General features: G+C 43.1%; 1 protein-coding gene across 1 annotated transcript; it reads right to left on the reverse strand.

Moving 5' to 3' along the window:
• Positions 1-32,866: 32,866 nt before the first annotated feature.
• On the reverse strand, positions 32,867-110,049 carry ST3GAL1 (ST3 beta-galactoside alpha-2,3-sialyltransferase 1). The gene is made up of 6 exons (XM_082258720.1): positions 109,251-110,049; positions 85,728-85,921; positions 82,294-82,473; positions 45,974-46,019; positions 36,578-36,697; positions 32,867-33,568 (listed from the first exon to the last, which is right to left on the reverse strand). The coding sequence occupies exons 1-6, from the start codon at positions 109,563-109,565 to the stop codon at positions 33,395-33,397; spliced, it is 1,029 nt and encodes a 342-aa protein (XP_082114846.1). The 5' UTR covers positions 109,566-110,049; the 3' UTR covers positions 32,867-33,394.
• Positions 110,050-144,179: the final 34,130 nt, after the last annotated feature.

The following is a 144,179-nucleotide window of genomic DNA, read 5'->3' on the forward strand; positions in this document are numbered from 1 at the left end:
TTGGTAGCTAAAGGCTTCTGAAAGAAGATTGCTAATGCTGAAACTTGACCCTTGATGGTGCTCAAGGCTAGCTTCTGCTCAACCCCTTGTTGCAAAAAGGCCAATATTCGAGTCACCGAATAGGTACGTGGAGGAAATCCTAAAGATTCGCACCACGCAATATAAGTCTTCCATGTGTGATAATAGACTTTGCTGGAAGTCGCTTTCCTTGCTTTAATAAGGGTAGGAATGACTGAAGTAGACAAACCTCTGTCCTTCAGTACTTGGGTCTCAATGGCCAGGCAATTAAAACCAGCGACTGTAAAGCACGAAGGTAAATTGGTCCTTGAGACCACAGACACTCCCTGAGACGAAGTTCCCACGGAACGTCTGCGACTAACATGTCCAAGTCGGCCAGGCCGGCTTGAGGAGGCCAGCCTAGAATTTCTAGGACCACTGGCGCTGATTGGATCTGAACCAGGCGTCCCTAGAGCTATCTGGCCCCGACCATCCGAGAAAGTCTGGTCGTTTTCTGTTCCCACACATTTATCAGATACCTGATAGTTATCAGGAAAGGTGATCTTTTCTGGTTGAACCTCAGGGACCGAAGTCACCCGACTAGAGGCTACTTGGCCTATCTGGTCAACCAGATCCGATTCCTGTGAGGTATCGGGACTAATCTTAGGAAAAGGTAAAGGAAAAGATCTTTTCAGGGAACGGTAACTGCCGCTTCCTGTGGTACTAAAATGTTGGAAGGGAAGAATCGCACCGGTGGTAGTGGTTGATGCTCGATCTAATGTCCTAAATACCGGTGAAAACGTCCCCCCACCCTGAAACCGGGTGGGGGCGCACCTTCAGGCTGTGTACTCCTTTGCTTCGGGTTTGGCTGGGTTGGTCCCCTTCTTGAACCCTCCTGGAGGAGTCTTGCCTTTCCCGCTAGTACCAGCCGGGCGCCCTTTATGGGCGGTAAAGAAAGGTCCTCGCTTGTTGCGAGGTCCCTTAGCTTTTGCAGCCTGTGGCAAAAAAGTGCTCTTGCCCCCAGTGGCATCCTTAATGATTTCATCTAGGTTGGCTCCAAATAGACGATTCCCCTGAAAGGGGAGATTGGTCAAGGTCTTTTTGGAACCTAGGTCAGCTGACCAGCATTTTAACCACAGCACACGTCTGAGGATCACTGCTAACTTAGATGCATGCCCTAATAGGGGAGTAGTGTCCAAGGCTGCGTCACAGATAAACCGTAGCCCTTGTATGATCTGTTCCATCAAATCAGATGTCTCCTGGGGAATATCTTTTCCCCTAAGATCTTGGCGTACCATTTTCGCCCATTCCGTAAGTGTCTGGGAAACTAGACCAATAACGATTACTGGTCTAAATGCTGACCCTATCAGAGAAAAGATAGTGCGGGACTCTGCTTCTATCTTTCGATCCACCGGATCCTTAAAGGACGAAGTGTCCTCCACTGGAATAACCGTGGCTTTATTCAGCCTGGAAATAGGCGGATCCACGACTGGTGGTACCGTCCATTTCTTAATGATGGATTCCTCAAACGGATAGCGTCTAGCAATACGCTTGGAAATAGTAAAGGTACGTTTAGAATGCTCCCATTCTCCTATAATCTGATTACTAAAACATTTAGGTACAGGAAAAGCCTTCGCCGTCTTGATGGGCTTATTAGTCCCAAAAGGCCTCTCTGTTTCAGTTGCCTCTGCCGGTAAAGCCTCAAGTTTTAAGGTTTCTTGCACTGCCACAACTAGTGCGTCCACCAATGCTTCTTCCTGAATTATAGCAAGAGAAGAAGCGTCCTCCTCACTGTCTGAGGGGGCTTTACCTGGGATAACAGCCCTTGCAGAGGAACCTGCAACTGCCGTGACCATCTCTGAATCTGAGTCAGAGGTGTCAGATGGTATAGGGGTAGGCGGGGGTCGCTTCCTTGACCCCCGTCCCTGACAGGCCGCCTCCACCCGAGCCACCATAGACTCCAAAATTGCTGTAAATGACTCTATACTCTGTGCACCGGCGGGTCCCGAGGCCCCCTCGAGGGAAACAGGTGGGGGAATATGTGTGGCAGGGTCCATAATAACTCCAGTTACTTCCTGGATAATATAATTCAAAAGTAAAGAAAAAAACTTTTTTTTTTTTTTTTTTTTTTTCTGACCCCCAGCGCCACAAAAAAGCCCCTTAGTGTTACCTGCTTAGGGATCCCTATCGATCGAGAGAGAGAGAGAGATAGACCCCCAGGCTCACCACTTGATGCTCAGAGTTAAACTGCAACAGCTTACAGCGCTGTCTTGACAAACAGGAAGTCTTTTGGCTGGCTGCCCAGGAAGAAAGGAGGCAGCTCCGCCCCTCTGCACGCCTTCCGGCGCCTCCCCCAAGCTCCACGAGGTGTAGGATCACCTCAAACATGGCCGCCCCCATGCTGGAGACACGAGGCTACGCCAAAATGGCGGCTCGTGCGATCCAGCAAAAAAAATGGCGGCGGCCTAAACTGAATAGCGGTGTGCTGCAGGGCACACAACACTCTCTCTGCATGGGGATATGGCGTGGTTGGCGGTACCGGCCCTGGCGGACCGCGTGGCCATTCGGGAGGCCTGCTAATAGCTGGAGATCTGATTTGGAAGGCAGTCTACATGTCCGTGGCTTCTGACTGGTAGGTAGCTTATACTTAACCCATAAGATTCCCAGAATGCCACAGATTACATCTTTAAAACATGTATACAATAGATTGTTAGCTCCCAAGCCAAGCCTCCTGGCTTTTGCACACATAAATCACACTCAAAGTAGGAGGATTTGTGACATGTTATAGGATAGAAAGGACTCTTTCTTACCATACAGAGAGGGGCCCGCGTTCACCACAAAACCCGTCAGGGAAAAAGGGGGAACATACTACTCACCATACCGGAACCAGGCGGGCACCAACTCCTGACAGTACCCCTCTCCACCAGGGGCGGGAGGGCTGTCGACCGATACGGACGCCGTGACTCATGATCTTTGGCGTTTCGGCGAGACATTTAACTCGCGTGGACAGTCCTTTAATGGGACTTTGTCGCGGCCGACCCAGCGCGGAGCTATGGCCTGCACGCGCTCGTAGGCTGAACTGGGGTGACCACCGGATCTCAACATCCAGCCCGTCGCCCAGTTCAGCTTTCTTGCTTGAAGATCTCACAGGAACACTGGAGAAAAAGCTGTCTAAAAAAAAAAAATCCTTTAAGAAAAAATTCTTGCCAGGACCTAAGATCCCAGCAAGGTGTCTAGGTCCTTACTCCTAACTAGACAGAAAATAACTGATTTGCTGAGGCAGAGAGAGAGAGGATATACCCTCTGGGACTGCCCCTAGGGTGTGGCCAGAGCTTTTTAATTTCCTGTCTAGTCCTGCTCCTGCGGAGGTAGCATAACCCGAAGGTGGTGTATCACCGAGGACTACGTCTGTCGATGAGCGCTAGAGAAATGTATATTTGTACTATATAGAGTTATTTGGTCCATGTTTATGTTGGAAACTTTAGAGAATCGCACCTTAAAAGTCCCCAGTTCTCCCTTTTTTCCTAACTCAATATTGAACCCTAGGGACTAAGGCCCCTTTCACACATGCTGTCTGTTTGTCCGTTTTTCATCCATCCGTTGACGGATGAAAAACGGACATCAATGCATCTCTATGTAAAAATGGATGACAACAGATGATCATCCGTTATCATCCGTTTTCATCTGCTTCAATCAATGTCCGTTTTTTGGAACGGATGAATGTCCTATTTTTCGTCCGTCGAAAAAACGGATCGGACGAAAAACTGATGTAAACGGACAAACGATACGTTTTTCATCCGTTTTTGCATTGTAGCGGATGTAAAAAAAAAAACGGATGAAAAATGGATGAAAGACGGATGGAAAACCGATACATTTTGACGTGACTGAACTGATGAACTAAACGGACCGTATGTGTGAAAGGGGCCTAAGACTGGGATGCCATTAAAGTTTATGTGCGTGTGAAGGAAGGTGTCCCAATACTTGTATATATATAGTGTGTGTGTGTATATGTATGTATGTATGTATGTATGTATGTATGTATGTATATATATATATATATATATATATATATATACACAGTATCTCACAAAAGTGAGTACACCCCTCACATTTTTGTAAATATTTTATTATATCTTTTCATGTGACAACACTGAAGAAATTACACTTTGCTACAATGTAAAGTAGTGAGTGTACAGCTTGTATAACAGTGTAAATTTGCTGTCCCCTCAAAATAACTCAACACACAGCCATTATTGTCTAAACCGCTGGCAATAAAAGTTAGTACACCCCTAAGTGAAAATGTCCAAATTGGGCCCAAAGTGTCAATATTTTGTGTGGCCTCTATTTTCCAGAACCAGAGCTTCACAGGTTGACAATGGAGTCCTCCTCCACTCCTCCATCACGACATCACGGAGCTGGTGGATTATAGAGACCTTGCGCTCCTCCACCTTCCATTTGAGGATGCCCCACAGATGCTCAATAGGATTTAGGTCTGGAGACATGCTTGGCCAGTCCATCACCTTTACCCTTAGCTTCTTTAGCAAGGCAGTGGTCATCTTGGAGGTGTGTTTGGGATCATTATGTTGGAATACTGCCCTGCGGCCCAGTCTCTGAATGGAGGGGATCATGCTCTGCTTCAGTATGTCACAGTACATGTTGCCATTCCTGGTTCCCTCAATGAACTGTAGCTCCCCAGTGCCGGCAGCACTCATGCAGCCCCAGACCATAATACTCCCACCCAGGGCCGGTGCTAGACTATTTTGCGCCCTAGGCAAGACCAGCTACTTGCGCCCCCCCCAAAAAAAAAAAAACATTTTAAAACATTTTAAAAACAGGGTCACTGCACTATGGGTGAGCAGGGTTTTGGGTAGAGATGCATCTGTGGTGTCACTGGAAAAAAGATTGTCCCTGCATCCTTGGTGTCACTGAAATAAAAAATTCCCTGCATTGGTGGTTTCACTGGAAGAAAATAATTTCTCTGCGTCCATCATATATGATGTGCACCAGTAAATTTAAGGGGCTTGGGTGGTAGGAAGCTGGTAGTGGGGTACAGGGGGGATAAAGCTGACAGGGGATGGGATAGTAGGAAGATGACAGGGGGTGGGATGGTAGGAAGATGACAGGGGGGATTAAGATGACAGGGGGTGGGATAGTAGGAAGCTGAAAGTGGGGTACAGGGGGGATGAAGATGACAGGGGGTGGGATGGTGGGAAGATGACAGGGGGGATGAAGATGACAGTGGGGATGAAGAGAAGATGACAGGGGGGGATGAAGATGACATGGGGGATAAGAGATGACAGGGGGGATGAAGATGACAGGGGGTGGGATGGTAGGAAGCTGACAGGGGGTGGGGTGGTAGGAAGATGACAGGGGGGATGAAGATGACAGGGGGTGGGATGGGGGAAGCTGATGGGGGATGAAGATGACAGGGGGTGAGATGGGGGGAAGCTGACAGGGAGGATGAAGATGACAGGGGGTGGGATGGTGGGAAGATGACGGGGGGGATGAAGATGACAGGGGTGGGATGGTAGGAAGATGACAGGGGGGATGAAGATGTCAGGGGGTGGGGTGGTAGGAATTTTACATACATCCCCCCCAGCTTCACACACCCCTCCATTTCCATACACCCGCCCTCAGCTTCACACACCCTTCCATCTCCATACACCCCCCCCAGCTTTACACACCCCTCCATCTTCAAACACCCCCCTAGCCTTACACACCCCTCCATCTCCATACACCCCCCCTCAGCTTCACACACCCCTCCATCTCCATACACCCCCCCCAGCTTTACACACCCCTCCATCTTCATACACCCCCCTAGCCTTACACACCCCTCCATCTCCATACACCCCCGCTCAGCTTCACACACCCCTCCATCTCCATAACCCCCCCCCCAGCTTTACATACCCCTCCATCTCCATACACCCCCCCAGCTTTACACACCCCTCCATCTCCATACACCCCCCCAGCTTTACACACCCCTCCATCTCCATACACCCCCCCCCAGCTTTACACACCCCTCCATCTCCATACACCCCCCCCAGCTTTACACACCCCTCCATCTCCATACACCCCCCCCCAGCTTTACACACCCCTCCATCTCCATACACCCCCCCCAGCTTTACACACCCCTCCATCTCCATACACCCCCCCCCAGCTTTACACACCCCTCCATCTCCATACACCCCCCAGCTTTACACACCCCTACATCTCCATACACCCCCCTCCAGCTTTACACACCCCTCCATCTCCATACACCCCCCCAGCCTCACACTCCTCCATCTCCATACACCCCCCCAGCTTCACACACCCCTCCATCTCCATACACCCCCCCAGCCTCACACACCTCCATCTCCATACACCCCCCCAGCTTTACACACCACTCCATCTCCATACACCCCCCCCCCCCCCCAGCCTCAATACCCCCTTTCAATGCACAGAGACCAGCGTGCCCACTTTCAATGCACAGAGACCAGCGTGCCCCCTTTCAATGCACAGAGACCAGCGCGCCCCCTTTCAATGCAGAGAGACCAGTGTGCCCCCTTCAATGCAGAGATGCCAGCGTGCCCCCTTTCAATGCAGAGATGCCAGTGTGCCCCCCCCCCTGCGAGACCAGTGCACTTACCTCAGGCAGCGGCGGCTTCACCTCAATCCCCCGGCATCTCCTCGAGTCCTCCCGCCTCCTCCTTGGCCAATGGCATGGAGTTTGCCTCTTGGCCAATCAGGAAGTGGGAGGACCCGCTTCCTGATTAGCCAGGAGGAGGATCCGTGTGACAATAGCGAATTTTCATTCGCTATTGTCACACAATGGGTGGGCTCGGGGCGCCCCCAACGCACCGGCCGCCACTGCGGTGAGACAGTAAAATAATTTAAAGTTCCTCGGGCGGCCTGGTACCATTTGATCCACGGACCGGTACCGGTCCGCGGCCCGGGGGTTGTGGAACACTGGTCTAGGCCATCTTCATGTAGAGCAACAATTATTTTTTTAGATCCTCAGTTCTTTGCCATGAGATGCCATGTTGAACTTTCAGTGACCAGTATGAGAGATTGAGAGTGATAACACCAAATTTAACACACCTGCTCCCCATTCACACCAGAGACCTTGTAACACTAATGAGTCACATGACACCGGGGAGGGAAAATGGCTAATTGGGCCCAATTTGGACATTTGCACTTAGGGGTGTACTCACTTTTGTTTCCAGTGGTTTAGACATTAATGGCTGTGTGTTGAGTTATTTTGAGGGGACATTTTGTGAGATACTGTGTATATATATATATATATATATATATACACACACATACACTATATTGCCAAAAGTATTGGGGCGCTTCCTTTACACGTACATGAACTTTAACGGCATCCCAGTCTTAGTCAGTAGGGTTCAGTATTGAGTTGGCCCACCCTTTGCAGCTAAATACTGTGTATATATATATATATATATATATATTAGGGATAGACTGATTATCGGCAAGGCCGATGTGCACTTTCCCCCGATATATCGGTATCAACCCCGGAACTGGCCAATATTTTTGTGACGTTGTTCTGCCTTCTTAGGCCGCCTCCCTCGTCTTGGACAGCCTTGCCTGGAGTCAGGACTAGTCTCGCGGGAGTGTATTACAGCCATACACCCACCCACAGCAGCCCAGTGCCAGCCAACCACCCACATCTACAGGCCCTGTACAAGCCAGCCAGCCACAGGCACTGTACCAGCGAGCCAGCCAGCCACCCACAGGCCCTGTACCAGCCAGCCACAGGCACTCTACCAGCAAGCCACCCACAGGCCCTGTACCAGCCAGCCACCCACAGCCCCTGTGCCAGCCACCCACCCACCACAGGGTGCCAGACAGCAAGCCACCCACCACAGGGTGCCAGACAGCCACCCACCCACAGGCCCTGTACCATCCAGTCACAGGCACTGTACCAGCCATCCGCCCACAGGCCCTGTGCCAGGCACCCACCCACCTACCACAGGGTACCAGCCAGCCACCCACCACAGGGTGCCAGCAAGCCAGCCATTAAACATTAAACAAAAAATTAACATGCTCAGTACCAGATTTGTGTCAAAAATTGTCTTTATTTTTCAAAACTTTAAATTTACAAAATATCAGCCGCTACCGATACGTTGTGACCAAAATATCGGTATCGGCCCTGAAAAAAACATATCGGTCTATCCCTACTATATATATATATATATATATATATATATATATATATATATATATATATCATAACACCTGTGGAATCCCACTAGAAGCTGGAAATCATGGTAGCCTTTCCTTCAAACCTTAAATTTTCTTTTTAGATTTTTTTTTTTTTTTAGGATTATGTCAACTCTTTACATTTTCATAACAAATGAATATGTAGGAATTCACAGTCTATAATTCTGAGGGGTTCATGTGGGCTTATCGAGTCCAACACATGGTAAAAGCACAACTGTTTAATTGCTCGTCAATGTGCATGAAATAATCATTCCACGATGAGTCATTTTAAAATGTATTTATGGTTTAATTTCAAGTAAAATAAATGTGTATAGCAATTTAGAATACAAAAACAATAAAAAGCACAATCTCATGGAGAGGACCTTTGGTTTTCTACATATGAATTATTTTTTTATTTTTTATTTTTTTTTTACAAAAACAATTATTTTACAAATACAAAAACATTACAGGTAAACATTTTAAAAAATATTTTAAAATAATTCAAAATGACATGCTTTTTTATCTTAAAAGTCAGAATTTACAAAGAAACCACAATTAAAAAAAAAAAAATTAAAACAAAAAAAAAAATATTTCAATATTTTATTTCTTAATATATCCTTCTAATTTATTATCAGGGTATGTGCACTTACGTAAATAAACTTAAGAAAGGTGTTTTGTATTTAGAGTGTAGCTGTGAGCAAAACAATAAAAAAGCATGCATGACGCAGTGGGGGTTGATTTATCAAAATGGAAAGTGCAAAAATCTTAATCTGAAAATCTAGAAACCAATCAGCTTTGTTTTTTCTGTCAAAGTAATTGAACAAGCTGAAGTTAGAAGCTGATTGGCTACCATGCACAGCTGCACCAGATTCTGCACTCTCCAGTTTTTTTAAATCAACTTGAGTCTGTCACTAGCTTTAACACAGACGTTTTTTTTTCCTGATTCCCCCTATAAGATTGTTTTATTACCTAATAATCCTGCCAGTAGATCATTTTTTTTTCAACTTCCAATAACCGGGTGACAACGCTGTTTGTTCTGCGGTGAAATTGCACATTAGCATTGTTTTAAATAGACTTTAGGTAAGACAAAGTCTAACCCACCGTCTAGCTCTTTTTAAGTTTTTAGGGTACCAAGTTTTTTTTTTTTTCCTCTTGGGAGCCCTATGATTTAAAGCTGACTTTGGTAAGCACCCTATTGCAAAGGCGGATGTTGATGGACATTGTTTTCCAGCATTTGATGTGTATTTGGAGCACATGTCAAATTGATTTTAACTAAGCTGTACAAATGGCAGTTCAGAAGCTGTGTTTGACTTGCTTTGTGTTATGCCGCTTTTATTTGGACGCAGCATGTCCTATTGAGGTGTGTTTGAATTGCAGGCAAAGTAGATTAAACACAACCTTTTCTTGTGAGCCCTAACTGCCATTTTTTCTGGACAGCTTGGCCTGTTACATAGAAAAAACTACAGACCTGACGTCAGGATCAACAGGCACTAGAACGGTGTTATGGAGGGACTTTGGTTTTGTCAAATACAAGAAAAATGTGGACCGCACTCCTACATGAAGGAACAAATAGACTTTATTGAATAAAATATATTCCAAATATGACAACCTTCATGGACAAATGGACGGACAAGAGAACAGTTGAATTAGATTCGCTTAAGGAAAAAGTAGGATGATATATTACTTTTCCTAACTTCTTCCCCCAGTGCCGAGGTGAGGGTGACATCATCCTCCTTCGGACCAGATCTTGGACAGCGTTGAGTACCACCAATCCCATGTGAAGACCATCTTGCAGTATCTTCTTGTGATTTTGTTGGGCTACTGAGCATTTCAAGGAATCTTGTTATGAATCAGTTATGATTAAGCAAATCTAATTTGTGAAACGCGTCAACTGTTCTCTTGTTTGTCCATGATGGCTGTCATATGTGGAATATATTTTATTCAATAAAGTCCATTTGTTCCTTTATGTCGAAGTGCAGTCCACATTTTTCTTATATTTGACTTTGCTTGGACCGTGGACTGGATGTGCACCCGGCTCTTATCGTCCTATCACTCACACCTGAGTGGCTGGCTCTCCGTTCAAGCTTTCCTTCGGACTTTGATTTTGACCATAGTTTGATTTTAACTAACTGTACAAATAGCAGTTCAGAAGCTGTGTATGACTTTCTTTGTGTTGTGTAATATTTCTTTAGACATACCGGGGGAGATTTACTAAAAGTAGTGCACTCAGAATCTGTGCATGGTAGCCAATCAGCTTATAACTTCAGCTTGTTCAATTAAGGTTTGACAATAAAACCTGGAAGCTGATTGGTTTATATGCACAGCTGAACCCTCCAGTTTTAGTAAATAAACTCCACCATGTTCTATTGAGGTGTTTGACCAGGTTAAACCCAACCTTTTCTTGGGAGCCCTAACTGCCATTGAGACAGGAGACCTAACTGCCATTTTTCTGGACAGTGTGGCCTGATCTTAATTTCAGGGTCGATAGGTGATAGAACTGTGTTATGGGTAACCTTGATGTTGCCCATAGTTTCAAATTTAAAAACAGACCAGGCAAGGTCTATCCAGTATGGCCCCTCCCCCTTCCTTAAACACTGCATAAAAGTACCTGTAAAAGGAAAAAATAACAAAATAATATACTCACCTGTCCCCAACATCTGTAGTGCAGGGGTGATGTCAGCCTCCTGCCAACAAGATTCCTTGAAATGCTGAGTAGCCCAACAAAACCACAAGAAGATACTGCGAGATGGTCTTCACATGAGATTGGTGGTACTCAACGCAGTCCAAAATCTGGTCCGAAGGAGGATGGTGTCACCCTCACCTCGGCACTAGGGGAAGAAGTTAGGAAAAGTAATATATTATCTTACTTTTTTCCTCCAACGGGTTTTTTCTGTTATTTGCATCTGTTTTGCATATTTTCAGCCTTTAATAACAATTGTTTACAAGCAAAAATTCTGCAAATAATATGTAGTCAGCAGAATTTTGATTCTCTGCTTCCCCAAATAACAATGGTCACCAAAAAACTGACATTTGCAGAGTTACAGAAATAAACACCCAATTATCTGATGGTGTAGTTCCATTATTTTACAGTTACAGAAAATCCATTATTATTCTCCTCCGAAGGACTAAATTAGGTCTCCAAGATGACATATTCTGAGGCATCATTACCAGAAAATTTGGTTTATTAATATTTTAACAAAATAATAAAGTTAAAATACTATTTTAAGATTTACCATGAAGCATTTTAAATAACAAATGCAGACGTATTGTTTAATTACTACAACTAGTAAAATATTTGTGTACTAATTTAAGGTGATTTACATTTTACTTTTTTTATTTGTAGTTATTTTGTAAGTTAATGTATAGGTCTAGGACAGTGATGGCAAACCTTTTCGAGTGCCCAAACTGCAACAAAAAACCAACTTATCTGTTTCAAAGTGCCAGAGAGTTAATACCGGGGGTGGGAATGTGATATATCGCCTCCCAGCCACCTGCAGTCTGAAAATTGATCCACAGTGGATTGCTTCTCAGGTGAGCAGCAAGGGATGCTGCATATGTAAATGCATCCCAACCCAGCTACTCACCTCTGCATCCCAAAGCCCCCCTCTTTGCTTACTTCTACATGCCCTGCTCACTATTGCACCCCCACAAATCTGCTAACCTTGTAAAGGTTAGCCGGTCAATGGTGTGCGTTCTTCTTCCTCGCGTGCCCACAGAGAGGGCTCTGCGTGCCAGCTGTGGCACGGGTGCCATGGGTTCGCCATCACTGGTCTAGGATATCATAAATACTGTACCCTAGGACTGAAACATAGCCCTTGATTTTAATAGGTTTACATAATAAGGCCCCTTTCACACTTGTGCGACTTGTCCTACGATTTGGGACTGCAAAGTCGCATGACAAGTCGCACTCAACGATTGCCAATGAGTACCGTTCATATCTTCAAGTAAAAACAAAACCTCCTGCGCTCAAGTGCTGTCTGATGGAGTAGAAAGAGGTGCACTACAAACTCAGATGTAAAGAGAGCTGTTTGGTCTTGCTGCCCCCTTCAGGATCAAGGGTATCCAGAAACACTGGTAGAAAAGACAAAAAAGAAAAAGAGGGGCGCACGACCTAGTGCATTACCATAAAAACTTTTATTAAAATATTAAAAGGTGTACAAAATACTCACAAGACTGGTGTGTTGTACCACACCAGTCTTGTGAGTATTTTGTACACCTTTTAATATTTTAATAAAAGTTTTTATGGTAATGCACTAGGTCGGTGCGCCCCTCTTTTTCTTTTTTGTTTTTTCTACCGTTCATATCTGTATGACTTCAAGTCGTAACGACTTCAAAGTAGTCCCCGCACTACTTTTGGCCAATTCGAATGCGTTTTGAGGTCCAAAGACATAGGCATTGCTTCAAGTCCAGTCAAAATCACGTCAAAATCGAGGCAAAATTGCACAACGTTTAGGCTGCACAAGTGTAAAAGGGGCCTAAAAGGAGGCAAATAATAAAAGTTAATTGTTAGAGTTTACATACGCTTTATTTCCAGATTGAATTTGTAGGGTTCTTTAATGCGATTGTAAACCTCTAGGATTAAAAAAGAACAAAGCATATCCTTCTATAATGTATATTTGCCTCTAACCAAAGCACTGAGTGTGATTTCTGTCTGCTCTTTCATTCCATGCTATCAGCATGAGTACCTTCTGACAGTCTATGCCAATGATGGCGAACCTTGGCACCCCAGATGTTTTGGAACTACATTTCCCATGATCCTTATCTACACTGCAGAATGCATAAGCATCATGGGAAATGTAGTTCCAAAACATCTGGGGTGCCCAGGTTCGCCATCACTGGACTCTATGCTGACACCAGACAATTCCAGGAGAAGGACTCACCCACTCCAGCACACAGCAGGTGATTGACAGCCTCAGCTGTGCATGTTTCCCTATGAGACTGTGTAGAAGGGGATATGTTCATTCCCTCCACTCCAGGTCTCCGATTACACTCAGCAACCTGGCTCTATGCTCTGCAGTGTGTGATGTCAGATCTCCAGCCCCCACCTTCTGGAGCTGAGAAATGCTGTGTAAATGCTGTACTCTACAGATGTGGAGGAGAGAGGGCTGCAGATAAACAGGTACAACTCATGTAGGAGGCATTGTTTATTTTTTCTGTATATCACCTGAAGCTATCACTTCAGTGGGTATATGTAAGGGTCCTTTCACATGGGGCAGACTCGGTTTAGACCAGCAGAGGATCTGTCTGCTGATCAGGGCAGAGCAGGTGAATAACCGGTCCATGTCCACACAGTTTTTTTGCTGAGCAGACACGGACAGACCCCCGCTGTGCTCTATGGGCAGCCGAGTGTAAATGGACTCTGTTTACACCTGACAGCCCTCCAATCCGATTCGCTTAGATGGAGGGGGACAGATCCCCTTCTGTTTTTTTTCCCGCAGACTGGATCGGAAGTAGGCGGACTTTAAACAGACACAGGTTGGTTTACATCCGCTGGTCCATAGGGGTGAATGGACCGTCCTATCAGGTGGACCTGATGGGATCCTTTGTGTGAAAGGTGCCTAAGTGCCGGTTCACACTGATCCGACTTGTCAGGCGACTTGGTCGCCTGACAAGTAGCTTCCAATGGAACCGTTCTAATCAGAGCGACTCAAGTCGCTCCGACTTAAAAAAAGGTTCCTGCACTATTTTTTTGCAAAGTCGGAGCGACTTGCATTGACTTCCATTATGAGAAGTCGTTGCAAGCCGCGCCAAAGTCGCGTTGCACGGGCGACTTCATTAGTCGCCCGAAGTCGGAGCGACTTCGAGTCGGATCAGTGTGAACCGACACTAAGGGTTTACAACCACTTTAATCATTCTGCAACCAATAAAGGCACATTGATTGGAAAGCTGCAATAACAGAGCAGCAAGGTGCAAAGAAAAAAACAATAATTTGACTTATTTAGTGAAACATAATAAATGATCCCCCCTTTGAAACCCATTTTGATGGCTACTTTCACCTTCCAACCCACCTTGCACAATGCAGTGCTTGGTGTCTTTGCCTCATATGAAGGGGCTAGGTTTAAGTGAATAACAACCTTCAGGAAGTTCATATTGCTTAGGATCTTACGGTGGGGAATGGGGTGGTGGATTTGGGCACTAGACATATACTTAGAAAAATAGCTGGTTGTTTTTTTTGTTGTTGTTATATTTGGGTTCACTCTTCATTTCTTGGTTGCTCCAGAACCCTGCAAATTTGAGACTCTAATCTATCAATGACCAGATTTTCTATGCTGTGACCCTTTCCCACTTTTGGAAGCTCCCTATTGGACAGTAAGGTTATTTTAGAAACTTTTGGCCAATGAATGGAGCTTGATGGCTTCAACCATGCTTAACCACTTAAGCCCCGGAAGATTTTACTCCCTTCCTGACCAGGGTTTTTTTTGTGATTCGGCACTGCGTGACTTTAACGTACAATTGCGCGGTCATGCGACGCTGTACCTAAACGAACTTGACGTCCTTTTTTTCCCATAAACAGAGCTTTCTTTTGGTGGTATTTGATCACCTGTGCGATTTTTACTTTTTGCGTTATAAACAAAAAAAGAGCGTCAATTTTGCAAAAATAACAATATTTTTCACATTTTTTTTAATGACATTCCCAAAAAAAAAAATGTAAAAATCAAAATTTTTTAACATTTTAGGCCAATTTGTTTTAATTCTACATATGTTTGGTAAAAAAAAAAAATCGCAAAAAGCGTATTTTGATTGGTTTGGGCAAAAGTTATCGCGTTTACTAACAAAGGGAAAGATTTTTATCATTTTTGGTGGGTTTTTTTTAACGCGTAATGGCGGCGATCTGCGATTTTTTTTGCGGTACTGCGACATTGCGGCGGACAGATCGGACCCTTGACTGACATTTTTGACACTTTTGGGGTTACCAGTGACATTACTACAGTAATCAGTGCTATATATATGCACTGTTACTGCAAAATGACACTGGCAGGGAAGGGGTAAACCCAGTGGGTGATCAGGGGTTAAATGTAAGCCTAGGGGAGTGATTCTAACTGTGATGGGACATGGCTACTGGTGTAGGAACAGTGATCAACGGTCATAAATAGTAGAACCGTATGATCACTATTCCTACACAGGGGAGAATGACAGGCGGCTTGTTTACATTAGCCGCCTGCCTTTCTCCCTCTCCACAGACGATCGCCGAGTGACCGGCGGACCCGATGACCATGCATGGACTTCCTAGGGAACAAGTCGGGGCGCGCGCTCGCCCGCTATTGGCTCACAAGCAAGTGACAGGCAAGTGACGTACCGGTACGTCACTTTGCCTGGCCGGGGCTGACCGCCGCAGTATATGTACTTGCGGTGGTCGGCAACCGGTTAAGGTTCTGGAGTGTTCCAGAACCCAAATAAAATATCCAAAGCTATGCTAATGTACCCAGAACATAGATACTTGGGACCACTGCAAAAAAGTAGTTTGTTTTCCCTGAAAAGGTTGAAGACTTTTCTACAATTATAATTGGCTTCCATAACGTAGTATATTAGATGCTAGTAAAGGTTAATGAAGTTGGCAACATTTTTGCAACTTGGTTATATTAGCAGATATTGTACCCTACTCAGTTAATTTGTATAGGACGTTATGTTTCAGAATTGTAAATTAAAATTAGTTTTTGGATGTGTGGGATGGATTCTATTTGATATTGCTTCACCCTTTCTCCTTTTGTTCCTTTCCCTGGTAACACCTAGGGCAGGCATGTCCAACCTGCCGCCCGGGGGCCGCATGCGGCCCAGAATCACAGGCAATGCGGCCCACTGCCCCCTGACAATTTTAATTTTTTTTGCTGGGGAGGAAGGAAGTCGAGTCGGGGGCACGGCCACAGAGGTTTCCAACTAACTGTAGGCAGAGGCTGCCTCGGAGGGGATCATCCACTAGTTGTGTAAAATTAGTGCTGGGGGGGGGGGGGGGTGCGGCAGCGCGGGAAGGGCGCAGCAGCTTTTTATTACTTATATTCCTTAACTATAGTATATATTTTATATGCGGCCAGAGACAATTTCCCTATACTCAATGTGGCCCAGAGAAGCCAAAAGGTTGGACACCCATGACCTAGGGCATTGTAATGAGCTGGGAACTTCTGTTTGCCCTCTCAAAAGTGCATTCTCTGTATATTCCTATAGACCAGCCTTTCTCAACCAGGGTTCCTCCAGAGATTGCTAGGGGTTCCTTAGAGCTGTGGATGACTGACTTCCCATTTGATGGTAAGTGCACATTTCTAGGGCCAATACCACTTGGCAGACCCAACAACTCACCCTAGCTCCACCGCACTGTGGGAAGATAAAGAGCTAAGTGTCGGTGCTCAGGCTAAACGTCCAAGCCAAGTGCTATATGAATAAAGCCGGCACACGAAAAGGCTTCTTCCAAGTAAAATTCTTTATTCCAACATGGATAGCGGTGACAACATGACAAAATCTGACACGTTTCGGCTTTACGACTTCCTCATAGCCCTCATAGGCTATGAGGAATGCGTAAAGCCGAAACGCGTCAGCATTTGTCATGTCACTGCTAACTATGTTGGAATAAAGAATTTTACTTGGAAGAAGCCTTTTCGTGTTCCGGCTTTATTCATATAGCACTTGGCAGAACCGGCTGGATTAACCCAAAGCGGTCGGTAAGGGTGGCATTGTAACCACCACTGTAACAGGGACATTCTTTCCACTGGCCACCAATAAATTGGCTTTTCCAGGGGTTCCCCGATAACTGAAAATTATTTGAAGGGTCCCTTCGCAATAAAAAGGTTGAGAAAGACTGCTATAGACTATCCATTGGGGACCCAGTAACAGTTACCAGACCCTTGTGGATTCCCAAAAATGTATATGTGAACAATGCTCTCCAGAGAGGAAAAATTGAAAGTTCACCTCATAGCTCCCTGGGTGTCACCTAAAAAAAGAAGCAAAGTCGCCCCCAAACAGGACAACAATAAAATCCTGATAGATGCTTTAAAGCGTAACTCCACTTTTGTTGAGAAAAAAAACATTCCCCTCTGGGTGATCTCTGTACATTACAGGTGGTCCCCAGGTTACAAACAAGATAGGGACTGTAGGTTTGTTCCTACGTTGAATTTGTTTGGAAGTAGGTACAGGTACATTTCTTAAGTTTAGCTTCAGCCAATAGAATACGTTTTACATTTTTTGTATAGCATAGGGAAGGGTTAATACCCCCGTACCATTTGCTTTGCTCTCTGTACCCCTGTTCAGAAGATGTCACCTCACTTTCTGTCCCTATGACACCTGTATTTTGAAAATTTTGGGTTGTTGTGGAAACAAGGATTGGTGATAAAGCTTCAGTGGAGACACCTTTTTCCCATGAGAACTCTTACAGGAGTGAATTTCCCTTCCTAGGGGGAGATTTCCTTTCACTTCCTGTTGTCTCCCTTCGTTTGTAAATAGGAATTGTTTGTAAGTCGGATGTTCGTAACCCGGGGACTGCCTGTAGAAGGATTGTAACAAACTTTGTTGCAGATTCCTACCTTTTGTTATTCTAAAGAAATCATTTTTTGTGCCTCTGTGCTGATTGGGTCTAATGAGAGTTGTTTCATAATTATCTATCAGCTGTGGCAACTGCAGAGCACTAATGAGGAAAACTGCTTGGCCTGCATCCCTTTAGGCGTGTTCCTATTGGGAGTATCGCACCAAAAATTAAATTTTTGTTGCAGGGGATGCCAGAAATCTGATTTGTATCTTAGTGCAGACTTCTGGGAAAATTGGTGAGCCAATCACACAAGCAGGAAATGAGGTTTCTGGGGGTGTGGTCAGTATACATTGTGTACAGAACAGCTCCAGGCGGCCATATTGTATTGCATTTTCAGAAAATTACAACAGCTGCAGATTGAAAAGGAAAGATCATTTTTAATAACATTCAATTACAATATGATTTGTGTCGCAATTGTATACACTATATTGTTTTTTTCTTTATTTGCTATTTTTTTTTTTCCCCACGAAAGTGGAGTTACCCTTTAACCGTATCTCACTCCTTTCAAGACTGAATACGTTTGGAATGGATTTTCACTTTCACTTATGCCGGATGCAGACAATAAGGAATGTGCCATGAGTTATATTTGTAATCGCATTTTCCAGTAACACAGCTGTGCGAAAGCCTTGGCAAGACATTCACCCATCTGTGGAACTGGGAAAAAATGTCATACGCACTCTAAAACTGCACAAGTAGATTGAACAAAATAGGAAAGAATTTACAGACACCCAGCCAGGCCCTGTATTCCTAAAAAAAATATTTCACATAAAAGTTTTGTTTTTAAATTTAAGGGATATTTGAAAGTCATGGGGCCAAATATAGAGTTCATTTCCAGTGTTTCAGTTGCTTAGATAGGGTATTGTGATTACTTTGACTTGATGTTTTTTGGGTAATTATTTATTGATTTTTTTCTTATTAAATGTACTAAGAGTTCTCTTATTTAGATCCCTCCCTCAATGCTGCACTTTAAAAATAATGTTTTTTTTTTTGTAAGATTTTTTTCTTAATGCTGCACTTTAAAAATAATGTTTTTTTTTCCGTAAGGTTTATTTTCTCAATGCTGCACTTTCAAAAGAATGTTTTTTTTTTCGTAAGGTTTTTTTCCTCAATGCTGCACTTTAAAAAGAATGTTTTTTTTCTCGTAAGGTTTTTTTTCTCAATGCTGCACTTTAAAAAGAATGTTTTTTTTTGTAAGGTTTTTTTCTCAATGCTGCACTTTAAAAATAATGTTTTTTTTTTCGTAAGGTTTTTTCCTCAATGCTGCACTTTAAAAATAATGTTTTTTTTTGTAAGGTTTTTTTCCTCAATGCTGCACTTTAAAAAGAATGTTTTTTTTGTAAGGTTTTTTTCTCAATGCTGCACTTTAAAAATAATGTTTTTTTTTTGTAAGATTTTTTTCTTAATGCTGCACTTTAAAAATAATGTTTTTTTTTCCGTAAGGTTTATTTTCTCAATGCTGCACTTTAAAAAGAATGTTTTTTTTTGTAAGGTTTTTTCCTCAATGCTGCACTTTAAAAATAATGTTTTTTTTTCGTAAGGTTTTTTTCTCAATGCTGCACTTTAAAAATAATGTTTTTTTTGTAAGGTTTTTTTTCTCAATGCTGCACTTTAAAAATAATGTTTTTTTTGTAAGGTTTTTTTCTCAGTGCTGCACTTTAAAAAGAATGTTTTTTATTGTAAGGACTGCATATGTCAGTTTTATTTTACAATTTCATGGCAGTAGCAAACGTATTCAATTGACCATTGTAAGGAGCAAAGCGCTGGTTTCAGTAGCCGAAACTATTACAATTTAATAATTGATAATAATTATATGTATATGGCTGCTGAGAGTTCGAGTTTGCGCTAAGAGTTGCAGTGAAATCTGCATTTTTTATTTAAAATAAATTTTTTTAAAAAATAACATTTTTTTCTTAAAATTAAATTTTGCTTTAAGGGAGAGGTACTCTTAGCCATTTGCTCCTTGCAACGTTTATTGCATAAGGGTGACCCCAAAATAGATTCCCAAAAAGTGATGCTCCTGGTTATTAGCATTGTTTGCGACAATCAAGCCCTTTCTAAGGGACCATAATGCACTTTGGAATTTTAAGTTCCTCATTATCGCACAGGGAGATTTTTCAGCTCGGATTGGAAGAACAAAAGAAACAAAGCGTCCAATAATTAATTGGTGCCAGTATTGAAAGAGTTTCACGAGTCCCACCGCTGGCATTAGCCATTGGCGGACAGGCAGGTATTCCCCATCTGTCAACTTGTCTGCCCGTCTATGACCAACTGAGCACCAAACAACTTTTCAGTGACTCAAGAGCAACAGCATATATACTATAGAGCTATATATATATATATATATATATATATATATATATATAGAGCTCTATATATACTATAGAGCTATAGATAATGCAGAGGACTGCTCTTCCTAAATAGTTTTAAAGGGACTCTATCAGGTACTTAAAAAAACTGCAGGCAAAAACACAAAAAAATCAAGTAATTTACATGCTTACTTGCAGCATTTTCCCTTTCCATAAACAATTGTTATTGAGCTGCGATGTGCCTTTGAACTTGTCAAATGTAGCGACTTCAGAAAAAGTCAATTCCCTAGCACAGCCCTCCTTGTACGTTGTAGCCCTCTCCTCTTTTGGCAGTATCTAGTTCTTATCTGTGCTGGCCCAGCTATTCCATCTCTTCCCTCGCTACATAACTGTTTATGTAGCTGCCGTAGAAAGAGCGAAGTGGAATACTATAGAGCAGCCATCACTAAATGGCAGACCGCGGTCTGTACACAGACTGAATGACAGTCCCACCTGGATCGTGGCTCCGCCATTTAGCAGCCTGAGTATCCTCCTTCCCTCACCACCCATAGAATGCAGAAGGTGTGGCATGTCCGGGTAGAGCGCGGAAGCAGCCCAACTTTTTAGCTAACAAGCCAGTGATTTGGTGCTAGAATGCGGGGCGGTCCTAACAACCAATCACATGCCCGTTAACCTAAAAAGTTGGGCAGCTCCCATCCTCTGCCCAGACATGCTGTGCTTTCTGTGCGACGTAAGATTGGAAATGAGAGGATGGTAGTAATTGACAAGGGAAATGTGATGTAAGGGAAAGGAAATTCACGTAAGGGGACTGAGATGCAAATAAGGGGGAGGGGGGGTGGTTCGGGCTGCAAAGTGGACTGGGGTGCAAGTAAGGGGACTGTAAAGAGGACTGGGGTGCAAAGAAGGGGGGCTGTGAAGGGGACTAGGGTGCAAAGAAGGGGGGCTGTGAAGGGGACTAGGGTGCAAAGAAGGGGGGCTGTGAAGGGGACTAGGGTGCAAAGAAGGGGGGCTGTGAAGGGGACTAGGGTGCAAAGAAGGGGGGCTGTGAAGGGGACTAGGGTGCAAAGAAGGGGGGCTGTGAAGAGGACTGGGAAAAGATGTACCTGTGCTCAAATCCCAATAGCTTGTACATGTATTTAAACTATCAGGTGCTAAAGAGGTGTGACCGCATACTAACACTGCAAATTCTGGATGGACCCTCTCATATACTGGAAAGGGTGTATAGCAGCGTGCAGAGGGTCCATCCAGAATTTGTAATGAAGAAGACTGTGGTGCAAGTAAGGGGGGCTGTGAAGAGGACTGGGGTGCAAGTAAGGGGGCTGTGAAGTTGACTGGGGTGCAGGTAGGTGGGGGAGGTGTAAAGGGGACTGGGGAGCAACAAAGGGGGGGGGGTTGTGAAGGGGACTCTGATACGAGTAAGGGGGCTGTAAAGTCGACTAGTTTGCAAGAAAGGAGGACTGGGATTCAAGTATAGGGGGGGGGGGGCTGTAAAGGGAACTGGGGTGCAAGGAAGGGGGCTGTGATGTGAAGGGGTGACAGAGGACACATTTAAAGGGGAGGGGGACTGTGATGTGATGTGGGGGCTGAGCACACTGATGTAAAAACTCAAGGTCGGTGATATAAAAAGGGGGCTGTGATGTGAAGGGGGGGGGGACATTGAAGTAAAGGAGGGACTCTGATGTAAAGAGAGGCTATATTGCAAAAGGGGGGTGCTGTAATGTAAAAGGGGGGCTATATTTTAAAAGGGGGTTGCTGTGATGTAAAGGGGGGCTGTATTGCAAAGGGGGGGGGTGCTGTAAAGTGAAGGAGAGTCTGTATTTTAAAAGGGGGTTGCTGTGATGTAAAGGGGGGGGTGCTGTGATGTAAAGAGGGGGTTCTGCAATGTAAAAGGGGGTACTATGGCATGTAGGGGGGACTGTGACGTGAAGAGGGCTGTGATGTATAGGTAGGACTGATGACACTGATGTAAAGGGGACATTGTAATGTAAGGTGGTGGGGTTGTGATTTGAATAATCTGAGTCATAGCACAAACAAGAGAATTGGACCTTTGCTGGATGAAAATTTTAATGACTGGACCTCCCTGAATTCTAATTCAATACCCCTGCTATAGAGCGTCACTTGGGTGACGGCTCTGAATCTGCGGACTCAAACCTAAAATTGCAGCACCCAGCTGCATTCTCAGGGCTTTTGAATGTCTACACAAGCAAGGCTTTTACAGGTAAAGAACTTGCTAAATGCACATACCGTATGGGAAGATTTTTGCTGAAATCAAAGCGCTCTTAAAAATGCAAAAAAATAAATTCTACATAAGAAAAAAAGTATCTCCGAAACAAATGTAGGCATTGGTGGCATTTTATAGTTTGTTTGCAGTGGTGACTCTAGCAAGATGTACACCTTTATAATACACATTTCATGCACATATTTGGCACACATAAAAGAGTGGTTCAAAGACAGAGAAAATAAACTAAAGTGAATAAGAGAGGTAGATGCTGTGTGATATTATCAAACATCTAGAAAGAATCTTCCATTTTCTCCTAAAGGATGAAAAGGAAGGTGCATAGGTACAACGGTTTTCATTCGTTACCATCGCATTGAAAGGATCATGATATTATTGAGATGCAAAAGAGAGATCTATAGATGTATACAATATTTATAATGGCAAATGTCAATTATTATATCAAAATGAAAAAAAAAATATTGAAATCAAAAGGTCTAACTGCAGCTTTGGATAAGGTGACCTCGCAACCCAAGATCTGACCTGCTATGAGTAGATGAGCTCGGATCTAGGAGAGGATTGAGAAGACGATAGTGGAACCAGTTTTGGTAAGACTGGAATGGCCAATTTTAGATCTTACAGTACTTACATAAACTACAGTATATGTATATAGGAGCTAAAACTAGCCTTCCTGGTCCTACCAAGATTGGTTCCACTATATCAGATGTCTTCATCTGATGGACCTTTTAAGGCACGAACCCCAATTATATATATAAAAAAAAAAAAACACCATATTTATTGATACATAATTTGACATAATACATCACATAATTTGGCAGGCACATATATTACAACCAGCTTTTGGGGACTAATCTCTGTATTGTCTATCCACTTTATGAGATGCAATATGAGGGTATCTTGAGCAGTTGCTATCTTGACGCAATATGAGATTCCATAAGGGAGGCTTTCCTTTCCAGCTGGTATCTTGATATATTATATCAGAGGTTTGCAACCACTGAAGTGACACTTAAGTAATTTCCAACCAGCAAGCCCCTAGATTTGCTTTTTAAATGTAATATTCAATATGGCACCTCTTTTTGGCATACATACATTATCACACTATTGACAGCTATTGCACAGGTTATGTCCTGCGAGGTCCATGCCAGTTGCCCCTTGTGTGTTCCCATGCCTGCCCAGGGATCAATTTGCCGCTTGTACATGCCCCTGTCTGTCTACGTAGTTGCTTTGAGAGTTTAACAATCTATTCTGCACCCATAAGCGCCCGAAGAAGTGGCCTTCTACAAAACATGTTGAGGCAAGAATGAAGGGGTGATGGCACACCTATTTAGGAATAACATGCTTGAATGGTTGATTACCAATACGGGGGCGTTCCTTCTGATTCTAAGACCCCATTCACACCAGCGCGACTTGTAAGGCGACTTGTCAGCCTGACAAGTCGCGCTCCCTCGCGGTCCATTGACTGCTACAGGACCCGTTCTAATAGGAGCAACACAAGTCACTCCGACTTAGAAAAAGGGTCCTGTACTACTTCAGGGCGACCTCGGAGCGACTTGCATAGACTTTTTATTATGTGAAGTCCTTGCAAGTTGCTCCGAAGTCGTGGTACATGGGAATGCACAAGTCGCCCCCGAAGTAGTACAGAGTCGTGCCGCCCCAGTGTGAACCGAGCCTAAGGGGTGCAGTGTCAATGTCCATGGTTCAGCTTTCAACTGACTTTAAGATTATTTATCAATAAAATGTTGGTATATTTTCATACAATTGTGGTTAGTGCCTAAACAAGTCCATATTTCTTTAGGAACTTCTCAACAACACTTTACAAATTGGGATGTGGGACTGTGTAAGTGAATATTAGACGAGTTTCCACAATGGTTTTGTGTTTTTGCTCTTACACATCATCTAAAGCCTATTAGTAACTTTATACAAACCAATCTTTTCCTAGATCAGGGCTCATCTACTCATAGCAGGCCAGATCTAGTGTGATGAGAGCACCTTATCCGAAGCTACAGTTAGACCTTTGATAAAACTACTTTAACGAAAGGCAAATTAACTGTTATCCAGAATCCCTTAATGGATAATGGATCCAACATCAATTGGATAAGATCCTATGGATCCCTCTAACATTAAATCCAGCCAAAACTTTTCCATTATTTACTCACAGAGTGGAGTGGATCTTATGGATCCCTCTAACATTAAATCCAGCCAAAACATTTTCATTATTTACTCACAATGTGGAGAAAGGGTTTGATCCTTTGTTAGGCTTTACCTGTTGCCCATGTCTAAAGCCGGCCAAAGTTGGTGTGATTTTCTTTCCTGCAACCCAAAAGAAAATAGCTGGATTCCCTCATCAACACAGTCGATGGGCGAATCCCTCCAGCTGAGCTATTGTGTTCTCCTTATTGCCTCTGGCAATAATCACATGATAAATTCGACATGCTGGTTGTACCAAAGTTGATCAATCAGCTGGGAGAGATTCAAACCGTCTATGACTGGCTTAATTTGGAGAGATTCCTTTACTTCCTGTCTGAGTGACCATTGTGGCATTGTCGGGTGCTGATCCATATTTAAAGAATACATTGCTGATCCAGATATACTGCCAGAAAATCCTAGAGGTCTTTTCAATGGAATATCGGGAGAAACAAGAAGCCAAGATCCAAGCAGTTCCTCAGTGGTCACCTGGACCGGAAATATGGGAGATCTCCCCAGGGTAAAGAATTAGAACATCTGTCAAGTTTCTCTGTTGCAGAGATCTTCTCTTCTTTTCTCTCCTGAACACCAATGAGAAATCTCAATTGGTGAGGGGGGGGGGGGCAGAGAGCGGACAAACAAAAAAAACCCAAAGTATTCTAGTCTTAGAAAATGTTTTGGCTGGAGCTCCACATGAATGAGAGCAAAGGAGAATTTTCTAGAAATAATTTATTCAAGCTTGTAAAAAAAAAACGTGACTGATAATTCTACATTTTTTCTTTAAATCAGATTTTTTTTTTTTTTAACATTCAAAGTGTTTAGGTTTTTCACATGTACAAAGCCCAACATTTTTTGAAACAATCTTACGTATGTAATCTTATGTACACTGCATAGTGACTTTGCATTCATCGATACATTTGCAGGCTTCACAGAGTTCTATCTTATCGTAGGGTATTGTCTTATGAAAAAAGAATAATAATTAAAGCCTTTTTTAAAGCAAACAAACAAGGATACATATAAAGATAATACTGTGGCACATTCTTGGAGAACGAATAATAAAATACAATAATACTTTGATTTACTAAACTGTGCAATAACATATTTACTACCTTATTGTTGGTTGCAATTTTTGTCACTTAAAGCGGAACTAAACCCATCGATTTTCCAAATCAGTTTAAGGCATGCCATGAATGAGAACCGTCACAATTGCTTACGCTACCAACCAAACTGTCAAACTATCAAATTGCTGGTGTCATAACTGAGCACAGGTGCATCATCATCATCATCCTGGCAACTGCAGATTAAGATGGCAGCTTCCTTTGCTGTAAAGCAGGGGTCTCCTAATATTTTAAATAAAGGGCCAGTTTATTATCCTTCAGACTTTAGGAGGGCTGGATTGTGGCCCGCAGGGGCAGTAAATGTCCCGGGCTCGGCATCAATGAGAATCAATATGGCCTCAGGTTTGGTGGTCAATAGGAGAAAGGAGCAGTGCCCCTATTAGTAGGGGGAATAGTATCCCGTCATTGGTATCGGTGGAAGAATTTTAAGAATAGTGCCTCATATCAGTAGGAGGAATAGTGCCCCGAGGGCCAGATAAAGACTAGCAAAGGGCCACATCTGGCCCTCGGGCCGCAGTTTGGAGACCCCTGCTGTAAAGGATAGGATGGTTTAGTTCCGCTTTAATGGATATCTAAACCCAAAACATTTTTTTTTTTTTTATTTTTAGTTTTAGATAGAGTAGGGGATGTTAAAAACCCTTGTATTTTTTTCTTCCTTCATTTCCTGTTTTGAGACATAACAGGAAACCCAAAAAGATCTTTTCAACATTAGGGAAGTCCACTCATCGGAACAACTATGCTCACTGGAAGATGCAGCTACTATTTCTGTTCTAGTGACAATTTTAGATCATCTCCCACTTTGGGCTCAATGGTTTGCAATTCAACCACATGAAAAAACCATTGGGAACAATTCAATAAAATTTATCTAAAGCCAAAACTTTTTTTATGTTTTGGACAGAGTAGTGAAGGGTTAGAACCCCTGTCAGATTTCTATTACCGCTAGGTGGATAACACTGTATCTGTCTGGGTGAGTATGTTCACTGGGAAAAAAAAAATGAGGGCAATCTTAACCCCTTCCCGTGTCACCTCCTGGCCCTTTAAGAGGTTCTAAATGCCGGAAGGCAGAGGCGGGCATTACGATCATGTGACCGCTGTGATTGGCAGATATTATTGAGAAGCAAGGCTAATAGAGAAGGATCTCCTTCATTGTAACATTTACACAAGGTAATGGTTTATAAGGCTAAAAATATAAAGTAGCCCTTGTTTGATGATCAACATAAATAACGTCAATTTGGCCCCTTGATTTAACATTCAGCAAACGTGTAACAACAAAAAACTCAGAGAAAATTGAAACATGAAAGTAGAATTGCTTAAAACTAAACAGAAGATGAGAAAATCAAAAATAATATAGAATGGTGTATAACTGGTTATTGGTTTCTCAATACAGGTTGTATTAAAGGAGAAGCTCGCTTGGCTGTACTTCTCCTGTGGATCACAGGAGTGCAGTTCATTCTGCTGGAGCCCACTGTCAGCTGACATCACAGATCTGGCCCAGGCTCAGGAAAGATTACAACCATATGGTTAGGATACGCCCACATGCCTGGACCAGCACCCGGCTCAGCCTCCCAGCGAGCCACTGAGATCCTGAGCCAGCCACTCCCGCCCTCTCCACAGCCCAGCACTCCAGTGAGCGCTGGAGGGGCAGAGCAGACAGCGGTGACTGACAGTCAGGAGCTCTCTACACAGGGAGCTCTGAGAGCCGAGTAATCGACAGTGTTTGATCGCTCGGTTCTAGCCTTAGAGCCAGCAGGGGACAGATGCAGAATTCGAGTGATGCTGCATCCACCTAGGGAAGTATGATTCTAAAATAATAACAATTCCCATATTTCTCTTTTAACTAATCTATAACAGTACTCTGTAGAGATATCATAATTTTCTTGATATTAACTAAAGTAAATTAGGATAAAACTACACATTGATATATAACGTTCTAGTAATGTCTATAATGTTTTAGATTTGGTAGTGTGCAGCTTCTTGTTCAATTTTATTTATGGGTTTCCCCTGTAGGCCTTTATCTTTAGCATGAATTAGACTGGTGGACAAATCTTTGTCATTTTGGACTGAAGTGGTTCTATTCAATAACCAAGGGTAAAATGCTATGCGCACAATACAACTGACCCGTATTTGCTATAGTAAGGTCAAAGTCTGATTCTTTGCTATGAGATAATGACCTTTGCACTTCACTTTTAGCATTAATTTTACTGAGGTTTCAAATGCTTCATAGCTCTGAATCAATTTAAACCTCTAAAGCAGTCATTCTTAACCATAGTTTCATGAAATTCTAGAGCTCCTCTGGAGTTTACTAGGGGTTCCTTGAGTTGTGGCTGACTGACCTCTTTTTTGATAATGCCTGCATAGTTATGGGGTCAACTGTGGAGCCAGTGGCATGACACCAATGATTGTATTAGCTGTCTGCAAGGATGGCATTCTGACCACCACTGTAAGGGAGCATTCATCATACTGACCCCCTATGAATAATACTGTATTTTCTGGCGTATAAGACTACTTTTGAACCTCAAAAAAATCCCCCAAAAATGGGGGGTCGTCTTATACGCCGAGTATAATATCTCCAAGGTAACCTAAGTATAAGTATTACCGGTAAATCATGTAATAGGGGGGTCGTCTTATACGCCCAGTCGTCTTATACGCCGGAAAATACGGTACTTTTGTTTCAAGGCTTTTTCAAAGACAATCCATAGATGATTTTTTTTTTTTCAACCAGCGGGGTAAACAAAAAAAAAAAAGAAAGACTCCATTCCCCAGCCAAACACTAGCTGGTTGCACTGATTGAATGAGGAAAATCCGACAGGGCAGTTGTACAGAAGTCAATCAGTACAACATTCATGCCCATGCAGGGATCGAAATTTGGACGGTTCCTGCTGAACTGGCTGAATTTTCAACCATGTATGGCCAGCTTAAGGTTGAGAAATGCTGCTTCTAAAAATAAAAGTCTTCTACAATTTGTAGCCAATTTAGTCATCTAGAACCCATAAAATAGAATCTAGGACCTTACAAGGAGTTCTGAATTACACACTCACATCTGCTCTGTACTGGGCTTAATTATTAGATGATAAAGATTTGGTTATCTCAAACTCTATTAATTTTTAAGCAATTCTGTGCAAAGATTAAATTAAAGAAAAAATACAAATAAAAATGTAAAAGGGTAATAATGATCTGGGGGTGGTCACCAATTACAGGAAACAGTAATAATCTAGTTGAGAAGACTTATCATGGCCACCACCAGCACCGGACAACCTGTGGACCTCCTGTAGCTTATATTCTGGTTATTAGCCTTGACACAGTGAGGAAGATTGAGAATGCTCACATACAAAAAAAAATCCCAATCAATTATCCAATCGTGCAAATTAAATAAACAAGAATTTGCTTTTCACATGTCTGGATAAATAATGCAAATTTTCATGTTTTTGTGTGAACATTCTGAAGTTCTTTAGTAAATCGGCCTTGATATATGTTCCTCTTAGTAAAGCCTGGTCCAGAGGCGTAACTAGAACCTTCAGGGCTCCAGTGCAAGTAACCATGAAGCCCCCCCTCCCCCAGACCCCTGGCTGGGGCCCTTCCTACTGATCCTGGGGCCCTTTACTCTCATTGCGGGGGCCCTTTATTACAGTCCCGCAGCGGGACCCTTTCACAAGTTCTGCAATGGGCCCCCTTCCTGCCATCTTGGGGCCTCCCCACGGTGGTGGAATGCCAGGACCTGGTTGTAAGTGTTACTTTTGCGATCACTGAAGTTCACCCACTGGTGTCAGTAGTTTTTTTTTGGTATTTTATTTGTATTATTTATCATTTTATTTTTCTACAATGTCCCTGACTATGACTCTGTCCATTCAGAAAAGGAAGGAGCTGGTAAATTACATATTTAATGACCCCTTCCTGGTTCTCTATTGTGACACATCCCCTGCAACAGCCAGCAGGAGAGGGGAGGGAGCACAGTTGGGGGGGCAGGGGAGCACACAGAGGAGCACACAGGGAGGATAGGAGGAGTGGCGGGGGCAGCATACAGAGGAACCAATCTCCTCCATTTTCCTCCTGAAGCTACAGGAGGAAAAAGGAGGACAGTGATTTCTCTATATGCTGCCCCCGCCGCCCCTCCTATCCAGGTGTACAGGGGAGCCGCACAGGCCCCCTGGAGCATGGGGCCCGGTTGCAGTTGCAACCCCTGCAAACCCTGAAGTTACGCCCCTGGCCTGGTCCATTATTACCATAAAAAAAACAGCTTATCCTTTGGTGAATGATCAACAATTGTTAGACTAATGAAAACAGAACGGGTCACCCGCGCCAAAGACCACCTCTATAAGTGAAAACTGTGGTGAAGTGCTGAAATAATAGTAAAAATTGTGATAGAAATAATATATATATGGTGCAGCTGCTAGACCCCCTCTTGTTACGGAATTGAACTAAATAGAAAAGAAGGTGGTGGAATACCTACCCCCCCCCCCCGTGCTTGCAAATGTATATGTCTAATAAACTCCTAAAAACCAAAGTGGGTGATAGGATATATGCTAGGACCCAGTGGACGGTGAGAAAATATTGATTTGTGTATAGTTGTGCCCCTGATACATAGAAGGTGCACAAAAAAACCAATGGTATGTTATGAATAGGTGTACAAACTGTGCCTAGTACAAACTAAATAATACGTGCACTTGAAAAGAAATTATTTAAATGGTCAAAAGGACAATGCTGGTATACCAAAGGGAAAAAAATGTTGTGCAAAAGTAAAACAGTTAAAAAAACTATAATAAGTCCACACATAAATTGAATTTTCAGGCAGGATGGTGGTCAAAAAAATGTGTGAATCCCAGGAGAAGGCGGCTTCACTGCTATGAATGGAGACCAGGGACACCACAAAGTGCTCGGGAAGTGTCAGAAAAACTCACCAGATGCTGTAGATCCCCTCTGGTCTTACGACAAAGGGCATCAGCCGGAATACTCTATGAGGATTCTGTACCTCTTTTTTTATACATCCATATACGCCTGAGCATTCTGGGGAATAAGGAGGAAGGAGAGAAGGCACGAGAGGACCATAGGAAACACGGACAAGCCCTCTGGTGGGGGAGACCATCTAAGCCCGGCTGATCCCCTAAAAGAGGATCTTCAACATCTGGGTCCTAGCACATATCCTATCACCAACTTTTGTTTTAGGAGTTTATTATGCATATACATTTGCAAGCGCAGACCTGTGGGGGTAGGTATTCCACCCCCTTCTTTTCTATTTATTTGTTAGACTAAGCTATCTTACTCTTCGGGATAGGGCTGCCAGAGGAAATGCGCTCCTCTACTCACGTCATACAGCCTCAATATTTGCATAAAGTAGGCCATACACAGGATATTTTTTGCTTTATAAATTACGATTAAACAGTAGGATCTGTGGAAGATTCACAAATTTGTGTGGGTGGAGCCTGACCTATTGCTTCCATCTAGGGCAGGGGTCTTCAAAACTTCTAAACAAACGCCCAGTTTATGGTCCTTCAGGCTTTAGGGGGGCCGGACTGTGGCCAGTGGGAATGGAAATTTTCCTGACATCAGTGGAAGTAACATTAACATATTTGGTATTAGGGGGAGGATAAGTGCCCCATTGTTGGCGTCAATAGGGAAGCTGCACTGGCTTGGCAGCCACTCTATGGTTTGGCCAAACACGTTGAAATCATCCAAGCGGCCAATGCTCCTCAAAAATTTTACGCAGATGCAATTTTAGGACAATCCCTGTTTTTTGGGGTGTTTTAAATTTAGGTTTTCTGCCCCCTGCCTATTGGCTCCCAGGGTGCACTGGCTGGCTCTTAAATCCCACATGTATCCAACACTGCTTCTAGAATTATCTGCTGGAGAGGATTTGTTTTAATTGGGTGTTGTGTTTGGAAAAGAATCCACGTACAGGACCATTTTAGCCACATATCTCAGTTCTGTTTAGAAGACAAACAACAACCTAAAAGAACAAAAAGATGTATAAAAACCTATCCTAAAAAAAGACACATGCTTATACTTTGAAAGCATTATCAAGTTTTTTAAGGCCCTAAAATAAATTATCAGCACCCTTCATTATCTCCTTCATTTTTCTAGAAACATTTTACAAACCTCAGTGGTACCAATGGAAATTAACCATAATTCCCAACAATAAATAGGATTATGCTGAGCTAATAAAAATATGTAAAAGCTTTAAAGCAAAAATACCATCACTTTGTAGACTGCCAACTTTCTCGGTACAGTCAGACCAATACCTAAATACACCAACAGGTCGATATAACACCACAGTGCAACATTCTGAAGCTCACACTAATCAATCCAAAACCAGGATGAAGCAGCTTAGTGTAGCAAGACCATTGGTTACTGTGGGCTTTTGCCCAAAATTGTTGTCTTCACTGTTATCAAATAGCCCAAGTGCATAAAATAACTCTTCAAATGATTTATAAGCAAAACTTCAGATTCTTGATGTACCCAAAAAGATCTTGAGAGTTCCTTTGGTAATAGGAACCTGAAAGGTTGATCATATGTTACCAGTACAAAACAATGCAAGGTATCAAATCACAATACAAATGAAATCAAATTTAAACAGTCAAGGTCCACGTAAAAAAAAGTAGCAAAGCCCTATATTGTTCCAGGATCCAATTCAATGAGAACAAAGTGAGAATACAGCAAGAGATGACTTTCAGTTTGTCCAGAGGACCCAAAAGTTACCTACTCCAGAAAATAAACCATTGTGTGAATATTCAAGGTTCAGGACTTTTTATCTCAAAATATCTTCTTTCCCATAATGAGCAAGGCCAAGAGGATAACCAAGAGTATACAGTGAAACTGAACCCAAAAGTTGCTCATTAAGATGTAATCTTCTTTAGATCTTCATATAGTGATTATCACCGACTTCCAAGCACATGGCTGTTGTAGAAATTCCAGGTAACTGGTACTTTTTAGCTGTTACTGCCAAAAAACACAATGGACCTGCTGCACCAAAGGTCAGTAAACTGAGTCGTACTCCTGCTGTCATCACTCAAGGCAGGAACGTTGGCTACCTTCTATCCCAGTGAACATGGAACCCATTGAAGGGGTGTTTATGCTCTTCTACCCCAGTGAACATGCAACCCATTGAAGGGGTGTTTATGATCTTCTACCCCAGTGAACATGGAACCCATTGAAGGGGGGTGTTTATGCTCTGGCCCTTTAGCTAATGGTCTACTGTCCCATACGCCTGGAACAGGAGTCTAGTGTCACTGGGGTCATGCTTTCTTTTTCTGTAAATTATAAAAAAAATGTAAAAAAAACTTTAAAGTTTTCTGTTGCAGCAACTTGAAAGGGTCAGTTCCGGACTTGCTAGCTTTTCTCAAGGGCGTACTCAACAACCTAAGTTTTGCTTTTTCAATACAAAAAAAAAAAAAAACATAATTGGGTGTTAACAACACAAGGCCAAAAAGTTCAGGAGTTATCGTATAGATAAAACATTTCACACATTATGAAACACCTGACACTTTTTGCCTTCTTCACCAAACAGGCTGTATTATATTATGTAATACCATCCAAAATTATGCCCAGTGTGGGTTGTTTCTCCAGTTTAACCTATTGCGATCGTTATGAATCGAAATCCATTTCCTCAATGAAGTTTGGTCAAACCAAATCCATCAGGCCCATAACACGTGGTCATTTGGCCCAAGTGGCTGCAATAGTGTTGAGGTTAACTATAGCTCTTCCTTTTAAACTTGAAGTTATATATCCCGGAAGTGGTTCAAAAATCCAATGTATAAATTATCCACTAGGCTTCTGAAGAACGCAGTCTTCCCCCGAAGTAGAACATTTAAATAGTAAAATTGTCAACCACAGTTTTCCATCCGTTTGGGGGTCATCTCCCCCTATAGAGGTTAATTTTTTTAATAGAAGTTAAATTGCCTATGATATCTGCCTCGAAATCGCCATCGTGGACCCCGGTTTGACGGAAAGCTCCCGCAGATGGATTGTTCTCCCAGTAATGGTGCCAGTTTCCTTTGCTGTCTGCTCCGAATCCATACAAGTCCACCTGTTTGGATGGAAGGAACACATCAACTCCAAGTATTTTAAAGGGAATCTAACCCTACACATATCACTGTTTTATTGAACTAGTCTGGTATAAGTGTCAGTCTAGGCCAGGGATCCTCAAACTACGGCCCTCCAGCTGTTGGGGAACTACACATCCCATGAGGCATTACAAAACTCTGACACTCACAGACATGACTAGGCATGATGGGAATTGCAGTTCCTGAACAACTGGAGGGCCATAGTTTGAGGACCCCTGGTCTAGGCAGATCTAAATTTTTCAGTTTTGTTTAGCTGTTGGCAAGCTACATTAAAGTAGATGTAAACCCAAGATGTGATTTCTGTTTAAATGGTTCCTTGAGAAGCATGAGGAAATAGCGGTTGATCCTGCTATCTATGGTTTCAGGTTCATGTGGCAGTATTGTTAGCTTGCTGTACATGCACCCATATTCTGAATGCTCGCTATCGTGCCATGCATGGCATTTTTTAAGTCACAGGGAGTCATGCCCCTTGGCCGTCTTTGTGATGTAGGATAACTGAACCTTATAGAGATACATTATAATGCAAAGATAGGTTTGCGGTCCCGGGGGGGGGGGGGGGGGGGGGTTATCAGAGCCATTCATCAGAGCCATTGTGACATCACAGGGAGTTATACCCCTTGGCCCATTCAAGGTCGTCGACTGATGGCATCGGGGCTGTTGTCTTTGTGATGTAGGATCACTGAACCTTACAGGGATGCATTAAAATGCAAAGCGTGGTTTACAGTCCTGGAGCCTGCTCACCAGCAACTGTGGGGTCTTGCTGGACCCACAAGAAGTTTATTGAAGTTTTGAAAGGATGGGAGCACCACACCAGCTTGTATAGACCTTTTAGTATAATTTTTTTTTGTAACAGCCAATGTTTTTTTCGACGGCTCAGCACTCCCTTGTCATCAGGGCTAAAACACAGATAAGGTAGGCACTTGGATTGGAAAAAACTGTGACATTGGCATTGGGGGCTGTGAGGCTGTGATAGGCAAAATATGCTGTGTTCCGCTAGAGTGAGAGCGGTTACATGGCCACTATAAATAAGCTTTTGTATTTGACTATGGAAAAATTATGGAAGTTCTAAAGATGCAATGGTTTGCAACCTTTAATTAAAAGATAACTGGTAACCCTATAATGAAGGTCTTTACTCAGGCACTTCCCAAACATTCTAAACAAAGGGCCAGTTTACAGTCCTTCAAGCTTTAGGGGGGGCAGATTGTGGCCAGTGGGAGTAGAAAATATCCCAGAGTCAGTGGGATTAAACAATGCCCCATCCTTGATTTTAGTGATAGAAATAATGTCCCACTGTTGGTATTCAAAGGAAGAATAGTGCCCCATTATTGGTGTCAGTGGCTGGAAAGGTGCCTCAAGGACAAAACAAAAGGCAGGCAAAGGGCTGCATTCGACCCACAGGTCACAGTTTGGAGACCTATGTCCTAGACCAGGGCTTCTCAACTAGGGTTCCTCCAGAGGTTGCTAGGGGTTCCTTGAGCAATGTCTGCCTCTCAGATAAGTTCCCACTGACACCACTGATCTTCTTAGCTATCTGTAAAGGGGTAATTCTTCCCAAAGACCACACGTGTAAGGAGCATTCTTCCCACTGACCATCACACCAATGTACCATGAGTTGTAGACATAGTCGTTTTTAGAAGGGGTTCCCTGAGACTGTAAAGGTATTTCAAGGGTTGCACTGTGTTGAGAAGGTTGAGAAAAGCTGTCCTAGACCATAGAGGTGATTGGAGACAATCCAGTCTCTGGTCACCTCTAGTGCCATTGGAAGCAACCGTCGGATCGGATCCCGGGCTCTCCAGAAGACAACGTATAGTGTCGGTGAGCAGCAGGAGGGGGATGACAACTCCTCGCCCTGCTTTTAAAAGCGATCCAGTGGCTAATCAGCCACTTAGATCACTTTTATAGTGTAGGGAATTGCCAGATAAAAAGTTTGCTGTAGCCATGGCACCAGTATAACCACTTGAACATAATGACGCACATGCAGGTTGTTAATTTATCTTTGTTTATTGACTAGCCATTTATTACCATTTTGTTTGAGGCATATTACCATATTTATCATCACATGAACACTGTGTAACATTGCCCCAATGCCCTGTTGGTTCTATGACATGGATGTATTACATGCAGCACCCTCCTAGGTAGGTGCTAGGTGGATAAAAGCTTAGCAGCTCCATCTGCTTATCAGGGGAGCCTGCTTGTTAGTTTTGCCTGTTGCATGTGTCCATGTGTGATTCATCTGGTCTGAGGAGTGTCCCCACTGTATCCAATAGGGGAGCCTGTTGGGACAGTGGAGGAAACCTAGCCAGTGACACACAGGCTTTTATGACTATCCCAGTGGGTTGGCACAACAGTGGTGCATCCTGGGATGTTATCAAAGCAACGGGCACATGTGACAGGGCGGTCTTTGGGCAGGAAGCCAGGTCCCGAGAGGAGGGTAACGGCTGTCTCGCCTCCTGTTGCTGAGGAAGGTGGTCACAGGCCATCAGCCTTGTGGACCAGAAGTGTGGTGCTGAGCCAGGAGGTTCAGTGGATGCTGACAAGGGAGTTGGAGGCACAGTGACCCAGGGAAAAACAGTGTCCGTGAGTATCAGGTAGCTTGCCAGGGGTCTGCCCAGGAAGGGGACCACTCCAGTAGAGTGTCAGTGGACAGGAGGTCTGCACACACAGCAAGTGAGAAAGGGGGCGCCAAGTTAGACCCTGAAGAGTAACCTTAACATATTCTTGATCTTCACTTCAGTGGCAAGGTGAAGTAGTGGCCTTGCGGCACACACTGCAGATAGTTGTCCTTAGGATCGTGCATAGTTCATAGTTGAAGTATTCCAATCATCCCTTATCCCAACCCAGTTCTAAAATAAAACACAAAAACCAAATCCCCTGGACTGTTTATTGACTGAGCCAAGGACTAACTAAGGGTAACCCAGGGGAATCCAGAAGGTGCAATTCTCAGCAGCTCCCAAGTGGGCAGTGCTACATACCTTATCACAGATATGAAGGGCAAATATAACACTTAGAAGTCCTGTGGAGGGGTACCGGCCATGATGCATCAACCATCGGTCGTACACATACTTCATGAATTCTGGGTGATAGACAAGGATCTGTTGAGAAAAAAAAATGAAAGATCAGCAAACAAAAACACATAGGACCCCAACATCAGTCATATCAACGTATAGCAAGAAGATTTTTACTGCTCATCCCTTCCACCACAAAAAAGTTCAATTTCCTCAGTATAAGATAATTGATAAGATCCTGAGCTTACCAAACAGGAGTGCCTAGGCACAGGAAGTGTATTGCTATTTTTCAGGAGGAATTCAAGACAAAAAAAAAACATGAGCTGCATAGGCACAATAACATTTCTAGATGTTCCCTATAAGACAGCAAAGCTTGACTTTGTGAGATCAAGTTCATTTAACCTCCCTGGTGGTCTGATTATGTCAGAATTTTTGTGCTAAAAGCGGTAAATTGTTTTGCATGGAAATCTGTTGTTTTATATTTTAGGCCTGTAATTCTTAGGAATAACTCACTTAAATCTGTCCAAACAAAAGTCTAGTAGACATCCCAGGTATGATAAAGTTTGAAACACAAAATCATAAATTATAATGTAATAATACAGGGCTTGACAAATTTGCCTGAAATCTAGGAACCAGCTAAAAAAGTTAGGAGCCAGTTTTTTTTTTTTAAACTAACAACCAAGCTTTATTTAAAAAAAAAAACTGATACTAAATTTACACATAAATACGACTAGAACCCCGCTCTCCTCTATAGGGCAATCGGATGGAAACAGACCGTCTGTCCGTCTGATCTGCTCCACGGGATGGATAGAAAATAGAACCACCATCCGTCTGTTTTTGGCGGACAGGATCAGATGGCGGCAGATTACCGCTCCATAGAGGAGACTGAAGGGTCCGATTAGGTCTGCCTGAGAAACTGACAGGCGGACCTGATCAGACAGCCCGTGTGAAAGGGGCCTTCGGCTGTGTGGCTGTGGCATGGCAGGGACACGATAAAAAAAAAAAAAATTATATATATATTTTTTTCAATAATTGAAAAAAAAATTATTATTATTATTTTTTTAAATAATTTAAAAAATAAATAAAATAATAATAACCACACTCCCTGTCCACTTACCTTTCAGCAAAGGTAAGTGGACAGGGAGATGAAGCCTGCAAAAACTTCCCTCTCATCTCCTCTTGGGAAGGAGATGGACAGGCATTGAGAACAGGCTGTTTGTAAAACTCCCGGCCACCACGAGAGGGCGCCAGTTCCTAGTTGGAAGCCTCCCTCATCTCACAGAAGAAGGCCGAAAAGCCGGGGCCCTTAATTTTCGGACGGCGCGGTAGTCCGTGCACTATGGGGGAGGTGGGGGCGCAAAAGGGACAGGACAACTCCTGTAGGGCACCCCAGGCGCCAGGTTGCTAATTCTAGTCGCCAATGCGACCTGGCGCACTGGGTTTGTCGAGCCCTGTAATAATAATAAATTTCATCAAATTCTTCATTGTTTTGGAGATATTTCATTATGAGGGAGAATCTGTACTCTGACATGGCCGTGCCAAAGAATGGAGTGACAAGTAATGTATTGGTTGTCCAATACCACTTCTGCAGGGGTTTCCAAATGTCATCTTTGGTCACTGGTTCCCACTTTCTGCATCTTGCAAACTTCCGATGTGTAGCCAATTGTTGCTCTTTGTACCGGTTGGTCCCGGTAACTATTTTTTCAATAACCTCATCGGTCAGAAATAATTGTAGGTATGCCAAGGGGTTGTCATGGTCAACGCCAACTTTCATACCAGGTGCTCCAGTAAATGAGAATCTTGGGGGCGCTGCCTGATCCGTACCGCAGTCAGTAGGAGCACCAAGTCCGCACATCGCTGAGCTCAGTCGCAGAATCTTCGCTGTCGTCACTTTTAGTACCTGATGACGAATTTTCCCACGAATCGCTATCGCTCAGTTCTTCAAATATTTCCTATTCACCGTCGCTGTTTTCCAGTTCGTCCAAAAGCGCTTTTGAGCTAAAAAAACGCTTTTTGGACGCCATGGACGTTCTCAATTTTCCAGGCACAAAGAACTGCAAAAAGTACAGGCAGGGCACTGGAAAAGCCTCTAGGTCAGGGATCCTCAAACTACGACCCTCCAGCTGTTGCAGAACTACACATCCCATGAGGCATTGTAAAACTCTACCATTCACAGACATGAGTAGGCATGATGGGAATTGTAGTTCTTGAACAACTGGAGGGCCATAGCTTGAAGACCCCTGCTCTAGGTGAAATGGCAAATGATACAAAGTTGTAATCCTAACAGATTACACTGTATGGGCTCTTTCACACGGCCGTTCCGCATGTCCGTATATCATCCTATTTTTTTGCGGATGATATACGGACATAATGTAAGTCTATGGCATTGCGGATGTCAGTGGAATACCATCCGCTGACATCCGATTTTCCTCCTTTCAGTTCTGTTCCGTTTTTTGTAACGGAACAGAACCCTATTTTTCTTCCCTTAAAAAAACTTAACGGATGCAAAATCGGATGTCAGCAGTGTCATCCGCTGACATCCGCAATCCCCATAGACATACATTATGTCCGTATATCATCCGCAAACGGATGGGATGATATGGGGACATACGGAGTGGATGACACAAGTGTCATCCGCTCCGTGTGAAAAGAAAAAAAACTGAACGGCCGTGTGAAAGAGCCCTATCATGTCATTTGTTTTATTTATTTTTTAACCACTTTACCACTGGAGGATTTTCCTGCTTTACGTCCAGGCCACTTTTTGCAAGTTGGCACTGTGCGACCTTAACTGACAATTGCGCAGTCATGCAACGCCGTACCCAAACTAAATTTACGTTCTTTTTTTCCCACAAACAGAGCTTCCTTTTGGTGGTATTTGATTACCTCTGTGCTTTACATTTTTTGCAATATTAATAAAAAAAGCGAACATTTTGCGAAAAAATTTACATTTTCTAATTTTACAGTTAAAAAATATCCAATATATTCAATTGTTGTCATATATTTAGGCCAAAACGTATTTAGCTACATGTCTTTGACAAAAAAATCCTCAATGAGCGTATTTTTAACCGCTTTAAGACCGGAAGATTTTACCCCCTTCCTGACCAGGCTATATTTTGCGATTCGGCACTGCGTTATTTTAACGGACAATTGTGCGGTCGTGTGACGCTGTACCCAAATTAAATTTACATCCTTTTTTCCCCCCACAAATAGAGCTTTCTTTTGGTGGTATTTGATCACCTGTGCGATTTTTAATTTTTGAAAAAAGAGCGACAATTTTCAAAAATAAAAACAATATTTTTTAAATTCTGATATATAACATTCCCCCCAAAAAATTTACAAATCAAAATTTAACATTTTAGGCCAATTTGTTTTCTGCTACATATTTTTGGTAAAAAAAAAAAAAAAAAAATCACAATAAGCGTATTTTGATTGATTTGCACAAAAGTTATCGCGTTTACTAACTACGGGAAAGATTTATGTCATTTTTATTGTTTATTTTTTTTTTTTTACTAGTAATGGCGGCGATCTGCAATTTTTTTTGCGGGACTGCGACATTGCGGCGCACAGATCGGACCCCTAACTGACATTTTTGACACTTTTGGGGGGGAACCACGTGACATTGCTACAGTAATCAGTGCTATAAATATGCACTGTTACTGTAATAATGACACTGGCAGGGAAGGGGTTAACTTTATTGGTGATCAAGGGATTAAATGTATACGTCATGCTTACTGACGTGTGTGGGGGGAGGGGGTTGTGTGACTGTGACACAGACACAGATCGCAGGTTCAGCTATGCTGAATCCTGTAATCTGTCCCTGCCTGTCACAGAGGAGATCCGCCCGCTTTGTTTACACAAGTGGGCGGATCTCCTAACTCGATCCCCAACGATCGGGGAAGAGCGGCGGTGATCACCTCTCACCGACAGGCTTTGGAGACGCTCACGGGGTACTGTTTTTTAAGTGAAGCAAACACAATGTGTGACCAGGACCGGAAGGGAACCATTTTATTTAGTGACAGGCAATTTAAATGGCCTTTCAGAGCGCTTTAAAAAAGCCCTAATGCCTCATGCACACGGGATGTTTTTACAGCGACTGGCGGATGTTTTTTTCTACAGCATGTTCTCCTATGTCTCCATGCACACACAGGCTGGTATCAGCCGTTTCCTGGCTGTAAAAAAACCCCGAAAACTAGCAGGTTTTTAGTGACGTTTTTCAGCTGTGATTTGCACCAAATGCATTCCTGTGCACATCACCTGTAATGTCTGTGCGATGCGATTTGAGCCATATATTTTGTATGGCTCAAATTGCATCACATTTGCACCAAAATGTTGTAGGACCCTTTTCTTTTCTCCACACCTAATCACATTGCATGGGAGTGAACACCCATGCAATGCGATTCTGGCAAGCGCACTGCATTTTGCAATCTGTTTCGGGGTATCGTTCATGGAACATGAAGCCCTGTTGACGTTGTGCCGATTTGGCATGTGATTTGTCACATCAAATCGCATGTCAAATCAAAGCCTATTGCCGGCAACGGCACCGGTTCACACTGAGGGCGGTTTTGAAATCATTCAGCTGAACGCGCACAATTTCAAACTCGCATGTCAGTGCGACTTCAGGGGGCGATTTGACATACATTTGTACGGGTTCATGCACAGATGTCTATTGAAATCGCCAAAAGTAGTGCAGAAACTACTTTAGGGAATCGGTGCGGCGCCACAAAGTCAGGGTTGCACCAATTCGGACAGTGACGTTGCCGGCAATAGGCTCTGATTTGACATGTCAAATCTGCCCGATGTGAATGGGGGGCTTAATGTTCCATGAACGACACCCCGAAACAGATTGCAAAAGGCAGTGAGCTTGACAGAATCGCATCACATGGGTGTTCACACCCATGCAATGCGATTTTGATGCGGGGGGAAAAAAGGGTCCACATTTGCACCAAAATGTTGTAGCACCCTTTTTTCCCGCACCTATCTTATTGCATGGGTGTGAACTAGTGATTGACTGATATCGTTTTTTCATTGCCAATACCGATATTTTGGTCATCGCGTATCGGCCGATATTTTCGTACATTTAACCGCATGCTGACCGCCGCACGGCTATTTACTGCGGCGGTCAGCCCCTCACAGGCTGACTACGTCGCTAGCCTGTGAGGGTCTAGGGAGCGAGCGCGCGCCCCCGGAGGTGCCCACCCGCGCGTGTGACCGGCGGACCCGATGTCCGCCGGTCACTCGGCGATCTCCCCGTGGAGAGGGAGAAAGGCAGGCGGCTGATGTAAACAAGCCGCCTGTCATTCTCCCCTGTGTAGAAACACTGATCATACGGTTCTACTATGTAGGACCGTTGATCACTGTTCCTACACCTCAAGCCACAGCCAATCACAGTTAGAATCACGCCCCTAGGGACACACATAACCCCTCCCTCTCAAAAAAAAGTTAACCCCTTCACTGCCAGTGTAATTTTACAGTAACAGTGCATATTTATAGCACTGATTACTGTAGTAATGTCACTGGTAACCCCAAAAGTGTCAAAAATGTCAGTCAAGGGTCCGATCTGTCCGCCGCAATGTCGCAGTACCGCAAAAAAAAAAAAACGCAGATCGCCGCCATTACGCGTTAAGAAAAAAAAAAACAACAAAAATGACAAAAATCTTTCCCTTTGTTAGTAAACGTGATAACTTTTGCGCAAACCAATCAAAATACGCTTTTTTGCGATTTTTTTTTACCAAACATATGTAGCATAAAACAAATTGGCTGAAAATGTTAAAAAATTTTGATTTTTACATTTTTTTGGGGGAATTTCATATAAAAAAATGTGAAAAATATTGTTATTTTTGCAAAATTGTTGCTCTTTTTTTGTTTATAGCGCAAAAAGTAAAAATCGCACAGGTGATCAAATACCACCAAAAGAAAGCTCTGTTTGTGGGGAAAAAAGGACATCAAATTCGTTTAGGTACAGCATCGCACGACCGCGCAATTGTCACATTAAAATCACGCAGTGCCGAATCGCAAAAACCCCCTGCTCGGAATGGGGGTAAAATCTTCCGGGGCTTAAGTGGTTAAACATTTTTTTTTTTTTTACTTGACAGGTACTCTTGTGGAGGAATCTGGGTGTCTAAAATACCCCAAACCCCTCCTCTGCACTTAAAAGCATTCAAAACACCAAGTTTGGCTGTTTTGAATGCTGTCATTTTTTAAAATCTGGCACCGAGTACCCGGAAGTGATGTCATGACATCGCTTCCGGGTTTTTACATGGAGACCCAATCAGAGCCGAATGCGGCCATGCAGGCGGGTTGCCCGGATCTCCCGGTGGGACGGAAGACCCAGGCGAGCCGCGAGAGGCAGCGGGAGGGGGGGGGACGTCCCCTCCCGCTCCTTGTAATGACAGCCGAGTGGCTTCTCAGCCGCATCAGTTGTCATTACAAGACAGCCGCCCGTCGCCTATGGACGCCGGTACCGGGGTGATGCCTCTAGCTGCAGGCATCACTCCGGTACAGCACTTTCCGAAATATCGGTAATATTGGTAACCTCAGGGGCCGATTCCGATATATCGGGGAAAGTGCATAACGGCCCTCGATATATTGGCTTTGCCGATAATCGTTCGATCACCAGTGTGAACACCCCATGCAATGCAATCCTTGCAAGTATTGCATTGTGGGAAAGTCAGAGATGCTAAAATAGCAGAGAGGTGATATTTAGCTAAAAAACGCCAAAAAACACAAAAAAATGCTGAAAAACTCACTACGAAGCTACTGCCGTTTGTACGTGTTGAATGAATACAGAGCTGCAATAATTAGCATTTTCTTTCAGCCTAGAGTTCAGCGTTAAATATAATAGCAGTGCAAACAATACAAATAATCCTTAGACAGATCTCCTTCCATTCTCCTATTCCCGTATTTACAAAGCTCAGCAGAGGAACAGAAGATAATATGTACTCAGTATCTAATCGCAGAATTATAGCTGCAGATCATGAATCGCAAGAAGAATGAATTATATGAATGTACAATGACACCAAACTCGAACACAAGGCATGTCCAGTAAATGAGGTCCACATTTAATTATAAAGGGCCGTCCCGGCTTTTATAGGTGAATTTATTAGATGGTAGATTGGAGTTTAATAACCCCTTGGAGACTAAGCCTTTTTCTGACACATGTTGCTTACACAAATTGTAACGGTTGCCAGTTTAGAGTTACAGAGGAGGTCCAGGGCTAGAATTATGGCTCTCGCTCTAACGATCGCGGCGATACCTCACATGTGTGGTTTGAACACCGTTTACATATGCAGGTGCGACTTGCGTACGCGTTCGCTTCTGGGCGCTTTCATTTTTTTTCCCCTTAATTATTTTATTTTTAATTCTTTTTTAATATTGAGTTGGCCCACCCTTTGCAGCTTCACCTCCTCTGGGAAAGATGCCCATAAGGTTAAGGCTCCCTTCACATACAGGCGTTTCAGGACGTGGACAGAATTGCCGCGATTCTGAATCATTGCAAGTCGCGGGAAGTGATTCCTGTGACTTGCAATGGCACCCCAAATGCAGTGCGATTTTCGCACGATGAATAGCTGTAAAATTGCGCAAACAGAATTTGCGGGACGCCTGACGTCCAAAAGAAGTACAAGAACTTTGCGCCGTGTTTGGGGTGCCATTGCTAGTCACGGGAATCGCTTGGGCGTCCCGCGACTTGTGATGGTTCGGAATCGAGGGCAGAATCGCTGCAATTCTGCCCGCGATCCTGAAACGCCTATATATGAAGGGAGCCTTAACCTTGTGGACATGCTTCCCAGAGAAGTTGAAGCTGCAAAGGGTGGACCAACTCAATATTGAAAAAGAATTGAAAATAAAATATTTAAGGGAAGAAAAAAAATTCTGGCAATTTTGCTCGCGATCCAAAATGCCTAAATGTGAACGGAGCCTTAGGAGTGTGTCTGTGGGAAAGTTTGACCATTCTTCCAGAAGTGCATTTGTGAAGAGGAGGCCTGGCTCGCAGTCTCTGCTCTAATTCATCCCAAAGGTGTTCTATCAGGTTGAGGTCAGGACTCTGTGCAGGCCAGTCAGGTTCCTCCACCCCAAACTCGCTCATCCATGTCTTTATGGACCTTGCTTTGTGCACTGGTGCGCAGTCATGTTGAAACAGGAAGGGACCATCCCCAAACTGTTCCCACAAAGTTGGGAGCATGAAGTTGTCCAAAATGTCTTGGTATGCTGACGCCTTAAGAGTTCCCTTCATTGGGACTAAGGGGCCAAGCCCAACCCCTGAAAAACAACCCCACACCATAATCCCCCCTCCACCAAATGATTTGGACCAGTGCACAAAGCAAGGTCCATAAAGACATGGATGAGCGAGTTTGGGGTGGAGGAACTTGACTGGCCTGCACAGAGTCCTGACCTCAACCCGATAGAACACATCTGGGATGAATTAAAGCGGAGACTGCGAGCCAGGCCTTCTCTTCAACATCAGTGCCTGACCTCACAAATGCGATTCTGGAAGAATAGTCAAACATTCCCATAGACACACTCCTAAACCTTGTGGACAGCCTTCCCAGAAGAGTTGAAGCTGTTATAGCTGCAAAGGGTGGGCCAACTCAATATTGAACCCTACGGACTAAGACTGAGATGCCATTAAAGTTCATGTGCGTGTAAAGGTAGGCGTCCCAATACTTTTGGTAGTATAGTGTATATATATATATATATATATGTTAGCATGTTGATGAGGAGGGAAAGGAGGAACTAGAAAAGGCGGAATATAAGCTAATTAAACTTCAGCTTTATATGAACCCAATCAGCAGTGGTAGATGGAGGTAACTTCTCACGATCATTGCCTTTCTTACACAATATAATAAACATCATCTTATCATCTCAAATAAACCTAATAATATATAGTGAATACATATATATATATATATATATATATATATATATATATATATGTGTGTGTATATATATATATATATATATAGTGAAAAGTCTGTGGACACCCCCCCCCCCCCCCCCCCCCATCACAACCTATAGGAGCTTGTTGGACTTCCCATTCTAAAACCAGGGAGTTGCCCTCCCTTTGTGGCCATAAGATTTTTTTTCTATGTGTTTCAAGCTACAAAAGTCTTTCCAGAGTACAAAAAAAATGCTCTCCCATAGAGCTTATACAGAGTTATAAATTAATATTAGATTAGATTGTAAGCTCTTATGAACGAGGCCCTCCAAACCTACTTGTATTGTAACTGTACAGTCTCCCTTCATGTTGTAAAGCTCTGCGCTTACTGTTAGCGCTATATAAATCCTGAATTATAAAAATTAAAAAAAAAAAAACGAAAAATAACAACAATAATAATAATAATAAAAACAATAAAACATCAACATTACCTTGTCTTTGGTAACTTTGATTTTGCGTGGTACCGGAGCATATGTGCTATATGAAGATAAAAAAAATATATTAAATATTTGTAAATATCCTAAAACATAAAAAAAAAAGACTTTAAAAACAAATCACTAATCTTTGTAGAAATCACATGTGAACCAGTGGTGTAAATTTTGGCAGCAAATTTCGATTTAGCTTTAGTCATAGTCTTTTGCCTAAAATGAATAATACAAAAAAACATAGATCGGCGCCGATATATATTTTTGTATTATTCATTTTTTTTTTATGTGGTGACACTACAGAGATTGGCTGCTTTCATATTATATATATATATATATATAATACTACTATTATATTACTTTTATATATATATTAATATTGCACTTGGTATTTTGTTTTTATTATATTTATCTCTTTACATTTACTTCATTGGTAGCGCATTGGTTTTTTTCTGTTTATTATCACTTTCAACTAAAATGCCATTTCAGTTTTAGTCATAATTTAGTCTTTTGACTAAAATGCTCTTTTAGTTTTAGTCGTATTTTAGTCAACTAAAATCCACAGTACATTTTAGTAGACTAAAATCTCATACATTTTAGTCAACTACAAATCGAATGGGATTCGGTAAATTATGATTATTATATTATTATACAGGATTTATATAATTGGAATGCATTATTTAAACATTTTTCTAGAATTTCCAACTGATTATATACTCCTGGTGTAAAAATCGAATAATATGTTATTATTTATATTACAGACACAGATTTAGCGATATGTGATATAGAACGTCTTTATAAATAAACAAGCAAAAATATTTATTTTTGGCAAACAGAAGTGAAACTTTAAAATACAAAAAAAACCCCAAAAAACTGTAAACTCCATTGGCTGTAATGTCACTGCACATATTACCTGAATATATTACCAGCATTATATATTAAGAAAAAATATAAAGAAAAGCCCAATTTTTTCTCTTTCAGCAGCTTAGTAGATGCCCCATACTTATGCGTATGCGGTGGTGCAATACAGGTTTAAACTTTAATGTGCTATTATTACAGACTGTTGAGGAATTGTGTTGCTGATTTAGAAATGTTATTAAGAGTAGTATTAATTTTTAGATATCCTAAAGCACACAAAAAATAAAAAAAAGGACTTTAAAAACAAAAGCACTAATATCTGTAGAAATCACCTGTGAACCAGTGGTGTTAATTTTGGCAGCAAATTTCGATTTAGTTTTAGTCATAGTCTTTTGTTTAAAATGTAAATTTTAGTTTTAGTCGTATTTTAGTCATCTGAATTTTTTTCGTTTAGTCGACTAAAATAGTGTTTATTTATTTGATTAAAATATTTTAGTCGCCGAAATTAACCGCTTGCCGACTGCGCACAGTATATTTACTGCGGCAGTCAGCCCCGGCCAGGCAGAGTGACGTAAATCTACGTCGCTCGCCTGTCACTCCTTCTAGAGCCAATAGCGGGAAGGCGCGTGCCTGCCGAGGCGCGCGCCCGCCTCGGCTCGTTCGCGGAGGAGTGCGGGAGTGTGACTGGCGGACCCGATGTCCGCCGGTCACACTACGATCGCCGGTACAGCGGGAGAAAGACAGAGCGGCTTATGTAAACAAGCCGCCTGTCAGTTCTCCCTGTGTAAAAATGAAGATCAGACGGTTCTACTATGTAGAACCGTTGATCTTTTTTTTTTATACCAATAGGAATGTCCCACTACAGTTAGAAGCACGCCCCTAGGACACACTTAACCCCTCCCTGTCCAATAAAGTTAACCCCTTCCCTGCCAGTGTCATTTTTACAGTAACAGTGCATATGTATAGCACTGATTACTGCAGTAATGTCACTGGTAACCCCAAAAGTGTCAAAAATGTCAGTCAAGGGTCCGATCTGTCCGCCGCAATGTCGCAATACCGCAAAAAAAATCGCAGATCGCCGCCATTACTCGTTAAAAAAAAAAACACCAAAAATGACAAAAATCTTTCCCTTTGTTAGTAAACGCGATAACTTTTGCGCAAACCAATCAAAATACGCTTATTGCAATTTTTTTTACCAAACATAGGTAGCGTAAAACAAATTGGCCGAAAATGTTAAAAAATTTAGATTTTTTCCTTTTTTTTTGGGGGGAATTTCATATAAAAAAAAAATGAAAAATATTGTTATTTTTGCAAAAATTATGCTCTTTTTTTGTTTATAGCGAGTGATCAAAAAATCGCACAGGTGTTAAAATACCACCAAAAGAAACCTCTGTTTGTGGGGAAAAAAGGACGTGAAATTCGTTTAGGTACAGCGTCGCACGACCGCGCAATTGTCCGTTAAAGTCACGCAGTAAAAAAATAGCAAAAAACCCCCTGGTCAAGAAGGGGGTAAAATCTTCCGGGGCTTAAGTGGTTAACACTGCTGTAAACTCAGCAAATCACAATTTAACAACTTGTCGACCACCCCACGCAGATTTACTGTGGCAGGGCGGCTCGGCTGTGCATAATCACGTACATGTACGTGATTATGTGCATGCGGTCTCTGTGGCGCACGGCACTGTGATTAGACCGTGGGAGGAGCGGGCTCAATCGCCGCGATCTTTGGGGAAACTGACAGGAGAGCCGTCTGCCTATGTAAACAAAGCAGGCAGCTCTCCTGTCACACAGGCACAATGAGATCCTGTGTCTCAGCTAAGCTGAAACACCGATCTCTGTGTACCTGTCACAGAGCCCCCCCACAGTTAGAAAGCACAATTAGGAGCACACTTAACCCCTTGATCACCCCCAGTATTAACCCCTTCCCTGCCAGTGTCATTGATACAGTAACAGTGCATATTATTTAGCACTGATCACTGTATTGGTGTCACTGGTCCCCAAAAAGTGTCACTTCGTGTCAGATTTGTCCGCTGCAATGTCGCAGTCCCGCTTTATATCGCTGATCGCCACCATTACTAGTAAAAACAACAAAAAAAAAAGTCCAAAAATCAATGCCATATTTTATAAACGCGATAACTTTTGCATAAATTAATCAATTAAAATACGCTTTTTGGGATTTTTTTTTTTTTTACCACAAATATGTAGCACAATACAAATTGGCCCAAACTGATAAAAAAAAATTAATTTTTTTATTGGGAATGTTATATAACAGAAAGTAAAAAATATTTATTTTTTTTCAGAATTTATCGCTCTTTTTTTGTTTATAGCGCAAAAAAATAAAAATTGCAGATGTGATCAAATACCACCAAAAAAAGCTCTATTTGTGGGAAAAAGGACATCAATTGTATTTGGGTACAGAGTCACAGAACCCCGCAATTGTCCATTAAAATTAAAAATGAAAAAATTGGATTTTTAATTTTTTTCTAGTGGGAATGTTATATAGCAGAAGGTGAAAAACAACAAAAAAAAAGTCCAAAAATCGATGCCATATTTTATAAACGCGATAACTTTTGCATAAATTAATCAATTAAAATACGCTTTTTGGGATTTTCTTTTTTTTTTACCACAAATATGTAGCACAATACAAATTGGCCCAAACTGATAAAAAAATTTAAATTTTTTTATTGGGATTGTTATATAACAGAAAGTAAAAAATATTTATTTTTTTTCAGAATTTATCGCTCTTTTTTTGTTTATAGTGCAAAAAAAATAAAAATCGCAGAGGTGATCAAATACCACCAAAAAAAGCTCTATTTGTGGAGGAAAAAAAGGACATCAATTGTATTTGGGTACAGAGTCACAGAACCCCGCAATTGTCCATTAAAATTAAAAATGAAAAAATTGGATTTTTAATTTTTTTCTAGTGGGAATGTTATATAGCAGAAGGTGAAAAACATATATATTTTTTTTCAGAATTTATCGCTCTTTTTTTGTTTATAGCGCAAAAAAATAAAAATCGCAGGAGGTGATCAAATACCACCAAAAAAAGCTCTATTTGTGGGAAAAAGGACATCAATTGTATTTGGGTACAGCTTGCAATTGTTAAAGTAACACAGTGCCGAATTGCAAAAAAAGTCCTGGTCATTAAGGGGGTAAAACCATTCCGCAGCTGAAGTGGTTAATTTACAAAAACCAACAGGTTGTAGTTTTCCCTCACAACCACTAGATGGCAACAAGACACACATGAGAATGATCAGTGAGGGTGATCGGTGGGGCTCATGCCGATATTGTGTGTCATCGTCCTTCCCAGTAACAGACACCTTTAAGCTTGTTGCGACAGGCATAGAGTGTTTTCATGGACATGATTACATATAAGAGGTTCTTTATTAGAGATGATGACGCCAAAGTCAATAGGGGGGTTTTCAGGATTGAACAATACCTGGCAGAGATCGTGTGATAAAAAGAACTGCGCCGTTTATTTAAATCATTATTAACCACTCCTAGACTGGAAGGATTTGCCCCCTTAATGACCAGGCCATATTTTGCGATTTGGCACTGCGTTACTTTAACTGACAATTGCGCGGTCGTGCGACGCTGTACCCAAATAAAATTGATGTCCTTTTTTCCCCACAAATAGAGCTTTCTTTTGGTGGTATTTGATCACCTGTGCGATTTAAATTTTTTGCACTATAAAGAAAAAAAAGAGCGAAAATTCTGAAAAAAAAAAACAATATTTTTCACCTTCTGCTTTATAACATCCCCCCAAAAAAAAAGTCTAAACATCTAATTTTTTCATCTTAAAAAATGATGATACAAATTGGCCTAAAATGATGAAAAAATATGATTTTTAGATTTTTTTTTTTGGGAATGTTATATAGAAGAAAGTGAAATATATTGTTTTTTTTTTTTTTATTTAGAATTGTCACTCTTGTTTATAGCGCAAAAAATAAAAAATCGCAGAGGTGATCAAATACCACCAAAAGAAAGAGCTATTTGTGGGGGAAAAAAAAGGACGTCAATTTTATTTGGGTACAGCGTCACACGACCCCGCAATTGTCTGTTAAAATTAAAGATGAAAAAAATGGATTTTTTTTTTTTTTTTGGGAATGTTATATAGCAGAAAGTGAAATATAGTTTTTTTTTTTAGAATTGTCGCTCTTTTTTTTGTTTATAGCACAAAAAATAAAAATCGCAGAGGTGATCAAATACCACCAAAAGAAAGCGCTATGTGTTGGGAAAAAAAGAACATCAATTTTATTTTGGTACAGTTTTGCACGATTGCAAAATTGTCTGTTAAAGTCAAAGAATTTGATTTTTAGACTTTTTTTGGGAATGTTATATAGCAAAAGGTGAAAAATATTACTATTATTATTTTTTTTTTTTTTAGAATTGTCGCTCTTTTATTGTTTATAGTGCAAAAAAAAATAAAAATCGCAGAGGTGATCAAATACCACCAAAAAAAGCGCAATTTGTTGAGAAAAAAAAGAACATCAATTTTATTTGGGTACAGCGTCGCACGACTGTGCACCTGTCCGTTCAAATAATGGAAAAAAAATGGCCTGGTCATTAAGAGGGAAAATATTCCAGTCCAGAAGTGGTTAAAGTTACCTGAAGAAGCAGAGAAAGTGTTCTGCAAAACGCGTTGGACCTTAATGTACATATGAAAGCACTGAAAATGTGTAACAGTTGAAGCCGTTGTGCTATGGTTTGGTACATGTTTTTATGTCTAAATTAAAGACCTTTTAAATGACGTTTATATTTATATTATATTAATCACATTTATGTAGCACCCTCCTAGGTAGGTGCTAGGTTTAAAGCATTGTTATGCTCCATCTGCCTATCAGGGGAGCCTGATCTATTGGGTTGCCTGTTGCATGTTCCCAGGTGTGATTCACTGGGTCTAAGGGAGTGTCCCCACTGCATCCAATGAGGGAGCTTGTTGGACAGTGGAGGAAACCCAGCCAGTGACACGTTGGCTTTTGTGGAAGTCCCAGTGGGAGGGCATTCTTGCAGTGCATCCTGGGATTGCTCATAAAAGCCAGGGGGACATGTGACAGGGCGTCTTTGGCGGGAAGCCAAGTCCCAGGAGGAGGCTGACGGCTGTCTCTCCTCCTGTTGCATGAGGAAGGTGGTCTCAGGCAGTCGGCCTAGTGAACCAGGTGTGGAGCTGAGCTGCAGAAGATCCAGTAGAGCTGACAGTGGAGCTGCTGGCAGAGTCTTCTGGGAAAAACAGTGAGTACCAGGGGACTTGCCAAAGGGTCTGCCCGGGAAGGGAGACCACTCCAGTGATATCAGAGGATCAAGGGGTCAGTTCACACAGAGTGTCAGAGTAAAGGGGGTGCCGTATAGAACCCTGAAGAACAGGGACAAAGGGGATGCCGTGTAGAGCCCTGAAGAATAGGGACAAAGTGGGTACCATGTAGAACCCTTAAGAATAGGGACAAAGGGGGTTCTGTGTAGAACCCTGAAGAATAGGGACAAAGGGCGTTCTGTGTAGAACCCTGAAGAATAGGGACAAAGGGGGTTCTGTGTAGAACCCTGAAGAATAGGGACAAAGGGGGTTCTGTGTAGAACCCTGAAGAATAGGGACAAAGGGGGTGCCGTGTAGAACCCTGAAGAATAGGGACAAAGGGGGTTCTGTGTAGAACCCTGAAGAATAGGGACAAAGGGGGTTCTGTGTAGAACCCTGAAGAATAGGGACAAAGGGGGTGCCGTGTAGAACCCTGAAGAATAGGGACAAAGGGGGTTCTGTGTAGAACCCTGAAGAATAGGGACAAAGGGGGTTCTGTGTAGAACCCTGAAGAATAGGGACAAAGGGGGTGCCGTGTAGAACCCTGAAGAGTGATTCACAATACAGTGCAGTTCAATGAATCCTTCTTCACTATAGTGGCAAGGTGAAGCAGCGGCCTTGCTGCACTCAGAATTATATAGAAGTCCCAGCGATTGTGCATAGTTTATACAGTTGGGAGTATCCCACTCATCCCTTCTCCCATCCCAGTTCTCAAATAAATCAACAAAAACCCCAAACCCCTGGACTGTTTTCTGACTGAGCCAAGAACTTTGAATATGCTATTTTGTCAAGTTGTTGCTATGGGTAACCCAGGAGAATCCATAACCAGCAGCTCCCATGGGAGTAGTGCTACATTTATATTATATATTATATTAATCACGTTTATATAAATCACTTTTATATTTAGATTATATATTATATTAATCACGTTTATATTTATATTATATATTATATTAATTAAGTTTATATTTATATGATATATTATATTAATCACGTTTATATTTATATTATATATTATATTAATCCCTTTTATATTTATATTATATTAATCACTTTTATATTTATATTATATATTATATTAATCACTTTTATATTTATATTATATATTATATTAATCACGTTTATATTTATATTATATATTATATTAATCCCTTTTATATTTATATTATATTAATCACTTTTATATTTATATTATATATTATATTAATCACGTTTATATTTATATTATATATTATATTAATCACTTTTATATTCATATTATATTAATCACTTTTATATTTATATTATATTAATCACGTTTATATTTATATTATATATTATATTAATCACTTTTATATTTATATTATAAATTATATTAATCACTTTTATATTTATATTATATTAATCACGTTTATATTTATATTATATATTATATTAATCACGATTATATTTATATTATATATTATATTAATCATTTTTATATTTATATTATAAATTATATTAATCACTTTTATATTTATATTATATTAATCACGTTTCTATTTATATTATATATTATATTAATCACGATTATATTTATATTATATATTATATTAATCACGATTATATTTATATTATATTAATCACGTTTATATTTATATTATATATTATATTAATCACTTTTATATTTATATTATATATTATATTAATCACTTTTATATTTATATTATATTAATCACTTTTATATTTATATTATATTAATCACGTTTATATTTATATTATATATTATATTAAGTTTATATTTATATTATATATTATATTAATCGCGTTTATATTTATATTATATTAATCCCTTTTATATTTACATTATATTAATCACGATTATATTTATATTATATATTATATTAATCACTTTTATATTTATATTATATATTATATTAATCACTTTTATATTCATATTATATTAATCACTTTTATATTTATATTATATTAATCACGTTTATATTTATATTATATATTATATTAATCACTTTTATATTTATATTATAAATTATATTAATCACTTTTATATTTATATTATAAATTATATTAATCACTTTTATATTTATATTATATTAATCACGTTTATATTTATATTATATATTATATTAAGTTTATATTTATATTATATATTATATTAATCGCGTTTATATTTATATTATATATTATATTAATCCCTTTTATATTTACATTATATTAATCACGATTATATTTATATTATATATTATATTAATCACTTTTATATTTATATTATATATTATATTAATCACTTTTATATTCATATTATATTAATCACTTTTATATTTATATTATATTAATCACGTTTATATTTATATTATATATTATATTAATCACTTTTATATTTATATTATAAATTATATTAATCACTTTTATATTTATATTATATTAATCACGTTTATATTTATATTATATATTAATCACGATTATATTTATATTATATATTATATTAATCACTTTTATATTTATATTATAAATTATATTAATCACTTTTATATTTATATTATATTAATCACGTTTATATTTATATTATATATTATATTAATCACGATTATTTTTATATTATATTAATCATTTTTATATTTATATTATATATTATATTAATCACGATTATATTTATATTATATATTATATTAATCACGTTTATATTTATTGTATAATCATATTTATACAATAAAATGTAATATTTTTTAGGATATATACGTGTATGTGCTCATCCCAGATGCAACACCACCTCCCATAAAGTCCTGTCCCCTTCTGGTAGGGGCACTTCTTGTCCCCTCCTCCTTTTCTCTATGTCACATGGGTACAGTGTTGCATGACCGCGCAATTGTCATTCAAAGTGTGACGCCACTTAAAGCTGAAAACTGGCCTGGGCAGGAAGGGGGTGAAGGTATTGAAGTGGTGAAAGTTTTTGAGTCTGGAGTTTAGCTTTAAGGTAAGAAAGCATGTGGGAGGGGAGTCCATGCAAACTCCATGCAGACATGGCTCTGCTGCTAAGCCCAGAGCCGTCCTCCATGATGTATTATAGTAGAGATGTTGCGCTGTATTTCAGAAGACAATGGCCCCCCTGTTCAGGAGTCACCCGGGGGGGGGGGGGGGATTTAAAGTGAAGTTCTCAGTAATAAAGATAGGGCTTTGTTCTCTTAGTTAAGCTCTTATTAAGTTATGGGGAAGTAATGAGGATCCTGCGGAGCGGCCGTGTATCCCTGCCCTGTAATTCAGTCATGCGGGATTCTCTCTGGCGCTTCCTAGGAACAGCCCGAGGCCGGCAGCCAATCACACGGGGATTCCTGCCTGGCCCGGAGACTTATTTCATGTCATCGATCCTAATCCTTCTCTGAAGACATGGATCACACACATAGTAATGGTGGAGGCGATCCGTGGTGTGTCTGACGCTGAGGATCGCGCTAGCCAAAAATTTTTTTTTTTGCTAAATAAGAAAAATCAGGCGAACGATCGTCCAATTTTCCTCGTTGTTTCACAGCAAATCGGAACCGATGAACGACAATTCGTACGAAAATTCTCGTATGACAAAGGCTTTTCTTTTTTTTTGTTGTTTATTGTTTCTGATTATGCGCAGTCTTTCTTTTCTGATTTTTCTTGTAAAAAAATCGTACGAAAACGGTAGAAATTAACCGCTTGCCGACCGCCGCACGACTATTTACTGCGGCGGTCAGCCCCTCACAGGCAGTGCAACGTAGTACTACGTCGCTAGCCTGTGAGGGTCTAGGGAGCGAGCACGCGCTCCCGCGCGGTCACGGACCCCCCCGCGCGTGTGATCGGCGGACCCGGTCACTCGGCGATCGTCGGTGCAGAGGGAGAAAGGCAGGCGGCTAATGTAAACAAGCCGCCTGTCATTCTCCCCTGTGTAGGAATAGTGATCATACGGTTCTACTATGTAGGACCGTTGATCACTGTTACTACACCTCAAGCCACATCCAATCACAGTTAGAAGCACGCCCCTAGGGACACACTTAACCCCTCCCTCTCAAATAAAATTAACCCCTTCACTGCCAGTGTAATTTTACAGTAACCGAGCATATGTATAGCACTGATTACTGTAGAAATGTCACTGGTAACCCCAAAAGTGTCAAAAATGTCAGTTAAGGGTCCGATCTGTCCGCCGCAATGTCGCAGTACTGCAAAAAAAAAATCGCAGATCGCCGCCATTGCGCGTTAAAAAAAAAAAACAACAAAAATCTTTCCCTTTGTTAGTAAACGCGATAACTTTTGCGCAAACCAATCAAAATACGCTTTTTGCGATTTTTTTTTACCTAACATATGCAGCAGAAAACAAATTGGCCAAAAAATGTTAAAAAATTTAGATTTTTACATTTTTTTTGGGGAATTTCATATAAAAAAATGTGAAAAATATTGTTATTTTTGCAAAATTGTCGCTATTTTTTTGTTTATAGCGCAAAAAGTAAAAATCGCACAGGTGATCAAATACCACCAAAAGAAAGCTCTGTTTGTGGGGGAAAAAAGGACGTCAAATTCGTTTAGGTACAGCGTCGCACGACCGCGCAATTGTCTGTTAAAATCACGCAGTGCCGAATCGCAAAAAAAACCCTGGTCGGAATGGGGGTAAAATCTTCCGGGGCTTAAGTGGTTAAACAAAGAAAACTTTCATTTTTTTTTCCCCGTACGAGAAAGATTTTGGAGTTTGTCCCTTCGAGAATTTTCGCACGAAAATTCAGAATCGGCTGTAGAAAGTTCTGTACACACTATACAAAAATCGTACGAAAATTCTTTGGACGAAATTATTCGCCCGATTTTCGTGTTCGATTTTTTAGTGTGTACGAGCCTTTAAAGCGGTTGTAAACCCTATAAAAAAAAAAAAAAAAACCTGCAAGACAAAGGCATAATGAGCTAGTATGCATCGCATACTAGCCCATTATGTGTAACTTACCTTAGAACGAAGCCCCGACACGGACCCCCGGACATCGATGCGGGCGCTGCCATGATCCCTCGCCGTGTCTTCCGGGTTCGGCGGCTCCGGCGCACTGATTGGCTGGAAGACACGGCTCCGGCGCGATGATTGGCCGGAGCCGCGATGACGTCACTCCCGCGCATGCGCGCGGGAGTGATTTTTCCGGCAATCTCCGGCAAACATAATTGAAGGTCCCCCCGGACCTTCAAAGCGCATGCGCCGCTCGCGCGAGCGGCTGCATGCACTGTAAATATCTCCTAAACCGTGCCGGTTTAGGAGATTTTATTTGTACCTACAGGTAAGCCTTATTATAGGCTTACCTGTAGGTAAAAGTCTCAAAAAGCGGGATACTACCGCTTTAAATTGTATCTAAACCCCAGAACTACAATGTAACATATCGCAGCTTTCCAGTCCCTGGGCCCCATTGGCCCATTTCGTGAATGCACGCTAAAATCACGCGCTTGTACGCGTTTTACAACACATTGTTTATGACACCCCAAAAAGCAGACGCCCCTTTTTCCGTACTAAAAAAGGGTTTCTATACACTTCAACATCTCTTTTTCAAAGCTCCCCTTACTGTATATTATACCCAAGAAATCTCACTCCTCCTGCTGCAATTAAAGCTCAAGATTAATTAATTTTATTGCAAAAAACACACAATATATTGATCAATTTTTATGTTAAATTATAAAAGATGATGTTATGCAGAGTAAATGGATACCAAACATGTCACTCCTGGATTAGCGACAAACTACGGTACTTAAAAATCTCCAAAGGCGACGCTTTAACCTCCCTGGCGGTATGATTATGTCAGGAATTCTGTACCAAAAGCGGTACAATTTTTTTCAAGGAAATTTGGCGTTATGTATTATAGGCCTACAATTCTTAGTAATTACTGACTTAAACCTGACCAAAACAAGACTCTAGTAGACATCCCAGATGTGATAAATTTGAAACACAAACGCATGAATTATAATCTAATCAATAATATAATTTTATTATCTAATATATAATATATATAATAAAATTATATTATTGATTAGATTATAATTCATGCGTTATATTATATATATATATATATATATATATATATATATATATATATATATATATGTGTGTGTGTATATATATATATATATATATATATATATATATATATGTACATATATATATATATACGTGTATATATATATATATATATATATATATATATATATATATATATATATATATATATGTGTGTGTGTGTATATATATATATATATATATATATATATATAATATAAATGTTATGTGTGTGTTTGTGTTTTGTGCAACGTTCAATGTTTGAATTTCCCTCCCTAGTTCCGCTCCCATGCAGCATTGCTGCTGCAGGGAACGGAACCAGGAAGTCATCAGACCGACGGACGATCGGCGGGGATCTTGGCTGGCGATCACAGCAATGGGAAATCATCGCTGGATCGCCAGGAGAAGGTAAGAGACACCGCTGCGCGCTCTGCCCATCCACCCCGAGCGTGACTCGGGGATACCGATAACAGCATGGAAAATCCACCCCGAGTCACGCTCGGGGATACCGCTAGGCGGGTTAAAAGTATCTTCAGGTTACCAGTTTAGAGTCACAGAGGAGGTCTAGGGCTAGAATTATTGCGCTAGCTCGAACGTTCGTGGCAATTACATATGCAGCGCAACCTACGTATGCATTCGCATGGGGATGGGGGCAGTTTACAATTTTTTTATTATATATATATAATAATATATATATATATATATATATTATTATACCAGTTGAGAGTCCCAGAGGCGGTCTAGTGCTAGAATTATTACTCTTGCTCCAACGTTCACGGCAATTACATATGCAGTGCAACCTACATATGCATTCGCTTCTGTGTATGAGCACGAGGGGATGGGGGCAGTTTAAATTTTATTTTAAATATATATATATATATTTAAATTTTTTTTTTTTACACGGTCTCCATTTTTTTTTCTTTTTATCACTTTAAGCCTCGGTTCACATTTATGCGATGCGGGAAGGCTGCGAATCCGCAGCCTGTTCCCGCATCGCACACGCACCCCCGGCAGTTCAAACTGCCATATGCGATACGCTGGGGGTGTCAATGTAATGTTAACGACACCCCCAGTTTGATCGCATATCGCAGTGAGATCGTGCAGTTCGCACAGGATCGGATCGCACAAGTGTGAACCGCTGTGCGATCCGATCCTGATGCGGCTGCCAAAAAGGGTCCCTGTGCGTGTTTGCTGCGGCTGCGGTGCGAATTTAGCCATACAAACTGTATGGCTAAACTCGCACCGCACAGCCGATCGCATGTAATGTCGGAGCAGTGCGCTCCGACATTACATGCGAACCCGGCACTCGCACAAGTGTGAACCGGGGCTTATTCCTATCACAAGAATTGTAAACATCCCTTATATAGAAACAAGTCATGACAGGTCCTCTTTACGGAGACATCTGGGGTCTCTAAGACCCCAGATATCTTCTCTACCCTGGAAAGCATAAGTTTAAAAAAATAAATAAAAAAACAAACATGCATCTCTGCGTTCAAGAAAAAAAAAATGGCAGTGTTTAAATCTTCCAGTGCTGGAAGTGACGTCAGGACGTCACTTCTGGCCTCCCAGGATCATAGAGATAGCCGGGGATCATCTGGTCTTCGAACAGCTCTGTGGCAACCCGCACGGGAGAGGTAGCGATGGGTGGTGGTGGAGGGAGGGGGTTCCTTTTTCGCTGCCTGAGAAAAGCAATCAAGCTGCTAATCAGCCGCTAGGATGGCTTTTACATTATAGGGAATCGCTTGCAGGAAAAAAAAAAAGATAGCTGCAGACATCATCCAGATCTCTCCACTCAAAGTCCACAACGTCATATGGCATCATGCGGGCAGGAAGCGGTTAACGTGAAACGTGTGAGTAAAAGAATGTCTCGAGATCCTGCGACTGAGAATGTTACATTCCAATCCTAATAAATTAAGCCGCTTCCGCCTTTGGTTAGATTATTCTCGCACAAACTAGGTCACTTTTTATATAAACAAAATCTTCATTAGGTGACAAGCGAAAAAACTGCGACAGCCAGAAAAATGTCCAAATTCAGCTTTTTTACCGTTTGTGAAATATACATTTCTGCAGAGAGATGAAGAGGACGACGCTGAATGGGGGAAGTGCGCTGTACATAAAAACCAGGATTTATTTTCCTGCCTCAGGCACAAGGACACCTTGTGAGTTGGTAATGGGAAAAGCAGGCGACGTATACGTTATACACATCGCACGCCATCCTGCCGCAACTCTGCATATTACATTAGGAAGACGCCATAAAAAGGTGAACGCCGGGAAACTGCGCCAAATGCTGATAGGAAGAGTCCAAGGATCGGAAGCTGGGAGCCAACAATGCAGATTTTATAATATATACATCAGGGAGGATCTATAAGGTATTTCTATTATACATACATTATATCACAAAAGTAAGTACACCCTCACATTTTTGTAAATATTTTATTATATCTTTTCATGCGACAACACTGAAGAAATGACACTTTGCTACAATGTAAAGTAGTGAGTGTACAGCTTGTATAACAGTGTAAATTTGCTGTCCCCTCAAAATAACTCAACACACAGCCATTAATGTCTAAACCGCTGGCAACAAAAGTGAGTACACCCCTAAGTGAAAATGTCCAAATTGGACCCAATTAGCCATTTTCCCTCCCATGTGTCGTGTGACTCGTTGGGGTTACAAGGTCTCAGGTGTGAATGGGGAGCAGGTGTGTTAAATTTGGGGTTATCGCTCTCACTCTCTCATACTGGTCACTGGAAGTTCAACATGGCACCTCATGGCAAAGAACTCTCTGAGGATCTGAAAAAAAATAATTGTTGCTCTACATAAAGATGGCCTAGGCTATAAGAGGATTTCCATTTAACAGGACAGGTTCCACTCAGAACAGGGGGCATCCTCAAGCGGAAGGTGGAGGAATGCGTCATATCCAGAGGTTGTCTTTGGAAAATAGATGTATGAGTGCTGCCAGCATTGCTACAGCGGTTGAATTGGTGGGGGGGTGAGCCTGTCAGTGCTCAGACCATACGCTGCACACTGCATCAAACTGGTCTGCATGGCTGTCGTCCCAGAAGGAAGCCTCTTCTAAAGATGATGTAGAAGAAAGGCCGCAAACAGTTTTCTGAAGACAAGCAGACCAAGGACATGGAATACTGGAACCATCTCCTGTGAACTGATGAGACCAAGATAAACGTATTTGGTTCAGATGGTGCCAAGTGTGTGTGGCGGCAACTAGGTGAGGAGTACAAAGACAAGTGTGTCTTGCCTACAGTCAAGCATGGTGGTGGGAGTGTCATGGTCTGGGGCTGCATGAGTGTTGCCGGTACTGGGGAGCCACAGTTCATTGAGGGAACCATGAAAGCCAACATGTACTGTGACATACTGAAGCAGAGCATGATCCCCTCCCTTCAGAGACTGGGCCGCAGGGTAGTATTCCAACATGATAACGACTCCAAACACACCTCCAAGATGACCACTGCCTTGCTAAAGAAGCTGAGGGTAAAGGTAATGGACTGCCCAAGCATGTCTCCAGACCTAAACCCTATTGAGCATCTGTGGGTCATCCTCAAACGGAAGGTGGAGGAGCGCAAGGTCTCTAACATCCACCAGCTCCGTGATGTCGTCATAGAGGAGTGGAAGAGAACTCCAGTGGCAACCTGTGAAGCTCTGGTGAACTCCATGCCCAAGAGGGTTAAGGCAGTGCTGGAAAATAATGGTGGCCACAAAATATTAACACGTTGGGCCCAATTTGGCCATTTTCACCTAGGGGTGTACTCACTTTTGTTGGCAGCGGTTTAGACATTAATGGCTGTGTGTTGAGTTATTTTGAGGGGACACTGGGGGACAATTTACACTGTTATACAAGCTGTACACTCACTACTTTACATTGTAGCAAAGTGTCATTTCTTCAGTGTTGTCACATAAAAAGATAGATTAAAATATTTACAAAAATGTGAGGGGTGTACTCACTTTTGTGAGATACTGTATAGGGATCTGTAAAGTATACACAGAAAGTATATATAACTATAAATAGAAAGTATATATAAGTATAGATCTATTTAACCACTTCTCGCCCGCCCTATAGGCGTTTGACGTCGGGAAAGTGGTTGCATTATCCCGACCGGACGTGGCCACCAGGGATGGCAATCAGGGCTCAGGGAGCCCCCCAGTGCCTTCCCCATCAGTGCTGCCCGCCAGTGCCCCCCCATCAGTTTTGCCCACCAGTGCTCATCATTGCCATCTATCAGTGCCACCCACCAGTGCCCATTATTGCCCACCAGTGCCGCCTATTAGTGCCCATTAGTGCCCATCAGTGCCGCCCGTCAGTGCTGCCTATCAGTGCCCATCAGTGCCGCCTATCAGTGCCCATCATTGCCACCTATCAGTGCCCATCAATGCCGCCTATCAGTGCCTATCAGTCCTGCCTATCTGCGCCACCTATCAGTGCCACCCATCAGTGCCACCCATCAGTGCCACCTCATCAGTGCCACCCATCAGTGCCACCCATCAGTGCCACCTCATCAGTGCCACCCCATCAGTGCCTCCTCATCAGTGCCTGTCAGTGCAGTCTCATCAGTGCTCATCAGTGCAGGAAAAAACGTATTTATTTACAAAATTGTAAAACAAAACAAAAAACTTTTTTTTTCAAACTTTTCGGTCTTTTTTTTATTTGTTTAGCAAAAAAGAAAGAACCTTGCGGTGATCAAATACCACCAAAAGAAAGCTCTATTTGTGGGGGAAAAATGACATAAATTTGGTGTATGACCGCGCAATTGTCATTCAAAATGCAACCGCGCTAAAAGGTGAAAATTGGCCTGGGCAGGAAGGGGGTCTAACTGCCCTGTCTTGAAGTAGTTAGTATACATTAAGTATAAATAGAAAGTATACTGTATATAACTATTTAGATCTATCCAGTTATACATACTTTCTATATATACTCAATGTATACTTTATATCTACTTACTATTTAAAAGTATACATTAAGTATAAACAGAAAGTATAAAGAACTATAAATAGTAAGTGAATAGAAGTATGAATGATGGTCCAGGAATTATTGCTCTCACTCTGATGTCTGTGGTGATACCTCACATGTGTGATGCAATGTTTATATTACAGTACATATGTGGGACCTATGCGCAGAGGGGATGGGGTACTTTCATTTTTTTTTTTTTTCTTAATTATACTTTTTTATTTTATTAGAATAACTTTTTTTACACTTATTAATAGATACACAGTGCCTTGTGAAAGTATTCGGCCCCCTTGAACTTTTCAACCTTTTGCCACATTTCAGTCTTCAAACATAAAGATATAAAACTGTAATTTTTTGTGAAGAATCAACAACAAGTGGGACACAATAATGAAGTGGAACGAAATTTATTGGATATTTCAAACTTTTTTAACAAATAAAAAACTGAAAAATTGGGCGTGCAAATTTATTCAGCCCCCTTAAGTTAATACTTTGTAGCGCCACCTTTTGCTGCGATTACAGCTGTAAGTCGCTTGGGGTATGTCTCTATCAGTTTTGCACATCGAGAGACTGAAATTTTTGCCCATTCCTCCTTGCAAAACAGCTCGAGCTCAGTGAGGTTGGATGGAGAGCGTTTGTGAACAGCAGTTTTCAGTTCTTTCCACAGATTCTCGATTGGATTCTGGACTTTGAATTGGCCATTCTAACACCTGGATATGTTTATTTGTGAACCATTCCATTGAAGATTTTGCTTTATGTTTTGGATCATTGTCTTGTTGGAAGACAAATCTCCGTCCCAGTCTCAGGTCTTTTGCAGACTCCATCAGGTTTTCTTCCAGAATGGTCCTGTTTTTGGCTCCATCCATCTTCCCATCAATTTTAACCATCTTCCCTGTCCCTGCTGAAGAAAAGCAGGCCCAAACCATGATGCTGCCCCCACCATGTTTGACAGTGGGGATGGTGTGTTCAGGGTGATGAGCTGTGTTGCTTTTACGCCAAACATAATGTTTTGCATTGTTGCCAAAAAGTTTGATTTTGGTTCCATCTGAGCAGAGCACCTTCTTCCACATGTTTGGTGTGTCTCCCAGGTGGCTTGTGGCAAACTTTAAACGACACTTTTTATGGATATCTTTTAGAAATGGCTTTCTTCTTGCCACTCTTCCATAAAAGGCCAGATTTGTGCAGTATACGACTGATTGTTGTCCTATGGACAGAGTCTCCCACATCAGCTGTAGATCTCTGCAGTTCATCCAGAGTGATCATGGGCCTCTTGGCTGCATCTCTGATCAGTCTTCTCCTTGTATGAGCTGAAAGTTTAGAGGGACGGCCAGGTCTTCGTAGATTTGCAGTGGTCTGATACTCCTTCCATTTCAATATTATCGCTTGCACAAGCTCCTTTGGATGTTTAAAGCTTGGGAAATCTTTTTGTATCCAAATCCGGCTTTAAACTTCTCCACAACAGTATCTCGGACCTGCCTGGTGTGTTCCTTGTTCTTCATGATGCTCTCTGCGCTTTAAACGGACCTCTGAGACTATCACAGTGCAGGTGCATTTATACGGAGACTTGATTACACACAGGTGGATTCTATTTATTATCATTAGTCATTTAGGTCAACATTGGATCATTCAGAGATCCTCACTGAACTTCTGGAGAGAGTTTGCTGCACTGAAAGTAAAGGGGCTGAATAATTTTGCACGCCCAATTTTTCAGTTTTTTATTTGTTAACAAAGTTTGAAATATCCAATAAATTTCGTTCCACTTCATGATTGTGTCCCACTTGTTGTTGATTCTTCACAAAAAATTACAGTTTTATATCTTTATGTTTGAAGCCTGAAATGTGGCAAAAGGTTGCAAAGTTCAAGGGGGCCGAATACTTTCGCAAGGCACTGTATATATATATATATATATATATATATATATATATATATATATATATATATATATATATAAATACAGCTGGTAAAATAGGTATTGAACAATTTAACATTTTTCTAGGTAAATATATTTCTAATGGTTCTATTGACATGAAATGGTCACCACATGTCGGTAACAAGCCATGCAATCCATTCACACAAAGAAACCAAAACAAACAAATACAGAAATTAAGTTATGTGTAATAAAATGGAATGACACCGAGAAAAAGTATTGAACACGCTAACTGAAATTTATTTCTTGGTACAAAATCCTTTGTTGGTAATGACGGCTTGAAGACGCCTCCTGTATGGAGAAATTAGTCCAATGCGTTGCTCAGGTGTGACTTTGACCCATTCTTCCACACAAACCGTCTTCAGATCTTGAAGGTTCCGTGGACCTCTTCTATGAAGTCTGATCTTTAGTTCTTTCCATAGATTTTCTATTGGATTCAAGTCAGGTGATTGGCTGGGCCATTCTAGTAGCATTATTTTCTTTCTTTGAAACCACCGGTAATTGAGAGTTTCCTTGGCTTTGTGTTTGGCATCATTGTCGTGCTGAAATGTCCACTCTCGTTTCATCTTCATCATCCTGGTAGATGGCTGCAGATTTTTATCAAGAATGTCTTGGTACATTTTTCCATTCATCCTTCCTTCCTATGATATGAAGTTTGCCAGTACCGTATGCTGAAAAACAGCCCCACGCCATGATGTTCCCACCTCCAAACTTTACTGTTGGTATGGGGCTGTTTTTGGGGTGATGTTCAGTGCTGTTTGACCTCCAAACATGATGTGTATTGTGGCATCCAAATAGTCCAAGTTTGGTCTCATCTGACCAGACTATATTCTCCCAGTATTTCCCAGGCTTGTCTAAATGTTGTGTAGCAAACTTTAAACGAGCTTCAACATGGTTTTTTCTTCAGCAATGGAGTCTTGCGTGGTGAGGGTGCCTACAGGCCACGGCAGGTAAGTGCAATACAAACAATTGTACCTGCTAATTCCAGGTCTTTCTGAAGCTCTCCACAAGTGGTCCTTGGCTCTTAGACAACTCTTCTGATAATTCTTTTCACTCCCCTGTCCGGAATCCTGTGAGGAGAACCTAGTCGTGGTCAATTTACGGTGAAATTATGTTCTTTTCACTTCCGGATTATGGCCCCAACAGTGCTCACTGGAACATTCAGAAGTTTAGAAATCCTTCTATAACAAATGCCTTCAGTATGTTTTGCAACAATAAGGCTGTGAAGGTGTTGAGAGAGCTCTTTTCTTTTACCCATCATGAGATGTTTCTTGTGTGACACCTTGGTAATGAGACACCTTTTTATAGGCCCTCAGTTGAGACTGATCCAGCGGACATTCATTAACACTGACAAGGGGCGGGATTGCTTTCTAATTACTGATAGATTTCAGCTGGTGTCTTGGCTTTCCATGCCTTTTTGCACCTCCCTTTCTTCATGTGTTCAATACTTTTCTCCATTTTATTACACATAGCTTCATTTCTGAACGTATTTGTTTTGGTGTCTTTGTATGTATAGATTGCATGGCTTGTTACCGACATGTGGTGAAAATTTCATGGCAATAGCATCTTTCGAAATATATTTAACTACAAAAATGGTGACCTATTTTACCTGCTGTATATTTATCACTATTGCAAGCCCCGTATGTGATAGCATCAGACAAGTGACAGGTACTCTTTAAGGATACATCGTGGTTCTTTTAGATCTTCAGCCCCGGTTCACACTGATGTGATGCAGGAAACGCACAGGAACTGCGATGTTCATGCGATCTGCTGCGGGTGTCAAAAGATGACAATACCCCAAAATCAGATCACAGAACGCAGTGCGTTTGGCTGAATTGGGTCACATGAACATCCGTACAATCTGATTCCACTGCAAAAAAAAAAAAGTTTTTTGTGTGGATATGGTGCGATATGAGCAATACAAAATAATGGGCTGAAATTTCACTGCACAGAATCGCATGTGTGGAAATTGTTGCTGTTCAGATACCTTCCTCCATGCCTTATGCTTCACGCCCACAAGTGCGATCATTACTTCCCTCATTCAACCCCGCCACTACAGCCGAGGTTGCTAAACTACTTGCTAACGTCCACTTAACAACCTGCCCTCTGGATCCTGTTCCCTCGCAAATGCTACGTTCACCTTCTGGCCCTATTCTACACTCTCTAACCCACATCTTCAATCTCTCCCTCTCTTCTGGCATCTTCCCCAACTCTCTAAAACATGCACTAGTCAGCCCCATATTTAAAAAGCCCTCACTGGACCCAACCGATCTGAACAACCTACGCCCTATTTCCTTGCTCCCCTTTTCATCCAAACTCCTCGAACGTCTAGTCTACAACCGACTGTGCGACCACCTTGCCGAGAATAGCCTCCTTGATCCTCTTCAGTCTGGATTTCGGCCTCAACACTCCACTGAAACTGCACTCATAAAGCTGACAAACGATCTGCTAACGGCCAAAACCAATGGACACTATTCTGTACTCCTACTTCTGGACCTTTCTGCTGCCTTTGATACGGTTGACCATCCCCTCCTCCTCAAAAAACTCCATGCCTTTGGTCTCCGTGACTGTACTCTTCACTGGTTATCTTCTTACTTATCCAACCGCACCTTTAGCGTTTCTTACAATTCTACTTCCTCCTCTCCTCTTCCCTTCTCTGTTGGAGTCCCCCAAGGCTCTGTTCTTGGACCCCTCCTATTTTCAATCTACACCTCCTCTTTAAGTTCCTGGGAGTTCACATCTCTGAGGATCTGTCCTGGCAGCTGAACACGTCAGCTCTGGTAAAAAAAGCACAACAACGTCTGTATTTCTTGAGAAGTCTCAAGAAATCTCATTTGTCCCCGGGGATTTTAACGAGCTTCTACCGCTGCATCATTGAGAGCATCCTGACCAACTCCATCACTGTATGGTACGGAGGCTCCACTGTGAGTGAACGTAAAGCACTGCAAAGGGTGGTCAAAACTGCTCAACGCATCACTGGCACCCAATTACCTGCCATTGAGCACCTTCACCACAGCAGATGTTTGCGCAGAGCTCACAACATCATCAAGGATTCTTCGCATCCCAGTCATAAACTGTTTAACCTCCTTCCATCAGGAAGGAGATACAGAAACTTGCGCACTAGAACCAGCAGGTTCAGGGACAGCTTTTTTCCATCCACCATCATATTACTGAACTCAACATTACACCGCTAATCATTACAAAACAAACACAAACAAAAGACTGTATATAACCTCTGTACTATACATGTACATACTACATAGTATATCTTTTCACTCCTTAGTACATCTGCACTATTTATATCTGTATGTATCTTTATCATTACAGTACATTTTGCCCAATATTTCACATTCATTTGTGTATATATATTTTTTAATTATGCTAGATGGTTATCTGCACTGTAAATATGCTAGATATTATCTGCACTTTTGCACGATTGCTACATTTTGCACTTCTGGTAGATGCCAAACTGCATCTCGTTGCTCTGTACCTGTACTATGCAATGACAATAAAGTTGTATCTATCTATCTATCTATCTCTCTAGGTCAGTTGATAGCCTCCCACGGCTTCCAATACCACCTCTACGCTGACGATACCCAAATCTACCTATCCATTCCTCAGCTCTCTCCCTCAGTCTCCTCACGCATCACTAATTTACTATCAGATATATCGGTCTGGATGTCTCACCACTTCCTCAAACTAAATCCATCCAAAACCGAACTTATAATTTTTCCTCCACCGCGTGCCCCTTCCCCTGATTTCTCCGTCAATATCAATGGCATTACCATCAGCCCATCCCCACATGCCAAGGTCTTAGGTGTTGTCCTGGACTCTGAACTCTCCTTCAAACCCCACATCCAATCGCTGTCCAAATCTTGCCGCCTCAACCTCCGCAACATCTCCAAAATACGCCCCTTTCTAACCAAAGACACAACAAAACTCCTAGTTCACTCCCTGGTCATCTCGCGCCTCAACTACTGCAATTCCCTTCTCATTGGCTTACCTCTACACAGGCTATCCCCCCTTCAATCCATCATGAATGCTGCTGCCAGACTCGTCCACCTCACCAATCGCTCAGTGTCCGCCGCTCCTCTCTGTCAAGCCCTCCACTGGCTTCCGCTCACCCAACGAATTAAATTCAAAATACTTACAACATCTTACAAAGCAATCCACAGCCTAGCCCCCAGCTACATCACCAGCCTCATCTCAAAATACCAACCTAATCGCTCTCTTCGTTCTTCTCAAAACCTCCTGCTATCTAGCTTACTCATCACCTCCTCCCATGCTCGCCTCCAGGACTTTTCCAGAGCCTCTCCAATCCTATGGAACTCCTTACCCTTATCTGTCCGATTATCCCCCACTCTATTAGCTTTTAGGCGATCTCTGAAAACCCTCCTCTTCAGAGAAGCCTATCCTACCAACCCTTAACAAATGTACCTCCTTTTCTCCATCAACCCATCCCCCACAGTTATTGCCTTTTGTTTCACTTGATCCTCCCTTCTAGATTGTAAGCTCTAACGAGCAGGGCCCTCTAGTTCCTCCTGTTTTGAACTGTATCGTAACTGTATTGTCTTCCTTCACATTGTAAAGCGCAGCGCAAACTGTTGGCGCTATATAAATCCTGTATAATAATAATAATAATAATGTGATTTGCACAGGGGTTGCGCATGTGACATAGTGACCCGGGGCTCAGTGTCTCTCCCTGTCCTCCAATAGAGCTAATCAAGCACTGCTCACATCTATCATCTATAACTAATTCCCGACCGCCCAGCGTGTATTTACGTCGCTATGTTGACGTTAAATCCCGGGGTTATGGCAGCAGATTGCTGGCATAACCCCGGTATTTACACGATATGCTGCCCGCTTTAAAAAAAAAAGTGGCGGATTCGTCGCTGGATCACCCTTTATGGGTGGCGGTAGAGGTTCCCCCCCCCCCCCCCCCCCGCTGCTTCCTGGTTGTTTTCCCAGCTAACCAGAGCCGTCGGAGAAATATTATCCGATCCCCTGTGCGGACGGGCAGGAAGTCGCGTGAGGGCTAGATAGACTCCACTCCACTCTATGGCCTTGGAGGACCAGAGCGACGTCATACGTCACTTCTGCTCAACGGCCTTAAAAGGCCAAATATTTATTTATTGTTTTAATTACTTTTTTTTTTTTTATTGCTTTGAAGTGTAGAGATGTGAGGTTTTTGACCCCAGATCTCACATTAAAGAGGACCTGTAATGCTTATTTCTAGAACAAGGGATGTTTACATTCCTTGTAATAGGAATAAAAGTGATCAAAAAAGATTTTTTTTAAAGGGACAGTGTAAAAATAAGAAATAAAAAGTAAAATAAATAAGAAAAAAAAAAAAAAAAAAGAAAAAAATTTAAAGAGCCCCGTCCCTCCGAGCTCGCGCACAGAAGCAGATGCATACGCATACGCAAGTCACGCCCGCATATGTAAACGGTGTTCAAACCACACATGTGAGGTATCGCCGCGATCGTTACAGCGAGAGAAATAATTTGAGCCCTAGACGCCCTCTGTAACTCTAAGCTGGTAACCTGTAGAATTTTTTAAAATGTCGCCCATGGAAAATTTTAAGTACCAAAGTTTGTTGCCATTCCACGAGTGTGCGCAATTTTAATGCATGACATGTTAGGTATCATTTTACTCAGCGTAACATCTTTCACATTATAGAAAAAAATGTGGGTAACTTTCCAGTTTTCTTATTTTTGATTTAAAAAAAAGTGTAATTTTTCCCAAAAAAAATTGGGTTTGGAAGACCACTGCGCAAATACGATGTGACATAAAATATTGCAATGATCTTTATTTTATTCTCTAGGGTCTCTGCTAAAAAAATATATATAATGTTTGGGGGTTCTAAGTAATTTTCTAGCGAAAAATACTGATTTTAACTTGTAAATAACAAGTGCCAGAAATAGGCCTGGTCCTTAAGTGGTTAATCAGCAAAGCCCATACTCCCTGCTGATTGGATAGCTCTAGTTAGTAGCGCAATAGTAAATAAATAATAATAAAAAATGTATATATAATTAAATTTAAAAAATAATAATAATTGAAGCTAACTAAATAAATAAATATCATAGAAAATACTATTTTGGTAAATAAATAAATAATAATATTAAATGAAATAAAGGGAACTAAATAAATATAATAAATAATGAAAAAATAATACTACATTAGTAAATAATAAAATAATAAATGAAATAAAAGGAATGAAATAAATAACAAATAATAAAGAAATAATGCTACATTAGTAAATAAATAATAAAATAAATTAAAATATTAATAATAATAGTTCCCTTTATTTCATGTATTTTTATTATTATTTATGTATTTGTTTTATTCTTGATTTACCAATGTAGTATTATTTCTTTATTATATTTAGTTAGTTCATTTTATTTCATTTATTATTATTATTAACTAAATATAATAAAGAAATAATACTACATTGGTAAATCAAGAATAAAACAAACATATAAATAATAATAAAAATAAATGAAATAAAAGGAATTAACTAAATAAATAAAGAAACAATACTACAATAGTAAACAAATAATAAAATAATTTCAATAAATAAAGAACATTCATAATAATAAACGAAATAAAAGGAACTAACTAAATAAATATAATAAACAATACTAAATGAAATAAAAGGAACTAACCAACTAAATTAATAACAAATAAATAAATGAAAAGTAATGATAACAAATAAAAATAAAGAAATTACTGGACTGATGTTTTCTGTTATATATTTGTAAACAAATAATAAAATAATTACATAAAATAATCGACATTTAGAATACCAAATTAAATAAAAGGAAGAAACTAAATAAATATAATAAATAAATAAAGCTGCATTGGTAAATCAAGAATAAAATAAATTAATTAATTAATAATAATAATGATAAATTAAAGGAACTAACCAACTAAATCAAAAACAAATAATAAAGAAATAATAACAAATAAATAACAAGTAATGATAACAAATAACAATAAAGAAATGACTGGACTGATGGTTTCTGTTCTGTATTTGTAGTTGAGCTCCAATAAGTGTGCACACAGCACAGCGCACACTGACAGCCCGCCTGATTTGTGAGTGTTTGCTGTGCTCTGTAGGTTGCTGTGTGTAATAATGAAGTCATGGATGAGAAGTGTTTGATTTTCTTGCAGGGACTTGCAGCCAGCATTGTGCGGCTTGGGGGGGGGGGGGGGGGGGCGCTGTGCCTCTGCGGTTTCTGGTAAGCCACATGCGGCTCTACAAGACACCACATGTACACATCCAATGGGCAACGGAGCTAAACTGGCAGCAGGCATCTCTCCCACGCCTACAGTAAATGTAAAATCCTGGATGGATGGTATTCTGTTTGGTACAGCTCTCAGTATCAGAAACTATTGGCATTTTTAACTACAGTATCTCACAAAAGTAAGTACACCCCTCACTTTTTTGTAAGTATTTTATTATATGTTCTCATGTGACAACACTGAAGAAATGACACTTTGCTACAATGTAAAGTAGTGAGTGTACAGCTTGTATAACAGTGTAAATTTGCTGTCCCCTAAAAATAACTCAACACACAGCCATTAATGTCTAAACTGCTGGCAATAAAAGTGAGTACACCCCTAAGGGAAAATGTTCAATTTGGGCCCAATTAGCCATTTTCCCTCCCCGATGTCATGTGACTCATTAGTGTTACAAGGTCTCAGGCGTGAATGGGAAGCAGGCGTGTTAAATTTGGTGTTATCGCTCTCACTCTCTCATACTGGTCACTGGAAGTTCAACATGGCACCTCATGGCAAAGAACTCTCTGATGATCTGAAAAAAAGAATTGTTGCTCTACATAAAGATGGTCTAGGCTATAAGAAGATTGCAAAGACCCTGAAACTGAGCTGCAGCACGGTGGCCAAGACCATACAGCGGTTTAACAGGACAGGTTCCACTCAGAACAGTAGCTGTCAATGAGTAAGCGACATCCCTAAGTCGTGAAACGCGTCTGCCTTTGTGTCCTGCATCCACAGTGTGTTGTTCCAGTTTGCCTATTTGTTTGATGTGGAAAAAATTTTACTCCAATTTTTGATTTATATCGGAGTGCGGTCATCTCTTTTTTGCTTCATGAGGTTCCACTCAGAACAGGCCTTGCCATTGTCAATCAAAGGCGTTGAGTGCACGTGCTCTGCGTCATATCCAGAGGTTGTCTTTGGGAAATAGACGTATGAGTGCTGCCAGCATGGCTGCAGAGGTTGAAGGGGTGGGGGGTCAGCCTGTCAGTGCTCAGACCATACCCTGCACACTGCATCAAATTTGTCTGTATGGCTGTCGTCCCAGAGGGAAGCCTCTTCTAAAGATGATGCACAAGTAAGCCTGCAAAAAGTTTGCTGAAGACAAGCAGGCTAAGGACATGGATTACTGGAACCATGTCCTGTGGTCTGATGAGACCAAGATAAAATTATTTGGTTCAGATGGTGTCAAGTGTGTGTGGCGGCAACCAGGTGAGGAGTACAAACATAAGTGTGTCTGGCCTATAGTCAAGCATGGTGGTGGGAGTGTCATGGTCTGGGGCTGAATGAGTGCACTGGGGAGCTACAGTTCATTGAGGGAACCATGAATTCCAACATGTACTGTGACATACTGAAGCAGAGCATGATCTCCTCCCTTCAGAGACTGGGCTGCAGGGCAGTATTCCAACATGATAACGACTCCAAACACACCTCCAAGACAACCACTGCCTTGCTAAAGAAGCTGAGGGTAAAGGTGATGGACTGGCCAAGCATGTCTCCAGACCTAAACCCTATTGAGCATCCACAACAATGTGGTTATGAGTAAGCGACCCCTCTTGTCGTGAAACGCGTCAACCTTTTTTGTCCCATGTCTCACCAGTCCGACCTTTGAAGTATATGATGAAATATAAAATTACTCCTTTTTTTGATTTGAATCTTCGGAGTGCGGTCACTTCTTTTCATACTTGATTAGCTTACCGGACGACGGATCCGACCTGCACCTGAATCATACCTGACCTGGAGCGGTCACACCTGTGTTTGGATTTCATCTGTGGGGCATCCTCAAAAAGAAGGTGGAGGAGCGCAAGGTCTCTAACATTCACCAGCTTTGTGATGTCATAGAGGAGTGGAAGAGGACTCCAGTGGCAACCTGTGAAGCTCTGGTGAACTCCATGTCCAAGAGGGTTAAGGCAGTGCTGGAAAATAATGGTGGCCACACAAAATATTGACACTTTGGGCCCAATTTGGACATTTTCCCTTAGGGGTGTGCTCTCTTTTGTTGCCAGCGGTTTAGACATTAATGGCTGTGTGTTGAGTTATTTTGAGGGGACAGCAAATTTACACTGTTAGTGTCCATTCACACTACCATGACTTGTCAGGCGACTGCTCAGCCTGACAAGTCGCGGTCCATGCAGTGCTATGGGAACCTTTCTAATAGGAGCGACTCAAGTCGCACCGACTTAGAAAAAGGTTCCTCTACTACTTCGGGGCGACATCGGAGCGACATCGGAGCGACTTGCATAGACATTCATTATATGAAGTCCGTGCAAGTCACGCCAAAGTCGCGGTGCACGTGACTTCACAGGTCGCCCCAGAAGTCGTGCCACTTCAGTGTGTACCGGCACTTATACAAGCTGTACACTCACTACTTTACATTGTAGCAAAGTGTCATTTCTTCAGTGTTGTCACATGAAAAGATAGAAAAAATATTTACAAAAATGTGAGGGGTGTACTGACTTTTGTGAGATACTGTATATATATATATTTTTTTTTTCTGTCCTGTTTCTACTGATCTCATGCAGACTCTCTGCTCTCCTCCCAAGAGGCAGCCCACTGCATGGCCCTGGGCTGAGGACTCTTAAAGAGGGGGCTGTGATGTTTTTAGGAAGCTACGTACAGCATCCTGCCAGCCCCTCCCACCAGCCATGATCTGCCTGCATTGTATAGAGAAGCACAGAGAACCAGTGATGGCATCATCAAATCTAAAATAAGGCATGCCATGAAAATGGAAAGGTTTTAGCATGTTGTCGAAGAAGCAAAGGAGGAACCAGAGCAGGCAAAATAGATTAAACTTCAGTTTCCCGTTGATGTTCTAGTTATAGATGTGTGGCTAACCTCACTGGGTTCACAGAGGGTTCAGGAAGTTTCAGTTCCTCCACCACCAACTGGTAAAGATCATTTGAGCGGTTTTCCTCAACAAGGTATTTTTGCAGGATGACTTGAGTTTGTATTGTACATAGATTTGCAAAACAATGGGATAAAGGAATATTCCTGAACTTTGTTTTATCTCATGGTTACTGTGACATTGTGTGAATGCATCAATGCAGTGCATGTTATCTCAGCTTGGATTCATCGAATGAGTTTACCAAAAATGTAAATATTGCAGAATATACAGCCTCTTACTTAATGCTATAAAACATATCCAATAAAAAAATGTAAAAAAAAAAAAAAAAATCTAATTTCATCATCATTTTAGCCCAATTTGTATTCTGCTACATATTTTTGCTAAAAAAAAATCCCAATAAGTATCTATTAATTGGTTTGCGCAAACGTTATCGCACCTACAAATTATGAGATAGATTTTTGGACTTTCTACCATTTTTATCGGCGTATAACACTCGCCGGCGTATAACACGCACCTAAATTTTAGGGCAGAAATTTCAGGAAAAAAGCTGAAATTTAAAATAAACAGCTTTAAACTCAGAACATTTTTTTTTAATTAAATGTAGTTTTACCAGTGCCCACAAATGCAGCCTCATCAGCGCAGTGTCCTTAAATGCAGCCTCGCCAGTGCAGTGCCCATACATGCAGCCTCGTCACTGCAGTGCCCATACATGCAGCCTCACCAGCGCCCATAATTGCAGCCTCGCCATCGCCAGTGCCCATACATGCAGCCTTCACCAGTGCCCATAATTGCAGCCTCGCCAGTGCCCATAATTGCAGCCTCGCCATCGACAGTGCCCATACATGCAGCCTTCGCCAGTGCCCATAAATGCAGCGTTTGCCAGTGCCCATACATGCAGCCTTTGCCAGTGCCCATACATGCAGCCTTTGCCAGTGCCCATACATGCAGCCTTCGCCAGTGCCCATAATTGCAGCCTCGCCATCGCCAGTGCCCATACATGCAGCCTTCGCCAGTGCCCATACATGCAGCCTTTGCCAGTGCCCATACATGCAGCCTTCACCAGTGCCCATACATGCAGCCTTCGCCAGTGCCCATAATTGCAGCCTTCGCCAGAGGCCATACATGCAGCGTTTGCCAGTGCACATACATGCAGCCTTTGCCAGTGCCCATACATGCAGCCTTTGCCAGTGCCCATACATGCAGCCTTTGCCAGTGCCCATACATGCAGCCTTCGCCAGTGCCCATAATTGCAGCCTTCGCCAGTGGCCATACATGCAGCGTTTGCCAGTGCCCATACATGCAGCCTTCGCCAGTGCCCATACATGCAGCCTTCGCCAGTGCCCATAATTGCAGCCTCGCCATCGCCAGTGCCCATACATGCAGCCTTCGCCAGTGCCCATACATGCAGCCTTTGCCAGTGCCCATACATGCAGCCTTTGCCAGTGCCCATACATGCAGCCTTTGCCAGTGCCCATAATTGCAGCCTCGCCATCGCCAGTGCCCATACATGCAGCCTTCGCCAGTGCCCATACATGCAGCCTTTGCCAGTGCCCATACATGCAGCCTTCACCAGTGCCCATACATGCAGCCTTCGCCAGTGCCCATAATTGCAGCCTTCGCCAGAGGCCATACATGCAGCGTTTGCCAGTGCACATACATGCAGCCTTTGCCAGTGCCCATACATGCAGCCTTTGCCAGTGCCCATACATGCAGCCTTTGCCAGTGCCCATACATGCAGCCTTCGCCAGTGCCCATAATTGCAGCCTTCGCCAGTGGCCATACATGCAGCGTTTGCCAGTGCCCATACATGCAGCCTTCGCCAGTGCCCATACAAGCAGCCTTCGCCAGTGCCCATAATTGCAGCCTCGCCATCGCCAGTGCCCATACATGCAGCCTTCGCCAGTGCCCATACATGCAGCCTTTGCCAGTGCCCATACATGCAGCCTTCGCCAGTGCCCATAATTGCAGCCTCGCCAGCGCCCATAATTGCAGCCTCGCCAGCGCCACTATACACATCACTTTTAAAAAAATCCAGAGGGCAGCGCCGAGAGGAGAAGGAAGGATGAGCTCTCATCAGAAGTCCCGGCGCCCATGATTGATGTCGGCATAGGAGGCGGGACTTCCGATGACAGCGCGTCCTTCCTTCTCCTCGGCGCCGCCCGCCCCCTTCTACCTCTCGGCGCCACCCGCCCCCTTCTACCTCTCGGCGCTGCTTTCTGGACATTTTTTTTTTATATCGGCGTATAACACGCACAGCTACTTTTTCCTCCATTTTTAGGAGGAAAAAGTGCGTGTTATACGCCGATAAATACGGTATATATTTTTTTGGTATTTATTAGTAATGGCGGCGATCAGCCATTTTTAGCGGGACTGCGACATTGCGGCGGCCAAATTGGGCATTAAGGGGTTGATTTACTAAAGGAAAAAGTGCAGCGGCAAGCGTATTTGTTCCAGAGCTTAGTTAATGAAGTAAAGCGTCACTTTGCAAAGAATACCCAATCACATACAAGAGAAATAAAACAAAAACCGCATTTTTGCTTGCACATGATTGGATGATGAAAGTCAGCAGAGCTTATCCTCATTTACTAAGCTCTGGAGCAACCGCACTTTCAGAGTGCAACTTCACTTTGCAAAGTGCACTGTCTGTTTGCCTTTAGTAAATAAACCCCAAAATCACCCAAAAAAAAAAAAAAAACAATATTTCTTACTTTCTGCTATAAAACTTGCGCAAAAGTTATAGCATTTACCAACTATGGGATAGATTTTTGGACTTTTTATTTTTATTTTTTGTTTTTATTAGTAATGGCGGCGATCAGCGATTTTTAGCGGGACTGCGACATTGCGGTGGACAAATCTGACACTAAGTGACACTTTTTGGGGACCAGTGACATTATTACAGTGATCAGTGCTGAAAATATGCACTGTCACTGTACTAATGACACTGGCAGGGAAGGGGTTATCAGGGGCATTCAAAGGCATGACTGTGTTCCTAGCCAGTGCTTGCTAACTGTGGGGGAGGGGTTTTTACTATTGGAAGGCAGAGATCTGTGTTCCTGCTTTATAGGAACACAGGATCACAACCTTCCCTTCTCACAGACCGCTGTCCTGCCTACTGTATGTCTTGAATGATCGGCGGGTCCCGGTGGGCATTGCATCCGCCAGACACGTTGATTGGCTCTCACTGTGTCCAATCACAGCGGTAGCAGGTTTCTGGCGGCGCGCCTGTGCGTGCCCCAGACCCGGAGGTGCTGGAATACTTCCAGGTACGTGATCCCGCCCGGGGGAGCCGCTTTGTATAGTGACCACTGCTTCCCCATAGAGAGCATCCTTCTCTGCAGCATGCTAGCAGAGGACAGGCTTTTCTACTCACGCCGATTGGCTCTCGCTGCGTCCAATCACAGTGGTAGCAGGTTTCTGGCGGCGCAGAAAGCATCCCACAGAAAGCATCCTTCTCTGTAGCATGCTGGCAGAGGACAGGCTTTTCTACTCACGCCGATTGGCTCTCACTGTGTCCAATCACAGCGGTAGCAGGTTTCTGGTGGCGCGCTTGTGCGTGCCCCAGACCCGGAGGTGCCGGAATACTTCCAGGTACATGATCCCGCCCAGGGGAGCCGCTTTGTATAGTGACCATTGCTTCCCCACAGAGCATCCTTCTCTGTAGCATGCTGGCAGAGGACAGGCTTTTCTACTCACGCTCATTGGCTCTCACTGTGTCCAATCACAGTGGTAGCAAGTTTCTGGTGGCGCACTTGTGCGTGCCCCAGACCCGGAGGTGCCGGAATACTTCCAGGTACATGATCCCGCCCAGGGGAGCCGCTTTGTATAGTGACCACTGCTTCCCCACAGAGCATCCTTCTCTGTAGCATGCTGGCAGAGGACAGGCTTTTCCACTCACGCTGATTGGCTCTCGCTGTGTCCAATCACAGCGGTAGCAGGTTTCTGGCTGCGCGTGTGTGCGTGCCCCAGACCCGGAGGTGCGGGATTACTTCCAGGTACATGATCTCGCCCAGGGGAGCCACTTTGTATAGTGACCACTTCTTCCCCACAGAGAGCATCCTTCTCTGTAGCATGCTGGCAGAGGACAGGCTTTTCTACTCAGGCTGTGGCTGCTAAGAAAATGAACTATAAGACATTTATTTTGATGCACCTGGAATGTGTTTAGTGGATATAAACAGAAAATGAAATTAGGCTTTAATGCAGCCATTCCTGTATGAAGTCTGGAGGTTTATAGGAGTATTGTTCTTCATGTAAAATGATGCAGAAGACAATAAAATAATCAGCGTTTTGGGTATTGTGAGTAGATGATGAACACGGCCCCCCCCCCCCCCATCCAGATTCTGTTCAAAAGGGCGCACGTCTTTTTATGCTCTTCCAGCTAGACACAAGCCTCTGCCATGCCCCAGTTTCCCCAGACTGACACCCCTGTCTGTTCCGTGCTCACCGAGCGTTTACTGAGCCGGCGCGGTATACCGGTGAATTCACAGGAAGACATTATTGATGCAGATATGCTGCTAATGAGATTAGTGCCTCGCAGATTAGGAGCGCCGCTTCCTGGAAATACAGGGGGGGGGGGGCCTCTCCGGACAATGCCGTAACAAGAACGCGGCTAAGGGTCCACGTCGGATTACCAGAAAGCAGATTGCATTTTCCTTATCCACTTTAACTGCTTCAATACTGGACACTTTCACCCCCTTCCTGCCCAGGCCAGTTTTCAGATTTCAGCGTTTTCACACTTTGAATGACAATTGTGCGGTCATGCAACGCTGTACCCCAATAAAGTTTTTTTCATTTGGTTTTTTGTTTTTTTTTAGACAGATAAAGCTTTCTTTTGGTGGTGTTTAATCACCACTGGGGTTTTATTTTTTGCTAAATAAATGAAAAAAGACCATAAACTTTGAAAAAAAATTTTTCTTAGTGTCGGTTATAGAAATTTGCAGATAAGTAATTTTTCTTCTTCACTGATGAGCACTGTTGAGGCTGCATTGGTGGGCACTGATAGGCTGCACTAATGAGGCTGCACTGATGGCAACTGTTGAGGCTGCACTGATGGCCACTGTTGAGGCTGCACTGACGAGACTGCACTGGTGGGCTGCAATGATGAGCATTGATAGACTGCACTAATGAGGCTGCACTGATGGCAACTGTTGAGGCTACACTGACGAGGGTGCACTGGTGGGCTGCAAAGATGAGCATTGATAGGCTGCACTAATGAGGCTGTAATGATGGGCACTGTTGAGGCTGCACTGATGGCCACTGTTGAGGATGCACTGACGAAGCTGCACTAGTGGGCATTGATGAGGCTGCACTGGTGGGCATTAATGAGGCTGCACTGGTGAGCATTGATGAGGCTGCAGTGATGGGCATTGATGAGGCTGCAGTGATGGGCATTGATAGGCTGCACTAATGAGGCTGTAATGATGGGCACTGTTGACGCTGCACTGAGGGGCACTGTTGAGGCTGCACTGATGGGCAATGTTGAAGCTGCACTGATGAGTCTACACTGATGAGGCTGCACTGGTGGGCATTGATGAGGCTGCACTCATGTGCCCTGATAGGCACTGAAAAGGCTGCACTGATGAGGTGGCACTGACGAGGGGGCACTGATAAGCTGCTCCCATGGCCACTGATGATCAGTGCATTGATAAGGCTGCACTGATGATTAGGGCACTGCGTACCAACGTAAAAAACCCCTCGCAGATCCAGCTCTCCTTCCCTCACACACGGTCTCTGTGTGAGAAAATGAGGGTCATTAACAGAGACCTGTTGTGCTTACATTTGTGATTGGACACAGCGATCATGTGGTAAAGGGACGCTGTGATTGGCCCTTTACCCCAACCTGTGATGTGCTGTGTCCAAGGCACACAGCGGTTACAGAGAGCTGCCGATGCTCACCCCAGGGTGCGTGCTGGAAGCGTACACACTGGAGCAAATTTGATAATTACCCCTTAAAAAGGGTCTGCGCCTGCATTGCAAGGGCTGACCTCTCATTTAGTCTAGGGGAGAGGAGATGCACTTTAATTTGCCTCTGATCCGCCTCCACCTGCATATAGTGTACCCCATGCTTAGACGGTGGACTGTCCCTAGGCAACGTCATGTCCCAACACAGGGCTATGGAACCATACATTGCTCTTGAAGACATCAGGGTCTAAAACCTCTGAACCATCGGGGGAAGACACTGCGGGGACCAGTCAAGCAGCACAGAGGATCGGGTAAGTAAATCTCTTGCCCCTAGACCAGGGGTCCCCACACTTTCTAAACAGAAGGTCAGTTTGCTGTCCTTCAGACTTCAAGGGGCCGGACCACGGCCCTCAGGTTTAGAAAATGTCTCGGCATCAGCGGTAGTAAACAATGCCCCATCTTTGGTGTCAACGAGAGGAATTGTGCCCCATAAACTGTGTCATTGGGAGGAATTGTGCCCCATAAACGGTGTCATTGGGCCCCACTGTTGCTGTCATTGGGAGTTACTGTGTCCCATTGTTGGTGACATTGGGCGGAATTGTGCCCCATTGTTGGTGTCATTGGGCCCCACTGTTTGTGTCATTGGGAGTTACTGTGTCCCATTGTTGGCGACATTGGGCGGAATTGTGCCCCATTGTTGGTGTCATTGGGAGGAACTGTGTCCCATTGTTGGTGACATTGGGCCCCACTGTTGGTGTCATTGGGAGGAACTGTGTCCCATTGTTGGTGACATTGGGAGGAATTGTGCCCCTTCGATGGTGTCGGTGGATGAAATCGAGCCCCAAGGGCTGGACACCACTGCCCTAGACCCCTAATATGCAATTTTTAGACTTCCCAGAGTTGGGCTTTAAGATATTTGAAAAACTGCTTTTTTGATAAAGTGGAGTGGCATTGGCAACTATGGAAGAGGGAACGGGTTCATAGTTTCAATTTGGAAATCTGCTTTAAAATAAACCTGTCCTGGCCTAAAAAAGGTATTGTTCTCAAGGGTAGACACCAATGTACTGGTGATAGTCTTCAAATCAGCAGCTGCGGAGCCTGTAGATGTTAGATAAAGGTTGTACACAGGGTGTCGCCTTGTTTCCAAGTCAAGATAAAGCTCTGTCCCCCTTCCACCCACCCCTTGTCATTTATCAGTCAAGCACCAGAAGCTCTACTGCTTTCAGATAATAGGAAGTCATAGATAAAGCAAAGTTGTGACTTACAAGTTGATGGTTCCAGTAGTGAGGGCACTGACCACCCACTGCAGGTCCAGAGTCTTGAAGGGGATCAGGATCATGCTGACATTTTCAGATAGGTCACGGACGCTCTCCGGGTACACAAAATGGTGCGTGGTTTTATTCCCCACGTCCTTCTCAAACTTTGCAGTGGGGGCGTGATTCATCCTGGGGGACACCAACGTTAAAGTTACAAGCAATATACAATAACTCCATATCCCATCGTCACCAGACACCACATGCTTTGTAATAGAGAGCAGGGCCAGATTAAGAGCATCATGGGCTTGGTGCTGAGGATTTTGAAGGGCCTTAAGGGCCGTGCCTTGGCATGCACCCAGAGGAGGAAGGGTGCAGCCATGCATGCCTAATTCCACATGGGATGCTGTCTTTGAAGCCCATAAACACATCCATGCATCGGCAACTGTCCCTCCTTGTCCGGCCTTCGTGCTGTGTGGGGAGGTTCTGAGGGAACTGCCTGGGGAAGCGAGCATAGAAGCCAGACTTCTGTGTTTACAAGTGACAGAAGAGCGGTAACAGTAAATATGGCCAACCTGGGGCCTATATAAAGGTAGGGGCCTGGAGCTGCAGCTCCAATGGCCCCTACGTTAATCTGGCCCTGATAGAGAGAGAATGAGATAGAACCTTCTATTTTACTGCTTACTGTCAACCCGTTGGGGCAATTCCTGGTGACAACATCTGTAGAAGGGACACCGCAATAAAAACATTAGAGGAAGGTTAGACCCCCCCTGTAAGCTTTGTGTTTTCTTTCTTCTCATGGAAGATTATCACTTCCTGTCCTGGTGACAACACTTCCCCAAATCCCTTCTTAGTGCATTAGGGGTCCCTATTCAAAACCAGACTGGGAAACACCCAGTAGGACACGGGTCAGCACTATTTACAGTGCTGACCCGTATCCTACTCCATCCGGCTTCCCCAATGTTTTGTGAACCAATTGTCCCATCTATGAAGCTAAAGGTTATTATTCTGCTTCTATTTTGCCTACACCCAAGCACCCGACCAATCAACATGCCACTTTTTTAATATTTCAGTTTCAATTACATACCTTATTTTGGACCCAGTGATGTCACCACTGGGTCTCTGCTTCTGTAGGCAAGGCAGATCATGGCTGATGGGAGATGTTTAGAATTCTTGGTTTCCACATTACTTTGTCACCTCCCCCTTACCAGACACATCATACGAGTAGCATTTATATAGTATATACTTACTTACTATTGCCATCATTTTTACTCATTTTATATATATATATATATACTCTGGCTACTCAGCAATACTCCAACCAAACTTCCGAATACTTTAGTCTTCCTCAATAGTTCAACTCATTATCATATTCCCATCCCCCACCCCACTCACATCTCAGCGTCCGCACCACCTTGTCACCTTCCCCTCACCATACATATTATATGAGTAGCATTACGTCCTTTATACAATATACAATCACTTACTACTACCATCATTTTTACTCATTTTATATAGATATACTCTGACTACTCAGCAACATTCCAACAAAACTTACTTCTACTTTTTCCTGTGTGCGACACCTTCGCCTCATCCGTGTGCCCCACGTGCCCTCAGCTCCCGTGGGAGACGTCTGGGTCGATGCCCCCACCTCCAGAACCAGCTACTGCTGGAGCCACTGTGTAAGTTTTGGGACTATGGGGACTTTGTTTCCCATCCCCCTCTCTCCCCTTCCCTTCCAATTTTCATACCACCATTCAATACAATGTACCTATACGTATATACTTATTTACCCTTATAGATATGGATCATACACCGACTCTGAAGAAGTGGTGAATATAGTCCACGAAACGCGTCAGTCTATGGATGTTATGATGTCATTTTATTACTCATTGTCTTATTGTCTTGTTGGTTCTTTTGAGACTGGTTTTGTCAGGGTGAATTATTACCATTTATTCAATTCATCATTCAATACCATATCATCCCGGTTCATATTTGTAATATATCATGTTTACTTCTTTTATATGTATCAATAAATGTGACAAATCTGTTATATCAAGCCATGTCTCTCATTCAAAGTCCCAACCTTTCTTGCAATGTTTCAATTGATATTAGGGATGGAGGCGCACGACCAATCCCACCGTGCGCTTCATCTAAAGTCCCGCCCTCCCCCCCATCTATGTGGCTGATGGGAGGGTCATCACATCACCCTTCCTCAGTACTGGTCCCAAGCGCCTTCAGCCCTAAAACAAGCAGTGGGCAGTATCTTGGGAGGAGTTATTCAAATATCAAAATGCCCCTTGATGGGTGGTTGTTAGTCTGGGGAATGGCCGTTGCTAGTCGGGCTGCCCTGGGTAATACCCACATGTGAAACGGCGCCTCGATGACTGAAAGAGCAGAAGTCCAATGAATAATGGGCGGGCCAGAGACAGTCAGGTAGATGATGATAGGCGTTCTCCAGCTAGGAAATGAGATGGACTTGCACATCCCTGAGATACTAGTCACCTTAGTACCTGCAGCCTAGTGCCCACAGTACCTTAGAACCTTAGTTCTACAGCACCTATGTCTTACTTACACCTCTTTTGCATCTCTGCTGCACATGCAGCCCCCCCTGCATCTCAGCTAGACTCACATACTGACCCCGCAGCTAAACTACACCCCAGCAGCACCCACCGCCACCCACTCTGATCTCTCCTGCACATGCTTCCTCCCTGCACATCAGCTACACCTACAGACTCTGTTGCACCTGAAGCTCTACTACACCTCTGCTGCATTCATGGTCTGAGTCTCAGCTGTGTCATCTCTGCACTTGCAGCCTCCAGATGCCCTGTGCCTAATGCCTCTCTCGTGCTCCGGTTTTCTGGTTTCCAGCACCAATGCCCCTCCACTAGACTCAAACTCTCACAAGGAGGGCCCCTAGCTGAACACCAGGTACCTCTTAAGTAAGCCATAGATGAGGCTTTTTTCTTTCTTCTTTCCGGCAAACACAAGTTGCAGGGAAGAAAATCGGTGGATTTCCCCATCGACACTGACTGCAGTGCTGTTGTGTTCCAGTGGCGGGGAGCCTTCCCGGCTGGCAGAAGACAATGATTACTGCTGGCTGCTATAGCCGCCGGCAGTAATCACATGGATAAAATCCGAGAGGCTGGTTGTACTGAAGTCGACTGGTGGACCCATACATGGATCGAATTTTCGGACGGGGACAAGCCAAGATTTGATCCATCTATGGCCAGCTTTGGATTCCACATGCAGTTAATGCGGCTGCAGAGGAGTATGGTCCGCAGAAATAAAGAACAGCCAAAAACAATGCATTCCAAAGATCAGACTGCCAGCCCACTCCTAAGCAGGAGAAATGTAATATAAGTGTAGATGTGTGCTGGAAGGATTGGGTCAAGTCCATGAAAGTGGCAGAAATCTCCAAAACCCTGTAAGGTCAGCTATCTCACCTGAATACAAAGTTGTGGGAGTCAATGTCCGGTCCATAGTTTGATTCTTTAAGATTCCCCGAATTCCCCACCACGGCACACGTTCGGCACTGGTACGGACTCTGTTCTAACAGGCTGGTCTCCCCTGGAATGACTTTAAACAACTCTTCAATGGCTCTGTTGATATCCATTGGGTTCCTCTCATTCTGTAGTTTCTGTTGGTGTAAATAAAAAATAAGATATATGAAATCCACTTCAATCTATTCATACACCAACGCGTTTCGTGATCAACATTTCTCAGGTGAAGTGCATCATCAGACAACACTTGATCATTTACACTTGCAGCCATCATGGCTGCCACTCTGAAAAGCAATCCAGCTCCCATCAAATGTCATCTGACAGGAGGCTCGGTATGTCACCTCCTGGATGCCGGTTTTAACCCTTGAAAGCCTACAGCACCACAGGTTTACACGCGGCCTCCATGCTGAGGTCTGACAAGACCCCTAATGAGGCTAACCTACAGATTTGGAATCAGCAAAGCTCCTGCTGAATGAAGAGTTTGGCAGGGAAACAGCTGGTGATGAAGGTCCATGAAAAAGGGAAGGTGATGTCTAGTAAGGGAAGGTGATGACTAGTAGGGATGATCGAACGGTTCGGGTCCACCATCGGTTCGGCCCGAACATTGGGTGTTCGAGGTTCGGCCGAATTTAGAACTTTTTGCCCAAAAAGTTCGGAATTCGGCAACCAGAACCGCCCAAAATGCAATGCTTCAGGAAATGGGCTTTAAAAGCCCGTGATTGGACCAGAACCATTAGCAAAAGCCAATTGAGGGGGCAGAAGAATGCTAGGAATGTGATTGGAGTGACTAGGGGGTCCCTAGACCAATCATTAGTGAATACGCCCCCCAGTATATAAGATCGCCCCGCCATATTCCCAGCATTGTTATACTGGACATGGAAGAGAGTGGAAGCAGTTCTGTTAATTTTACTTTAAAAGTGTCATGTAGCTATTTTTAGTGTGAGGAAAGGGATATCTAGTGTAGTTAGAGTGCTCCTTTACACTTAAGTTAGCTTCAAAAATTTAGTTTCTGTAGGGAAAGTGTTAAGTGTCAGGGGACCGTAGTGTAGTGTAGGGTTAACTGACAGTGACTGCTATGGCAGGGTGACAAAACCCTTCCATAGCAGGGTGACCGCTATAGAGAAATGATCATTTCTCTGCTTCGGGACAGGAGTATGGCTTCTCACCAGCAAGCATTTTTTAATGCTGCAGGGGCTGCCACTGCCAGTGCTTTTTTGAGGACATGTTTGATGTCAGACATGACATCTGAATATGTGTATAGGGGGGATATATAGACATATATGTCTGTATATATACCCCTAGACATATATAGGTGTGATAGTAGCAGAAATAAATGCTTGCGCTAATGAAATCATTTACAGTAATATATTTCTGCTACTATCACACCTATATATGTCTAGGGGTATATATTCAGACATATATGCCTATATATACCCCCTATACACATGTTCAGATGTTTTGCCTGCCTCAAAAGAACCCCAAAAAATGCCAAAAAAACGCTAGTGTCAAAAAAAAAAATGCCCAGGTGTGTTTTTGCTGGCATTTTTTGGGGGGTTTTGGAGGCAGGCAAAACATCAGAACTTGTGCACAGTACCACTATACACAAGTTCAGATGTTTTGCCTGCCTCAAAAGAACCCCAAAAAATGCCAAAAAAAACGCTAGCGTCAAAAAAAAAATGCCCAGGTGTGTTTTTGCTGGCATTTTTTGGGGGGTTTTGGAGGCAGGCAAAACATCAGAACTTGTGCACAGTACCACTATACACAAGTTCAGATGTTTTGCCTGCCTCAAAAGAACCCCAAAAAATGCCAAAAAAAACGCTAGCGTCAAAAAAAAAATGCCCAGGTGTGTTTTTGCTGGCATTTTTTGGGGGGTTTTGGAGGCAGGCAAAACATCAGAACTTGTGCACAGTACCACTATACACAAGTTCAGATGTTTTTCCTGACTGCAAAGAACCCAAAAAAATGCCTGCTATTAAACCGGCAAGGTGTTACAGCAGAGAAGCCATATTCCTGTGCTTAAAGTTTTCTAATACAAACGATCTTTTTTTTTATGGTTCTGGACATGCTACAGAGCTGAAACTTCACAGGTACACCTTTTAGACCCCCCAGACACAAAATCACACAAAAAAAAGTTCTTAAAAATTGTCATTTTTGATAAAAAAGCCAATTATTGAAAAATTAAAAAAAAAAAAAAAAAAAAAAAAGAGATTTTTTAATTTTTACTTTGGATTTAGTATCTGGGGGGTCTAAAAAGTGTACATGTGAAGTTTCAGCTCTGTAGCATGTCCAGAACCCCCCAAAAATTAGCATTTTCTTATAATTTTTATTAGAACAGGAATACGGCTTCTCTACGGCGCTTTTTCTTGCATTTATCGGGCATTTTTGGAGGCAGGCATGACTTTTTTTGGATTTAGTGTCTGGGGGGTCTAAAAAGTGTACCTGTGAAGTTTCAGCTCTGTAGCATGTCCAGAACCAGAAAAAAAGATAATTTTTCAGTAGAGCAGGGATGGTGGGACCCCTCTTTTACACTTATATGATCTTTTTTTGGGGTTCTGGACATGCTACAGAGCTGAAACTTCACAGGTACACCTTTTAGACCCCCCAGACACAAAATCACACAAAAAAAGTTCTTAAAAATTGTCATTTTTGATAAAAAAGCCAATTATTGAAAAATTAAAAAAAAAAAAAGAGAGATTTTTTGATTTTTACTTTGGATTTAGTATCTGGGGGGTCTAAAAAGTGTACATGTGAAGTTTCAGGTCTGTAGCATGTCCAGAACCAGAAAAAAAAAGATCGTTTGTATTAGAAAACTTTAAGCACAGGAATATGGCTTCTCTGCTGTAACACCTTGCCGGTTTAATAGCAGGCATTTTTTTGGGTTCTTTGCAGTCAGGAAAAACATCTGAACTTGTGTATAGTGGTACTGTGCACAAGTTCTGATGTTTTGCCTGCCTCCAAAATCCCCAAAAAATGCCAGCAAAAACACACCTGGGCATTTTTTTTTTTACGCTAGCGTTTTTTTTGGCATTTTTTGGGGTTCTTTTGAGGCAGGCAAAACATCTGAACATGTGTATAGGGTGTATATATAGGCATATATGTCTGAATATATACCCCGAGACATATATAGTCAGGAAAAACATCTGAACTTGTGTATAGTAGTACTGTGCACAAGTTCTGATGTTTTGCCTGCCTCCAAAATTCCCCAAAAAATGCCAGTAAAAACACACCTGGGCATTTTTTTTTTTGACGCTAGCGTTTTTTTGGGCATTTTTTGGGGTTCTTTTGAGGCAGGCAAAACATCTGAACTTGTGTATAGTGGTACTGTGCACAAGTTCTGATGTTTTGCCTGCCTCCAAAACCCCCCAAAAAATGCCATCAAAAACACACCTGGGCATTTTTTTTTTTTTGACGATAGCGTTTTTTTGGCATTTTTTGGGGTTCTTTTGAGGCAGGCAAAACATCTGAACATGTGTATAGGGTGTATATATAGGCATATATGTCTGAATATATACCCCTAGACATATATAGGTGTGATAGTAGCAGAAATATATTACTGTAAATGATTTCATTAGCGCAAGCATTTATTTCTGCTACTATCACACCTATATATGTCTAGGGGTATATATTCAGACATATATGTCTATATATCCCCCCTATACACATGTTCAGATGTTTTGCCTGCCTCAAAAGAACCCCAAAAAATGCCAAAAAAACGCTAGCGTCAAAAAAAAAAATGCCCAGGTGTGTTTTTGCTGGCATTTTTTGGAGGGTTTTGGAGGCAGGCAAAACATCAGAACTTGTGCACAGTACCACTATACACAAGTTCAGATGTTTTTCCTGACTGCAAAGAACCCAAAAAAATGCCTGCTATTAAACCGGCAAGGTGTTACAGCAGAGAAGCCATATTCCTGTGCTTAAAGTTTTCTAATACAAACGATCTTTTTTTTTTCTGGTTCTGGACATGCTACAGAGCTGAAACTTCACAGGTACACTTTTTAGACCCCCCAGATACTAAATCCAAAGTAAAAATCAAAAAATCTCTTTTTTTTTTTTTTTTTTTAATTTTTCAATAATTGGCTTTTTTATCAAAAATGACAATTTTTAAGAACTTTTTTTTGTGTGATTTTGTGTCTGGGGGGTCTAAAGGGTGTACCTGTGAAGTTTCAGCTCTGTAGCATGTCCAGAACCAGAAAAAAAGATCATATAGGTGTTAAAGTTAAAGGAGGCTCCCGAACCACATCCCTGTTCTACTGAAAAATTATCTTTTTTTTTTTCATGGTTCTGGACATGCTACAGAGCTGAAACTTCACATGCACACCTTTTAGACCCCCCAGATACTAAATCCAAAGTAAAAATCAAAAAAATCTCTTTTTTTTTTTTTTTTAATTTTTCAATAATTGGCTTTTTTATCAAAAATGACAATTTTTAAGAACTTTTTTTTGTGTGATTAATAGTCCCTGGGGCATGACCCAGAACCCTAGGCACTTTTTAGGGGCATTTATTGGGTTTTAGGGCTTAAAAATGGTGTTTTTTGATTACAGAAGTTCGGGTCCCATTGATTTCAATGGGGTTCTGAAATCCGAACCGAACTTTCGTGAAGTTCGGGTGTTCTGGTCGAACCGAACTTTTCAAAAGTTCGATCATCCCTAATGACTAGTAAGGGAAGGTGATGTCTAGTAAGGGAAGGTGATGACTAGTAAGGGAAGGTGATGACTAGTAAGGGAAGGTGATGAGCAGTAAGGGAAGGTGATGACTAGTAAGGGAAGGGGATGAACTGTAAGGGAAGGTGATGAATAGTAAGGGAAGGGGATGACTAGTAAGGGAAGGGGATGAACTGTAAGGGAAGGTGATGAATAGTAAGGGAAGGGGATGACTGGTAAGGGAAGGTGATGACTGGTAAGGGAAGGTGATGACTGGTAAGGGAAGGTGATGACTGGTAAGGGAAGGTGATGACTGGTAAGGGAAGGTGATGACTAGTAAGGGAAGGTGATGACTGATAAGGGAAGGTAATGACCAGTAAGGGAAGGTAATGACCAGTAAGGGAAGGTGATGAATAGTAAGGGAAGGTGATGAATAGTAAGGGAAGGTGATGACTGGTAAGGGAAGGTGATGACCAGTAAGGGAAGGTGATGAATAGTAAGGGAAGGTGATGACTGGTAAGGGAAGGTGATGACTAGTAAAAGGGAAGGTGATCACTAGTAAAAGGGAAGGTGATGAATAGTAAGGGAAGGTGATGACTAGTAAGGGAAGGTGATGAATAGTAAGGGAAGGTGATGAATAGTAAGGGAAGGTGATGACTAGTAAGGGAAGGTGATGAATAGTAAGGGAAGGTGATGACTAGTAAGGGAAGGTGATGAGCAGTAAGGGAAGGTGATGAGCAGTAAGGGAAGGTGATGAGCAGTAAGGGAAGGTGATGAGCAGTAAGGGAAGGTGATGAGCAGTAAGGGAAGGTAATGATTAGTAAGGGAAGGTGATGACTGGTAAGGGAAGGTGATGAATAGTAAGGGAAGGTGATAAATAGTAAGGGAAGGTGATGACTAGTAAAGGGAAGGTGATAAATAGTAAGGGAAGGTGATGACTACTAAGGGAAGGTGATGACTAGTAAGGGAAGGTGATGAATAGTAAAGGGAAGGTGATGAATAGTAAGGGAAGGTGATGAATAGTAAAGGGAAGGTGATGAATAGTAAAGGGAAGGTGATGAATAGTAAGGGAAGGTGATGAATAGTAAGGGAAGGCGATGAATAGTAGGGGAAGGTGATGAATAGTAGGGGAAGGTGATGACTAGTTAGGGAAAGTGATGAATAGTAAGGTGATGACTAGTAAGGGAAGGTGATGACTAGTAAGGGAAGGTGATGAATAGTAAAGGGAAGGTGATGAATAGTAAGGGAAGGTGATGAATAGTAAGGGAAGGTGATGAATAGTAAGGGAAGGTGATGAATAGTAAAGGGAAGGTGATGAATAGTAAGGGAAGGTGATGAATAGTAAGGGAAGGTGATGAATAGTAAGGGAAGGCGATGAATAGTAGGGGAAGGTGATGAATAGTAGGGGAAGGTGATGACTAGTTAGGGAAAGTGATGAATAGTAAGGGAAGGCGATGAATAGTAAGGTAGGGCGATGAATAGTAAGGGAGGGCGATGAATAGTAAGGGAAGGCGATGAATAGTAGGGGAAGGTGATGAATAGTAGGGGAAGGTGATGACTAGTTAGGGAAAGTGATGAATAGTAAGGTGATGACTAGTAAGGGAAAGTGATGAATTGTAAAGGAAGTTGATGGGCGTCAAGGAAAAGAGAAGATTATAAATGGAAGGATAATTGAAGGTGATGTAATGTAAGGTAAAGTGTTGAATGGTAAGGGAAGGTGATAAAGGGTTAGGAAAATGAAAATGTAAGGTGAGGTTCAGTAAGGGAAGGAAGGAAAAAAAAAGATAAAAAAGGTGATAAATGTTAGGGAATCAGAAGCAGGGAAAGTGATGAAGAATAGGGGACCCAAATAAAGAAGGTGATAAAAGGTAGAGGCCTAGAGAAGAGAACGTAATACAGAATAATGAAATATGGTGAAGGTCAAGGGAAAGGTAAAATGATAACAGGGAAGAATTATTGAAGGTGATGTAGAGTAAAGGAAGGCAATGAACGATAATGAAAATAAAGAGGGAAGGGGAGGTTCAGTAAGGGAAAATAAAAGTTATTAGGGGAAAGGAAAATAAAAATGGGAGACGATTAAGGGTAAGGGACCAGAAAATAAAGAGTGATGAACTGTGGGGAACCAGAAAAGGGAAGGTCATGAAAAATCGGGGACCAGAATAGGGAACGCATTGAAAAGCAGGGGACTAGCATAAAGGTGATACAGGGTAATGTAAGATGATTAAGGTCAAGGGAAAGAGAACAAAGGGAAAGGATTACAGTGATGTAAAGTAAGGGAAGGCAATGAAGGGTAAGGAAAAAAAGTGGAAGATGAGGTTCAGTAAGGGGAAAGAAAAGCAATTTAGGGAAAAAAGTGATTAAGGGAAAATAAAAAGAAAGAATGATAAAAGGGTGATAAAGGTTAGGGAACTGGGAGCAGGGAAGGTGATGAAGAATAGGGGACCAGAAAAGGTAAGGTGATGAAATGTAGGGGCCAGGAACCTGGAAGGCAACACAGGATAATGGAAGATGAAGAAGGTCCAGGAAAAAGGAGAATGATTACAGGGAAGCATTACAGAAGGTGATGTAGAGTAAGGTAAGGTGATGGAGGATAATGAAAATGAAAAGGCAAGGTAAGGTTCAAAGTAAAAGTGATTAAGGGAAAGGCAAAAAAAAAAAAGATGATTAAGGGTGGAGGAGCAGAAAAGAAAAAGGGCAGGGAACCTGAAAAAGGGAGGATAATGAAGAACGGGACCAGAATAGGTAAGTCAATGAAAAGCATGGGAAAAGAATAAAGAAGGTAATATAGGGTATCGGAGGTGATGAAGGTCAAGAGAAAGGGAACTTTATAAAGGGGAAAGATTATGGAAGCTCATGTAGTGTAAAGGAAAACAATAAAGGATAACGAAAATGAAAAGGGAAGGCTCAGTAAGGGAAACTAAAAGTAGTTGGGAAAAAGAAAAATGGATAAAAATGATGCGGGGTAGGGGACCAGAATAGGGAAGGCAATGAAGAATAGAGGACCAGAATAGAAGGGCTGGTGAATGGCAAGGGACCAGAATAGAGAAGGCGATGAAGAATAAAGGACCAGAATAGCAAGGGTGGCGAAAGGTAGGGAACCAGAATAGAAGGGGTGGCGAAAGGTAGGGGACCAAAATAGAGAAGGCGATGAAGAATAGAGGACCAGAACAGAATAGTTGGTGAATGGTAGGGGACCAGAATAGGGAAGTCAATGAAAATCAGGGGTATAGAATAGAGCGGATGATATAGGGTAGTGGAGGTGATGAAGGTCAAGGGAAAGGAAACATGATAAAGGGGAATGATTACAGAAGGTGATGTAGAGTAAGGAAAGGCGATAAAAATTATCAATAATAAAAAAGGGAAGGCGAGTGATTGGGGAAAAGGAAAAGGAAAATAAAAATGGAAAAAATAATGAAGGATAGGGGACCAGAATAGGGAAGGTGGTGAAGAATAGAGGACCAGGATACAGGAGGTGACGAAACAAGCACGGATTGGCTGGTGAAACGCGTCATTCCGACAGCACCAATCTGGGTTCTCTGTAGGATCATGCCCGCCAGCTGTGGTGAATGCAAGCCGAGGTTCACACTGGAGTGAAGGCTTGCCGTAAACCTGCCCCCTCGGTACGCTCGTAGAAGCCAGGGAGGTAGTGAGGACGTACCGGGCTGGGCAGCCTACACCGCCGTCTGCAGATAGGACAACCCGGATCCCCTAATGAGCGGTACTGGATGAGGCAACTAACGCTTACTAAGGAGGTATTGTTCCCCCATTTCCTGTACACAGAGACACTGTGCTTTCTACAGCTTTTGTTCAACACAGCTTCCACTATACCGGACTGCCTAAATCACCTATGCCTTTGAACCGCTCAATATTATCTTATTTGTCAGCCTAATGCCTCGTACACACGCAACGATTATCGGCCGACCGATCGTCTGACTTTTGTCCAGAGTGGTGTTTTGTTGGTTGGAATGTGACTAGACTGCACACGAATTTTCTCGGCCAACAAAAATCTACTTCAGAAGTGATGTCATGTGTTGGTTTACTTTCCGTGTGTTTTTTCTTCTCTGAGCATGCCCAGTCTTGCTCATCAGATTTTTGTCTGCCGAAATCTGTACTGACTGACGGAAAATCAGCCGTTGTGTTGACGGCCAAAAATTTTATAGCCTGCACACCAGATTTTTTTCGGCCGAAAAGTCGGAATCGGTTGTCGGAAGCATCATACTAACAAGCCGAAAATCTGCCGATCGGACGTTGGCCGAAAATTTCCGGCCAATAATCGATGCGTGTGTACGAGGCATAAGAGTGTTAACATATATAACAGAGACTGAAACTCCACTCCCCAATTTTGAACTGACTTTATGTTACATCCAAGATCCAGGCTCTCCTAAAACACAGGGACTGTTTAAATGCAATACATCTGGGAAATATACATGCTTTGTGGTGGAAGGTTCTTCCAAATTTAAGATTATTACCTGGTGCCTTATACATCCCAATGTACCTATTTGCTGCAGCAACCCGTTGTTTTTAACTATATGTGTTTTTATGCAAGGTATGTTCCACACTGTGAGTCACTTTGGTTTAATTTGCATTTGAATAAATTATAATTTTTCTAATAATCCTCAAGTGTCCATAGTTGACTTCTTTGAGGAGAACTCTGTCTCTCCTCTATTTTTTGGTTTTAGGAGGTGGTGAAGATTAGGGGACCAGAATAGCAAAGGTTATAAAGAATAGAGGATCCGGCTAGAGGGGGTGGCGAAGGGTAGGGTACCAGAATTGGAATGTGGTAAGGGGGCAGGAGACCAGAAAAAAGACAGTGATGATGGACAGGGGGCCAGAAAAATAAATATGATGAAGCGTAGGGGGCCAGAAAAGAGAAGACGATGAAGGTAACCCAGGTGAATGGATAGAGAGGAGTAGATTTATGGTTGAAATAAACAGGGTTAGGAAAATAGAAGGAGAAAATATTAACAAAATGAAGAGGAAAAGTAAGCCGAAGACTTGCCACAGCATAAAAGCAAATGTGATTTCTTAGCCCCAACACCCAAAAAACTGACTTTGTGTTATTAAAATGTTGTTTCATGCCAAATGTTTTATCATTGTTTCGATCCTGTGATCGTTTCCAGGGATTTCCTGTTAGAGGCAGCGGGGGGGGGAGGATTGTGCTGGTTATGTCCACAGGAATGTGATGTACAGTAGATGCAGGATCTGAAATAACATTTCTATGCAACCCCGTAGGCAAGTGCTAAGTGTCAATGTGCCAATGTGTCAAAAGGTGGCAGGAATTGCAGGGATCAAAGATATTTTAACCTGATAAAAAAATGTTAAATTCTCACTTCTAAAAGGGTCTGTGGAGGAAACATCTATTGACTAAAGGTGAGAGAGGACTTGGCTATCATACCTGTGGCCTTCCTGATCATGGTCAGCTGCCAAGGGATCATGATGGAGAGGCTGCTGACGTTGGAGCGCAAACCACAAAAGGACCTTTCACATTTAGAGGTTATTCTCCCCATTCCCAGGCCTAGTTATAGTCACCTTCATAGTGCTCATCCACAAAAAAGCTTCTGGGTATGGGGGAACATATGGCACTTTTCCACTGCAAGTACCGGCTCGGCTCTACTCGGCCCTGCTTGGCCCGGTTTGCTTTCCCACTGCTGGTACCGCATGGTACGGTGTTGGAACAGTTCGGTATGGTTTGCTTTTCCACTAAAGTAGTACTAAAGTTAAGTGGGTGGGATAACAACGGGGTGGGTGGGATTCTCTGACCAATCAGTGGCTAGTAGTGACTGCATGCAAAGGATTGTGGGATATGGTACCGGGTATGTTACCTCTTGGAACCACAATCGAGGTGGTACTGTTTTTGAGAGCCGTACCGTTCGGTTCCATGCAGTGCAAAAGCGCCGCCTTACCGTACCGAACTGTTCCTGGTACCAGCAGTGGAAAAGCACAAAAGCGAGCCGAACCGTTCGGTTCCATGCGGTGGAAAAGCGCCATTATTGACCTCCTCCTGTGATGCAGCTCTCTCACATAATTGAGAGGGTGACATAATTACTCTTTGGAAGCTTGGCCACCAGCCAACAGTGGGTATTTTGTGGTGACTGCGAGAGAGGAAGGATCAGTGGGGGACTGCTGTAAAATTGTTTTGTTGGACTTTTAAGGCCTGTAAAGATGGGCTTTTTTTGGGGGGTCAGACAGGTTTTGCATTTCAAAAATTAGTTTGAAGCAGTTCAGGAGTTAGGATGAGCTTGGGTTTTTTCAGAACCCATGTTCAATTTTGCCCGGAAGGAAGCTTTCAGTGCTGGCTCAATAAGCTGGGGCCGAGGGCCATTCCCTGCCTCGTAGCTGCACGTAAAAAAAAGGGGCAGGGATGTTTTTGACACCATTAACCTAATATGGCAATGAAAGGTTAATGTCATTGTGTGGCCATATCAGATCAATGACCTGAGGGGTGGGAATGCCCAAACTGCAGGTCACTAGGCTTGGCACTAACAGCTTCCTTCTGGGTTTGGACTGAACCCAAGCTCATGCTTGGTTAGAAAGACAACTGCAGGTCAATTGTACCTGTCAACGAGTTGGTCTTCTAAAACTGATGTCCACCAGATGTCATTGATTAAAGCCCAAAGCCTGTTGACAAAAACCCCTTAGGGACCCTATGACTTTGCCAGAATGGAATATTGACAACATCTGATTAAGTGTTTATTTAGAGCAGCCTGGTACTGGGGTGCATTATTAAGATAAAGCAACACAAGGTCACACAAAGGGCTCAATCCCTGCCTCTCTTCTCAGCTACAAATCAGCAATTATTCCATCTCGCTTAGTAGCCAACAGGGAGGCGAGGAGGGCAGGAAGTTCGGGACACAGTGAGATGATGAAAAAAGGGAAGTTGATGAATAGTAAGGGGGTGATGTATTGTAAAGGAAGGGATAAAGGTAATGGCAGTGGATAAAGTTCAAGGGAAGGGGAAAGGTGTTGAATGGAAAGGATATAGGAAGACAGTGAAGGATAAGGAAAATGGAAGGCGACAAGGAGTAAGGTAAGGTGATAAAAAGTAACAAAAATAAAAAAAGGGAAGGTGATGTTCAGTAAGGGATAGGAAAAGTGATTAGGAGAAAGAAAAATGAAGAGAGAATGATGATGGGTAGGGGACCAATAAAGGGAAGGAGATGAAGGACAGACCACCATAAAGGAAGGGGAACAAGAAGAGGGAAGATGAAGAAAAATAGGGGACCAAAATAGGGAAGACATTAAACAGTACCGGACTAGAATTGGGAAGGTGATGAAGGGTAATGGAAGATGATGAAGGTCAAGGGAAAGGAAAGATAGAAAAGGGGAAGGAACACAGAAGATGATGTAGAGCATGGGACGGCGATGAAAGGCAACAAAATTCATGATGATGGGTAGGGGACCAGTAAAGGGAAGGTGATTAAGAATAGACAACCAGAAAGGGAAGGGGTGATCAAGGGTGGGGGAGCAAGAAAAAGGGAAAGTGAAGAAGAAAAGGGGACCAGAATAGGGAAGATGATGAAAAGTAAGGGAAGATGATAAAGAGAAAGGGAAGATGAACAAGAAAAACGCTTATGGAAGGTGATGCAGAGTAAGGGAAGGGAAAAGAAGGGTAACAAAAATGAAAAGGGAAGGTGAGGCTCAGTAGGGATAGGAAAGGTGATTAAAGGAAAGGAAAATTAAAAAAAGAGGATGATGATGGGTAGGGAACCAGTGAAAGGGAAGGTGATGAAGGAGAGACCACCAGAAAGGGAAAGAGTGATAAAGGGAGGGGATAAGAAGAGAAGGTGAAGACAAATAGGGGACCGGAATAAGGAAGGAACTAAACAGTACCCGACGAGAATAGGGAAGGTGATGAAGGGTAATGGAAGATAAGGGTCAAGGGAAAGGGAAGATGGTGAAGAGGAAAGATTACAGAAGGTGATGTAGAGTAAGGTAAGCGGATGAGGGGCAGTGAAAATGAAGAAAGAGGATGATGATGGGCAGAGGAAAAGTAAAGGGAAGGTAATGAAGGGTAGGCAATCTGAAAAGAAAAGGGTGGGGAACAAGAAAAGAGAAAAAAATTAAACCGGGGCTGGTTGGGGAAATGGAGCTTAAAAGGTGAGACCACATCCCGATAACATGAAAAAGAGGAGAGCACCCCCCAATGGGACTTTAAAGGTCTTCCAAAAATAATGTACTGCTGTTAAGCAATGAAAAAAAGGGGTTTTTATGTAAAAAATATAATTTTATTCAAAAAAGAGTAAAAAAGAAAAAATACATAATACATACATATGAAACAGACATGGGTGGCTAGCCCTAAAATGACCACATCATTTGGTAATTAGGTACAATGTAATAGTATAGTAGGTACAACAAGTGGTAATTACACCCAAGAAAAGAGAAAGGGATAAGGCAAAGGGGACCAGAATAGGGAAGATTATGAAAAGTAGGAGGAGATGACGAAGGTGATGAAAAGTAGGGGGAGATGACGAAGGTGATGAAAAGTAGGGGGAGATGACGAAGGTCAAGAGAAAGGGAAGATGATAAAGAGAAAGGCTTGCGGAAGATGATGCAGAGTAAGGGAAAGGGAGTAAGGGAAGGCGATGAAGGGTAACAAAAATGAAAAGGGAAGGTAATGTGAGGTTCAGTAAGGGCAAAGGAAAAGTAAAATAAAGGAAAGTAAAATGAAAAGAGAGGATGATGATGGGTTAGGGACCAGTAAAGGGAAGGAGATGAAGGGGTAGGCAACAAGAAAGAGTAAGTGTGATAAAGCGTGAGGAACCAGATGGGGAAGTGGAAGGATTAGAGAATGTGAGAGAGAGCAAGGGAAGGCGATGAAGGGTAATGAGAATGAAAAGGAAATGAAAAGCAATTGGAAGGAAAATGAAAAGAGAGGAATGATGACGGGTAGGGGACCAATAAAGGGAAGGTGATGAAGGAGAGACCAACAGAAAGGCAAGAGTGATAAAGGGAGGGGGACAAGAAGAGGGAATGTTAAGACAAATAAGGGACCAGAATAAGGAATAAATTAAACAGTACCCGACTAGACAAGGGAAGGTGATGAAGGGAAATGGAAGATGATGAAGGTCAAGGGAAAGGGAAGATGGTGAAGAGGAAGGATTACAGAAGGTGATGTAGAGTAAGGGAAGGCGATGAAGGGCAACTAAAAAGAAAGAGAAGGTAAGGTGAGGTTCAGTAAGGGTAAAGGAAAAGTGAATAAAGGAAAGTAAAATGAAAAGAGAGGATAATGATGGGTTAGGGACCAGTAAAGGGAAGGAGATGAAGGGGTAGGCAACAAGAAGAAGTAAGGGTGATAAAGCGTGAGGAACCAGATGGGGAAATGGAAGGATTGCAGAATGTGAGAGAGAGTAAGGGTAGGCGATGAAGGGTAATGAGAATGAAAGTGAAAATTAGAGTAATGGAAGGCGATGAATGGAAAGGCAACTATGAAGGGTAAGGAAAATGGCTTCCAATCCCCAATGATTCCATCGCACTTTGTTGCGGGAGTCGAGGAGGGAAGAAATGCAGGACGCAGTGGGGTTTATTTACTAAAGCTAGAGAGGACAATATTAGTCACAATTCTGCAGAGAAACCAATCAGCTTCCAGATCTTATTGCTAAAGCGTAATAAAACAAGCTGAGGTCAGAAGCTGAATGGTTTCTCTGCAGAATTGTGACTAATGTTGCCCTCTCTAGCTTTAGTAAATAAACCCCAGTGTGACTATGTGAAATCTAGTTTCCATTTTCATAATAAGGATCATTACAATTTTAGACTACAGGAACACGTTAAAAAAAAAAAAAAGCGGGGGGGCGGCGCGCTTGCATCACAATCCTGCTGGCAGCAGCTTATATTCATGGCCACAAGTTTCCTTCACAGATAACTATAGCGGAAGACAATAAAGAAAATTGATGAATGATAAAAACATGAAAGGGGATGGTGAGGAATTATTGGGAATGGAAAGCAAAAGGAGTTTATGAATTGAGACAGCGTTCATAGACGACTCATTTTCCTTTTTTAATAATTTCTGCACTAATAAACTTTTGATTAACCACTTCAGCTCCAGAAGGTTTTTTTAATGACCAGGCCATTTTTGTGATTCGGCACTGCGTTATTTTAACGAAAAATTGCGCGGTCATGCGACGCTGTACCCAAATACAATTGATGTCCTTTTTTCCCCACAAATAGAGCTTTCTTTTGGTGGTATTTGATCACCTCTGCGGTTTTTAGATTTTGCGCTAACAACAAAAAAAGAGCGAAAATTTTGAAAAAAAAAAAAACACCATATTTTTTACTTACTGCTATGAAACATTCCCTATAAAAATTAAAAAAAAAATCGATTCTTTTTTTATCAATTTAGGCCAATTCTTATTCTGCTACATATTTTTGGTAAAAAAAAAAAATCCCAAAATTCGTATTTTAACCACTTCCCGCCCGCCCTATAGGCGATTGACGGCGGGAAAGTGGTTGCATTATTCTCACCGGACGTCAAATGGGGGGCGCGCAGAGCGGCGATCGGTGATGCGGCGTGTCACTCTGACACGCCGCATCTCCGATCTCAGTAAAGACGTAGGCTCTTTACCATGTGACCATCTGTGTCCAATCACAGCTGGTCACATAGTACACAGGAAGAGCCGTTGATCGGCTTTCCTTAGTTCGTGCCTGACAGGCCCGAGTAGAGGAGAGCCAATCTGTGGCTCTCCTGATAGGGGGGGGGGGGGGTCTGCACTGGTAATCACATCATTGATTACCAGTGCAGATCCTCGGGGGGTGCCACTAGAACCACCAGTGATGCCCACCCATGACCCCAGGGATGCCCACCTATGACCCCAGGGATGCCCACCATGGCCACCAGGGATGGCAATCAGGGCTCAGGGAACCCGCCAGTGCCCTCCCCATCAGTGCTGCCCACCAGTGCCCATCATTGCCATATATCAGTGCTGCCCACCAGTGCCCATTATTGCCCACCAGTGCCGCCTATCAGTGCCACTGCCGCCCATCAATGCCACCTATCAGTGCCCATCAGTGCCACCTATCAGTGCCCATCAATGCCCCCTATCAGTGCCCACCAATGCTGAATATTAGTGCTACCTATCAGTGCTGCATATTAGTGCCACCCCATCAGTGCCTCCTCATCAGTGCCTGTCAGTACAGCCTCATCAGTGCAAGAAAAAAGGTATCTATTTACAAAATTGTATAACAAACAAAAAAAATGTTTTTCTTTCAAACTTTTCGGTCTTCTTTTTTATTTGTTTAGCAAAAAAGAAAAAACCTTGCGGTGATCATATACCACCAAAAGAAAGCTCTATTTGTGGGGGAAAAAATGACATAAATTTGGTACAGTGTTGCATGTCCGCGCAATTGTCATTCAAAATGCAACAGCGCTAAAAGCTGAAAATTGGCCTGGGCAGGAAGGGGGTGAAAGTGCCCGGTATTGAAGTAGTTAATTGGTTTGCGCAAAAGTTATAGCGTTTGCAAATTATGGGATAGATTTTTGGACTTTTTATTTATTTATTTGCTAGTAATGGCGGCAATCAGCGATTTTTAGCAGGATTGCAACATTGCGGCGGACAGACCAGACCCCTAACTGACATTTTTGACACTTTTTGGGGACCAGTGACATTTATACAGTGATCAGTGCTAAATAATATGCACTGTTACTGTATAAATGACACTGGCAGGGAAGGGGTTAACACTGGGGGTGATCAAAGGGGTTAATGTATGCCTAAATGTGATTACTGACTGGGATGGGGGAAGGGCTCTGTGACAGGCACAGAGAGATCGGGGTTGTAGCTTAGCTGAAACTCCTGATCTCTCCCTGCTTGTCTGACAGAAGATCCGCCTGCTTTGTTTACATAAGCAGGCGGGTCTTCTGTCAGTTTCCCTGGCGATTGCGGAAGGCCGGCGGCAATCGCCGCCGCTCCTCCCGTGGCCCGCCTCCCGCTGTGTCTAAACACAGTGGGAGCGTGGCTCCGGCGGCGCGCGCACAAAATCACGTGATTTTGCGCGGCCGAGCCACCCTGCCGCAGTATATTTGCGTAGAGCGGTCGGCAAGCAGTTAATAAATGATGTATCTCAAGTTGTATAGCGTTGCGTAAACTGTTGCACATTAAATCCTATATAATAACAATGTATCTTATTTAGTTAATATTAATTTGTTTAGAAAAATGATCATAAAAGCGTGAAAGTAATTGAGAAACCAGCGAGCTCAGAAGTCAGGAGCACAATGTACGGAACCAGATACAGCGGCAGCTAAATATTCCTTCTGCGTGTTTTAATTAGACTCAACGACAAAAAGCAGAAGAGGGAAGATATGAATCCATATGTCGCTGTCACGTCGTCACTTAAAATAACACCGGGCCATATCTGTACGCTACATCGTATTTCTGTCAGTGACAGCGGCCAATTACCCAAAGCACACACATCTATTATTAGCGGCACAGGTGGAAAGGGGTAAATCGCTGCTTGGGGAACTCTCATGTCAGGTTAAAAGGCCCATCGCGCTCACAGATCCGGTTTTATAAAAAAAAAAAAAGTTTTAATTACGCGTCTACCTGACGAAGGAATAGCAGAATTAATGATTAAATATCAATCTTGTACGAATTACTATTACAATAATTACTGGAAAGACTACAAAGAGCCAGAACAGAGATAGTGCCGACACTTATGGAAGGTTCAGGTGGGGGGAGGGGAGGCACATTCCCTCCCCAAGACTGATAAAATAACCATAAATGAGGGGTCCTCATCACACTGATACTGAAGCCCATCTCTGGACAAAGCTCTTCTCCCTTCCATTCCCCCCTCACCCACAGGGCTGCGGTTAGAAATCACGGGGCCCCGCACAGCCTACCTAGAATGCCCCCCCCCAACACAGCCTACCTAGAAGGGCCTCCCCTGCACAGCCCAGCTAAAAGCCCCCCCCCCACAGCCAAGCTAGAAGGGCCCCCCACAGCCTACCTAGAATGGTCCCCCCCACAGCCTACCTAGAAGGCTAGAAGCCCCCCCCCCCCACAGCCTAGATAAAAGGGCCCCCCCACAGCCTACCTAGAAGGGCTTCCCCTGCACAGCCTACCTAGAAGGGCCCCCCGCACCGCTTACCTAGAAGGGCCCCCCCACAGCCTAGCTAGAAGGGTAGAAGGGCCCCCCCCCACAGCCTACCTAGAAGGGCCTCCCCTGCACAGCCTTGCTAAAAGCCCCCCCCACAGCCAAGCTAGAAGGGCCCCCCACAGCCTACCTAGAATGGTCCCCCCCCACAGCCTACCTAGAAGGCTAGAAGCCCCCCCCACAACCCAGCCTAGATAAAAGGGCCCCCCCACAGCCTACCTAGAAGGGCCTCCCCTGCACAGCCTAGCTAAAAGCCCCCCCCCCCCCACAGCCAAGCTAGAAGGGCCCCCCACAGCCTACCTAGAATGGTCCCCCCCACAGCCTACCTAGAAGGCTAGAAGCCCCCCCCCCCCACAGCCTAGATAAAAGGGCCCCCCCACAGCCTACCTAGAAGGGCCTCCCCCGCACAGCCTACCTAGAAGGGCCCCCCCGCACCGCCTACCTAGAAGGGCCCCCCCACAGCCTAGCTAGAAGGGTAGAAGGGCCCCCCCCACAGCCTACCTAGAAGGGCCCCCCCACAGCCTAGCTGGAAGGGCCCCCCACAGCCTACCTAGAACGGTCCCCCCCACAGCCTACCTAGAAGGCTAGAAGGGCCCCCCCACAGCCTACCTAGAACGGTCCCCCCCACAGCCTACCTAGAAGGCTAGAAGGCCCCCACAGCCTAGCTAAAAGGGCCCCCCCACAGCCTACCTAGAAGCCCCCCCCCACAGCCAAGCTAGAAGGGCCCCCCATAGCCTACCTAGAACGGTCCCCCCCACAGCCTACCTAGAAGGCTAGAAGGGCCCCCCCACAGCCTACCTAGAACGGTCCCCCCCACAGCCTACCTAGAAGGCTAGAAGGGCCCCCACAGCCTAGCTAAAAGGGCTCCCCCCCAGCCTACATGGAAGGGCCCCCCCACAGCCTAGCTAGGAAATGTAGTTCCAAAATATCTGGGGTGCCAAGGTTCACCATTAATGCTATAGGGAATAGAAGGCTGACATTTGACCTGCTTGTAATTTGCCTTCCCAGGTCCCCCCCACCCCTCATCAGCATGACATTTTTACATAAAACCTCCTCATTTTTATTACATGCCTTATTTTAAAGGGTAACTCCCACTTTCGTGAGGGGGAAAAAAAAAAAAATAGCAAATAAAAAAAAAAAGACAATATAGCGCATACAATTGCGACACAAATTATATTGAAATTGAATGTTATTAAAAATGACCTTTCCTTTTCAATCTGCAGCTGTTGTAATTTTCTGAAAATGCAATGCAATATGGCCGCCTGGAGCTGTTCTGTACACAGAATGTATACTGACCACACCCCCAGAAACATAATTTCCTGCTTGTGTGATTGGCTCGCCAATTTTCCCAGAAGTCTGCACTAAGATACAAGTCAGATTTCTGGCATCCCCTGCAACAAAAATGTCATTTTTGGTGAGATACTCTCAATAGAAACACGTCTAAAGGGATGCAGGCCCAGTAGATTTCCTCATTAGAGCCCTGCAGCTGCCACAGCTGATAGATAATTATGAAACCACTCCCATTTGATCCACTCAGCACAGAGGAACACCCAATGATTTCTTCAGAATAATAAAAGGTAGGAATCTGCAACAAAGGTTGGTAAAATTCCTGCAATGTACAGAGATCACCCAGAGGGGAATGTTTTTTTCTCAACAAAAGAAGAGTTATGCTTTAATATCAGTGATGTCATCACTGGGTGTCTGTGCTTCTCTATGCAATGCAGGTGGAACATGGCTGGTGGGAGGAGCCGGCAGAGTGCTGTGTATAGCTTCCTTAAAACATCACAGCACTCTTCCTCTGCACTCCTTTCAAGAGCCCTAAGACCTAGCTGCTACCCGGAGGTATCACTGGTGCCTACATTTATTAGGAAGGATATCCACAAGCTTGACATTGACATCCATCATCTAGGACAGCGATGGCAAACCTTGGCACCCCAGATGTTTTGGAACTACATTTCCCATGATGCTCCACTACACTGCAGAGTGCATGAGAATCATGGGAAATGGAGAACTTTGGCAACCCAGATGTTTTGGAACTACATTTCCAATGATGTTCATGCACTCTGCAGTGTAGTGGAGCATCATGGGAAATGTAGTTCCAAAACATCTGGAGTGCCAAGTTTCTCCATCACTGATCTAGGACCACCCCTCTCCGCAAGTAGGCAGGTGCAGTCTACTTTCTCCACTCCAGGTGGCGCTCTTCCTCAGAGGCACTGCAGCTGGAGGGTAAGTCAAGAGGTGCCGCTATAGTTTTCTGGGTCACGAGGGAAGCGATCCAATTGGATGCTGCTGCCTCATGGGACTCTTGGGTCTAGCAGAGCCGATTTAAGGCTCTGGCTCCCGGGCTTGCTGTGCATTTGTGCGAGTTGGTAGAATAGTGACAAGTACCCCGCCTTGTAGGGACAGAACTAGCGGCAGGTAAAGGTTTCAGACGAGGAGGGAAAGCTTAGGGCTCGCAACTTCTCTGGACACCTTCTTGCTTGGGCGCTGAACGGGCAAGTCGCATTCTGCCCCCCTCAACAGGCGCTGTCAGTTCGGCTGCATCCGGCTCACTACTCACTGTTGGAACTGTGAGTGTTCCCAGCTGTGCTGTTTTTGCATTAATTCAGCATATGTTCCTCTACCGCACTGGGACTGTGTGCGTCATATCCGCTGCGCCACGCTGCAATCCACCTACATGCACACCCTATATAGGGGTGGTCCTAGATGAGGGAGGTCAAGGTCTAGCTTGTGGATTTCCTTCCTAATAAATGCAGACACCGGTGATACCTCCGGTGTGCAGATACACCAGTGATACCTCCGGTGTGCAGAGACACCAGTGATACCTCCGGTGTGCAGAGACACCAGTGATACCTCCGGTGTGCAGAGACACCAGTGATACCTCCGGTGTGCAGAGACACCAGTGATACCTCCAGTGTGCAGAGACACCAGTGATGCCTCCGGTGTGCAGAGACACCAGTGATACCTCCGGTGTGCAGAGACACCAGTGATACCTCCGGTGTGCAGAGACACCAGTGATACCTCCGGTGTGCAGAGACACCAGTGATACCTCCTGTGTGCAGAGACACCAGTGACACCTCCGGTGTGCAGAGACACCAGTGATACCTCCGCTGTGCAGAGACACCAGTGATACCTCCGCTGTGCAGAGACACCAGTGATACCTCCAGTGTGCAGAGACACCAGTGATGCCTCCAGTGTGCAGAGACACCAGTGATGCCTCCGGTGTGCAGTGGCTATCTTCTTAGCACATAGGTTATAACCTCTTGATCTCGATCCATTATTATTCCACTGTGACAGGGTGACAACGCTGTTAATTCTGCAGTGAAATCGCACAGATGTGTGGTCACCTGTTGGAAGGGGTCATCTTAAAAAACATGTACAGTAGTTTTTATTGGACTTTATTTAAGAGACAATGAAGCCCAGCTCCAACTAAAACTTTCTTAAACGGCAACTCCTTCATTATGCAAAAAATGTAGAGCCAAATTTTTGGCAACTAAAAGATTTTAAGTAACAATATTGCTGCGCTAACAAATGACATACATATATATGTGATATGAAGAAAGAAATGAAAAGCAGCCACACAAAATCTGGAATAATACACAGATCAAAATAGAAATATTGTAACTAATGTGGCGCTAATCCTAAAAAACGTCCGAGAATGACTGGACCAAAAAGTCTGTATAGTGTCCTTTTCAACCAAAAAGAGGTGCAAAACTGTAGATCCGGAGAACCACCACCAGACACCCTGATCACACCGCCTCTTACCAAATAGAGATGATCCCCATAACAGAGATCCAACAAGCCCAAATGGTATGGAAGCCCAAGGTGATCCTCCTCACGATGTGCCAGGATTCACAGATTCCAGCATAAATTGGTATGAAACAAAGAGCAGGACACTATCATAGCGCAGACCGTCAAACATTTATTTAGAGCATAACAGATTAAGAACACTTACAAAGAGTAGATAAAATCAGGCATCTCAGCAGACAACTAGTGTTCCCATCGTGTGTCACGCTATGCACCATAAACCACCAAAAAGATGGCCGCCGCGTCTCCTCCGTGTTGGCGTGTAACACCATGAGTACCGCCCGACGCACGTTTCGTCTTAAGCAGACGTTGTCTAGGGGCGTGGTCTCACGGAACCCATCGCTATAAATAGCGGTGGAGGAGGGCGGAACTACATGCAGCAAACAGGAAAGCGGACATGGACACATGCGTCCCAAAGCCCGGATGTCTCATACGGCCGGATGTGACCCGGATACCCGGAAGTGGAAGTATTGCGTTCCACAAACTAAAAGATTTTCCCTTGCATTGGACTATGCCTGCACTGCAGGGGTAAATTACTTGTTTTTGGTCTAGTGCAGTGGTCTCCAAAATGCGACCCGCGGGCCGGATGCGGCCCCATGCCTGCCTTTATCCGGTCCTTGGGAATTTCTCCCACATATATAAAGCGCTATTCCTCACACCGATATACATGTTGAAATATTATCTTTCACTGACAATAATGATGGGCCACTACTTCTCCCACTGACCCCAACAATGGGGCACTATTCCTCCCACTGACACCGATGATGGGGCACTATTCCTGCTACTGACATCGACAATGGAGCACTATTTCTTCCACTTACACTGACAATGGGGAACTATTCCTCCCATTGACACCAATGATGGGCCACTATTCCTCCCATTGACACCAAAGATGGGCCACTACTCCTCCCACTGACACCAAAGATGGGCCACTATTCCTCCCACTGACACCAAAGATGGGCCACTATTCCTCCCACTGACACCAAAGATGGGCCACTATTCCTCCCAATGATAACCAAGGATGAGCCACTATTCCTCCCACTGACACTGACGATGAGGCACAATTCATTACACTGACAATGTTGCACTATTCCTCCTACTGACACCGACAATGGAGCACTATTCCTTCCACTTACACCGACGATGGGGAACTACTCCTCCCACTGGCAATGGGCCACTATTCCTCCCATTGACACCAATGATGGGCTACTATTCCTCCCACTGACACCAATGATGGGGCACTATTCTTCCCATTGACCCAAACGATGGGCCACTACTCCTCCCACTGACACCAATGATGGGCCACTATTCCTCCCACTGACAACAAAGATGGGCCACTATTCCTCCCATTAACACCAATGATGGGCCACTACTCCTCCCAGTGACACCAATGATGGGCCACTATTCCTCCTACTGACACTGACGATGAGGCACAATTCATTCCACTGACACTGACAATGTTGCAATTCCTGCTAACGACATTGAAGCACTTTTCTTTCCACTTACATTGATGATGGGGAACTACTCCTCGCACTGGCAATGGGCCTCTATTCCTCCCATTGACACCAATGATGGGGAACTACTCCTCCCACTGACAATGGGCCACTATTCCTCCAATTGACACCAATGATGGGCCACTATTCCTCCCACGGTGGAAGATGGTACTTGTAGTCCTCCATTAACAGATCTCTGTAAATGGATGATATGGCTGTGCAGGAGGAGCCACACACAGCCTGCACCAAATTTAAAACTCAACAGAAGGTAGCGGGGAGAAGCAACCCCTGATTCAAGTAAGCGTTTGTTTAGGTGTGAGGAGATGGGGAATGTTACCATATTTCAGGTTATACCTCAAATATAGGCGTACAATGAGACATGGCCCCAAAGGTGGACTTAGCCTAAAAGAACATTTGTAGGCCCCAAACCCAATCACATCACTTACCATCCACCACTTGTATGTGCTCTCCGACAGTAAGTTGTTCTGCTTGGTCAGAAGTGGCGAAGTGGTCTGATTAAACCTCTCATCGAACCAAGGAGACAATTCTGCCTCAGAAACGCAGGTCTCGCAGCCACACGGCCTCCGCATGGAAGAGATGAACCTCACAAAGGGGCCTGAGAACCGAAAGTATTTCTCGGGGTTCCATGTGATGAGCACTGAGTTCTGGGCAAAGTTCAAGAGGAAGGAGGTGATGGTGATGGCAAAAAAGGCCAAAGCAATTGTAAACAGCTTCAAGTTCCTCTTCCTCAGGGCCACCATGATGGGTTCCTTTCACTGTTCCCTCAGTCGAATAAATCCAATAGGAAGTCAACGCTGCGGCCCTGAGTCTTTAAAACAATGTCATCTGGTCATAGTTCCAGCCTTCGCTGCTACTGCCGCCTCACTAACGTGAGTCTGGATCCCAGGGGCACATGAAGGAACTCTACTTCCGAGAAGGGATTTTGAAATATTCCAGAGTAATTATCAACACATCGTTATATCTCTGTAGGCTTCAGTGAGCATACGACAGCCTATTCCTTTAGCCGGGTCAGGAGATCCTTGTGAAACCCAAGAACGTAGAAAGAGAAGTTTGTAATATTCTTGCCAGTTTCATTCCTGTGTAGAGAGAGAAGACAAGGAGACCGTTAGCTGTGCTTTGGCTGTCTGTAGAGAAGAATGACAAATATCTCCGTCAGAGGAAGAGTTCTTTACTCCTCCTGAGGGCAGACGGGAATGAGGATGACTAGATTAAAACAGCCCGGAAAACAAGACCAGGAACCGTGTAGGAACAGGAAAAAGTTGTTAGACTAAATCTCATGGTAATTCCATGACCATTAATCAGAGGAAGGAGGCAGAGCCTTTACCTCGACATGAAAGGAAGGAAAAGAAAACATTTAAAAGTATAAACTAAACCCTTATTATAAAAATGTATGTAAAATAAAACTAAACTTTTATTATAAAAATGTATGTAAAATACAACTAAACCCTTATTATAAAATGTATGTAAAATACAACTAAACCTTTATTATAAAAATGTGTGTAAAATACAACTAAACCCTTATTATAAAAATGTGTGTAAAATACAACTAAACCTTTATTATAAAAATGTGTGTAAAATACAACTAAACCCTTAGTATAAAAATGTATGTAAAATACAACTAAACCTTTATTATAAAAATATATGTAAAATACAACTAAACCCTTATTATAAAAATGTATGTAAAATACAACTAAACCTTTATTATAAAAATGTATGTAAAATAAAACTAAACCTTTAATATAAAAATGTATGTAAAATACAACTAAACCTTTATTATAAAAATGTGTGTAAAATACAACTAAACCTTTATTATAAAAATGTGTGTAAAATACAACTAAAACCCTTATTATAAAAATGTATGTAAAATACAACTAAACCCTTATTATAAAAATATATGTAAAATACAACTAAACCCTTATTATAAAAATGTATGTAAAATACAACTAAACCCTTATTATAAAAATATATGTAAAATACAAATAAACCCTTAATATAAAAATGTATGTAAAATACAACTAAACCCTTATTATAAAAATGTATGTAAAATACAACTAAACCCTTATTATAAAAATGTATGTAAAATACAACTAAACTCTTATTATAAAAATATATGTAAAATACAACTAAACCCTTATTATAAAAATGTATGTAAAATACAACTAAACCCTTATTATAAAAATGTATGTAAAATACAACTAAACTCTTATTATAAAAATATATGTAAAATACAACTAAACCCTTAGGCTCCTTTCACACTATCCGTCCGTAGGACGGATTCCGTTTTTCTCAGCGGGGGATCGAGCCGCCGATCCCCCGCTGAGCAGGAGGAGGACAGCTGTGTCTCTGCGCTGTGTGCAGAGACACAGCTGTCAGTTCCCCATGCATCTCTATGGGGGAAATCGGATGGGAACGGACCGTCGGTCCGTTCTCATCCAATCCGCTGGATGGATGGAAAATAGGGTTTCCATCCGTCCAGATTTGACGGATCGGATGTCAGTGGACATGTCTCCGCTGACATCCGATCCCCCATAGAGATGCATGGGGGGACTGTTCAGATCCGCCAAAAAAACGGATAGGCGGATCTGAACGGTCCGCCTGTGTGAAAGGGGCCTTATTATAAAAATATATGTAAAATACAACTAAACCCTTATTATAAAAATGTATGTAAAATACAACTAAACCCTTATTATAAAAATGTATGTAAAATACAACTAAACCCTTATTATAAACATGTGTGTAAAATACAACTAAACCTTTATTATAAAAATGTATGTAAAATACAACTAAACCCTTATTATAAAAATATATGTGAAATACAACTAAACTTTTATTATAAAAATATATGTAAAATACAACTAAACCCTTATTATAAAAATGTGTGTAAAATACAACTAAACCCTTATTATAAAAATGTGTGTAAAATACAACTAAACCCTTATTATAAAAATGTATGTAAAATACAACTAAACCCTTAGGCTCCTTTCACACTATCCGTCCGTTGGACGGATTCCGTTTTTCTCAGCGGGGGATCGATCCGCCGATCCCCTGCTGAGCAGAAGGACGACAGCTGTGTCTCTGCGCTGTGTGCAGAGACACAGCTGTCAGTTCCCCATGCATCTCTATGGGGGAAATCGGATGGGAACGAACCGTCGGTCCGTTCTCATCCAATCCGCTGGATGGATGGAAAATAGGGTTTCCATCCGTCCAGATTTGACGGATCGGATGTCAGTGGACATGTCTCCGCTGACATCCGATCCCCCATAGAGATGCATGGGGGGACTGTTCAGATCCGCCAAAAAAACGGATAGGCGGATCTGAACGGTCCGCCTGTGTGAAAGGGGCCTTATTATAAAAATATATGTAAAATACAACTAAACCCTTATTATAAAAATGTATGTAAAATACAACTAAACCCTTATTATGAAAATGTATGTAAAATACAACTAAACCTTTATTATAAAAATGTGTGTAAAATACAACTAAACCCTTATTATAAAAATGTATGTAAAATACAACTAAACCCTTATTATAAAAATGTATGTAAAATACAACTAAACCCTTATTATAAAAATGTATGTAAAATACAACTAAACTCTTATTATAAAAATATATGTAAAATACAACTAAACCTTTATTATAAAAATGTATGTAAAATACAACTAAACCCTTATTATAAAAATGTATGTAAAATACAACTAAACCCTTATTATAAAAATGTATGTAAAATACAACTAAACCCTTATTATAAAAATGTATGTAAAATACAACTAAACCCTTATTATAAAAATGTATGTAAAATACAACTAAACTCTTATTATAAAAATATATGTAAAATACAACTAAACCCTTAGGCTCCTTTCACACTATCCGTCCGTAGGACGGATTCCGTTTTTCTCAGCGGGGGATCGAGCCGCCGATCCCCCGCTGAGCAGGAGGAGGACAGCTGTGTTTCCGCGCTGTGTGCGGAGACACAGCTGTCAGTTCCCCATGCATCTCTATGGGGGAAATCGGATGGGAACGGACCGTCGGTCCGTTCTCATCCGATCCCATCCGATCCTCTGGACGGATGGAAAATAGGGTTTCCATCCGTCCAGATTTGACAGATCGGATGTCAGCGGACATGTCTCCGCTGACATCCGATCCCCCATAGAGATGCATGGGGGGACTGTTCAGATCCGCCAAAAAAACGGACAGACGGTCCGCCTGTGTGAAAGGGGCCTTATTATAAAAATGTATGTATAATACAACTAAACCCTTATTATAAAAATGTATGTAAAATACAACTAAACCCTTATTATAAAAATGTATGTAAAATACAACTAAACCCTTATTATAAAAATGTATGTAAAATACAACTAAACCCTTATTATAAAAATATATGTAAAATACAACTAAACCCTTATTATAAAAATGTATGTAAAATACAACTAAACCCTTATTATAAAAATATATGTAAAATACAACTAAACCCTTATTATAAAAATGTATGTAAAATACAACTAAACCCTTATTATAAAAATATATGTAAAATACAACTAAACCCTTATTATAAAAATGTATGTAAAATACAACTAAACTTTTATTATAAAAATATATGTAAAATACAACTAAACTTTTATTATAAAAATGTATGTAAAATACAACTAAACTTTTATTATAAAAATGTGTGTAAAATACAACTAAACCCTTATTTGTCTGCCTCTGCACCCCTGAACGGCGGGTATGGCTCCATCCTGTATCCTGTGATAAGACCCCTACATGTGTCTTGATACATTTTGGGTGAAAAACCGGATGCCCCCATGCTCTAATTCACCGATAGGCTCTCTGTGAACCCGTGGGATATCAGGCTCGACACCCCCCCTTTTTGGGACCAGCCACGGTTACTTCCGTGGGCTGTGAGCCTCTTCCGCCTGGCTCCCTGTGGCTGCAGGTGGTGTCACATACATGGTCAGCGACCGGAACTCATGGCGGTTCAATACCATCATCCATCATCATATTTTGTATAACCTGTCTACCTGGGACATTACGTGGTCTTTGAAAAAGCCTCCGGGCGAAACGCGTCAGTCCCGTTCTCCTCTTGGTTGAGACTACTATGGTTATTATATATGGATATTTTGTATACTGCATTATGAGAATTACTCTCTTTTAATCAATTCTTTTTTATATTTCAATAAACTTATATATTTTTTCAACATGTTGTACATTATTTGAAATTGTGCTCACCTATCAGGAGCCCTCCTCAACAATCCATCCCCTTTTATCTCGTGGGAACCAGTGTTCTGCCACCCTTTGGGGTTTGAACCTGTGCCCTCTGATTTAACTTTTATCTATATTTACCAAGGATTGGAGATCTCCTGATTAAAATTGACATATCCAACAATGCACCCTCTCTTGGCTCTACTATAAACTAAACCCTTATTATAAAAATATATGTAAAATACAACTAAACCTTTATTATAAAAATATATGTAAAATACAACTAAACCCTTAGTATAAAAATGTATGTAAATACAACTAAACCCTTATTATAAAAATGTATGTAAAATACAACTAAACCCTTATTATAAAAATATATATAAAATACAACTAAACCCTTAGTATAAAAATGTATGTAAATACAACTAAACCCTTATTATAAAAATATATATAAAATACAACTAAACTTTTATTATAAAAATGTATGTAAAATACAACTAAACCCTTATTATAAAAATGTATGTAAAATACAACTAAACCCTTATTATAAAAATGTATGTAAAATACAACTAAACCCTTATTATAAAAATGTATGTAAAATACAAATAAACCTAATATAAAACTGTGTGTAGAAAAAACAGGTAAACCTTCATTAAAAAAAGTGTTTACAAAATACAACTAAATCTTCATTATAAAAATGTATTTAAATACAACTAAACTTTCATCTCAACCACTTCCATACCGGACAAACTCCGGCATTTCTCTCCTACATGTAAGAAACATCACTTTTTTTTTTTTCTCAGAACCCCTAAACATTTACATATATATATATATATATATATATATATATATATATATATATATATATATATTTTTTTTTATTATTATTATTATTTTTTTTTTTTTTTTTAGCAGAGGCCCTAGGGAATAAAATGGGGGTCATTGCAATTTTTTTTATGTCACATGGTATTTGCGCAGCAATTTTTAAAAAATGCAATTTTTTGGAAGAAAAACCCTTTCACGAATAACACAAAAAAAAAAACAAAAAAAAAAAAAACAGTTAAGTTAGCCCAATGTTTTTGTATAATGTAAAAGATAATGTTACGCTGAGAAAATAGATGCCTAACATGTCACGCTTTAAAATTTGCGCACACGCGTGGAATGGCAACAAACTTTGGTACCTAAAAATCTCCATAGGGGACGCTTTAACATTTTTTTTTACAGGTTACCATTATAGAGTTACAGAAGAGGTCTTGTGCTATAATTATTGCTTTCGCTCTAACGTTCGTGGCGATACCTCACATGTGGTTTGAAGAACATTGTTTACATATGCGGACGTGACCTACGTATGCAAGCACAAGGGGACAGGGGTGCTTTAATTTATTTTTAATTTTTTTAATTGCTTATTTTATTTACATTTTTTTTTCCTTTTTTACACTTTCCCTTACATTATTATTTATTTACTTTTCTTTTTTGATGACTTTTATTCCTATTACAAGGAATGTAATCTTCCTGATTTTGAACTGATTTTTCTCCTTGTGCTGCTTCTTTCTTTCCTAGTCTTAGCTCTGCTGTGCAGTGACTGCAAGAGACTGATACCGAGTCAGATTCAAGTACTTACACTGCTTGTAGTTTAGCTTGCAGGAAAAGTGAACAGCGAATCGCACACAGGGTGCAATAAACGGACACTGAGGACGCATGACCAAGGTTGTAGCATGGAACCGTTTCTGCTGCCTATAAACATTGCTGATAATTGAAGTCTCTCTTTATTTTCACTTGTAGGAGAAGACCTCGGAGTAATCTCAGGATTTTTCCCCAGGAATTATTCACCTCCCCTCCAGCTGACCTCCATGTTTTGGCAGTCACAACATTTTCAAAACCGCTTATGGCTAAGTAGCCGAGTCGCAGCCAACGAGTGCAAACCATGGAATGGAAGTTCTGAGCATTTACTTTACAACGCTGCTTCCATTAACTCCTTCTATGTCACATAGTCCAACGTGACCGGCAAGAACCTCCAGCTCCCGAAAGATACAATGTGCCGGAGATATTCCTCCCTCCATCTCTCTGCAACTACACGGGAAAGGAGGGGAAAACCACATGGGAAACAGAAAAAGCTCCACAGAGATTCCAACACTTGGCCGCACTGATCAGCCATGGAGTGGAGGTCAGCAACCCATCAATCATGGTCAGGTGATGGGTAGACTGTGACTGGTCCCCACCATGCTGCTTCTCAGGCCTCAGGTCAGAGCGGCCATGGGAATGCAGAGCCGAGGAAAGTCCTGGGCTACTCCTCACTTCTGACGTGTCCTATGACGCAGCCGGAGAGGACTTCCCTCATTTAGCTGGGCACCGCTACATCTGGGGTCTAGGAGTACATTTCTAGGAGGGATGGGGGGTTTGTGCTATAGTATTGACCCCTGCACCGTGCGTTACTTACTACTGATCTCTGCACCCTGCGCTAATTACTACTGACCTCTGCACCCTGCGTTACTTACTACTGACCACTGCACCCTGTGTTACTTACTACTGCCCTCTGCACCCTGCATTACTTACTACTGCCCTCTGCACCCTGCCTTACTTACTACTGACCTCTGCACCCTGCGTTACTTACTACTGACCTCTGCACCCTGTGTTACTTACTACTGATCTCTGCACCCTGCGTTACTTACTACTGACCTCTGCACCCTGTGTTACTACTGACCTCTGCACCCTGTGTTACTTACTACTGACTTCTACACCCTGCATTACTTACTACTGACCTCTGCACCCTGTGTTACTTACTACTGACCACTGAACCCTGTGTTACTTACTACTGCCCTCTGCACCCTGCATTACCTACTACTGCCCACTGCACCCTGCCTTACTTACTACTGACCTCTGCACCCTGCGTTACTTACTACTGCCCTCTGCACCCTGCATTACTTACTACTGATCTCTGCACCCTGCGTTACTTACTACTGACCTCTGCACCCTTTGTTACTTACTACTGACCTCTACACCCTGCCTTACTTACTACTGCCCTCTGCACCCTGCGTTACTTACTACTAACCTCTACACCCCGCATTACTTACTACTGCCCTCTGCACCCCGCATTACTTACTACTGCCCTCTGCACCCCGCATTACTTACTACTGCCCTCTGCACCTTGCATTACATACTACTGCCCTCTGCACCCTGCATTACTTACTACTAACCTCTACACCCCGCGTTACTTACTACTGCCCTCTGCATTACTTACTACTAACCTCTACACCACGCATTACTTACTACTGGCCTCTGCACCCTGCATTACTTACTACTGCCCTCTGCACCCTGCATTACTTACTATTGACATCTACACCCTGCGTTACTTACTACTGACCGCTACACCCTGCATTACTTACTACTGCCCTCTGCACCCTGCCTTACTTACTACTGACCTCTGCACCCTGTGTTACTTACTACTGACCTCTGCACCTTGCATTACTTACTACTGCCCTCTGCACCCCGCATTACTTACTACTGCCCTCTGCACCTTGCATTACTTACTACTGCCCTCTGCAACCTGCATTACTTACTACTGACCTCTGCACCCCGCGTTACTTACTACTGCCCTCTGCATTACTTACTACTAACCTCTACACCCCGCATTACTTACTACTGCCCTCTGCACCCTGCATTACTTACTACTGCCCTCTGCACCCTGCATTACTTACTACTGACATCTACACCCTGCGTTACTTACTACTGACCGCTACACCCTGCATTACTTACTACTGACATCTACACCCTGCGTTACTTACTACTGACCGCTACACCCTGCATTACTTACTACTGCCCTCTGCACCCTGCCTTACTTACTACTGACCTCTGCACCCTGCGTTACTTACTACTGACCTCTACACCCCGCATTACTTACTACTGCCCTCTGCACCTTGCATTACTTACTACTGCCCTCTGCACCCCGCATTACTTACTACTGCCCTCTGCACCCTGCATTACTTACTATTGACATCTACACCCTGCATTACTTACTACTGCCCTCTGCACCCTGCCTTACTTACTACTGACCTCTGCACCCTGCATTACTTACTACTGACCTCTGCACCCTGTGTTACTTACTACTGACCTCTGCACCTTGCATTACTTACTACTGCCCTCTGCACCCCGCATTACTTACTACTGCCCTCTGCACCTTGCATTACTTACTACTGCCCTCTGCAACCTGCATTACTTACTACTGACCTCTGCACCCCGCGTTACTTACTACTGCCCTCTGCATTACTTACTACTAACCTCTACACCCCGCATTACTTACTACTGCCCTCTGCACCCTGCATTACTTACTACTGCCCTCTGCACCCTGCATTACTTACTACTGACATCTACACCCTGCGTTACTTACTACTGACCGCTACACCCTGCATTACTTACTACTGACATCTACACCCTGCGTTACTTACTACTGACCGCTACACCCTGCATTACTTACTACTGCCCTCTGCACCCTGCCTTACTTACTACTGACCTCTGCACCCTGCGTTACTTACTACTGACCTCTACACCCCGCATTACTTACTACTGCCCTCTGCACCTTGCATTACTTACTACTGCCCTCTGCACCCCGCATTACTTACTACTGCCCTCTGCACCTTGCATTACTTACTACTGTCCTCTGCACCCTGCATTACTTACTACTAACCTCTACACCCCGCGTTACTTACTACTGCCCTCTGCACCTTGCATTACTTACTACTGCCCTCTGCACCCTGCATTACTTACTACTGGCATCTGCACCCTGCAGTACTTACTACTGACCACTGTGCTCTGCAGTACTTACTACTGACCTCCTCACTTTATGTTACTTACTGCTGTCCCCTACACTCTGCAATACTTTCTACAGTCCCCTGCACTCTGGAGTACTTACTACTGACGTCTGCACCACTTAATACTGACCTCTGCACTTTTCATTACATACTACTGTCCCCTACACTCTACAACATTTACTACTAACCTCTGCACTCTACACTACTGTCCTCTATACTCTGCAATACTTACTACTGACCACTGTACTCTGCATTACTTACTACCTATCTCTGCACTCTGCAGTACTTACAACCGACCTCTGCACTACTCACTACTGACAACTACACTTCTTACTACTGACCTCTGCACTCTACACTACTTACTACTGACCTCTGCACTTTACGTTACATAGTACTGTCCCCTATACTCTGCAATACTTACTACTGACCACTGTACTCTGCAATACTTACTACTGACCTCTGCAATTTACATTACTTACTACTGTTCGCTATACTCTGCAATACTCACTATTGATAGCTGCGAGCTACAGTACTTACTATTGACCTCTGCACTCTACGTTACACACTACTGTCCTCAATACTCTGCAATACTTACTACTGACCTATGCACTCTGCAGCACTTACAACCAACCTCTGCACTACTCACTACTGACGGCTACACTTCTTACTACTGACCTCAGCACTCTGCAGTACTTACAACCTACCTCTGCACTACTGACAGCTACACTTCTTACTACTGACCTCTGCACTCTGCAGTACTTACAACCGATCTCTGCACTACTCACTACTGACGGCTACACTTCTTACTACTGACCTCTGCAGTACTTACAACCGATCTCTGCACTACTCACTACTGACAGCTACACTTCTTACTACTGACCTCTGCACTCTGCAGTACTTACAACCGATCTCTGCACTACTCACTACTGACAGCTACACTTCTTACTACCGACCTCTGCAGTTTTCATTACCTACTACTGACCTCTGCACTCTGCATTACATTATACTGACCTCTGCACCTATGTTACATACTAGTGTCCCCTATTCTCCGCATTACTGACTACTGACCTCTGAGCTCTGTGTAACTTACTGCTGAATTCTGAGTTGCAGAACACTGACCCCTGAACTCTGCATTACTTACTCCTGACCCCTGTGCTCTCCCATATTTTCAACTGACCTCTGCACTCTGTGTTAGATACTAGTGTCCCCTGCACCCTGTGATACTGACTACTGGCCTCCGAGACCGGCATAACTTACTCCTGAATTCTAAGTTACATACTACTGACCCCTGAACTCTGCATACTTTCAACTGACCCCTGCACTCTCCATTATTTACAACTGACCTCTGCACTGTGTTAGATACTTGTGTCCCCTGCACCCTGTGATTCTTACTACTTACCTCTGCACTCTGTGTCCCCTGCACCCTGTGATACTTACTACTGTCCTCTGCACCCTGTGATACTTACTACTGACCTCTGCACCCTGTGATACTTACTACTGACCTCCGAGACTTGCAAATTTTCTGTTCGATTTACCAAAAACCATAGAATATGGAGGTCAAAACTAATCAAAACTTTCAATTGTATCCAATGAGGCAGGCCTTTGTACTACATAGTTGATGGTAAATTTAAAGAAATTTGTGCAGAAAATTGTAAGAAAATTGTATAATGTATGGCCAGCTTTAGTCAGATTTGTGAACGATTTTTGAGAGAAATCGGCCTTTGTGTCTTCGATCTTTGAGATCAGCTCATGGAAAAAGGGGGCAATAAGAAAAGTGTTGGGTTATAATTTTGTTCAGTGTCTGTGGACCCAATTGTACCTTCTGATAATATAAATATATAACTTACAGATGTCTTCTGCCCCAGTCTATAGATAATATATCCGGATTGGGTTATAGAAGGAGTAATAAGTGACCATGAAGTTCTCGTGTCCGTATGATGTCACAATTCTGATCCCTGGTAAAAGCGGTGAGTCAGGAGAACGGCGGTGGAGCCGGACTCGGCGTGTCTGTCTGTGAGATTTCATGGCGCTTAGTCAGGGGATTCCAGCCTGCAAAGAACGGCGAGCTGTTATGTCACTTATAGGGCTTCGGGGTGGCAGGAGAATCATAAATGAAATAACGTCTGGCTGGGACGGTCCCTGGAATCTGCTGATGTCATATCTCATCAGAAGAGGCCTCTGCAAAAACACCCGCTGTACCCGCAAGGCACAGAATACAGATTTAAAGGGTAACTCCAGCTAAATAGCAGGCTGAAGCCTTTCTATGTATAGAAACGGTCCAAAATAGTGATGAAGAACAGTATAGTCTGTATAATGTGTACAGCACCTTTCAGAGCCTTCAGACTCGGTGTCACTGCCCCGCCCCCTGTTTGTGCTTTAGATTAATGACCAATGAGAATCCCCCTAAACTCAATCACCCGCTCTAATTAAAGCTGAACTCTGGGATTAGAAAAATTCAATATATTCCTCATTAACAAAAAATGGATATAAATCCAATGGGTGTGTACTGAATGCCTTTGAAAACCCAGATATTACTTTGTAAAGTAGAGGTGACATCATCAATGTGCTGTACATAGCCCGTGCAGACAGCAGAACTGTGGGAGGAGCCCAGTAGCCCCACCCACTACAGACTGCCTGCAGAGAACTAAATGAGGGGGCAGAGACAAGATCAGTCACCCTGCACAAGGAGAGCAGAGCTGAGGGAGGAGCCCAGTAGCCACACCCACTACAGGCTGCCTGCAGACAACTACAGGAGGGGGAGGAGACAAAACCAGTAACCTTGCACAAGGAGAGCAGAGCTGTGGGAGGGGCCATGCAGGCTCCACCCAATACAGGCTGCCTGCAGAGTACTACAGAAGGAGGCGGAGGCAAGACCAGTTACCCTGCACAAGGAGAGCAGAGCTGTGGGAGGAGCAAAGTAGCCGCACCCACTACAGGCTGCCTGCAGAGAACTACAGGAGGGGCGGAGTCAAGACCAGTCACCCTGCACAAGGAAAGCAGAGCTGTGGGAGGGGCCATGTAGGCTCCACCCACTGCAGGCTGCCTGCAGAGAACTACAGGAGGAGGTGGAGACAAGATCAGTCACCCTGAACAAGGAGAGCAGAGCCGTGGGAGGAGCAAAGTAGCCGCACCCACTACAGGCTGGCTGCAGAGAACTACAGGAGGAGGCGGAGACAAGACCAGTCACCCTGCACAAGGAGAGCAGAGCTGTGGGAGGAGGAAAGTAGCTGCACCCACTACAGGCTACCTGCAGAGAACTACAGGAGGGGCGGAGTAAAGACCAGTCACCCTGCACAAGGGGAGAGAGAGAGCAGAGCTGTAGGAGGAGTCATGTAGGCTCCACCCACTACAGGCTGTCTGCAGAGAACTACAGGAGGGGGCGGAGACAAGACCAGTCACCCTGCACAAGGAGAGAGAGCAGCAGTGAGCGGTCTTCATTACAGGAAGGGAAAGTCTCACACTGGATTACTGCACAGATCTGGAATACACAAAGCACACCAACATATTTTTAGAAGAATACACGATGATGAATAGATTCAGGCAATATGTGCTTATCCTGGAGTCTGTCTAAAGCAGAACTAAGTTCTCCCCACACAATTACAGGGATTTTTTTAGCTCCGACCCAATGACACGCCTTCCTAGGCCAGAATGGAATGCACCTGGTCCTGCAGCCCCCTGACTTCCTTACATGACTTCTCCCAGGAGGGTGCAGGATCCCCACAAAGAGCGTCCAGGGGAGCGGGTCCAGTGCCTCATCAGAACCGGTTGCCTCCACCCCCAGAAGCAGAAGAGGCAGCCAGCTGAAGAGGACCAAGATGGCCGCCCACTGTGTGACACCCAAATAGAACGCTTGATTTACTGTACCGCTGAGTAAGTGCTTTAAAGGGCACTGCAGCTAAGTGGGAAAAACCATTGGGGTGGTGGGAGTGGAGTAGCACTTTAAATCAATTCCTGACATGTTACAATATACAGCAACAGTGTACAGAGCAACAACAAAGCTCCAAATATTAACCATTTTACCTCCGGAAGATTTACCCCCCTTCATGACCAGGCCACATTGGTGGTCAGGGTAGTTCCACTTTACATTGGTTGTCAGGGTAGTTCCACCTTACATTGGTTGTCAGGGTAGTTCCACCTTACATTGGTGGCCAATGTAGTGCCCCCTTACATTGGTAGTCAGGGTAGTTCCATCTTACATTGGTTGTCAGGGTAGTTCCACCTTACATTGGTTGTCAGGGTAGATCCACCTTACATTGGTGGTCAGTGTAGTGCCCCCTTACATTGGTGGTCAGGTTAGTCCCACCTTACATTGGTGGTCAGGGTAGTTCCATGTTACATTGGTGGTCAGTGTAGTGCCCCCTTACATTGGTGGTCAGGTTAGTTCCACCTTACATTGGTGGTCAGGGTAGTTCCACCTTACATTGGTGGTCAGGTTAGTTCCACCTTACATTGGTGGTCAGGGTAGTTCCACCTTACATTGGTGGTCAGGGTAGTTCCATGTTACAATGGTGGTCAGTGTAGTGCCCCCTTACATTGGTGGTCAGGTTAGTTCCACCTTACATTGGTGGTCAGGGTAGTTCCACCTTACATTGGTGCCAGGGTAGCTCCACCTTACATTGGTGGTCAGGGTAGTGCCACCTTACATTGGAGGTCAGTTTAGTGCCCCCTTACATTGGAGGTCAGGATAGTTCCACCTTACATTGGTGGTCATTGTAGAGTTGACCCTTTACATTGGTGGTCAGAGTAGTTCCACTTTACATTGGTTGTCAATATGGAAGTGACCCTTTAAATTTGTGGTCAGTGGTCTATTGACAACTTTAGTGGTGGGTACAGGTGGATGGAGGATCAATCCCTCATTTCTCGTGGAACCCCTGACAACCTCTGAAGGAACCCGGGTTGAAAAAGACTTCTGTGGAATTGAGAACAAGCTGGTTCTTTCCATGACTCCCACAACCCCGGGAATGGTCTTTCCATGACTCCCACCACCCCGGGAAAGGTCTTTCCATGACTCTCAACACCCCGGGAATGGTCTTTCCATGACTCCCACCACCCCGGGAATGGTCTTTCCATGACTCCCACCACCCCGGGAATGGTCTTTCCAAGACTCCCACCACCCCGGGAATGGTCTTTCCATGACTCCCACCACCCCGGGAAAGGTCTTTCCATGACTCTCAACACCCCGGGAATGGTCTTTCCATGACTCCCACCACCCCGGGAATGGTCTTTCCATGACTCCCACCACCCCGGGAATGGTCTTTCCAAGACTCCCACCACCCCGGGAATGGTCTTTCCATGACTCCCACTACCCCGGGAATGGTCTTTCCATGACTCCCACCACCCCAGGAATGGTCTTTCCATGACTGCCACCACCCCAGGAATGGTCTTTCCATGACTGCCACCACCCCAGGAATGGTCTTTCAATGACTTCCACCACCCCGGGAATGGTCTTTCAATGACTTCCACCACCCCGGGAATGGTCTTTCCATGACTCCCACCACCCCGGGAATGGTCTTTCAATGACTTCCACCACCCCGGGAATGGTCTTTCCATGACTCCCACAACCCCGGGAATGGTCTTTCCATGACTGCCTCTACCCCAGGAATGGTCTTTCCATGACTCCCACCACCCCGGGAATGGTCTTTCCATGACTCCCACCACCCCGGGAATGGTCTTTCCATGACTCCCACCACCCCGGGAATGGTCTTTCCATAACTCCCACCACCCAGGAATGGTCTTTCCATGACTCCCACCACCCCGGGAACGGTTCACTATTTTATTCCTCTAAGCACCAATACTGGACTTGTGACAAAGGAGATTCCTTCAGTGAACATGGCACAAAAATATTTCTTATCTCCTTGTGATCTGCAAAAACATTCCTGGCATTCCTGCAAACATCTGTCCAGCGGGATGTCCTGCATCTGTGCAGAGGAAGGGGCCTTCCCTTAGTGTATTCCTCTGAGCAGAGCCCACCATCCACCCTGGATTCCAGAGGGGATCAATCTGCACAAATATTTACATGTAAACGGTGTAAAACATGCTCAAAGCCCACCCGTGGAAGCAGAATTTCTTTTGTTTTGGTTAATGCAGCCAAACACGGAGCTGTGTGAGGGCCCCTTCACATATATGCAATGCAGCCGGGAACCCTGCGAATCCACTGCGGGTTCTCACATCGCACTCAACTCGCAGACAGTTCACACTGCCATATGCAAATCTCTGGGGGAGTCAATACAAAGTTAAGACACCCCCAGATCAGTTTGCATATCTCAGTGCGAACACCCATGTGATCCCATTCCGGTGCGGACCAAAAAAAGGAAAACATTTTTTGGAAAAAGTACATTTAAAAAAAAAAACTAAACAGTACAGTTAGCCCAATTTTTTGTATAGTGTGAAAGATGATGTCACGCCGAGTAAATAGATACCTAACATGTTACGGTTTAACATTGGCTCCCACTGCTGTCTCTCTCCTCATTGGACAGATTGATAGCCATTGGCTCCCGCTGCTGTCTCTCTCCTCATTGGACAGATTGATAGCCATTGGCTCCCGCTGCTGTCTCCCTCCTCATTGGACAGATTGATAGCCATTGGTTCCCGCTGCTGTCTCTCATTGGACAGATTGATAGCCATTGGCTCCCGTTACTGTCTCTCTCCTCATTGGACAGATTGATAGCCATTGGCATCTGCTGCTGTCTCTCTTCTCATTAGACAGATTGATAGCCATTGGCTTCCGCTGCTGTCTCTCTCCTCATTGGACAGATTAATAGCCATTGGCTCCCGCTACTGTCTCTCTCCTCATTGGACAGATTGATAGCCATTGGTTCCCGCTGCTGTCTCTCATTGGACAGATTGATAGCCATTGGCTCCCGCTACTGTCTCTCTCCTCATTGGACAGATAGAAAGCCATTGGCATCTGCTGCTGTCTCTCTCCTCATTGGACAGATTGATAGCCATTGGCTCCTACTACTGTCTCTCTCCTCATTGGACAGATTGATAGCCATTGGCTCCCGCTGCTGTCTCTCTCCTCATTGGACAGATTGATAGCCATTGGCTTCCGCTGCTGTCTCTTTCCTCATTGGACAGATTGATAGCCAATGGCTCCCACTGCTGTCTCTCTCCTCATTGGACAGATTGATAGCCATTGGCTCCTACTACTGTCTCTCTCCTCATTGGACAGATTGATAGCCATTGGCTTCCGCTGCTGTCTCTCTCCTCATTGGACAGATTGATAGCCATTGGCTTCCGCTGCTGTCTCTCTCCTCATTGGACAGATTGATAGCCATTGGCATCTACTGCTGTCCCTCTCCTCATTGGACAGATTGATAGTCATTGGCTCCCACTACTGTCTCTCTCCTCATTGGACAGATTGATAGCCATTGGCTCCCGCTGCTGTCTCTCTCCTCATTGGACAGATTGATAGTCATTGGCTCCCGCTGTTGTCTCTCTCCTCATTGGACAGATTGATAAGTCATTTGCTCCCACTGCTGTCTCTCTCCTCATTGGACAGATTGATAGCCACTGGCTCCCGCTGCTGTCTCCCTCCTCATTGGACAGATTGATAGCCATTGGTTCCCGCTGCTGTCTCTCTCCTCATTGGACAGATTGATAGCCATTAGGTCCCGCTGTTGTCTCTCTACTCATTGGACAGATTGATAGAAATTGGCTCCCACTGCTGTCTCTCTCCTCATTGGACAGATTGATAGCCATTGGCTCCCGCTGCTGTCTCTCTCCTCATTGGACAGATTGATAGTCATTGGCTCCCGCTGTTGTCTCTCTCCTCATTGGACAGATTGATAGTCATTTGCTCCCACTGCTGTCTCTCTCCTCATTGGACAGATTGATAGCCACTGGCTCCCGCTGCTGTCTCCCTCCTCATTGGACAGATTGATAGCCATTGGTTCCCGCTGCTGTCTCTCTCCTCATTGGACAGATTGATAGCCATTAGGTCCCGCTGTTGTCTCTCTACTCATTGGACAGATTGATAGAAATTGGCTCCCACTGCTGTCTCTCTCCTCATTGGACAGATTGATAGTCATTGGCTCCCGCTACTGTCTCTCTCCTCATTGGACAGATTGATAGTCATTGGCTCCCGCTGTTGTCTCTCTCCTCATTGGACAGATTGATAGTCATTTGCTCCCACTGCTGTCTCTCTCCTCATTGGACAGATTGATAGCCACTGGCTCCCGCTGCTGTCTCCCTCCTCATTGGACAGATTGATAGCCATTGGTTCCCGCTGCTGTCTCTCTCCTCATTGGACAGATTGATAGCCATTAGGTCCCGCTGTTGTCTCTCTACTCATTGGACAGATTGATAGAAATTGGCTCCCACTGCTGTCTCTCTCCTCATTGGACAGATTGATAGTCATTGGCTCCCGCTACTGTCTCTCTCCTCATTGGACAGATTGATAGTCATTGGCTCCCGCTGTTGTCTCTCTCCTCATTGGACAGATTGATAGTCATTTGCTCCCACTGCTGTCTCTCTCCTCATTGGACAGATTGATAGCCACTGGCTCCCGCTGCTGTCTCCCTCCTCATTGGACAGATTGATAGTCATTGGCTCCCGCTACTGTCTCTCTCCTCATTGGACAGATAGCCATTGGTTCCCGCTACTGTCTCTCTCCTCATTGGACAGATAGCCATTGGCTCCCACTACTGTCTCTCTCCTCATTGGACAGATTGATAGCCATTGGTTCCCACTGTTGTCTCTCTCCTCATTGGACAGATTGATAGCCATTGGTATCTGCTGCTGTCTCTCTCCTCATTGGACAGAACTCCCGCTGCTGTCTCTTTCCTCATTGGACAGAACTCCCGCTGCTGTCTCTCTCCTCATTGGACAGATTGATAGCCATTGGTTTCCACTGCTGTCAATCAAACCCTGTGACAGAGAAGCTGGGGGGGGAGGGGGGGGCTGAGTCCTTCTGTCTGTGTCAATGGACTCAGAAGCGAGCACACACAGGTGGAAAGCAGTTTTCCATGGGGCCACCTGATGAGGAGGAAGGACCTGGAGTGCTGGTGTGGGACCCTAGAAGAAGAGGATCAGGGATGCTCTGTGCAAAAGCATGGCACAGAGCAGGTAAGTATAACAGGTTTGTTATTTTAAGAAAAAAAATGAAGGTTTAGAATCACTTTAACATTGACATGGGGGGCAGGTCGAATGAACGGAGTGCGATTTCAGTGCAGTTGAGCGCCAAGGATTCGCTGCATTTCTCGCACTGCATATATGTGAACCAAGCCAAAAAAAGGGGTCCTGTGAGTGTTTAGTGCGCTGTGATTTTAAGCTCACTAGACTAAAAAAATTACATTACAATCGCAGATGACAAGCATTAATCGTGCTGCAAATTCACACTTCAAACTGCATGAAAATTGCAACCGAGCTAAATGTAAGTATTCATAGCATGTTTGTTACAAAGGAGAGAGCAGCTTTCTTCTATAAGTAAAAAAAAAACATTTCTTATCTCCTTGTGGTCTGCAAAAACATTCCTGGCATTCCTGCAAACATCTGTCCAGCGGGATGTACAGCATCTGTGCAGAGGAAGGGGCCTTCCCTTAGTATAGTCCTCTGGAGCAGAGTTCACTATCCACCCTGGATTCCAGGGGGGGTCCAGATCTACATAAAGGGAGCTGGAGACTTTTTTTTTTTTTGCTCTCAGCCTCCTCTAGATCTACACATTTTTGTTGCTGTGTTTGCAGTTAAAGGAGGGCGGCAACATCCGCCCCCCCCCCCCCCTGTATGTAGGCACACACCACTTCCCCAAACTCTACCTAAAACTGAACTCGTAATATTTCCTCCCCCATGTGCCCCTTCCCCTGAATTCTCTGTCAAGATCAATGGAACAACGATCAGTCCTTCCACACATCATACTTACACATACATACTTCATACATACATATATCATACATACACATCACACATACACATCGCACATCAACAACTGTCCTGGATTTTTGAGGGACTGTCCCGGATTTCCAGGGACTGTCCCGGATTTTGAGGGACTGTCCCGGATTTTGAGGGACTGTCCCGGATTTTGAGGGTCTGTCCCGGATTTCCACGGACTGTCCCGGATTTCCAAGGACTGTCCCGGATTTGGAACAAAGTCCCTCTGTCCTCCTCATTTGTCCCTAATTTCTGTCTGATCTATATAGTTGTATAGAAAATGCATTATTTATCTTTCAAAAAGTGTTTCCCAGTGCTAAACCTTTCCTCCAATTTCTAAATTGCTGCATTTGTAAATGGCAAAACCCAGTATAAAGGGATAGTAGAGGTAAAAAAAACACTTGTGGGTCTAACTAATCATTGTTATTGTACAATTCTCCTTTAAGGGGGCGTGGCAGGGGGTGTGTCCTGTGCCTACATACTTTTGCTAATAGGTGTCCCTCGTTCCCATCCTAAAAAATTGGGAGGTGTGCACACATGCCAGGGTGCTAGAGGTAGCCCTATACACTGCACTGTCCTTTCAGGTCCACCTACAATCCCTGTCCAAATCATGCCGCCTTAAAGGGTAACTCGACACAAATCATGTTGTAATTGAATGTTATTAAAAATGACCTTTCCTTTTCAATCTGCAGCTGTTGTCATTTTCTGAAAAATGCAATCCAATATGGCCGCCTGGAGCTGTTCTGTACACAGAATGTATACTGACCACACCCCCAGAAACATAATTTCCTGCTTCTGTGATTGGCTCACCAATTTTCACAGAAGTCTGCACTAAGATACAAGTCAGATTTCTGGCATCCCCTGCAACATAAAAGTCATTTTTGGAGTGATACTCCCAATAGGAACATGTCTAAAGGGATGCAGGCCCAGCAGATTTCCTCAGAGCTCTGCAGCTGCACAGCTGATTGATAATTATGAAACCACTCCCATTAGACCCACTCAGCACAGAGGAACAAACAATGATTTCTTCAGAATAATAAAAGTTAGGAATCTGCAACAAAGTTTGTTACAATCCCTGCAATGTACAGAGATCACCCAGAGGGGAATGTTTTTTTCTCAACAAAAGTGGAGTTACGCTTTAACCTCCGCAACATCTCCAAAACAACACCACCAAAATTTCTAATTCACTCCCTGGTTATCACTCGCCTCGTTTACTGCAACTCTTTTCTCATTGGATTACCTCTACATAGGCTCCTCCCCCTTCAGTCCATCATGAATGCTGCTGCCAGACTCATCCACCTTACCAACCGTTCAGTGTCCTCCACCCCTCTCTGCCAATCCCTTCATTGGCTTCCACTCACCCAACCAATAAAATTCAAAGTACTAATAATAGTTTACAATGACACCCACATCTCTGCCCCCAGCTACATCACTAACCTGATCCCAAAATATCAACCAAGCCGCTCTCTTCCGTCCTCCCAAGACCTCCTGCTCTCTATCTCCCTTGTCACCTCCTCCCATGCTCGCCTCCAGGACTTCTCCAGAGCTTCTCCCATCCTTTGGAACTCTCTACCCCAATCTTTTCGACTGTCCCCTAATCTACGCATCATTAGACGATCCCTGAAAACCCTTCTCTTTAACCACCTGGCTGGCTCGGCTGCGCAAACCACTGTACCTGTACTGCAGTTGGCTGGAGCGCTCCTGGGGGTGTGTGCATGCTCCTGCCCCCAATGGCCAGCGGGGAAGCTGGTTCAGGGGGCCGGCGGCCGCGATTGCCGCCAGGAACCCTTGATCACTCCCCGTGGAGAGAGAACGGCGGTCAGCTTCTGTAAACACAGCAGACCGTTCTTCTCTCTGAAATGATCACAGAGCTCCTGTGTTCCTCCTATTTAGGATCAGAGGTCTCTGTGTTGATTCCACAAGCCCCTCCCCCTCACAGTTAGAAAACACCCCCTAGGCATACCTTTAACCCTTTGATCACCCCTGAGTTAACCCCTTCCCTGCCAGTGCCATTATTACAGTAACAGTGCACATTTTTAGCACTGATTACTGTAATAATGTCACTGGTCCCCCCAGTCAGGGGTCCGATCTGTCCGCCGCAATGTCGCAGTCCCGCTAAAAATCGCAGATCGTCGTAGTAAAAAAAAAAAAAAAAAAAAAAATTTGTAAAAATGAAATAAATCCTTCCCCTAGTTTGTAGACGCGTAACTTTTGCGCAAACCAATTAAAATACGCTTATTGGGATTTTATTTTACCAAAAATATGTAGCAGAAAACAAATTGGCCTAAAATGATGAAAAAATTTGATTTTTAAATTTTTTTTTTTTCGGGAATGTTATATAGCAGAAAGTGAAATATATATATATTTTTTTTTTCAATTTATTTTGGGGAACGTCCCTGTGTGGGCCCGAGCACACAGGGGGGCCCACACAGGGAGGGGGATTAGTGATGGACAACAAATACAAATTCTGCCCGCGATCCCGAACCATTGCAAGTCGCGGGACGCCCGAGCGATTCCTGGGACTTGAAATGGCACCCCAAACGCTGCGTGATTTTGCCACGATTGTCGCCCTGATGAATCACTTTAAAATCGTGCAAACAGAATCGCGGGACGCCGGACGCCCAAAAGAAGCTCTTGTACTTTTTTGGGCAACAGGCGTCACGCAATTCTGTTTGCGCGATTTTATCGCGATTCCTCGGCCGAAAATCGTGGCAAAGACGCGCCGCGTTTGGGGGGGCTATTGCAAGTCGCGGGAATCGCATGGGCGTCCTGCGGCTTGCAATAATTGGGGTTTTGCGGGCAGAATCATGCCAATTCTTCCTGCGATCCTAGACTCCTATATGTGAATGGAGCCTTAATATTTTCTTAGGGGGGGGCCTTGCCAGGTAGTCTGTATGGGGCCCCGTAATTTCTATCAGCAGCCCTGAGCGCCACCATCGAAAAAACTGTCACTTAGGCCCCTTTCACACTTGTGCGACCTAAAAGTCACAAGATTTTACCGCAATTTTTTTTGGTCGCGATTTTACCGCAATTTTGACTGGTCTTGAAACAATGCCTATACTTATGGACCTCTAAAATCGCCCCAAAGTAGTGCATGGACTACTTTGAAGTCATTGCGACTTGAAGTCGCATAGATATGAACGGTAGTTGTTGGAAATCAGAGTAGGACTTGTCATGCGACTTTGCAGTCCCAAGTCGCACAAGCGTGAAAAGGGCCCAAGTCAACAAGATCTCAGTTTTTAGAAGTCGCCCCCGCACTGTCAAAATTTAATCGCTCACCGAAACGCTCCCACGCCGGATAAACAATTAATAAAGACACTTGCCGGTGACACACTCGGATGGCTTGGCCTACACACTACCTGACCGATCCCGTCATCATTTACAGCGACGAAGGCGCAATAAAAAACCCCGTGAAGCATAACTGATGTTACCTGCAGAGTCTTCCCGCGCCGGGGCTTAATAGCCGATATTAATCTTGCTGCCTAACAAAGTGGAAAGCCAGACTGCTAGGAACCCGAAGAGGACGGCGTCCTCGGCTATATATTTCTTTACCTAATTAAATCTCCTGGGAAAAAAATGTTCCCTTACTGGCTGCTTATGTAAATGCCGGAATCCTCCTCTGCCAGGTGCACTTTGGTTTCAAAAGGAGACAAAAAAAGACCTTGTAGAGGAGGGCACGGGAGGGACACAAAAAGATGGAAGGCTGGATAGCACAGGTGGCAAACAGATGCTGCAACCTGATAGGACTCCAAGTCAACAAGCTTTTTTTTTTTTTTTTTTGGGTTTTTTTTTTTTTTTTGGTTTTGCACATTGATTTTAACCTGGTAATAAATCAAAAATTCAACATAGGAATCCATGTCAACTAGCTTGATTTTTTTTTTTCCTTTTTTTTCTTTTTTCTGTTTTTTTTTTTTTTTTTCTTTTTGCACATATTGATTTTAACCTGGTAATAAATCAAAAATCCAACATCGGACTCCAAGTCAACAAGCTTGTTTTTTTTTTCTTTTTGTGGTTTTTATTTTTTTTTTTTGGTTTGCACATATCGATTTTAACCTGGTAATAAATCGAAAACCCATAGGACTCCCAAGTCAACAAGCTTGTTTTTTTCTTTTTTTTTTCTTTTTGGTTTTGCACATATCGATTTTAACCTGGTAATAAATCGGAAATCCAACATAGGACTCCAAGTCAACAAGCTTGTGTTTTTTTTTTTTTTTTTTTGGTTTTGCGCATATTGATTTTAATCTGGTAATAAATCGAAAATCCAACATAGGACTCCAAGTCAACAAGCATGATTTTTCTTTTTCTTTTTTGGGTTTTTTTTTTTTTTTTGGTTTTGCACATATTGATTTTAACCTGGTAATAATCCGAAAAATCCCACATAGGACTCCAAGTCAACAAGCTTGTTTTTTTTTTTTTTTTTTTTGGGGGGGGGGGGTTTGGGTTTTGCACATATTGATTTTAGTTTCATATCTGGGGGCTGTGTATTAAATTCATTATACAAAGCCCTCCTAAACTCTGCACTCTGTACGCAACGCCCTGCTGAACTCTGCACTCTGTACGCAACACTCTCCTGAACTCTGCACTCTGTACGCAACGCCTTCCTGAACTCTGCACTCTGTACGCAACGCCTTCCTGAACTCTGCACTCTGTATGCAACGCCCTCCTGAACTCTGCACTCTGTACGCAACGCCTTCCTGAACTCTGCACTCCGTGCGCAACGCCCTCCTGAACTCTGCACTCTGTACGCAACGCCTTCCTGAACTCTGCACTCTGTATATAGCGCACTCCTGAACTCTGCACTCTGTATATAGCGCACTCCTGAACTCTGCACTCTGTATATAGCGCACTCCTGAACTCTGTACTCTGTATGTAGCGCACTCCTGAACTCTGCACTCTGTACGCGACGCCCTCCTGAACTCTGCACTCTGTGCGCAACGCCCTCCTGAACTCTGCACTCTGTACGCAGCGCACTCCTGAACTCTGCACTCTGTATATAGCGCACTCCTGAACTCTGCACTCTGTATATAGTGCACTCCTGAACTCTGCACTCTGTATGTAGCGCACTCCTGAACTCTGCACTCTGTATGTAGCGCACTCCTGAACTCTGCACTCTGTATGTAGCGCACTCCTGAACTCTGCACTCTGTACGCGACGCCCTCCTGAACTCTGCACTCTGTGCGCAACGCCCTCCTGAACTCTGCACTCTGTGCGCAATGCCCTCCTGAACTCTGCACTCTGTACGCAACGCCTTCCTGAACTCTGCACTCTGTACATAGCGTAGTCCTGAACTCAGCATCTAATGCACTCCTGAACCTTGCACTCTGTACATAGCGCACCCTGATACAACTGGCCCTTTGAGGGCAACCATACAGCTAAAGCGGCCAGTGATGAAATTGAGTTTGACACCCCTGATATAGCGTCTACAAACTATGGAAGATATACTGGATTTTTTTATTATTATTATTAATGTACAGGATTTATATATAGCGCCGATAATTTATTATCTATCGACTTCAATGCAGAATTTCCCCCCTACCAACTTCAATGAAAAATTGCATCCCATTGGCTTTATTGCAAAAGAGTGTCCCATTGACTTCAATGCAAAATTGCATCCTATTGACTTCAATTGAAAATCGCCCCCTTTTGACTTCAATGCAAAATCACGTCCCATTGACTTCAATGCAAGAACGGCATTAACTAAATAAAAAAGAACATTTTAAAAATTAAAAAAAAAACTACATTTCAGTTTCAGGTGCATTCTGATTTTTTTCATTTCGGTGCACCTCTATAAAAAGTTTTAGCACAATCCTTCTAATTGTAGGTTCTGGGGGTTGTTTTGTGACTTGTCACCTGTAGACCTAATAAGAGAAGAGGTATCAGGGAGGCGCGAGGTTCCACGCACAGATGGCGGAACGGCTCTCTCCTACTTGTTTTTTTTTCCATAAGCATCTGCTTATATTTACACAGCAACCTTTAACCACCTCATAGTCAATTAGCTCTTTTGTGGATTAATGACTTAATCCGGGGTGTAGTACATGTCAGCATATAGAGGAGAATGTCCCTCAGAAACACCTGGCACGCTGGGTACATTTCCTGATGAAAATTTAATGACAAAGGCTGCTTGGCGTCTCCATTTACGAGGCGCAGCGCAGGCGGGCACTGATAATTCGGCTCTGCTTATAACACAGGCTGCACCAAGACACCCTCCAAATGGGGGCAGGGGTAAAATACACAGAATGCAGATCTAAAATCATTATTACAACGTTACATTTATTTTATTTATTTTGTAATGTACCTGAATTAAACTCAGTATCAGGATACCAATAAGTTATGTAGTGCTCATATGCTAACAAGGAACACGCTGATAGGAGGAGAGAGCAGAGAGAGGGGCTCATCAGTTTGCTGCTTCTCCTTTCACTGTCCAGTTACAAGTTGTTTGTCTGGAGATCTAGCGGTGTTCCAGCTGGGGAAAAAAAGTAAAAGGTCAGCAGCGACAAAAACTTTACAAATTCTGTAGCTGCTGACTTTAAATATAGGGACACTTACCTGTCCAGGGTGCCCACGATGTCGGCACCCCAGCTGATTTTTGGATCGGCCGCCGGGTGCTGCCACCTCCATTCACTCTAAGGGAAACCAGCTGCATAGCTGGTTCCCTACTGCGCATGTGCGACGCGCGCTGTGCATTCTCCTTGGCTTGGCAGTGGGGGGAAGGAGAAGGAGGACGAAAATTCCGAGGAGCGGCGTCTCTGTGTGCAGTATGGGAATACCAGTAGGCCCAGTGAGCCCAGTCCTATGCTAGGTATAGGGTTGGTGCTCCATAGATAAATATATTTTGAAAGCCCAGAGTCCCTAAAGAAGCCAATAACCACTTGCCCACAGCCCGCCCGCCGCATATATACTGGGGCAGGCTGGCTCGGCTGCACAAATCGACGTATGGGTACAGCAGTTCATGGCAGTGGTGCTGGGGGCGGCGCGCTCCCGCCATCACTAGGCAACAGGGATGCCGATCCACTGGGCTGGCGGCCGCGATTTCCGCCGGGCACCTGTGATCGCTCCCCGCTGAGAGAGAACGACGGTCAGCTGTTGTAAACACATCTGACCGTTCTTCTCCCTGAAATGATCACAGAGTGCCTGTGATCCTTTATATAAAGGATCACAGGTCTCTATGATCATTTCACAAGTCCCTTCCCCATACAGTTAGAAAACACCCCCCTAGGCCCACACTTAACCCTTTGATCACCACTGTGTTAACCCCTTCCCTGCCAGTGTCATTATTTCAGTAACAGTGCATATTTTTAGCACTGATTACTGTAGTAATGTCACTGGTCCCCCCAAAAGTGTAAAAAAAGTCAGTTAGGGGTCCGATCTGTCCGCCGCAATGTCGCAGTCCAGCTAAAAAAAAATCGCTGATTGCCGCCATTACTAGTAAACAAATTAACAAATAAAAATTACATAAATCTTTCCCCTTGTTTGTAGACGCGATAACGTTTGTGCAAACCAATTAAAATACGCTTATTGCAATTTTTTTTTTACTAAAAATATGTAGCAGAAAACAAGTTGGCCTAAAGCGATTAAAAAATACATATTTTTATTTTTTTGGGAGGGGGGAATGTTATATAGCAGAAAGTGAAAAAACAATATTTATATATATATATATATATCTGCTATATAAAACCCCCCCCCCCCCCAAAAAAAAAAATCTAATTTTTTCATCCCTTTAGGCCAATTTGTATTCTGCTAAATATTTTTGTTAAAAAATAAAAAAATAAAAAAAAATCGCAATAAGCGTATTTTGATTGTTTCACGCGAACGTTATCGCATCTACAAACTAGGGGAAAGATTTATGTCATTTTTATTTATTTATTTATATCTTTTGGTGGTATTTGATCATCAAAAAGAGTGACAGTTGAAATAAAAAAAAAACAATGTTTTTCACTTTCTGCTATATAAAACTCCCCCCCAAAAAAAAAAAAAAATAAAAATCAAATTTTTTCATCCCTTTAGGCCAATTTGTATTCTGCTAAATATTTTTGTTAAAAAAAAAAAATCGCAATAAGCGAATTTTGATTGGTTTGCGCAAAAGTTATCGCGTCTACAAACTAGGGGAAAGATTTATGTCATTTTTATTTATTTATTTATTGATATCTTTTGGTGGTATTTGATCATCAAAAAGAGTGACAATTGAAATAAAAAAAAACAATATTTTTTTTATTTCAATTGTCACTCTTTTTGATGATCAAATACCACCAAAAGATATAAATAAATACATAAATAAATAAAAATGACATAAATCTTTCCCCTAGTTTGTAGACGCGATAACTTTTTCGCAAACTAATCAAAATACGCTGATTGGGATTTTTTTTTTTTACCAAAAATATGAAGCAGAATACAAATTGGCCTAAGATGCTGAAAATTTAAGATTTTTAATTTTTTTGGGGGGAATATTATATAGCAGAATGTGAAAAAGATTGTTTTTTTTTTCATTTTAGAATTGTCGCTCTTCTTTTGTTTATAGCGCAAAAAAAAAAAAAAAAAAAAGAAAAATCGCACAGGTGATCAAATACCACCACAAGAAAGCTCCATTTGTGGCTGGAAAAAAGGACATTTATTTTTATTTGGGTACAGCGTTGCACAACTGCGCAGTTGTCCATTAAAGTAACGCGGAGCTGAATCGCAAAAAATGTCCTGGTCATTAAGGGGGAGAATCCTTCCGGTCCAAAAGTGGTTAAGCTAGCATAATACATGGAATCAAATTTATGTCCGATTCTTGATGCCAAAACAGTCCATAACCAGGCATCGGGGGTCCTATAAGCCTGGAGAATGGACAGTTCAGCTGTTGAGGAAGAGATTCTAGAGGAGACAAAAGGCTCTTCACATTGACAGTTGTATTTAGGAGTCTCCAAACTGGCTTCAGTCACCTGCTGCCTCCTATATACATCACCGGGTCCGACCATTCCAAATACCGTCTGATGAGATTCAAACCGACACCTTCAATGCTTTAAAGTTATTTCCAGAGACATCTTGGTGGAAAAACATTTCATCTGAAAGTATGGCGCTCAATGACGTCTCTGAGGACTTTGGATCTTCACAGCTGCAGGTTAAATGTTTTTCCCAAGCAGCAATTTAAATACGCTTTGCATTTTGGATCCCATTTTTTATTAATTAATCTTTGCAAGGCAACATTTTGGAGCCTCTGGAGATACTGCGCATCAGAGGCATAACTAGAACCTTCAGGGCCCCCGGTGCAAGAAACCATGAAGGGCCCTCCGGATCCATGGCCAGGTCCCTTCCCTTCGAACCTGGGGATCTTCCCACTGATGCTGGGGCCCTTTACTCTCGTTGTGGGGCCCTTTATTCTCGTTGCGGGGCCCTTTATTACAGTCCTGCAGTGGGACCCTTTCACAAGTTCTGCAGTGGGCCCCCTTCCTGCCATCTTGGGGCCTCTCCACGGGGGTGGAATGCCAGGGCCCGGTCACAAGTGTGACCTTTGTGATCCTGGAAGTTCACCCACTGGTGTCAGCAGTTTTTATTTTTTGGTATTTTAATTGTATTATTTGTTATAATTTTATTTATTTTTTTTACAATGTCACTGACTATGACTCTGTCCATTCAGAAAACTAAGGAGCTGGTAAATTACATATTTACCGACCCCTTCCTGGTTCTCTATTGTGACACATCCCCTGCAGCAGCCGGCAGGAGAGGAGAGGGAGCACAGTAGGGGGGGGGGGGCAGCACAGTAGGGGGGGTACCGGGGGAGCACACAGGGGCCCAGAGACAGCAGAACACAAGTGAACTGGATAGGAGGGGTGGCGGGGGCAGCATACAGAGGAACCAATCTCCTCCATTTTCCTCCTGCAGCTACAGGAGGAAAAAGGAGGACAGTGATTTCTCTACATGCTGCCCCCTCCGCCCCTCCTATCCAGGTGTACAGGGGAGCCACACAGGCCCCCTGGAGCATGGGGCCCGGTTGCAATTGCAACCCCTGTAGTTATGCCCCTGCTGTGCATGTTGAGCCCCGGAAGGTTTTACCCCCTTTATGACCAGGGCGGTTTTTTGTCATTATGCACCCTGCTACTTTAAGCGCATCAGCAGGTTTACCCTCCCCCCCTCATGTCCAGGACATTTTTTGCCAAATGGCACTTTTACTTTGACAGACAATTGTGCAGTCCTGCAACGCTGTACCCAAATAAAATTGTTTTTTTATTTTTATTTTTTATAGAGCTTTCTTTTTGGTGGTATTTAATCACTTCTGTGGTTTTTATTTTTTGCGCTATAAACAAAAAGTGACCATTTTGAAAAAAAAAATTATATATATATATATATATTTTTTTTTTTCCTTTCGGCTATAAAACATATCCAATAAAAAAATGTAAACATTAAATTTCTTCATCAATTTAGGCCCATATGTATTCCGCTACATGTGTTTAGTAAAATAAAAAAAAAAAAAATCCCAATAAGCGTATATTGATTGGTTTGGGCAAAGGTTATATACAAACTATGGGATATTTGTTATGGAGTTTTCAATTCATGTTTTTTGTATTAGTAATGGCGGCAATGAGCGACTTCAAGCGGGACTGCAGCATTACAGTAGACAATTCAGACACTAAATGATACTTGATACTTTTTTGGGGACCAGTGACACCACTGTACTGCACACCTCCCAACTTTTTGAAATGGGAATGAGGGACACCTATTAGCAAAAGTATGTAGGCATAGGACACACCCCCCTGCCACGCCCCCTTAAAGGAGAATTGCACAAAAATAAATGATTGGTTAAACACACAAGTGCTTTTTTACCTTTACAATTCCTTTATACTGGCTTTTGGAATTTACCAATGCAGCCATTTTTGAATTGGATGAAAGGTTTAGCACTGTAAAACACTTTTGGGTAGATAAATAGTGCATTTTTATATACAGCTATATGGATCAGACCAAAATGAGGGGCAAATGAGGAGGGAAGAGGGACACAGGGACATTTTTCCAAATCAGGGATAGTCCCTCAAAATCAGGGACATTTGGGAGCTATGGTACTGTACTAATGACACTGGCAGGGAAGGGGTAAATGTGTTCCCTGGGAGTGCTTACTGTGTGGGGGAGGTGCTTTAACTGTGGGAAGACAGGAGGTCCGTGTTCCTGCTTATTTATTTATTTCAGGTACTTATATAGCGCTGTCAATTTACGCAGCGCTTTACATATACATTGTACATTCACATCAGTCCCTGCCCTCAAGGAGCTTACAATCTAAGGTGTCTAACTCACATTCATACATACACAGTAGGGCCAATTTTCATACAGGATCCAATTAACCTACCAGCATGTCTTTGGAGTGTGGGAGGAAACCGGAGTGCCCGGAGGAAACCAACGCAGGCACAGGGAGAACATGCAAACTCCAGGCAGGTAGTGTCATGGTTGGGATTCGAACCAGTGACCCTCTTGCTGCTAGGTGAAAGTGCTAACCACTACACCCCTGCTTAGCAGAAACACAGGATCTCTGTCTTCCCTACAAACAGATCGGCGACCTGCCTTGTTTCCATAGGCAGACCTCCATTCTGCCTCTGTCGGAAATGAACGGCGGATCCCAGCTGACATCGGGTCTGCAGGACTCGCTGATTGCGTCACTGGTGGCGCACATGCAAAATCACGTACTTGTATGTACCTGAAGCTGTTTGAGGGCATGAGTTGACATGATTGTAGGATACGTATGGCACTGCATAAATTATTGGTGCTACATAAATGCCTGTAATAAATAAACAAATTTGAACCCTCGAACCATGTCTTTGTAATTACAACAAAGTCCAAGTCATCCCTAGACATCAGATCTGTCAGCTCACAAAGCTCTCTACCTAAACTACATGCATTGGTGCACATGATGTGACAAACATGACTATCTCTGTTGGGTTATCAATTAAATCTCTTCTTCCATTTCTCAACTTAAACGTGTGTCCAAAAACCTCATGAATTCCATATTTGGTAGCTCAGTAGCTTTGTATGAGGGATGCAGGACAAGCTTTGCTTAGTATCAGACCACCCCTGTAAAGACCAACTTTATGGAAACCTTTATGGCACTTTTCCAATGCAAGTACCGGCTCGGCTCCACTCGGCCCTGCTTGGCCCGGTTTGGTTTTCCACTGCATGGTACGGTGTTGGAATGGTTCAGTACGGTTTGGTATGGTTTGCTTTTACACTAATAGTAAGTGGGTGGGATAACAACGATTCTCTGACCAATCAGTGGCTAGTAGTGACAAACAATAAAGGCTGCATGCAAAGGATTGTGGGATATGGTAATGGTACGGCCCTCAAAGGCGCTTTTCCACTGCATGGAACCGAACGGTTCGGTTTGCTTTTGTGCTTTTCCACTGCTGGTACCGCATGGTACGGTGTAGGAATGGTTCGTTACGGTGGCGCTTTTCCACTACATGCAACCGATACCGGTACCATATCCCACAATCCTTTGCATGCAGCCTTGACTGTTTGTCACTACTAGCCACTGATTGGTCAGAGAATCATTGTCATCCCACCCACTTTATTTTAGTGGAAAAGCAAACCGTACCGGACCATTCCAACACCGTACCATGCGTTACCATGCAGTGGAAAACCAACAGAGCCAAGCAGGGCCAAGTGGAGCCGAGCCGGTACTTGCAGTGGAAAAGTGCCATTGGAACTACAACCAAGGTGGTACTGTTTAAGCGAGCCTTACCGTTCGGTTCCATGTAGTGGAAAAGCGTCGCCGTACCGTACCGAACCGTTCCAACACCGTACCATGCAGTGGAAAAGCGCAAAAGCGAGCCGAACCATTCGGTTCCATGCAGTAGAAAAGCGCCATTAGTTCTACATCTTTTTTGTGCATTATAGACAGGTAGACAATGTAAGACTACAGTCTATCTCGTGAAGGTCCTGAAAAATTGAAAATCCTTCCATACAAAAAACACATCTGTCCAGAACAAATCACTGGTGCCAAGGTGTGCGAAACATCAACATTCCACTCTTGATTAGCTTTCAAATGGTCTCCTGATAGGTGTACCAGGTGAACATCTAACTTCTTTGGACACCTCCACAATATTTGCTAAAGAAACCCCTCTTGCAGTTGAATTGCCAACAAGAAGATGATTTCTTTGACATTCCACCATGGACTAGCTTTCTTGACAATATTTAAAATGGGCCTCCTGATGAACATCTAACTTCATCCACAACATTTGTTAATGAAACCCCTCTCACAGTTGAATCACCAACAAGAAGCGGACTTCTTCCATTAGGAAGCTCATCCATGACACTTACCTGGTTGACTGGAACCATCAGATAAAAAATGCAATTCTGGCAAACCAATTTCTTTCTTAGGGACCTCCATTCTATGCCAAGATGGGTTGCCACTCTCACAAACAGATATGCTTGCAACCTCTAGTTAAGAAAGAACACTGCAAGTGCCGGTTCACACTAGTACGACTTTGCAGGCGACTTGGTCAGCCTGACAAGTCGCGGTCCGTTGCGGTCCATTGACTGCTATACGAACTGTTCTAATAGGAGCGACACAAGTCGCTCCGACTTAGAAAAAGGGTCCTGTACTACTTCGGGGCGACCTCGGAGCGACTTGCATAGACTTCAATTATGTGAAGTCCCTGCAAGTCGCTCCGAAGCCGTGGTGCATGGTAATGCACAAGTCGCCCCCGAAGTAGTACAGAGTCGTGTCGCCCCAGTGTGAACCGACTAGTGCCGGTTCACACTAGTACCACTTGTCAGGCGACTTGGTCAGCCTGACAAGTTGCGGTCCGTCACGGTCCATTGACTGCAACACGAACCGTTCTAATAGGAACGACACAAGTCGCTCCGACTTAGAAAAAGGTTCCTGTACTACTTCGGGGCGACCTGCAGCGACTTGCATAGACATTCATTGTATGAAGTCTGTGCAAGTCGCGCCGAAGTCGCGGTGCACGCGAATTCACAGGTCGCCCCCGAAGTCGTGCCGCTTCAGTGTGAACCGGCACTTAGGGTTATAAAGTGACACACCTAGGAGGTATGTTTTTTTGTCCACAGTACTCGCTATTCCAGACCTAACAGATGGCCACACTGGCCTTCTCCTCCACAGTCTACGGAAGAGGTGGCTTTTTGCAAGTTAACTCAACAGAACAAATTGGCTTAATCAGCCTACTAATCTCGGACTGGAAGGCACAAACCAAGGAATCCATACAAGCAATTTCAGCACAAAGTCAGGCACCGTATACTAACTAACAAGGACAGCAACTTAGCTTCTAAAGAGTACCACAAAAAACAACAGCCAGACAAGTATTGCACTAAACCAAAAAAGAAATCTAATAGAAGAAACAAACAGGTACTTACCAAGGACTGTCTACTGTCTCCAACCCCTACCGTTACTGATGTTCAAGCTAAGCACATTTGTCTTGCTGCACACACATTGAGCAACACCTTCAAGCTTCCCCCCCCCCCCCAGTGTCATTTGACCCCTTACCCCCCCCCCACCCATTGTCATCTGACCCTTAACCTTCCTCCTCTCTCAGAATTAGACTTTTTTTTTTTTTAATTGCCTTTTTCAGGAAATCTTTCTCGCACTTTACTTCTCGCCTAGGTGAGAACGACGTATGCAGCAGCCTACTGCCTCCTAGGATAATCACATCACACTTTCCAGGAGGCCTTGGGTTACTCTACTTGGCATGAGCAGTGGTGTATCCTTAGGGAGCCCAGCTGTCTCTACCTGGTTCTTGCACTCCGACCCCTAATGATGAACTGAACCTGGAGGACACAGCCAGCTCCTGATAATGTTAGAAAAGAAGATGGCGCATAGGATTGGGTTTAAATCAGTGGAGCATCAGATCCGTAAGGCTCCATTCACACCTAAGCGTATCTTTTTCAGGCTTTTTTGGGCTTTTTTCAGGCGTTTTTTTTTGGGGGCTTTTTTCAGGCGTTTTTTGGGGCATTTTTTAAGGCGTTTTTTGCAGGTGTTTGGAGGCAGGCATTGACATCTAACAAAAATGCTTATAATCTGCCAAAAAAGAAGCTCTTTTGAGCTTCAGGCGTTTTGTTTCAGGTGACAAAATAGTGCACCATCATTGGTGTTATTGGGAGGAATAGTGTCCCATCATTGGTGCCAATGGGAGGAATGGTGCGTCATCATTGGTGTTATTGGGAGGAATAGTTTGTCGTCATTGGTGTCAAAGGGAGGAATAGTGTGCCATCATTGGCGGTATTGGGAGGAATAGTGCCCCATTATTGGTGTCAATGGAAGAAATAGTGCCCCATCATCAGTGTTATTGGAAGAAATAGTGCCCCATCATCAGTGTTATTGGAAGAAATAGTGCCCCATCATCAGTGTTATTGGAATAAATAGTGCCCCATTATTGGTGTTATTGGGAGGAATAGTTTGTCATCATTGGTGTCAATGGGAGGAATAGTGTGCCATCATTGGGAGTATTGGGAGGAATAGTGCCCCATCGTTGGTGTCAATGGAAGAAATAGTGCCCCATCATCAGTGTTATT

Source organism: Pelophylax lessonae (genome assembly GCF_965119305.1).
Source record: "Pelophylax lessonae genome assembly, chromosome: 5".
Lineage (NCBI taxonomy): Eukaryota > Metazoa > Chordata > Amphibia > Anura > Ranidae > Pelophylax > Pelophylax lessonae.

Bases quoted from the DNA above. Each gene is read 5' to 3' on its own strand.
- ST3GAL1 (XM_082258720.1), bottom strand. From the start codon at position 109,565: ATGGTGGCCCTGAGGAAGAGGAACTTGAAGCTGTTTACAATTGCTTTG. The intron at 46,020-82,293 runs GTAAGTCACAAC...ATCTTCATATAG, and splicing joins ACTACTGGAACCATCAACTT to CACATATGCTCCGGTACCAC. The intron at 33,569-36,577 runs GTATGTAGCACT...CCATCCAAACAG, and splicing joins CCCTTCATATCTGTGATAAG to GTGGACTTGTATGGATTCGG.